This window comes from Mytilus trossulus, chromosome 9 (assembly GCF_036588685.1).
Source record: "Mytilus trossulus isolate FHL-02 chromosome 9, PNRI_Mtr1.1.1.hap1, whole genome shotgun sequence".
Lineage (NCBI taxonomy): Eukaryota > Metazoa > Mollusca > Bivalvia > Mytilida > Mytilidae > Mytilus > Mytilus trossulus.
In genome coordinates this window covers 73117425-73240841 of record NC_086381.1, presented here as the reverse complement: position 1 = coordinate 73240841, position 123417 = coordinate 73117425, and the positions used below count along the sequence as shown (strand labels likewise).

The 123417-nt window shown below is 31.9% G+C and overlaps 7 protein-coding genes and 1 long non-coding RNA gene across 16 annotated transcripts; 5 read left to right on the top strand and 3 right to left on the bottom strand.

Moving 5' to 3' along the window:
• Nucleotides 1-6006: 6006 nt before the first annotated feature.
• Nucleotides 6007-9093, top strand: LOC134684193 (uncharacterized). Its single transcript, XM_063543469.1, has 4 exons — nucleotides 6007-6094; nucleotides 6755-7104; nucleotides 7412-7537; nucleotides 8937-9093. Exons 1-4 carry the CDS (start codon nucleotides 6085-6087, stop codon nucleotides 9087-9089), a joined length of 639 nt encoding a protein of 212 aa, XP_063399539.1. The 5' UTR covers nucleotides 6007-6084; the 3' UTR covers nucleotides 9090-9093.
• A 5849-nt stretch (nucleotides 9094-14942) lies between these two features.
• On the top strand, nucleotides 14943-18804 carry LOC134684191 (uncharacterized). Its single transcript, XM_063543468.1, has 4 exons — nucleotides 14943-15051; nucleotides 16051-16538; nucleotides 18167-18283; nucleotides 18637-18804. Exons 1-4 carry the CDS (start codon nucleotides 15033-15035, stop codon nucleotides 18790-18792), a joined length of 780 nt encoding a protein of 259 aa, XP_063399538.1. The 5' UTR covers nucleotides 14943-15032; the 3' UTR covers nucleotides 18793-18804.
• A 3075-nt stretch (nucleotides 18805-21879) lies between these two features.
• Nucleotides 21880-22271, top strand: LOC134683380 (uncharacterized). The gene is made up of 2 exons (XR_010101010.1): nucleotides 21880-22031; nucleotides 22126-22271. It is a non-coding gene; the product is annotated as an uncharacterized LOC134683380 (long non-coding RNA).
• An 870-nt stretch (nucleotides 22272-23141) lies between these two features.
• Nucleotides 23142-87772, bottom strand: LOC134683379 (lipoxygenase homology domain-containing protein 1-like). Of its 5 annotated transcripts, none has more exons than XM_063542655.1 (49): nucleotides 87587-87772; nucleotides 85123-85267; nucleotides 81403-81540; nucleotides 80962-81119; nucleotides 79702-79848; nucleotides 79013-79186; nucleotides 76151-76316; nucleotides 75499-75743; nucleotides 74880-75015; nucleotides 74240-74375; nucleotides 73475-73577; nucleotides 63757-63889; nucleotides 62924-63316; nucleotides 62126-62373; nucleotides 61689-61824; nucleotides 59929-60086; nucleotides 59239-59277; nucleotides 57047-57204; nucleotides 55847-55920; nucleotides 54752-54945; nucleotides 54177-54369; nucleotides 50517-50677; nucleotides 50059-50145; nucleotides 49394-49745; nucleotides 48895-49049; nucleotides 48354-48487; nucleotides 47607-47755; nucleotides 47240-47344; nucleotides 46527-46635; nucleotides 45826-46013; nucleotides 45053-45228; nucleotides 44464-44580; nucleotides 43624-43638; nucleotides 40543-40705; nucleotides 39927-40081; nucleotides 39414-39626; nucleotides 38901-39063; nucleotides 36752-36948; nucleotides 33910-34099; nucleotides 33455-33615; nucleotides 32809-32895; nucleotides 32161-32284; nucleotides 31426-31656; nucleotides 30934-31113; nucleotides 27361-27496; nucleotides 26844-27011; nucleotides 26301-26416; nucleotides 25799-25990; nucleotides 23142-25275 (listed from the first exon to the last, which is right to left on the bottom strand). In XM_063542655.1, the coding sequence occupies exons 2-49, from the start codon at nucleotides 85259-85261 to the stop codon at nucleotides 25094-25096; spliced, it is 7674 nt and encodes a 2557-aa protein (XP_063398725.1). In that variant the 5' UTR covers nucleotides 85262-85267; nucleotides 87587-87772; the 3' UTR covers nucleotides 23142-25093. The 5 variants fall into 5 exon arrangements, with proteins under 5 accessions (XP_063398725.1, XP_063398724.1, XP_063398727.1 ...); XM_063542654.1 differs by lacking the exon at nucleotides 43624-43638 and adding an exon at nucleotides 42204-42239; XM_063542657.1 differs by lacking the exon at nucleotides 43624-43638.
• On the top strand, nucleotides 65968-71500 carry LOC134683378 (putative leucine-rich repeat-containing protein DDB_G0290503). The gene is made up of 2 exons (XM_063542653.1): nucleotides 65968-68528; nucleotides 70517-71500. The coding sequence occupies exons 1-2, from the start codon at nucleotides 66389-66391 to the stop codon at nucleotides 70615-70617; spliced, it is 2241 nt and encodes a 746-aa protein (XP_063398723.1). The 5' UTR covers nucleotides 65968-66388; the 3' UTR covers nucleotides 70618-71500.
• An 8514-nt stretch (nucleotides 87773-96286) lies between the features above and the next one.
• Nucleotides 96287-105390, bottom strand: LOC134683377 (uncharacterized). Of its 2 annotated transcripts, none has more exons than XM_063542651.1 (7): nucleotides 103989-105390; nucleotides 103427-103590; nucleotides 102909-103076; nucleotides 101271-101406; nucleotides 99832-99948; nucleotides 98971-99126; nucleotides 96287-97238 (listed from the first exon to the last, which is right to left on the bottom strand). In XM_063542651.1, exons 1-7 carry the CDS (start codon nucleotides 105352-105354, stop codon nucleotides 96445-96447), a joined length of 2901 nt encoding a protein of 966 aa, XP_063398721.1. In that variant the 5' UTR covers nucleotides 105355-105390; the 3' UTR covers nucleotides 96287-96444. The 2 variants fall into 2 exon arrangements, with proteins under 2 accessions (XP_063398721.1, XP_063398722.1); XM_063542652.1 differs by having other exon boundaries at nucleotides 103427-103578.
• Nucleotides 105391-108074: 2684 nt separating this feature from the next.
• Nucleotides 108075-113886, top strand: LOC134683375 (uncharacterized). Of its 4 annotated transcripts, none has more exons than XM_063542646.1 (3): nucleotides 108075-108170; nucleotides 111919-112121; nucleotides 113087-113886. In XM_063542646.1, the coding sequence occupies exons 2-3, from the start codon at nucleotides 111969-111971 to the stop codon at nucleotides 113879-113881; spliced, it is 948 nt and encodes a 315-aa protein (XP_063398716.1). In that variant the 5' UTR covers nucleotides 108075-108170; nucleotides 111919-111968; the 3' UTR covers nucleotides 113882-113886. The 4 variants fall into 4 exon arrangements, with proteins under 4 accessions (XP_063398716.1, XP_063398718.1, XP_063398719.1 ...); XM_063542648.1 differs by having other exon boundaries at nucleotides 108097-108185; XM_063542649.1 differs by lacking the exon at nucleotides 108075-108170 and adding an exon at nucleotides 108178-108346.
• A 455-nt stretch (nucleotides 113887-114341) lies between these two features.
• LOC134683374 (uncharacterized) lies at nucleotides 114342-118051 on the bottom strand. Its single transcript, XM_063542644.1, has 2 exons — nucleotides 117953-118051; nucleotides 114342-116785 (listed from the first exon to the last, which is right to left on the bottom strand). Exons 1-2 carry the CDS (start codon nucleotides 118004-118006, stop codon nucleotides 115091-115093), a joined length of 1749 nt encoding a protein of 582 aa, XP_063398714.1. The 5' UTR covers nucleotides 118007-118051; the 3' UTR covers nucleotides 114342-115090.
• Between the last annotated feature and the right edge of the window lie 5366 nt (nucleotides 118052-123417).

The following is a 123417-nucleotide window of genomic DNA, read 5'->3' as shown; positions in this document are numbered from 1 at the left end:
AGTTTATTCATGCATCTGCTAATTAGTGATTAGGATTATTTCTCCTTTCAGTTACCATTTAAAAAAAAATACAAATAACATCCATTTACATTTATTAAAAAAAGAAAGCCAAAAAAAGGGAGATAATCAAATATTACTTTCTTCAATAATGTACTCTTTTGAAAAGGTTGCTCACAGGTGTATAGTTTCAAATGGATAAAGCAGTACATGGTTAACTTTTGATGAAACAGATACCGCAATCAGTTGTAAAAGACAAAGAATGAATAAAACTTTTCACCGTTAATTGATTCAAATTGGTAAAATTCAAGTCATTATGTTAACTCTGATAATTTTGTGCTAAGTACATCTTCATTTCAAGTTCATTCTTTTATCCTTGGAATGAATCTATAAATAACTATTTATGTCTCACACTTTCACACTATTTGATTTGACAGTAAATTGTTTAAATATTTGTCTTTATTTTCATAACATTTTTCAAGGTCATGTTATGAGTTCGAATATCAAAGCTAGACATTTTAAGTTTAAAAGATTTTAAGGACCTTTTTTAGAATATGTGAATATTTATTCCACAGGAATTTGGTATTTATCATTCAAAATTTGATATAGGGAAGAAAGAAGCTGATATTTGATTTCTTTTGGTTTATTTTTTGTCTATTTTTTCTTTCTGGTCAAGGGAGACAACTCCTTCCATCCTCCTACATGAAACCAAAAAATGGTGTGTACAAGTTTATCTTATTTTTGTAAGAATAACAAAAAACTCAGTCATTTTTTATGATGTATTTGTAGTCCATTTTGGTTAGAAACAAAGAGCTTGTTTTAGTCCTGTTTATTCTGTAACCGTCCTTTCAGCCAAAATTAATGTGATAGTTTATACAATAAAAAATCTTATCTGCAATAGTTGTATTGTTACTTGATTCTGTCATTTTTGTAACATGACCATCCATATCGAGACCTGAATCAAACTTGATATAGGGAAAGTAATGTGGGGGCTGTGTTAGTTCACTTCTAAAAACTTTATATTTTAGAAGGTGGAAGACCTGGATGCTAAATACTGTGTGTTCATATACCTTATGTTACCAAATTTTTGTCTGCCATATGTCCAACGTCCTTGGCCTCATTTTCTTGATTCAGAGACTGCTTGAAAAGATATTTTTATGATGTGAATTTCTGATTTATTATGAGTAGTAGGATAACTATATTTGGTATACAGGTTCCTTGCAAAGCCTATATGTCAATCAGAGAGGGTCCAATTGACCTTGAGCTCATGGAACAGTGATCAGTATTTAAGTTGAATAATTAGGTCTGTTTCTCAGATACTACAATCAGCATGCCAACTACATGAAGTGTATGGAATGATTGTAAGGGTACATGTCAGAACAGGTTGCATCTGACATTAACCTCATTTTCATTGTCCATTGGTCAATGTAAAGTTTTTGTGTTTTGGTCTGTTTTTCAAGTACTATTATAAGCAATAGGTCAACTATATTTGGTGTATGGAATGAATCTAAGCTGTACAAGTTGGTCTTGCCAGTATCATATGAACTTGAACTCAATTTTTGGTTATTGGTCAATGTTAGGTTTTTGTGTTTTGGTTGGTTTTCCAATGACTTATAGCAATAAGTCATCAATGTTTGGTGTATGGAACAATTGTAAGGTAGACTTGTTTGTTTTGTCTGGCTCATTATCATAGAACATTGACAGTGCTAAGTTTAATGGATACTTGTAGTAAAACCTTCAAGTTACAGACTTTCAACATACATTCAATGATAAGAAAGACAGGCTAGACATTTTAGAATGTGCATTCTTTTTAAGTAATCCTGTATATTAGAAATTTGTACTTCTTTGGCCCTAATTACGTAGTCAATCTGGTAATAACACATGACATCCAAGAAAATTACTACCAACAAATAAGTTAGCCATGGAATTACATATGGAATTTGTGAATCTTCATAGAAATTCTGTCATTTCTTGCCAGCCAAGAGCAGTATAATTTACTACATGTAGTATAAAATAGGACATCATGAAAACCATATTGCAATTTCGAACAAAAAGCTTCACTAGATATGCTTGTCACTGTTCATATACTCAGATTTGCAAAGGCTTTGGCAGAATTATTGACTATTACAACAACAACATCAAATGAGTGAAATGTTTGTAATATTATAATATTGATGTTATTACCTTCCTCTTCACAGTCTTTCACTTTGTTATCGTCTAACAAGGATAAATCTAGCTTTCGTTCTTCTGGTCTTATGAAGCACAGCTTAGCACACCAGTACTCCCCTGAGGTTACAAGTGGGTTCTTGTTACCTTTTCTTCAGTTTTCTATATTGTATTTTATGATGTTCAGTTTTTCAATGTCTGTTTTGTATTTATGAGGAATGGACTGAAAAAGTCATGTTGGGATCAGGTCATATATTATGGCAAATCAAGTTTCATGTACTGATATTAAATTAGGATAAGTCGTATTTCATAGGTGGACATCATGGCAACTCATTTTGTAAATGTATAATATTAAAAAATAAGAAGATGCAGTATGATTGCTAATGAGACAACTCTCAACCAGAGACAAAATGAAATAGAAAATAGCCCATATTGCTGTACAATGAGCAAAAAGCATACCACAAAGGCAGCTATAAAAGGCTCAAAACAGTTCAAACTTTCATAATAATTTCTGTACAAAATAATAAATAAAAAACACATAAAATATAGCAGAAAACGACAATCACTGAATACTGTCTCCTGACTTAGACAGGTGCATAAAGAATGTGATGGGGTTGATTGTGGGTTCCCAGTCAAATCCCTATAGTGTAGTAACATCACAACACATGAACAAACTATAAAAATCAGTTGAGAAGGGCTTACCTATCTCATCAGATCGATGTTGAGCAGATATACACCTGCAAGTTCATGACGTTACAAGTATGAATTCCTACACAGGAGAAATAGTTATGTAAGGGTTTATCAATTATTTGATATGATAATAATTTCAGGGCATTTTTTCATTTGAAATATAAGTAATTTCACTCGCAAACTTTTCATGCAGTTCTTCCACTTTACTGTTTTTTGTTGTGAATGGACCTAGTTTTACATATCAGTCAACTCCTTCAAAGTAACCTGGCTTCAATACCGTAATAAACTGGGTTATGTTATATTAGAGGCATGCTTCAACTGCAATGATAGTGTATCATATGGTATTAATTATTCATATAAACTTTTTTTATAGTTCCATGGGGTAGGATGGGGGCAGTGTATAGACACACCTTCTTTTCAAGGGCACTATCCCCCACCCTATTTAGTGGCTACATGGGTTAGGGTTTTGGTTGTTGCCAAAGAAGTAGAAACTGGCTTGATGGGTATTGCCATCGAAATGCAGTCACCCCCGGATTAGATTTCGTCATTTGTGAATCAGTCCCAAATTAGTTGCATCTAATGCAGCGGCTATCGTTGTACTAGTTTATCTACTACTACAGTCGACACTAGTATTTTGTTTGTATGCCGCCTCCCATTGGCGGTATAGACATTCAGGTTTACCCTTGTCCGTCTTTAGGTTCGGAGGTTGGTGGTCGAGCGACACTGATGAGTCTTTTGTAGACGAAACGTGTGTCTGGCGTATACTGAATTTAGTCCTGGTATCTATGCCACTGCTGGTAGAGATTTATTTCCCCGAGTGTATCAGAAGCCCAGTAGTCAGCACTTTTTGTGCTGAAATGAATTGTCATTGATATGGTTATATTTATAAATTTACTTTTTACAAATTTTTGATTATTTCTTTGAAATACTAAGGCTTTTCTACCTCAGGCATAGATTACCTTAGCTGTATTTGGCCAAACTTTTAGGAATTTTGGTCCTCAATACTCTTCAACTTCGTACTTTATTTGGCCTTTTTAACTTTTTTTGGATTTGAGCGTCACTGATGAGTCTTTTGTAGACGAAACGCGCATCTGGTGTATACTTAATTTAGTCCTGGTATCTATAATGAGTTTATTTTCCGTTCTCTGGTTTGTCTTCAAACTAAGTGTTATAAAATTGTACACAATGGTTATTACCGTGACTCCAAATTCAGATCACTTTTGAAATTAAAGTGTCGACACTTTCACTGTTCTCGAGTTTTAAAACGGTCTTTTAGAGTCTCTTTACGTCGGAACTAAACACATTTATTATAAAAACAGTTGTTGGCATGACACGGGTTATGTTCTTCTCATATATGTTATGATGGTATGATACTAAACCCCTGACGGGAAGGATTGTGCCTGATGTTCATATGATGAAATCATAATCTTTCAGTCTGTTTAATTGAAGTCTGGAGCTGGCATGTCAGTTAACTGCTAGTAGTCTGTTGTTATTTATGTATTATTGTCATTTTGTTTATTTTCTTTGGTTGCATCTTCTGACATCAGACTCGGACTGCTCTTGAACTGAATTTTAATGTGCGTATTGTTATGCGTTTACTTTTCTACATTGACTAGAGGTATAGGGTAAGGGTTGAGATCTCATAAACATGTTTAACCCCGCCGCAATTTTGCGCCTGTCCCAAGTCAGGAGCCTCTGGCCTTTGTTAGTCTTGTATTATTCTGATTTTAGTTTCTTGTGAACAATTTGGAAATTAGTATGGCGTTCATTATCACTGAACTAGTACTTTTTTAGTATATATTTGTTAAGAGGCCAGCTGAAGAACGCCTCCGGCTTCGGCAATTTCTCGCTACATTGAAGACCTGTTGGTGACCTTCTGCTGTTGTTTTTTTTTATTTGGTCGGGTTGTTGTCTCTTTGACACATTCCCCATTTCCATTCTCAATTTTATTTTAGAGTACATACAATCTTAGACTCTTTCATCTTGCAATAGTATCAAAATTTGATTTTTTTCTTGTTCCTTTTTTTATATGAGGTTGATTGCATACATTAACTTCTGAGAAAGAAAGAAAAAAGAAAGCTGTATCCTCTAAGTTTACTTTCCAATATAGATGATGTACTTTCACTAAATAATTGAAGATTTTGTGACTATATTGGATGCACCTACTACAAAGCTTGTATGAGCAACTCAACAGGTGCCATATGTGGTGCAGGGTGTGTTTACCTCTCCGAAGCACCTGAAATCATTCACACATGTTGCTCAGTCTTTAGTTTTCCATGTTGTGTTAGTGTATAATTGTTTGTCTTCCCGCGCGTCGTTTTTTGTGTTTTGTCATGCCATGGCTGTGTTAGATTTTTTTTTCGACTTATGAGTTTTAATATCCCTTTGGTAACTTTCATCTCTCGTTTAATTATTATTTTTTATTGTAAAATGAACATACTACATGTACAAACTAGCATTAAAATAGCTTCAAATATTTTTTCACAGTACCACCAAAATGCAAATTATACGGCATGTATTCTGTATATGATCTTCACCTCCTTTATACGAGATAAGCATGACAATCACCTGTAGTCTTTACGAGAATAAACAAAGCAAAACATAAATATTTTTCAACATTTAATATCTCAATAATATGTGTATATAAATAACATGAGCAATAAATTACAGTTTACAGCCAATATAAAACAAAGCACTGACAGTTCTTTTATCACAGATTATTCATAGGCTTTATTCTTTGAAATTCTTATTCTTATTGAAGCGACAGGCGTATCATGCGCTCGTGACACAGCGGTTTATTTCTGAAAGTTCAAAAAGAAATATATATAGAAAAAAATCGCGCAAAAATGTGTTGGGGTTGAACATGTTTGGTGAGATCTCAACCTCTACCAAATGTGTAATAAACAAACGCACAGCAAAATTCGGTTCAAAAGAAGACAGAGTTTGATGTATAACCGTGACAAATTATCCTCAGGATAAAATATCACAAAGGAAGAAATCAACCGTTACATAAGCACAGGTAACAAAAGATGCAAAGCACAATGACAATTATCAACATAGATTATCAAAGGACTATTATTACACGTGTACACGACGCCAGCAGCATTGACAGAGGACGTCATTGTCAACTGATTTGACGTGACTATCATAAGTAGGACGTCCTTGACAACCGATTTGACGTGACTATCATAAGTAGGACGTCCTTGACTCCAGAAACACGTCTGCTGTAAGATGCAAAGAGGTAAATATTAAAGGAATACTCTAATTTGATTTTGTTATCGATGCATTCAATATTATATTGAATGAGTATACCTCTTCTTTATTGTTCTGATTTAATTAATGTTGTATTCTGCTTTCCTCATCCTTATATACACGAAGTATTTGCCACTGGAGGTTAGACAGACTGGAAATTGGTCAATGTTGCTATGCTGCTTTTCATCTTACATAGCAAACACATTTCAATATTTATACAAAAGGCATACGAGAAAAAAATGTTGGACAAGTTTGGTGAAACTTAAAAAGACTCTCTTCATAATTTTAAAAACATGAACATGAAATGAAATCTTTCTTTTTATGGTTTTCAATTTTAATTGTTTTCATTTACTATATGGTCAATTAAGAAAAATACACAAATGTTCTCAAATGCACTAATGCCTTAAACTATTTGATAAAACTCTGTATAGAATTTGGAATAGACTTGTATGAATCAGCTGTGGCCTTCGGATGTTGTTTGCTCTTTGGTCAGGTTGTTGTCTCTTTAAAGACACATTTCCCATTTCCATTCTTAATTTTAAAGATATATAGTGACCAAATAGTCAGGCCTTCTAAAACAGTTCTCGATGCTATAAAGTATATGTCAGTTAAATTTCGTTATCTGAGTTCAACATTTGAATTTCAACAGGAACCATTACAACGGATACACGAGGACAGCCGATGAGTGGATATGCTTCACCGGGACAAGGATTTGCTCCACCCGGTACAGGATTTGCACCTCCTGGAAGTGGTTTTGCCGGGGGTTTTGCCCAACCCGGTACAGGATTTGCACCTCCCGGAAGTGGTTTTGCGCCACCTGGACAAGGATTTTCACAACCTTCAACACCCGCCTATCCTCCACCACCATACACACAACCACCTCCTCCAACTGATCAAGGATATCCTCCACCACCATACCCACAACCACCTCCTCCGTCTGGTCAAGGATATCCACCTCCACCTCCCGTATACAATCAACCAAAACCAGTTGGTATTGTTGTAAGTACATGATTATAAATAAACGCTGCTTAACTTTACAACGAGTCTCAACAGAGAGATAAGTAAATGAAAGAGGAGATACCATTTTTGGTAGAGAGAGAGAATTCAACTACTGGTAACTCAAATACTGGTCGTAAAGTGTTTTTTTAATTCATGGTATTGTAAAAAGCATTTTTTTCGTTTCAAAAAAGATTTTCACGGTATAATAATTTTTATTTTATGAATTTATAGTTACATTTTGAATAACTTATATGCAAAGGTTTTATTGCCGTCATCAAATAATACGTCAACCGTTCTGCTCTATTAGGTTTTACCAGATAACGCTAGACAGATGCAGAGAACACCTCCTCCAGATTGGACGCTTCCAGCGGTAGTTGCATGTATTTTCTGCGCATGGCCATGCGGATTGGTTGCAATATTGGCAAGTAGAAGTGTAAGTTACTTGTTTTTTTTGTGGTAATATTTATTGACCAGGCAAGTCGGTATATATGATTTAACCTGCACGGCTCGGTGACCCCGATTTTAACGACAAGTTATAAAAACTGACAAATATGCTTTATTTCAATGGGTTATCTACTTTTTGTGTAACTTATGTATTTATATAATTTTACTGTGTAAACTTTTTTTTTCGACTCAATGGTAAGTAATGCAAAGAGAAAACGATTTCATAAAAGGCAAAAAAAATAAATGTTTAGAAACTTTTCTTTTAACCAGATTGTTTATAAGAGACCAGTTTTCTGAATTTCTTCATTTTTACAGGAAAAGTCGATTGTCCAAAGTTACTTCTTTTGACATAGAAAATAAAATTTTTAGTATTTTTTTAAATTCAAAAGTTATGCTTATTTGCACCGCACTTGATATATATCATCCATTTTGGGCTGTTATGTGTTAAATAGGTTATTATGGACCGATGTGACTGATTTTCCAACCTGATAATCATTTCTTCTGATTTTTCTCTTTTTCAGAATTGGGAAACAAATCCCTTATCGTCAAAAATATTCTAACGTACACGAAAAATTGTAACACTATTTCGTGAGCCCTGTTTTGTTTTAAATATCATTAATCACTTTTGGCGGGTAACTGTGCTTTCTATACATATCAACATTAGAAATATCATTGTTCATTGTTGAAGGTAGTTCTATTTACCGTTTTAAAATGTGTATAGGTATTTACTGTGTCATCTGAATTGTCTTCTATTTTCTTCTTTATTTAAACAATATTCCATCAACATGCACTCATATAGATTTATGACCCCTTCTGTAGTCATTTATGTACGAACTTTTCAAACTTTAATTGCATCAAAACTACATATGAATAATAAAGATAGGTCATTTTGTACATATACCAAGGGGAAACTTAACTGCAAAGCATTATTATTTACTGTTTCATTGCATTTAATAGAAAAAGAGTTCTTTGTGGCATCAAATTGCCAAAAAATGAGAGTACAAGGATAAAGGCTGTGGATTTTCTATAAAAATCTTGGTTTAATTGACACAAAGTGCAATGAAACAGTAAATAATAATGCTTTGCATCAAGTTTCCCCTCGGCATGTGTACAAAATGGCATATCTATATATTATTTATCATATTTGTAGTTTTGATACAATGTAAGTATCAAAAGTTCGTACAAAATTGACTACAGAAGGGGTCATAAACCTTAAATACCCCAAATCAAACACGAAATAAGTATTTGGATGTCAAAGTGCATAGTTTAGTGTCACATATTTATATATAAGGTTATGCTTTATTTGGAACTCTGAACACACTCAATATTTAATTTGCGAAAAAAACTGAAAAATAATTATATTTAATATTATAATTATTATTTTGTAGGCAAAACAGGCACACGAAGAAGGAGATTATGTCTCAGCACGTGCGAAAGCTGATAATGCCAAAAAACTAATAATTGTCAGTGTTATGCTAGGGATATTTTGCTATACTTATATTATATACTCACAAGTTTTAAATGCCACATTGTATGATTGACAAACAATGTCTTTTTGAAAGCGAAATTGAAAAAAAAACTTATAGAAGTTCAAAGTAATGAATACAAGTGGTATTATTTGTTAAGAATATTCATTAAAACAATTAAAAAGATAATATGATTGTGATAGTTTCTTTTTCTTTTAAAGTAGCAGCTACTCAAGTTGTCTCCCTTGAATATGCATTTGTTAAATTGTTGAACCATAATATAATTTAATATTCAGCAACACTTTATAAATGAGTTGATTAGCTGACATGCCAAGTAAGGCAACACCAATCGTATTTTATGTTACGATATAAGAAGAAGAAGATGTGGTACGATTTCACACGAGACAATGTGACAACGATCTCTTCATCATAGGCGTAGACATTAAAACAACTCCATAACACCGTCCGGCTTTCAACAATAAGCAAAACCCACGTCGATTAGAAAGCTATATATAAAATGCCCCAAAATGACAAATGTAAAACCAAACAAACGATAGAATTAACGGAATTAATTATGTACAAAACAATAAACGAAAAACAAATAGGATAATCAACATCAAACCACTGAATGTCAGGCTCCTGAATTTGGACAGAAAATGTGGTGGGGTTTTCTGGTACCAACCTAAGATAAAGCCGACCACTGAATGTCAGGCTCCTGAATTTGGACAGACATAGAAAATGTGGTGGGGTTTTCTGGTACCAACCTAAGATAAAGCCGACAAAGCTGCAATCAATGTTAAATTTGCTAACTTTTTGTCTTTTTATTAGCTATAGAATGGAACCCATGCATGTTTCTGAGACATCGTGTCCAGAACACATTGACACTCGGTGCACTAGGCTGTTCAAATACCACCAGCATAAAGGAGCGGTAACCTGATGCTTTTGTGCCGAATAGTTATATATGTACAACTTTTGTTGGCCATTTCGTATGATCCTATGAGTGTCGACTAATATAGTGGTCGATGTTTTCAGGTCTGTCATTTTTTGGGGTTGCTTTGTTATATATAAGGCTTTTTTTCTCATTTTGATGTTTTCATGTCGGGACTTTTAACACCATGTACGGTTTTGATTTAGCTCAAAAGATCGTTTATAGTTGTTTGTATTTCCTTCATTTGTTATCTGGTGGATAGTGTCTCATTTGTTCTCTGGTGGATAATGTCTCATTTGTTCTCTGGTGGATAGTGTCTCATTTGTTCTCTGGTGGATAGTGTCTCATTTGTTCTCAGGTGGATAGTGTCTCTGCATACGCAACTATTATCAGCACCCGCAGTGCGCATGCGCTAAATTTGATCGCAGTCGATATCGATAAATTTACTATAGATTGTGAAAGGAAATATTGAATTTTGGTTAGCTGACAGTAAACAAAAATAAATATCTTTTTCATTGGCATCACATTAGAAAATATATTTTCTTAGCTTTCTAATGACATAATTTATAATTGTATCGGGATTGCAGAAGTTACGGCCATTTTCATTTTAAAAAAAGTGGTTCATTCCCTATTACTTCATACAATTCAAAACCAAAAACGTATGCAAAGGAGTTTTCATTCATGAATACATCTTTCACTATTCTTAGAAATAAATTCATTGGCATAAATATATGTTCTTTGCTTTATAATCTTTCCAATGGTATATATTTGGGATTTTAGAAAATTTAATGAATCGGGGCCTTTTTTATCCAAAACTGGAGTTGTTGTCATTGTTTGAAGATTGCGAGAAAAATTCTAAGTCCATGGAGGTATTATATTGATATATATAGTACTTCCATGGTCCTACCAAGTAAATCGCTCACAGGTCACAAAACAAAGATAAATCTATTTGTACATTAAATATTTACACATTTAATCAAATGTTTTACATCAATAGTTTAAAAATTCAGTAAAGTAAAAGAAGTGTAACTTTTTATTTAAAATAATATTTTTGTCCAGCTGTCAGTTTTCTTTATTTTTGATACTATAAAATCTTTCACTATTACATTAACTCAGACTTTTGGATGTTTCAAAAAACTTGAAATCCCATCTAAAATGGATTTTTTTTTTGCAATTTTCTTTCATATCTTTTAAAAAGGTTTTTTTAATAATAAGGCGGCCGTAACTAAACAATTTTAATACTTTAACATGTTCATCTGATTAACAAAGAAGTAATAGATACATATTTTATAAATATTATTCTCATGTTTTAAAAAGACCAATTAGTTTTGATGAAACAGGAAAAGTGTCATTATCTTAAATTTTCCAGATGCAGTAACACTTTCAGAAGATCTTTTGTAGTAGATGGATTTGGAATGAAATCTTGTACGTCAAATTTTCTTTCATCAATTTGATACCTTTTCACTGCTTTTGATTGGCAATATGAATCGCTGTACTATGTTACATGTACATGTGATATATACTAGACTATTGCTTGTTTGGTGCACATTCTCCTTTTATCCACTTAACTTTTAGAAAAATAAATCGCGTAGAACAAAATAAATATTATTTTTTATTTGTCTCCGTCTTTTCAGAAGTTTCTATCTTAAAATATATTTATTTTTTTATACTTGTACATTCATGTAAAATTTGTATTAAAAAGGCAACTCATTTTAATTATTGTTCTGTTAATGTAAAGTTTACGGAGAGCTGTCTCATTGGCACTTATACCAAATCTTCTTGCATTTATATTGTACATGTATTTGCAGAATTTTTTATTTATCGAATGAATGAGATAATTTGAATCGTTAAAACATGAAAACAGATGCCTGCGACCCCTGTTGTTTCAATTAGCATGTTCTAAAGATATCTGCGTGAAGTTCACAAATGTCATCAAGTATTTGATCACCTGTTGTGAATTTCAGATAGCACTGTATCCGTGGTTAAGACTTTCCTTTACATATCAGTAATATAATTTTCCCCCCTTTTTTATATAATATTCGGAACATTATTGTATACACTTTTCTGTGGGACTTTCTTTACGGTTTTAGGCGGCATGCAATTAATTTTGGGAAAATTTGCTGATTAATTTGAGAATATCAGTACATAAATTCATTAGTATTATAAGTATGTGCTTCGATTGGCTTATATCTATAAAAATAAAACAAGTAATCTAAGACTATATCATTTTTGTTAGTGAGAGACCTATCCTTCCATCAACGAACATGTATTGCGTGTATAAATATTGTTGAAAATGAGAAACATGTATTGATAGAGTGTCCATTCTAAGATGACCTGCAAACTGATCTTTTTTAGAAAAAACTTTGTCACTTCGGAACATCCAAACTTATAAAAAAAAACAATCTAATTTGAGAAATTGTCTATTGTTCTATAGCTATACAGTGAATGTGATAGAAGTGTCAAAATCTGAAAATTTATTTTACATAGAAGACGCTTTTCACATCGTTAACTTTTTGTCTTAACTGAAAGCATTTTTAAAGAAATTTGGAAATTAAGCTCTGCATTTATACTTATTCATTATTAATACGACATTCCTCTTTTTTCACATAGCAAAATTAAAGCTATTTAAAGGACAATACGTTTATGTACTGTAGCGTGTTTTCCATTGTGATTTATAAACAAACTGCATTATCGCGGGCAGAAATACTATAAAAGCATTTAGTGTTGAAGGCCAATTTTGAAATATCTCTCAGAAATCATGGCTGAAAAGTTAAAGAAAATATTAATAAACATACAGTTCTGGGAGGTAAAACAAGAGTAAAAGCAGAGACTGAATTTATTCTTTTAATAAAAACTCAAAATGTTGCAATGAGTTTGTGTATGTGTATTCAAACTCTACGTTGTCTCATATTCGTATATGTTTGGTAATCATGATCTCATATTTGTCCTTTTTCGACTTTTTATTGTGTATGTGCGGTTTGATATTCGGTAAAATCGAATTTTATCTTTTGGAAATAAAGTCAGTTTATACAACTCGTATTTATGCAGAACCTAGCATGCTACAATGTCATATATTTATAGTATTGTTTACTTAGGGTTGTCAAATTATTTACGAGTGTCAACATTGTCTTTACAAACTCAGCATGTTGCCTTGATAAGATATCACACACAGAAAAGACTGATCAGACGGATAAGAAATCAAAATCATGCGCGATAACTCGTACTGGCTTACACTGAGGAAAATAGTTGGCCATGGGTGGATAGTGTCTCATTTGTTCTCTGGTGGATAGTGTCTCATTTTTTCTCTGGTGGATAGTGTCTCATTTGTTCTCTGATGGATAGTGTCTCATTTGTTCTCAGGTGGATAGTGTCTCTGGTGGATAGTGTCTCATTTGTTCTCTGGTAGATAGTGTCTCATGTGTTCTCTGGTGGATAGTGTCTCTAGTGGATAGAGTCTCTGGTGGATAGTGTCTCATTTGTTCTCTGGTGGATAGTGTCTCATTTGCACTCTGGTAGATAGTGTCTCATTTGTTCTCTGGTGGATAGTGTCTCTGGTGGATAGAGTCTCTGGTGGATAGTGTCTCATTTGTTCTCTGGTGGATAGTGTCTCTAGTGGAAAGTGTCTCATTTGTTCTCTGGTGGATAGAATCTCATTTGTCAATGATACAACAAATCCATATTCAAAATTCTAACAAAAGTAAATTGGTCGTTATCAATTTTCGATTTTGAAAAATCAGGTTAATACTGAATGTTATTCGTTAACTTAGAATAAAATGGACTGATTAAAAAATCAAGTATCAAAAAGATATCTTCCAGGATTGCTGAACGGCTTTAGCTATCAAATGGTGTTTTCTTGAGTCTTTGATATGTTAAACCATAATGTGTGCTTAATAACACTAAACGGAAATAATTCTGCAATAAGAGACACACACAAAAAGTTCCATTGGATTATTAATTGGCGGTAGAATTTACACTTTCATGACGAACACAAATATCTGCAATGAAAACATTAATGGCGTTCGTAATTTCTTAGCATGTTCAGTTACTGTACTTTTTTTGTCACAGTAAAAAAAAAACAGTTTATCAAAATATTGAATAGGAAATTTTCATTTTGATAATATTGCGTGGTAGTGTAGTATACTAAGTAAATAAGTCATAACTGTTAAAGTAAATCAAAACTTTATTTAGAGTCGGCATGCCACAAAACGATAAAGTAAGATTTTCTACAATTTAAACATACATGCATGCATATATACACTATAAACATGCAAAATACTAATATGAAAGCATATATAACTAAATAGATACAGATCGAGACATATAATACAATATGTATTATATGTCTCTGATAGATATAGGAAGATGTGGTATAAATGCCAAGAAAAATCTTCATCTAAGTCACTCACAATTTGTAAAAGTAAACCATTTAAGGTCAAAGTACGGTCTTCAACACCGTGACGGAGCCTTGGCTAAGACCGAACAGTTATAAAGGGCCCCAAACAAGACCTTTCAAACGAGAAAACAACGGTCTAATCTGTATAAAAAAACTTTTAAGTTTAATACATAAAACATAAACAAATAAATATTAAGCATATACATTAGTATTGTCATCCAAGACACCCTTCCTGTTATCAACAGTTATACAAAAACGGTTTACTCTGCTGGTCAAGTTGTCCAATAGCGGGACATGAGGTCGTGTGGCATCAAAACATCAAAACAACATAGGAATCTGATGTACAGTAGTTGTCGTTTGTTTATGTAATATATACGTGTTTCTCGTTTCTCGTTTTGTTTATATAGATTAGACCGTTGGTTTTCCCGTTTGAATGGTTTTACACTAGTAATTTTGGGGCCCTTTATAGCTTGTTGTTCGGTGTGAGCCAAGGCTCCGTGTTGAAGGCCGTACTTTAACCTATAATGGTTTAATTTTTAAATTGTTATTTGGATGGAGAGTTGTCTCATTGGCACTCACACCACATCTTCCTATATCTATCAACAACCAAACTTGGAATGGACATGAGGTCATGTGGGATCAAAACAATCGATAACGTCACTGTCCATATTCTGCATCCTCAACAACCAAACTTGGAATGGACATGAAGAATCAAGGTATTATTTTCTAAGTGCTGTAGTTCGTAAAACATTGCTTCTTATTAATACATCAATAATATAGTCTACTTAATTTATTTATCACTTCTCAGAATTTGATAACATTTCCTTGCTTTTGTAAAGTGATATTTTTAACAAACCTTTTAACCGGGTAAATATTATTTTCTATATTTTTATTGTGTAAAATGCATTATGTTTATACTTACAATTGTATGGAGTTAGATTTTTGTTTATAGTCATGGTTGCAAGCTTGTTCATTTGATGTGTTTGAGCTTTTGATTTTGCTATTTGATTATGGACTTTCCGTTAAGCTCGTTCGTTTGATGTGTTTGAGCTTTTGATCTTGCCATTTGGTTTTGAATTTTCCTCGGAGTTTTTTATTTTTGTGATTTAACTTTTTACAGTAATTCTTAAAACTCTTTTGTAAACACACTGCAGAAGGAAGTTTTTAAATTATTCTGCATCAATTCTAAGAAATTCTTCGTCATAATCTGTATAAAAAACTGAACCAAGTCAGAAGTTTACATTTGAACTGGAATACCGAATCTATTTCTAATAGACATCTTGTATCTTTTTTCAGAGTTTGATTTGACTTTGTCTAGTCAAAATTGTATTATATAGCAATTCAGTTTTATATTAATGTCAACCTTAATTATCGATCCTTTTAGCTGTTGCCATGCATGCTCTCGATTAAAGGAGGATCAGCATTTTTTAACAAACTTATTGAGAGTCAATGTTATAATTTTTTACATGATATGTATTTTACAAAAAAAAATATCACATACCAAGCCTTTTTAGTTTTTTTTTCTCTATCCTCTACAATGCTCACATTAGATCTCCATTTTTTTTATGTTTTACAAGTACATTATTAATATGTGTGTATGTTGCATAGGATTTTGGGCTTTTGTTTTTTTTGTATGGCATGGACCTTTACAAAACGAGGTTTTTAAGTTGCCATCATAATTTAGAATTAATCCTTGATCTTCTTATATTGTACAGTCACTCCAGACGAAAGCATTGGCGGTCGGCAAGTTGAGGAATTCTTCCCTCCTAGTCGAGGATTAGATCGTCCTCCTACGCTTGGCAATGAAGTTTCCTTGGAAGAACATAATGAAACACAAAACTGCCAGAGGTATCCGGCCCAATATGCTCCAACCAGTATGGCTCGACATTCTCGGGTCGGTCCAAGATTTCTCCTAGGTCCATGGACAAACCAGAATCAGCAGTTTAAGAGATATTCAGAACAGACCTATGTTCCAACACAACCTTCTCCGACTCCAAGAGTATCAGTTCGTCTTCGTCCTTCCACTCCTGAATTTACAGTAAAATATCCACAACCTGGACTCAGGATTCAGAATCAACAACCTCCGTCGTACGAGGAATCAATCAGGCACTATTTTCCTCGGAGGCAAAGGAATCCGTCGGCACGCTGCACTGTCCTCTACCAACCTCCAAGTCATCAGAAGGAAAGTTATGATGGGTCTGTTGTAAGTATTGATAATAATGATTTTTTATGAAACTAACAGTCCTGCTGATAAAAACTTTAGTGTGACTATATATAATATTAGCTAAAAGTGTAAGCAAGGGACAAATCCTCTTGTTGCACATTAAAGCCATAACAAACCTGTATCTAATGTGCACACAGTGAAACTCCTCCGAAAACATTCGATATCTCACAGCTAGAACTCCTCCGAAAACATTCGATATCTCACAGCTAGAACTCCTCCGAAAACATTCGATATCTCACAGCTAGAACTCCTCCGAAAACATTCGATATCTCACAGCTAGAACTCCTCCGAAAACATTCGATATCTAACAGCTAGAACTCCTCCGAAAACATTCGATATCTCACAGCTAGAACTCCTCCGAAAACATTCGATATTATTAAAATATTTATTAAGTGTGTTGGAGGATACATTTTTCATCAATATTAGAAAAAAAAGATAAAAACAAATATTCTTCTACTCTTTTTTGTTGTTAATAATTGGCTTCGTTTCAATCTTATTTGTTAAATATTTTACTAAAAATACGTGAAACAGATAAGATAACATAATAGAATATAGTTTTCTTCATAATTATAGATCATTTTGGGGTGTTTTGCGGTGTTTTGTTGTTTTATGTGGTAACAGGATGTAATTCTATGATAAAAGGGTCGAAGCATGGAAATGGTACTGATCTCTCGGTATGCCGGTTCACCTCCGAACAGCACCGCTACCACCTAAAATACCACATAAAACAACAAAACACCGCAAAACACCCCAAAGTGATCTATAACTATGAAGAAAACAATATTCTAATATGTTATCCTATCTGTTTCACGTATTTTAGTAAAAGATTCAACAAATAAGAATGAAACGAAACCAACAATTAACACCAAAAAAGAGTAGAAGAATATTTTTTTTTTAAATATTGATGAAATCAGGCTTAAAAATCTAGTATAGACTTAATAATCTTTCATTTTAGTACATCGATGATACTGAATAAAAATTATGAATATATTTGTGTTTGGATCATTATGAGAGAGAATTGATGTTTAATCAAGTGTGTTTGTTTTATCTAGAAGAATTTAACTATGATAAGATGTCACAACTAAAGGTACTTGGGAACAGGACAATTTTTTGCCCTCCCCCTTTTTCCATTATGTGTTGGGGTTTTCTGTATCATAAGAACATACATATTCACAAATAGCTTGTTGACAACATTTATTTCCAATTGGTATTATTGGTCAAATTTACGATTGGATTTTACAGAACAAGAAAAACATAGACAATTCTAAAAACATTAACAGTTTATAACTTAAATCATAATGCTTAAACTCAAAATTTCGTAACATAACAGGTCCGATTTTGGCTTTTCGAGGACTGTAGACCGTGAAACTGATTGTTCCAATTCTTCAGTACATTGTTACTCCTGTAACCGTCGTGGTACCATTAATTTATGACGGTCAGAAATTTCCATTACTAAATATAAATTTGATTTTCGGGCAACGGATCTTCAATGATTCTACGCAACTGACGAACAAACCTTCCAATGTTACAGTGGTTACTGGCTGACGGAGTCGCTCTCTTGTACCTGTTGTAGTTTTGATAACCATTACCGATGATTATTTTTCCAGATATTTACAGACGAGTCTGTATTTAATAGTCCACCAATAGATTGGACAATACCAGCAATAATTTCCCTAGTTTTCTGTCCATGCATTGGATTGTTAGCTGTATCAGCAAGTAAAGAAGTAAGTCATTACTGAAAAAAAATAATTTTCGACTAATGAATGTTCCTTTCGTCGCCTCTCTTTTATAGCCGACTATTCGACTATACGGTATGGGTTTGCCTCGTTGTTGAAGCCTGTACGGTTGGTTAGAAGTGCTTACATCCACTTCATTTGAACATTGGTGGATAGTTGTCCCATTGACAATAACACCACATCTCCTTATTTTAAATGCTATAGATTTAGGGGTCGAAACTTAAAAACCAAATTGTGTACAACATTGTTAATTGGCACCCATGATATCCATTGTAGTAGTTAGGAATATAAGACTAAATCATACATTGTTATATTCCTTATAGATTATTACTTTTTTGCAGGCTAGAAAGGCTGTTGAAGAGAGGGATTTCGATATTGCTCACCAAAAAGCCAGAAGTGCCAGAAATCTAGTGTGTATTGCTCTGATGGTAGGACTGTTGAGCTGGGGATATTTGATATGCTATGCTTATTTCTGGAAATACACTTACAAGGATTAAAATAATACCAAAAACATTTGTGTTATTACTTATGATCATTAATCAGGCTCCTATATGTCAGTGTTCATTTGTTCTTATATCCTACTGTATAAGTATTCCTTTGTTTATTTATTCTCCTACACATTTGCGTTCCTTTGTTTGTATATCCTCCAATACATTGTATGTAAGTGTTCCTTTGTCTGTATATCCTCCTTTATATTAGTGTTCCTTTGTTTGTATATCTTCCTATATGTAATGTTCATTTGTTTGTATATCCTCCAATACAATTGTATGTAAGTGTTCCTTTATTTGTATATTCTCCTACATGGTAGTGTCCCTTTGTTTGTATATCCTCCCTTATGTTAGTGTTCCTTTGTTTGTATATCCTCCTATATGTGTTAAGTGTTCCTTTGTATATACTCCTATATGTTAACGTTCCTTTGTTTGTTTATCCTCTTACTAGTATATGTATTGTTCCTTTGCTTGTATATCATCCCTTATGTAAGTGTTCCTTTGTTTGTATATCCTCCTATATGTAAGCGTTCCTTTGTTTGTTTATACTCCTATATGTTAGCGTTCCTTTGTTTGTTTATCCTCCTATATATAAATGTCCCTTTTTTGTATATCCTCCTATATGTTAGTGTTCCTTTGTTTGTTTATCCTCCTACATGTTAGTGTGCTTTGTCTGTATATCCTGCCTAATGTTAGTGTTCCTTTGTTTGTATATTCTCCCTTATGTTATCGTTCCCTTGTTTGTATATTCTCCTACATGTTAGTGTTCCTTTGTTTGTTTCGTCCTGAATATGCATGAAATATTTGCCACTGGACGTTAAGCAACCAACAATCAATCAAACCTTTGTTTGTATATTCTCCCTTATGTTAGTGTTCCTTTGTTTGTATATCCTCTCATTTGTTAGTGTTCCTTTGTTTGTATATCCTCCTATATGTTAGTGTTCCTTTGTTTGTATATCCTTCTACATGTAAGTGTTCCTTTGTTTGTAATTTCTCCTATATGTTAGTGTGCTTTGTCTGTATATCATGCCTTATGTTAGTGTTCCTTTGTTTGTTTATCCTCCTTTATGTTAGTGTTCCTTTGCTGGTTTATCGTCCTATATGTTAGTGTTCCTTTGTTTATATATCCTCCCATATGTAAGTGTTCCTATGTTTGTATATCCTCCCTTATGTTAGTGTTCCTTTGTTTGTATATCCTTTTACACGTTAGTTTCTTTGTTTGTATATCCTCCCTTATGTTAGTGTTCCTTTTTTGTATATCGTTCTACATGTTAGTGTTCCTTTGTTTTATATCCTCCCTTATGTTAATGTTCCTTTGTTTGTAATACCTCCTATATGTTAATGTTCCTTTGTTTGTTTATCTTCCTATATGTTAGTGTTCCTTTGTTTGTATATTCTTCTTCATGTTAGTGTTTCGTTAATCCTCCCTTATGTTAGTGTTCCTTTGTTTGTAATTCCTACTATATGTTAGTGTGCTTTGTTTGTATATCCCCCTTATGTTAGTGTTTCTTCGTTTGTATATCCTATTATTGCTTGCATACATGTATTTTTGTGATTCTTAGTGGTATTCAATACAAGAATGTGTCCATAGAACATGGATGCCCCACTCACACTATCATTTTCTATATTCAATGAACCATGAAAATTGGGGTAAAAACTCTAAATTTGCATATAAATAGGAAAGATCATATCATAGCTATAGGGAACATCTGTACTTAAGTTTCAAATTGATGGGACTTCAACTTCATCATAAACTACCTTGACCAAAACTTTAACCTGAAGTAGGACAGACGAACGAACAGACACACAGACAGAAAAACATAATGCCCCTAAGCGGGACATAAAAATCATTCATTTTATGTAAAACTTTGAACTAGTTCACAAAAAAGCGTATAGAATGCATTGAACTCAATACTGAAACAAAATCAAAAAAGATTTGGTATTAAACCTACCCTCTACACATTTCCACCAAGGGTAAATTGGACCAATTCATTCTTATAAAAAATTCGATCTTTCCACTGAGAGAGGCAAACAGAAAGTTGGATAAACTAAAATAACTTGAATATGATATCAGAAGGCAGCACACAGGACAGATGATAATGGATGGCTGCAAATAAACGTATATACAGGATGAGAACATGTTTCTGCTATATGAACATTAACCCTGCTTTATACTTGACTGACACTCTGAGGGCTGATTTTTCACATGCTAATTCACAAGGTAACAGTCTGTAGGGAGACATGTTACCCTGCCAAGACAATCAGAGGCAACCAGTCTTTGCTCTTAATCCTTAATGCTGCAAATGTACTTTTCGATTTTACCCAGCTGGGGTTCACAAAGAACAGACATCAGAAGAATACAGACAAATAAGAACAAATGTAAATGAAATGAAACAAATTTAAACAAGATCTTTCAACTATATAAACCTCCAACAAAACTGGCAGTGTCACCAGTGCGACAGAAAATATAAGTTAAACTTACTCCCCCTTTCTGTGACAGAGGGGGTACAAAAAGTAGGCTTGCAACTGAAAGGATATGGGGAACTTTCATGCCATAGAGACTTTAAAAAGCAAGCTGTATTATTCTTTTTATTTTTTTATTTTTCTAGTTTAACTATAACATAGTTTATATCAACATTTTAAATAACATTTGAGTACTCCTAGCTTTTGTTTACTCAAAATTGGATAAAAATATGTAGGAATCTAAATTAAATGATTGTAAAATATATAAAAAATCTGAAATAAGACAATATGGGAATGAAAGTAGCAACATAAATAGTTTTAACTGTAGTCAAGTTCTGCACACCTCAATAATCTAAGAGTTGCAATGACATACTAAGTTAAGTACTGAATTCATGTAAAACAGCAGAATTATTATATATCAATATTATTACCGGAATGATTCTATGGTAAAAAAAATAAATAAAAAAATATTGAAAACCATTATCATTGGTCATTATTCTATTTCATTATTGATTTTTTTCAAATGTAGTGCAAAAGGTGATGCGGTAGATGGCATTTTTTGTTGAATAATCTCTTTTAAAGAGGAAGTAAAATACTAGGACAATTAAGTTACATTTGATCATAACAAATTGCTTGCTTACCATTCAGCCATAGTAATGTGTATCATAACTAGAAAACATTTTAAAGGACGGAAACATGTACAAATTACAACAATTATACCATGTATTCAACTTATTTATGATAAATTGCAGTGGTATACTCTAAAGTAGGGTATAAAAGTATAGGTCACAGTGGCGGATCCAAAACTTTTCCTTAAGGGAGGCGCTGACTGACCTAAGGAGGGCCGGGCCCCTAGAGACCCCCTGGATCCACCTATAGGTCACAAGTTCTTAATGAATTGAATATGGATTAATAACATAACATTTATAATCAACATTTATATATATTTATCACAGATCAACATATGCAACTTCCCATCATTCATTTCTGTACACCAATAAACATATTATTACAGACATTTCTGTACACCAATAAACGTATTATTACAGACATTTCTGTTAAAAAAAACACCCCCACTCTTGTTATGAACTCATTGCCATCATTTGACACAAGAAGGGATACTTTGGTTTATAAATCAGCCAAAATTTAACAAAAGACACTTTAAATGCAGAACCTTCTCAACTAAAACATTGATTTTCTATAATTTTGTCATGGATTTCCGTTTTATAAAAAAATAAAATAAAATGTACCTATGCAAAAAGATAAATAATTTCAAAATCAAGCACTTATATGACAGTTATAATTGAATGATCTTAACGGGATGTGTGTGTCTATGAAACAATGAGTTGACTTAGGCCATCATTAACCAGCTTTTCGTCAGATTCCTTTATGGAACATCTCAGTTTTTTACATATATTTATTAAAATTTGGAACTTGCATGTAAAAAAAAACTAAATGCCCACTGCACTAAAGTTCCAATAATCAATAAAATCTTGACAATCATCAATGTTTTTAATCTTTCCTTTTGTAACTGAAGAAAATCATTTGATTTGGTAGGCCTTAACTTTCCTCTTCTATATAAAGCTGAAGCCATTTCTGGAATCCAGATAAATAAGATTAATTATTACCTATGACTAGATTAATATTATATGATATTTTTTTAATTATTCCTCACAGTCTGAAAATGTACAAAACAAAATATAAATAATATATTACAGAGATTAGAATTATATACAATTGTTATATACAAGTATTTAAAAACTGGACAAATAAAACTCTTGCTGCCCTAATTTTCTTCTGTTTGAAATCTTACTCCTCATTAATTTTCAATTTATATGTATTTAATCAGCCATGATAATATACAAAGCAAGCACTAATAGCCATTTATTAAGTATCATGTTTTTAATCGTTTGTTTTATAGGAAAGTATCTTTTAAAAAAACAATAATTTGATTTGGTAGGCCATTACCTTCCTATTCTATATAAAGATTCAGCCATGATTTCTGATATCCAGACTCCAGAGAAATAAGATTAATTATTACCTATGACTAGATTAATATTATATGATTTTTTTTTAATTATTCCTCACTGTCTGAAAATGTACAAAATAAAATATAAATAATATATTACAGAGATTAGAATTATATACAATTGTTATATACAAGTATTTAAAAACTGGACAAATAAAACTCTTGCTGCCCTAATTTTCTTCTTTTTGAAATCTTGCTCCTCATTAATTTTCAATTTACATGTATTTAATCAGCGATGCTAATATACAAAGCAAGCACTAAGATATTCTACTGAAATATTTTCCTTCTTGGCAATCTTGCTAAAGTAATGAAATTTGTGTTCACTATGTGTCATGGATTTTATACAGCTACTGACTAAAAAACAGTAGCCTAGTTCAAGATGGATTATAATAGTTTAAGCAGTGGAAAAATCTATGTTTGACTTCTTGAAATAAAGCCAAGTCTCAAACTTGTGCACAAATTTGATATGGGGATGGAACAGATCTACTGTCCAATCGGAATTCACTTCTGAACAGTATCAAATAAGTATATTACTGTAAACCATCTAAATTTTGCAAACACTGAATTTTTGTGAATAGGAAAATAATGCAAAGATAAAGCATGACACATATCTAACATTTAGGTCTTTTCCATGCAAATACATCAAGAAAGTCACAAAATTGTAAAAATAAATTGCTGATACAAACACATTAAAAAAATGTAAGAAAATGATGTCAATGACTTTCTGCTAAGTCAGCAAGAATGGGCCCAGCAAAAATAAAGCATCCACCTAAATAAGTTGGTTTACAGTATATAAACAGTTTAACTACAAAACCATTTTCTAGGCATATTCTTTCGTCCGTAAAATTCTGTTATTTTCAGGGCATCCCATTATTCATATATACAGTGATAATTATAAGCTAGTAGTTTCCAAGTATATACACAAACAAGCAGATGATTGACAGGCAATAAATAACAATATAATACATAATATTAACAATACTACACCATTAAGCAACAAAGTGATTGTACATATATATCAGATATCACAAGTTCTTGTAGATTAAAATCATTAGTAAAAATGTAAATATAAAATGTCAAAAAGATAAAATCCCTCAAAATAGAAAGGCTTTAATAAAACTTGAGACAGGCACAATAAAACTCAAATATTACAATACACAGAAATGTTTTGCTTTTATGAATAAAAGAACGAGTTCAGTTCACAAACTAAAACATTCTTCTGGATGACATAGAAATTTTAACAAAATATATTTGATTTTAAATTAAAACATTTGATTTCAAATGTATTGTAGGAAATTTATTCATGTAACATTTACATTCAGCATTTTGATTTGACTATAAATTTGCCTCACCGTAAACGGCTATGTAAATCATTTTTGTATGTTTGATATTATTCATAAAAGCAAAACTTGACGGCAGACCACTGGAACAAAAATAAATATTGGTCAATAAGTGACAACTTTATCAAATAAAATATTGTCACATTATCAACAGTACAAACTGGACAACATTGTCAACAATATTTGTCTTTATTGCAACAGCAACAAAATTGAATTGTTGAATGTTTTTCTTCTTTAAGTCCACAAGTTTGTCCCTGAGTAAAAAGCTCAAATCATGTTGTCATTTGTAAATTATTTCTTAGTTTTAAAGCTTTTAAAAATGTCAGTTTCTGAATAAAATAAATCTGTATGAATCTCTGTTCAGTATTTGAAAATATCATGTTCCTCATATTTTTGAGCCAAGTCAATACCAGTAGAGATATTTTTTGCAAAGATATATAAAAGAAATTCATTAAAAAAATAGTTGTAAATAAATCTATCAGCTAGCCACTAAAATATCTCTAACAATTTGTCCATCATCTTTGTCTTTATCAAACCATCGATGACATTGGAATTCAGACGTAGCACTGGTGCCCTGGTTTACTACTTCTACCTTCTCAAGGAACCAGCCAGGGCGGAAACCAGAATTGTCATGCTCAACTCGCACTTTTATTAACTCACCTGTAATAAACAAAATAAAGAATAGTGTTAGCAGCATTGATAATTTTTGTCTGGAAAAAAGTGACTTTCTGCCATATTTTTGGGTGTATTTGTTTATATTGCATAAAATACTGCAGCAAAAATTGCTGTCCTCTTGCTGAATATTTTTATCCAGATTAAAAAAGGGAAATTTTTGTTGATTCAATTTTCCTATTTGGTGTTTTAGATGTTAATAGCTGTAGGCATACAAGAAGTAAAATATTGAAGAAACTAAAATTATATCACATGACACAAATTTTGATGCCATACACCAAGAAGCTATATATGACTTGCATTTGCTAAGAAAAAATGGCACTTATTTGTTAAAGACAGTAAGATGGAGGGACAAAAATAAACCTTTACACCCCTGGCCTTTGTTTTTGGGGGTATAATAATCAATTCACACCTCTAAAAATGTTTCTTTTCTTTTAAAAATTTCCAATAACCATTGTGGCTAGAATTAAATGCAAACCTCTGCTATTGACTCCATTAATTATTCACTTACCTAAATCTAGACATTCCAATGTGAATTTATCCACCTGGTTTTTCTCAAACAGATTACGGAAGCTTTGTTTAAGAGGACGTTTGCCACTATCTCCGTGTTCTCCAAACAATGTTATAAAGACATTAGCATTAGTTCCTGCTCCAGACACATCACCAGTGTACACTATAACTTCATACTTAATGGCAGCCAAGTCTGAAAAAAAATATTATTGAGTTAATAAAACTCAAACTCATTTATCTTAATAATAATTAGGTAATGCTTAAAACCACAAGGAGATTTAATCATTTCCAAAAATTAGGAGAGATTGGGATTCAAAAAAATAATCCTTTGTAATTCATCTCTGCAAGTTGTGTTCAACCTTTTTTTTTAATCCAAAGTTCACATATAATTTTTTTTATTAATTTTTTTTTTTTATATAAGGCACTTTTATTATAAAGTATCCAGAGAGTAAATAATATATCTTAAATTTAAAGGAAAAACTATAAAAAAAATGTTTACTTACTTCTAACAACAGCTATGTGACCTTTCTCTACTGCCTTGACCTTGACTTTCTTTCCATCTGCAAGGTCATAGGCCTCTTCAGATATTGGTAACCATGCGTTTACTGAGAAAACATACCTTTAAAAAAGATAATAAAACATGCAATAAAAATTAGAGATATTAAAAACAAAATGTTCCCCGGTCTTTTCCTGTCTGAGTTTCAAAGGACAATAACTTTACAAAACAAACAATTAATGAACACAAATTACATATATGCACATGTTATAAAGCATCTCTGTTATACTCCATATACCCTATAATTCCATTCCAATGTAACCAAAAGCTTTTGCAATGAAATTTTCTCCATATGTAAAACAAATTATTTTCCTGTGTTGAAGACCCATTGTATGGTGGCTTTCAGTTGCATTTTGCTCTCTGGTCGGGTTGTTGTCTGACACATTCCCCATTTCATTCTCAATTTTATCAGGGTAAACAACATTCTTACATGTAACCAAATAAGTTCCATTACACAGCCAAACAACAACAAAATTAATAACTGACTTACTTGTCTCCAGAGATGGTATCAGTGATGCTTAAGTTCTTACACAGCCACTGAGCCTCCTTTCCATTGGCATTACCTACTGGTATGTCCTCTCTCTCACAGGCACCCACTGTTACAGACCTCAGTTTACCCAGGGGTTTACAGGTAAAGGTAAATGTATTGGTGGTACCTCTGACATAATACATATTACAATCATTACATTTTTAAAATTGTTTTCTATACAATATAAAAGAATTAGGCATTACGTAAAAAAACCTTACACTACAACCTATGTACAACCTTCATTACAGGGAACATAAAAATACTGCATGCGCTTTGTTCATTGTTGAGGGCCTACAATGACCTGTAGTTATAAATGTCTGTGTCATTTGGTCTCAAGAGGAGAGTTGTTTCATTGGCAATCATACCACATCTTCTTTTTTTTATGGTTAAGAAAAACATATTTGCCTGGAAATATGTGCATCAAAGATAAAAGTAAAACAATACTTATCAGTTTTAGAAATTTATGTCTCTAACTCACCTGCGTAATTTTTTGTCAACTTTGCTATTGTGCATTTTGTATTTCTTTGTTCCTTTTTCACCATCAATAACAATCCATCCATGATGCATTGTTCCAGCCTCGTCAACACCAGAGGTCTCCACTTCTAATTCATAATCTGAAAATTAATAGGAAATATTGTCTGAATTCCTTACACACTTTATAATATGTGCATGCTGGGGCGTAGCTAGGTCCCTTTGAAGTGCACTCCAACCAGGGGGGGGGGGGGGGGTTTGGGGGGGATTGCCCCCCCTAGATTTTTTTTTTGGCTAGACGCAAAATGGTGCGTTCTGACGGCCTAAAATTGGTTTGATTAGCAAATTATTAAGACTGTATTTGATCATTTTTTATTGAGAAACATCCTGAATATTTTTCAAAATCACGGTTGAACCCAAAGCCGATAATCTGTCATTTCTCATTGTGGAACGGATGTACGTTTTCAAACGTTTCAGTACGCTAAACGACCTTTCAGCTGTAGCACTAACAAAGGGCATTGTTAGGAGAACACACAGTATTGGTCAATCCGTCATTAGTTATCTGTTCGACCACACACGGAAGAAGATATTGTGCATGAAAACGGTTTTCTGAATTCAGGAGTCGAGAATCAAGTTCTGAGATCATATGATCCAGAAACGTATAGTAGAGAGAGATTCGCCAGTAATCCTTAGGTGTTGCGGCTGGATGGTTGGCTCTCGAGGTTTGTCTTCCACACCACCTAGGAACATTTTCAACTACACCAAAAAGCTCTGCTATATCAAGAGTGGTTTGGTATAGCTCGTTCCAAACATTATCATCATTTTTCTCGGAACGCAACATTTCAGTAACGGACTAGTACTGCGGAACTTGATGAAGTCTTGAAAGGCTATTTTATTTTATTTTTAATGCGTTGACGCCTTAATATTTTGACAGGAAGGTATCAAAACAGAACAATATGAAGTAGCCCTTCAAAACAAAAATTTAAAGATTGAATTCAGATTTGTATTCACTGTTATCGTAATTAATATATAAAAGAGGGGTGAAAGATACCAAAGGGACAGTCAAACTCATATAAAGTTTACTGTAATTCATTAAATTGTTCAGGGTTGGAACCAAAGTTGAGAGATAATAAACAGCTGCGCCATGAGCGCATGATACGCCCGACGTCTTGTGTGGAAGTTTGATGCAATAATCATAAATAGTTTATGAGAAAGTTTTAAGCAATAACCATATATTGTTTTTGAGACATGGCGGGACATGTGAAACCCCCAACCCTGTTTTTTTTACAAAAAACTAAATATCACTAAAATAAAATTCTGAATCAAAACCAAAAAGTATACAGATCTTTAGATTAATATAACAAAGAAGTGTGTAAAGTTTTAAGCAATAATCATAAATTATTTTTGAGATACGGCGCGACATGTAAAAAAACCCTCCCCTGTTTAACAAAATACTCAATAACTCCAAAATAAAGTTTTGAATCATCACCAAAAAGTATACAGATCTTTAGATTAATGTAACAAAGAAGTGTGTAAAGTTTTAAGCAATAATCATAAATTGTTTTTGAGATACAGCACAACATGTAAAAAAAACCTCCTCCTTTTTTACAAAATACTCAATAACTCAAAAATAAAATTTTGAATCATCCCCAAAAAGTATCCAGATCTTCAGATTAATATAACAAAGACATGTGTAAAGTTTTAAGCAATAATCATAAATTGTTTTTGAGATATGGTGCGACATGTAAAAAAAACCTCCCCCTTTTTTTACAAAATACTTAATAACTCAAAAATTAAATTTTGAATCATCACCAAAAAGTATACAGATACAGTAGATTCCGGTTATTTGCATAGCCTATTTGTCAGACAAAATTATGCAATAAAGCGGAGTATGCTTATATCCGAAATACCAAATAACATCGATAGAACAGATCAGGAAATCCCTGTCAGACCCTGAAGAAAGACTATGCAATTAACCGAATTATGCTATTAAGCGGTATGCAATTAAGTGGAATCGACTGTATTAAGATTAATATAACTAAGAAGTGTTTAAAGTTTTAAGCCATAATCAAGAATCGTTTTTGAGATACGGTGCGACATGCGAAAAAAACGCACCCCTGTTTTAGTTACAAAGTGCCGTAACTCAAAAAGTTTTAATCTTTTTTTCACCAAAAAGTATACAGATCATTTGACCATCATAAGAAACAACTATGTTAAGTTTCATAAAATTTGGATTAGTCGTTATCAAGTTACGGTGCGACATGTTTACGCCGGACAGACAGACGGACGGACAGACAGACAGACAGACGGACGGACGGACACCGTACATTTGTATACCATAAAATATCCCGTCAAAATTTTGACGGGCGTATAAAATTTTGACGGGCGTATAAAAATGGAACAAAAGTCAATTGGTCTTGTTTTTGCCAAAATAAGTACAAAATTTACAACCCTTATCTAAACAAAAAGGTGGGTTTACAACCCCTACAGCCCTGTTAGTTCCACGACCGCATTATATATTTTTTTAATTGAAATGGAGTTAATATACCTTGTCGGAAATTTGAAGGTGTGGACATCTTTCCATTTGTCGGGCAAAAGTTGTAACTTTACATCTTTTCCTAAGGATTTCGAATCTTTCAACAAAGAAATATCTGGATAAGATGGTCCCAGATTTTTTTGTACTGGCTTTGACATGACACTGATGTGGCACTTAAGCTAAGTTCAATCATCGTCAATTCTTAACGTTTCAGTGGTCTAAATTGTCCTGATTTGTTGCTGGGTGTGTTTCTGCATGACTATCACTGTTGGTAGGCGTTTTTGTGAGAGAAATAAATGTCTAACGTTTGCCCTTTAGGCTTGTCACGCTTTGAACTGTTCATGTTTTATACGCTGCTTTTTACGTCGAGTACCAGAAGAAAATTCTCGCAAATAAATTAAAAACGATTTCGGTCAGGATTGATTTTACAGACGGAAATATTATTGTGACGTTATTAAAATAGTTATACTGTATCCTTTTCTACTTTGCTTGGTTAAGTTAGATTTAATATTTTTTACTCGTTTGTATTTTTATTTTATTTTTTGGCGTAAATTATTTTTTTAGACCCCGCGATGTGCACGCCATGGCGTGACAGCGTATATGGAGCTACGCCCCAGGCATGTAATTGTATTTTTTATTTAGTGTAAAAAAGTTTTGTTGGAGTTTTCCTGCGATATCTTTTCAGACTCATTTGTAAATTCTTGAATGCTTCTTTTATAAAAGAATCTGCAATGTTATCTTTGTTTACACTTAGTTTCTAAATGATTTTATTTCCTGGTTTTGACCAGTTTTTAAGATTTTCAAAATTTTTCTTTTGAGACCTTAAAACTAATTCCAAATTTTTAAATTTTTTTCCTCTAGTTTGCCTTGTTCTGAGCATTGGAACTTCATTTCTATTTACATGTCATCCTTAGTTCTATACCATATGATAACTTACTGATAACCTCTTTATTTCCGGGAGATCGTGGTGTTGATGATGTACCACAATTTAGCTCCCTTACAATCTGTTTATCCCCCCTAGATCTACAACCTATGATAACTTACTGATGACCTCTTTATTTCCTGGAGATCGTGGTGTTGATGATGTACCACAAGTTAGCTCCCTTACAATCTGTTTATCATCTTCCTTGGTCGACAGCCATTTATCACAGTGAAATTTATATACCTTCTTTGTCTTCAGATCTTCTACCTCTATATTGGCTAAATGCCAGGCTGCACCAAGTCCTGGAATAAACAATTAAATTTTCAATACATTTATGAAGGTTGGGATAACATAAAAATCATCCATGCTGAGTAAATAAATTTATCCAACAAATTGTTTGTCAAATATTTTGAATATACCAAATTTGGGAAAATAACTCATTTGGGTGACTGGTCCTTTTCCTGTTGATTTTGGTATCACAATACATTATCTAATTTATCATTTTCTTTGAAGATAAATTTTTTAACTTATACAATGTTTCATTTCCCTTACACAATGAGGAAAATATTGGCAAAATGATGGTTAAATGCAGTCAAAAGTTAACAATATCTGACCTTTATTATCATGCCAAACTCTGCACTTTGACATTTCTCCAACACTCAGCATGTCTTTAAATGTGAACACATCAACCTGGTCATTCTCAAAGGGATCTTTGAATGTCTCTGATTTGTCCAGATGTAACTGACCAGTATCACCATTGGCACCAAACAAAATAACATAAACATTGGCGTCTGTTCCTGCCCCTCGCACATTGGAGGTCTTAACACTTATCTTATAGGAGGTTTCTGAAATTATTGCAATACAAGTTAAATCAAACTTACCAGTATAAATAGTAAATAAAACATTTTCCAGATATTTAGTAAATTAACATGAGTGTGCATTCCACACTCAATGATAATTAGTTATCAAAGGTACCAGGATTATAATTTAGTACGCCAAACCTGCGTTTTGTCTACATAAGACTCATCAGTGACGGTCATATCAAAATATTTATAAAGCCAAACAAGTACAAAGTTGAAGAGCATTGAGGATTCAAAATTCCAAAAAAAGTTGTGCCAAATACAGCTAAGGTAACCTATGCCTGGGATAAGAAAATCCTTAGTTTTTGGAAAAGTTTTGCAAACAGGAAATTTCAGGCAAAAAAAGTATCTACTCTTTATTTTGATTTTCGTTTTCTAGGTTCATTTTTGTGATTTTCATACTTTTGCTGTACTAAGCTTTATTATGGCACTTAGTATAATAAGTGATGCATATGACCCTCATATTATCTTTATGTCTATTTTACTTACTGTCTAGAGCCTCTTTTCCTTTTATCTTAGCAGGAAGGTCTTTAGAATAACCTTTCTCTTTACTCAGCCAATCATCATGAATAAAATTAGTCTTTTCTCCAGTTTTCATGTTAAACAATGCAATCTGTTAACAGAAGGATAGATTGGTCCAATATAAATATGAAAGTTCTGTCGTTATATCAGATGTCCTCTTGCTATTACATTGTATACTATTTTGATCACAAAAGAAAGTTAATTCAAAATGTTCAACAGTTCTACAATTTTAATGACTTATTTAAATTGTCAAAATCTTTGAATCTGATCTAACTTATCATTAAGGATGATGATAATTCTTAATTTGTTATCCTTACATCTCACAATATTTGTCTTACATGCAAAAAAATTAAAAATGATTTCGCTTGGTTGTTCTCGCTTAACATATACATAACACTTTGAGGAAGAAAACTGAACTTTACAAATATCATTTTAGCATACTTGGCATTACAAACTTTTAGTTTAGATTTAGCAAATTCATTAAGATTTTTAAAACATCCCAGCTCCATAAGTAGACCACTAAAACAATTTTCCTTTAAAATGAGTGATCTTTTGCCTTTGCTACATTCTATTCTTTCCTTTCCTGTGAATATTAACTATAAAACTCATACTGACCTTTTCTAAGTACCAGGAAGCTCTACTTCCTTTACCGCTTGTCTCTACTCTCAGTTTCTTCAATGGACCAACATCTTCTATATCAAGCTGTAAAAAGAAAGGTTTTATTCATATTAATGACAAAATGAGCATGTTACATTAGTGAATCACTAAAAAAATGAAAAGCAGCACAAGGCCTTATATAAAATTGTAATGGTAACAGTATTACATTAGTATATCATAATAGTAATCCAACTGTATCCCTGAATTATCTGAATAATTTACTAGGCACAAGTTTACATCACATAAGGGGGGAAGAGGTACATGTTTTAAGTATTTTATTTTGTGCTAATAAAAATTTCTTTCTTTTTGATAACAATAACATAAAAAAGAAGATAAAACTTGATCAGTGTTACAAGTTACTTAGTATCTTTTTTCTTTTTTAATTTTGTCAGCTTCTTGTGGGACTAAAATAAAGCCCTATGGTCTTTCAAATATTCTACAAGCTTTATAAAATGTTTTGCCTGAAAAAGTGTGTGATGTGTGTGTGTGTACCAAGTGGCACACTCCATACCCCTAGTTCCAGCACCTATATTTTTGCAATTAATCGTCAACTTGCACAGGAATTTTACATTCCAAAACACTTTTTACAATATAAGAAACAAACCTTGATTAAATCCTCACTGCCTCTCTCAAATCTGTTCCCAGTCTTATCAAGAATTATGGGAGAGGAAGTTCCACTGGTACCAAATAAAGTTAATGTGATCTGCATGTCGGTACCAGCTTTCTCACGATCACCAGTTATCACTGTACATTCATAAGGTATCACTGCAAGAGGTTCAGGAAAACATTTATAATAAATTTTACAACTTACAATTATGAATAAATTAATTCCAACCCATGATATGGTTTACTAATTTTATTATATTTTTTCACAGATTAAAAGAATTTTTATTACCTTCAGAATAAAAATTTCCGAAACAAGAGCCCCGCCCCATGTGAATCTCATCAGCAAATCTTACCATGGAATTTAAACAGTATTATAGGCTGTCTCTGAAAAATTTATTTATAACTTTCAATGAAAACATCAATAACAGTTTTTAGAAAAATTAATTGGCTTACTTGGCTTATATGAGGTAACAGTACTGACTCCGTCGTCCAGAGTAAATGTTCTCTCTGTCTTGCCATCACTCTTGTCTCTAGCTAACCAGGTTCCACAGTTAAACAGGTAATGTTTGCCTTTAGAAGGTATATCTATTACCACTGATTTAACAAACCATCCTGTACCAGGGGCTGTTCCATCATGACCAACCTGTCAATAACAACCACAATTAAACAGGTAAAACAAGTGAAACTGCGAGCTACTGCTCACTGATGATACCCCCGCCGCAAGTGGATAATATTAATAGTGTAAAAATATGCAAGTGTTCGGTAAACAGGAAGTTGTCAAGTGATGAATCTGAAAACGCATCACACGGTATAGCTGACTAATATAAATCCTAAAACCAACTTTCAGAAATCCTTGTATTGTAGTTCCTGAGAAAAATGTGACGAAAATTTTCAACTTGGCTATCATGTGTAAAATCATACAAGTGTTCGGTAAACAGGAAGTTGTCAAGAGATCAATCTGAAAACGCATCACACGGTATAGCTGACTTAGATAAACCCTGAAACCAAATTTCAGAAATCTTTGTATTGTAGTTCCTGCGAAAAATGTGACGAAAATTTTCAACTTGGTTATCATGTGTAAAATCATACAAGTGTTCGGTAAACAGGAAGTTGTCAAGTGATCAATCTGAAAACGCATCACACGGTATAGCTGACTTAGATAAACCCTAAAACCAAATTTCAGAAATCCTTGTATTGTAGTTCCTGAGAAAAATGTGACGAAAGTTTCATGGGACGGACTGACGGACTGACTGACGGAAGGACTGACAGACAGAGGTAAAACAGTATACCCCCCCTTTTTTAAAGCGGGGGTATAATTACTATAACATGACCTGTCAATTCAACTAGCAACCACAATTAAACAAGTAAAATTTCAATGACCTTCCAATAACAAACACAACAAACAGATCTTTCATTTCAGTATTTACATATTCTTGTATCCACTTTTTCATATTTGTTCTGACAACATGAAGAAATCTTGATATTAAGCTTAAATAATGGCAGACATAACAAAAGAAATGACTGAAAGAAATTTCAAACAAACCAAAATAACAGCTTAGGTTCTAATAGTAAAAGAACGGACAGACAGACAGGCGAACGGACGCACAGACCAGAAAACATAATGCCCCTCTACCAGCGTAGGTGGGGCATAAAAAGACCAGAATAAAATATACATTAAATTCAGAAATAATTGAAGCCAAAAATGGGACAGATGAGTATCACAATAATAAAACAAGAATGTGTCCACAGTACACGGATGCCCCACTGGCACTATTATTTTCTATGTTTAGTGGACCGTGAAATTGGAATAAATTCTCTAATTTGGCATTAAAATTAGAATGATCTTATCAAATGGAACATGTATACTAAGTTTCAAGTTGATTGGACTTCTACTTTATCAAAAACTACCTTGACCAAAAACTTTAACCTGAAATTTGCACTATCATTTTCTATGTTCAGTGAACCGTAAAATTGGGGTCAAAACTCTAATTTGGCATTTAAATTAGAAAGATCATATCATAGGGCACATGTATACTAAGTTTCAAGTTGATTGGACTTCAACTTCATCAAAAACTACCTTGACCAAAAACTTTAACCTGAAGCGGGACAGACGGACGAACAGATGAACGGACGAACGGACACACAGACCAGAAAACATAATGCTCCTCTACTATCGTAGGTGGGGCATAAAAAGTATTCTGATATGTACTACAGCAGATTTCCCCTTAAAATTGTAAAATTTAATCTCACATTTTGGTCTATTCTTGAACAAGAGGCTGTCGGAGCGACAGCAAACCGGATTTATTAATATTTATCCGTGTCCTGGCATTTTTCAATATTACAAGAACCATAAATGATGCACGGTTAAAGTGAAAATCATCATTATCAAACTTGACCTCCATTTTGTCATCAGTAACAACATATTAAAATTTGAAAAGCTTTGGTTGAATGGTTCATGAGAAAATGCAACAACATGACTGGTAACACAATTTTTCAATCTTTCAAGAACCATAACTCCAGGACCGTAAAGTCAAAATCGTCATTATTAAACTTGACCTCCGTTATGTTGTCAGTAACAACATATTAAAATTTTAAAAGCTTTGGTTGAACGGTTCATGAGTTAATGCACGGACAGGACTGGAAACGCCATTTTTCAATCTTTCAAGAACCATAACTCCAGAACCGTAAAAGTCAAAATGGTCATTATTGAACTTGACCTCCATTTTGTTGTCAAAAACAACATATTTAAATTTTAAAAGCTTTGGTTGAACGGTTCATGTGTTAATGCAGGGACAGGACTGGAAACATCATTTTTCAATCTTTCAAGAACCATAACTCCAGAACCGTAAAAGTCAAAATGGTCATTATTGAACTTGACCTCCATTTTGTTATCAGTAACAACATATTAAAATTTTAAAAGCTTAGGTTGAACGGTTCATGAGTTAATGCACGAACAGGACTGGAAACGCCATTTTTCAATCTTTCAAGAACCATAACTCCAGAACCGTAAAAGTCAAAATCGTCATTATTGAACTTGACCTCCATTTTGTTTTCAGAAACAACATATTAAAATTTTAAAAACTTTGGTTAAACGGTTCATGAGTTAATGCACGGACAACATTTGGTTGCCGCCTGCCCGACTGCCCTGCCGTACATCCCCAAATCAATAACCGACATTTTTGTTACAATAAAAATCATAAATAATGCACACTGTAATATCTGAATTTATAGTACGAAATGTATTCAAATAATATTGGCCTAAATGCCATGTGTTCTGCCCTCCTTCTCCTCCTACCTTTATTTTTCTGACATCTTCCACATCTAATGCGTCCACAGTGATAGAATCAGTGCAGCCTGGTTCAAACTTCTCCTTGTCCAGGAACAGTTTACCAGTATGTTTATTTTTAGGTCCACAGATATCTACGTAGACATTGCTGACGGTACCATTGTCATCTCCATCACCCGTGGAAACACTAATCTTATAACTCACAGCTGTAATATATAACAGGAAAAATATTTATGGTGATAATTAATGTGTTTAAACTTCTTAGTCAATCTGATAAAACTGTCAATGAGTAACAACTTTCATATTTTTTACATTTAACTAGCAATATACTGGTTACTTATTCAATTTTTGATAACGATAATTTTACCTGAAGCTGACACATGCATACAAATATTCTTTACATTGTGATTTCCTTATTATTTTATTTTAGGCTATTTTTCCCTATTCTTTATTTTATTGGTTCATTTATTCTTTATAATTATTTATTTATTATTGTACAGATAATTTTGTGCCATGACCAGTATTTAATACAAAAAAGAAGAGTCTCGACCAAACATCCAGAATTTTTTTCACACAATCTCTGTCATTTTGAGATGACTTAAAAGTTGGTGTACTTTTTTCAAATTGTTGAAATCACACTAGATTTATAGCATCCACAAACTTGTATTGACTGTTTCTTTGAATTTACTTCATGAATTTTATAACCATTTTTTAAAAATCAGAAATGATGCAGGTCTTTGCTGAAAACTAATTAAATAATGGTGACAGCTGTCAAAGAATTTCAATTTCTTTATGAAATTAGTTTTGAGCTTGTGATCAATGTCAGGTGTGAATTAAAAACACAAGTAATAATGATAAGCAATCATTAGCCACTTATTCCCTGAGGCATTAATATAGTTATTAGGAGGTCCTCAGAATTATCATACTATACTGGAATGGTAGTTTTATTAAAGGAAAGGGATTAAAAAATAGAATCATGTGCAAAATAGCGATTAAGAAACCTCATCTCAATGAATTCACTGAAATCATTTCTGTAAAAAATAAAATTTGTCCTAAATCAAAATCTACCGTTTAGGACATATAGCTTTCAGTTTAGGTCATGACTGGCAAATATGAATGTTTTCTGACCCTTAGTATTGACACTAACACCAGTGAATATTACCCCACATACAATGTTATATTCAATTCAAGGTAAAATTTATCAACACTACTGCAATAAGCTATGTTACATGTCTTCAATTCTAAAGCAGGTAACAAATATAGGCATATACTAACATTGATTTCCTTACCAATATACAAAGCAGGAAAAATATAGCAGCAACATAAATGGATAAAAGGGAATAACTAAATTCTACTATGGACTAATTAATTTCGGGATTTATACTACTTATATTTATAGTTTGATAGGGAAAAATAATAATAAAAAAAAAAACCAATTAAATTAACTTCCTTTAAAGCAATTTGAACTGGTACTGTAAAAGCCACAACAAAAATAAATCTACAGAAGCCAAGATTAAGGGATTTTGTCTCCTTTGAATGACATTAGTCTTATATAACAAATATTCAACAACATTTTGGAATTCTTTTTTCAGCACTAAAAGGTAGGCCAGCATGAAAATGTGATCTGAATGAATCATCCATCATATTTTACATAAAATATCTAGATTTTTATTCAGGTTAACAACATAATTATTTTTTGGATACAATCCAAAATTCAAAACAATAAGTCATGTGCAACAATAACATATATAAGTTATATAATGCATTGCTGTGCTCAATTACCTCCACATTCTTTCAACATTTTTTTCCAACTTCCTACATATAGTATTAACATCAAATAAAGTAATGGTAAAATAAGCAATATCTTTAAATGCATCTTCACAAAAAAAAAATTAACAAAATATTTAACGTGAGCTGTGAGATGAAATTTAGTGCTGGTAGCAAAACCATCACAAACAAAATGTCTTAATAAAATTTATAATGAATCGGTGAAGAAATGAAATATAAGAATTTGACTTGACCTCAAAATCAGATAGTGGGAAAATAACAACCTATATAAAATTATACAAACAAATAATGTGCATGGTTGCCAAGAGGGTCCACACTTTGTAAAAAGAATTTAAAAAACCAAATTCATAAATAATTGTGTGCCACATACGTTGTTCTCCCTCAGGTATTCCCACTATACTGGAAGCCATTGACATCTGTTTTCTACTCATCCGGGGACTCTTGGAACTCTTCATGGAGTCCAGACTCAAACTGGAACCATACTTCATGGTGTTGATAGACCCTGTACTGGAACCCATTTCACCAGTGTAACCCTGTGTAATATAATATAGTCAAGATACTTTATGAAACTCATTTTGATGTTATACAAGCAGTATGTTATTAAAACAGCTTTTTCTATTGAAACATTGTTTGTTTTTATCAATTTATTCAAAATTTGAGAAAAAGAAATTCTAATAACTATAAACTTTTGAACTCAACTTGGGGGAAGGTTGAAGTTCATCGTCTCTGACAAAATAGCTAATGATCTTCCATAACTCAAAATTAAGCTACCTTGACCTATATAATTTCCAACTTCCTAATCATGACTCAAAGTTATCCTCCATTAAACCTCAAAAAAGTGACCCCAGACTATTTCGTAATTTGACCTCATTAATTCACTCACCTTGACATAAAGTGACCTTTCAATCTTGCCATCATCTTTATTCTTTGCCAGCCATCTCTCACAGTAGAACACATATACCTCATTATTGGCAGGATCTTTTATTTCTATCTTTCCTAAGTACCACGCTGATTTGAAGAAGCTTGAATTGTCATGGCGAACCTTGACCTTGTATAATTTTCCAAGATCAACAGCTTCAATTTTGAATACATCACACTACAAACAATAATAAAAACATTTATTTAAAAGATTGGTATGGTATCTCTACTTAAAACTATAAAAATGTCCCTCTGACTAAGCAGAAAAAAATGTTCATTATAGCAAAGACACCATTCAATTACACGCAATTCCATTATAACCAAGTATATGTAGTTAACCTTACAACAGATTATGGGTTTTCAATGATATATTTAAACATTGTGAAGTTATAAATGTCTGCAGTATCTTACATCAGATTATGAACTTTCAATGATATATTTAAACATTGTGTAGTTATAAATGTCTGTAGTATCTTACATGATTTCTCTCAAACTTGTCCATGTGAGTCTCAGATTTGACAAGTTTTCTCTCTCCAGCGTCCCCATTTTCACCGACAATATTGAGGAAGACATTAGCGTCTGTACCAGCACTGCTCTCATCTCCAGTAAAAACGCTTACTTCATAATTCTTCTCTGTAAATATAGAGTCAATATTTGGTTGAAACGAATTTTCTATGTACAGTGAAAAACTGTTTTACTTTTGCAATGTTGAAATACACAAGTGTTTTTTTTCAAATTTTGAAGTGAATGCAAAATGATTAGTTTAATATCCAAAGGCTGTTAGTCGAGAAAATTACTATAAATATAAATGATAAATAAACTTTATATTCACGGAGGATGAAGTTATAAATGATTAATAATAACATGATTTTCAATATGTTTCAATACCAAGATCATAACCAAATAATGGGAAAGAATTTGAAATTTGTTCTGGTTTTGTCATTGTTAATTTATATCAACTGTACACAATTAGTTACCTCTCTAAATTTATTATTATATTCAGAATTTTACCTTTAACTATACAAGACACTATACAAATTTAAATTTTAACTACCCTTCCAAAGATTTATCTTAACAAAAGGTATCTAACTTACTTTTGAGTTTATCCCTGAGTTTGACTTCTTTGACCTTTGACTGTCCTGATGATGTCATAATCTCTTGTAATTTCTGATCAGGAATCAACTCCCTTGAGGTACTGTAGTCATCTTCGTCTCTAGCCAACCATCGACCACATTGAAAGACATAGGTGTCAGATCCCTACAATCAAAGTATTATTTTAAGTTATATTTCAAAACACATGTTATCATTTATAACATATATTGGTGATAAAAAGAATTGATACACACTGTATAAAATTGTTATTTTATTACCATACAGTACATCCTATTCACAAAATATAAAAATAATTCTTTATAATTTGTTTGAGCAGGTGAGTGAATTATAGCATTTTGAATTGCATCTTTTGACTTTCATATTTTAATTATTTGTACATCTTTTTTGTACAAACTGTAATTTGTACAAAAAGGAAACTTGTACACAACATATTGATTGTACAAAGTTAATAGCTCACCAATTGTTGTAAAATCTTTTTCAAAATCACAAATTTAAAGATTGACAGAATATAAAACGCATCTTCTACTGACAACAAAGGTAATGCAATAATGCCTACAATTCTTTCTTAATGGCAAACTTTAAATTTACACTTATTTTCATATTATTTTTTTCAGAAAATTGAAGAAAAAAAAAAGCAAGGTGAAAACTGTGAACTCATTTGAATTGAATCTAATAAAACAATTATCTATGAGAGTAAATGAATTCACAGTCATATTACTTGGGAAAGGAAACGGATAAAGGACACTGTATACACATAAACAGCAACACACTGACAACAAAGCAACATTAAAGAGACTTGGAGGGTTATTTTTGGGGGGAGGGGGGCTCTTATTTGACATTTACATTTTTTCTCAGTCTTATATACAAACATTTATTAGACCGTTGGTTTTCCCGTTTGAATGGTTTTACACTAGTAATTTTGGGGCCCTTTATAGCTTGTTGTTCGGTGTGAGCCAAGGCTCCGTGTTGAAGGCCGTACTTTAACCTATAATGGTTTAATTTTTAAATTGTTATTTGGATGGAGAGTTGTCTCATTGGCACTCACACCACATCTTCCTATATCTATTTAAGTCTTATGTAGAAAGTTGGTACTAAATTTCAAATGAGAATGAATGGTTGTGTCTCTTGGCTTTCAAATTTTTAGCCTCAAGATTACCCAAAATCTTTAAAATATGGTGCATACAGGAGTACTAAAATATTGCAAACATTTTGAACAAAACATAACAAACAGCAAACAGTAACACAAAATAACTGCATTCACATAGCAAGCAAATATATAACAACTCTAGTTAGCTGAATGACAAATGAGCATTCAGTTTTAGCTAGCAAACACAACAGTTAAAGGTCATTCAAATTTACCAAGCAACCACAAGAGTTGAAGGCTCTAATTTAGCAGGCAACCACAACATTTAAAGGTTATTCAAATTCAGGTAGCAATCACAACAGTTAAAGGTCATTCATATTTAGCTATCAACCACAACAGTTAAAGGCCATTCATATTTAGCTATCAACCACAACAGTTGAAGGTCATTCAAATTTAGCAAGGAACCACAACAGTTGAAGGTCATTCAAATTTAGCTAGCAACCACAACATTTAAAGGTCATTCAAATTTAGCTAGCAACTACAAAAACAGAAACCTACATCCACACTCGGTTTCCTCTGGAACTTTGCATCTAACTGAAGATTAAAATATAAGCATTTAAACTCAACTGCTTAAAATGAATGTAACATATATAATCTGTTTTTAAATAAAGATACATGTAATACAACATTCAATATAAAGATATAAATATGGGAATTAATAATAATTGTTATTAGTTGTAATCAAAAATAAAGAAAAAAGGCTCATTCAGAAACCCTATTTTAATCTTTTTTTATGTTCATCTTTTTTGTCATCAATTTTTTTTAACATTTTTTCTGAGTTTTATGGAAAAACTGGATCCCTGTAATTTAAACTAAAAAAGTTGTTTTGATATCTTGAAATTGTAATAACATCTCTGTACAGATTTAGGGGAGCAGGTTGTCTGGGTCCCCCTTCCTTATGTGGATTTAGGGGAGCAGGTTGTCTGGGTCCTCCTTCCTTATGTGGATTTAGGGGAGCAGGTTGTCTGGGTCCCCCTTCCTTATGTGGATTTAGGGGAGCAGGTTGTCTGGGTCCTCCTTCCTTATGTGGATTTAGGGGAGCAGGTTGTCTGGGTCCTCCTTCCTTATGTGGATTTAGGGGAGCAGGTTGTCTGGGTCCCCCTTCCTTATGTGGATTTAGGGGAGCAGGTTGTCTGGGTCCCCCTTCCTTATGTGGATTTAGGGGAGCAGGTTGTCTGGGTCCCCCTTCCTTATGTGGATTTAGGGGAGCAGGTTGTCTGGGTCCCCCTTCCTTATGTGGATTTAGGGGAGCAGGTTGTCTGGGTCCCCCTTCCTTATGTGGATTTAGGGGAGCAGGTTGTCTGGGTCCCCCTTCCTTATGTGAATTTAGGGGAGCAGGTTGTCTGGGTCCCCCTTCCTTATGTGGATTTAGGGGAGCAGGTTGTCTGGGTCCCCCTTTCTTATGTGGAACATTATTTAGTTGACCTTTTAGGGATTGACAGAAACATGACTGAAGCGAGTCCCTCTAAGGCAGTCGGGGGACCCCCACTTATGAAAATTTCTGGATTCGCCACTGCTGTATCCTTATCATTCAACTGTACTTATGTTAATTTCATATTTTCCATTAATCTTAGAAGAGAAACAGAAACTATTTTAATGATGAAGTTCATCCCTTTTGCTCGGCTAACTGTGATAGATTTTATACCCAACATATGCACTAATGATGTAAAATTGTGTCATCAAAAAACCAAGTACATGTAGTTTGACAGAATATTAAGGTTTGGAATCAAACAATTATCTTTCAAGATAAAAAGCCATCAATATATTACTTAAAACACTTATATGATAAAACACGATGAGAAACACGATGAGAAACACGATGAGAAACACATTCTTCAAATAAAATAAAATGGATTCTGAATCAGCCTTTCTGTTACTATGCCAACTAATGTTACTATGGTTACAACAATATACAAACCTGATGAGCTGATCCCTTTAGAAGACATAAGATATTGAGAAGATTGAATGACAAGAACAAATCTTTGAATCATATTAGTCTAAGACATAGTATTAACAGACAAAGTGTGTATTACAGGAGGTGTGATGTGTCTTCAGGAAAACATTAAATATATATTAAGATTGCATGATGGCAAGAACTAAGAAATGTTAGAAACAGTAGTGCAAGATTTTCAATTTCTTATGAGAGAACAGTCCCGTTAATGACAAGTATGTGTTATAGTGCTTAGTATTATAAATACTATATCGCTACAGAAGATAACTAAATTCTGAGTTTGTTAATGTGAGTTGCATTTAAAGAATTTTACTTTTCTATTTGTACTTGTCCGCTTACCTTTTGTTTCTAAAATAAAGCAGGAGGATAATTTACTACATTGTAATTGGAATTTGGCCTTTTCTAGTGGATTTTAAGCATAAATTAGGATTTGCATTGCAAGGTTGATAATACAAAAAGGAAGATAATTTGGATTCCTGTAGGTCGTATATGAAATATAAAGCACTAACGTTAAATTGTCTTGTTGTAGGATGTTAGTTTAAAAATAAGACAGGTCAAATCTAGTTTTGATAAACTTGGAAACAAGCACTGAAAAATTATTGGTTATTTTACCTGACTGGTAGAAAGCTTTTTTCTTTAAAACCATTTTTCTTAACTTTCTCTTTCAATAAAACAATAACTTTCAGAAATCTCTTCATCTTTTACCTAAATATTGGGGAGAGAGCTCTTACAGCAGCAGGAGCAGTTGTAAGATTAAATAAGGTAATACAAATGTCATAAAGCCTCCTAACAAACAAAGTTATTTACCTTGTTTGAATCATGAAGTTTTCTGACTTCTATTTTATCTAATTTCCAGCCTGCAGTCATGCCTTCATTGTCATGCCAGATACGTAACTTCTCTATTGAATCTCCAACATCCTCCATCTATCACACAAAACATTATTAGTTAGTACCAACATTGGGGAAGATTTCACAATTGCAACAGTAAAAAAAACAAACACCATGTTTAAATTATTGGGATGCACAATTTATTCAATTTATCAAATTATTAGAATGCTCAATTTGTTGAATTATTGAAATTCTTAATATATCAAATTAATAGAATGCTCAACTTGACAATATTTGGAATGCTCAATTTGTCAATATTTGGAATGCCAAATTATAGGAATGTTATCAAATTTTTGAAATGCTCAATTTGTCAGTTCATTTTCTGAATTTATAAAAATAAAGCAAAGTTTTTGAGTCAGTGAGCTCCAAAGCAAAAATATAGCAATTTTGTAACTTGTATGCAATCATCACAAGTAACAGAAGACTTGAATGCCGTCTAGTTGTGACAATAAAAAGTTAAAAATCTATCTCTCCATATCTAATATCAATATCTCCTTTTCACACTTACCTCCACTGTAAAGAGATCCATTTTTCCTCTCTTGAATTTGCCATCTCTTTCTCGTTTAGAACACAATGGTTTCTCCTCTGTGATGACCTCCTTTCCATACAGACATATATAAACATTGGCTGAGGTACCAGCTCCTCGTTCATCTGCTGTATACGTTTTGATCTCATATGGAACACCTGCAATAGTCAAAGATGTTTATAAAAACAAAGAATATGGGTTCATGGGACACCACCTCTCACTCACACATCACATTCTTTGTTAGGTGAACTGTGAAATATCTGTCAAAACAACTGATTTTTTTTCACTTTGTTTGTATGTGCAACAATTTTTGCTGTAATTTATTTGTCATTTTTGTCTGGTCAATGAAAGCAACAATAAATGCATTTCTAAGTATAAAATCAAAGAATATGGGTTCATGCGTCATCTTCCACTGCTCAAATATTACATTTCTCTGTTCACTGACTTGTAAGGTCTGGTTCACAATACAATATGGTAAAAGTGAGACAGAATTGATCTACATTGATTAGATATGGCATTTCAGATTATGATGCTAAATTTGTGTACAGTATTTTTTTTTATGTTATTGTAGAAATTTGTCTTTTGAAAAATGATAGCAAAAATTTTCATTTCTAAATTTTTATAGGTCTTGTTTGGAAAAGTTCTGTGACTCGGATTACGAAACCTGTTTTCTGGGTAAAGTAATCATTCAGTTTATACTTGACTAGGAGTTTTTAAAATCAACACATAGTTCCTACGGGAAAATTCCTACTTACAAGGATTATATTCGACTGTTTCTAATTCCTGTGGGAATAGTTCTCTCTCTAACTGACAATCGTCCTTATTGTCTGCCAGCCATTTGCTACAAGGGAACGTCCAGCTACAGCCCAGAGATGGGGCATCTATGATAACTTTATCTAGGAACCACGCAGCACCAAGTAAACCGGAATTGTCATGGCCAATTCTGAAATAAAAATAATAAAAAATATTATTTCAAGATACTTATATTTCATCTGAACAAGTCATGTACTCTATACTTATAGAATATAAATGCCACGCCAAAAAACACCAAAAGAAACTTAACAATGGCAAGAATAATGGCAGTATATGAATTTCAAAGAGAGGAGTAAAGAATTATTTTCGTGCTATGTGCTTTGCCATTTTCATTTTATGTGCAGCTGTGAAAAAGGTTCGCTATTCACAGTGTTTTGTGAAATCGATAAAAGATCAGAGTGCAAGAGATTTTTAATAGTTGGTTCATCATAAAATGGAAATTTTATTTTGTGTTCGTCTGTGAAGATATCTCCCCTTTACATCCCTCTTCAAACCTTCTTTTTAAATTCAAACATAGGATCATAAAAAAGGCAAAAGTTTTCTTGCATCCCCTAAACCATCGATAATCTATAATTACAACCCACTATCATAATGATAATTTTGTATCTTAATGTATTATCATAATGTTTTTAAGTATACTAACTTGATCTTCTGTAGTTTACCAATGTTAACAGCCTCCAGTATAAACTCATCAGTGTGACCTGATTCAAACTTATTTTTATACGTCATGGACGACTTCAAAAACATTTTATCTGTAAGTATAAAAAAATATATTCTCAAAAAAAGGACATCTATAAAACTATTGAACAGTAATATTATCAAAATAATACCACATTAAAAATTTCACAAATATGGGAAAAACTGTAAAATGGTATTCATTACATTCTTTTTATCCTGTTTGACAATTGCTCCCAAAATAATGAATGATTATTGTTGAGTCTGCCACTTTTGTGGCAAAATCGAGACATAGCAATCCTACATTCCATCATCGTTGGTGTCCACAAATATTCACTCTGTCCTGGATTTGTACCAAACTTTGAAAGAAGCTTGTTTATGATCAAAAGCTAGTATCCACAAATCAATTTTGTAAAAATTTATTTCCTGTTTATCCATATATTACTTATAAATACAGTTAACATTACATACAATCTGCAGTTGAAGTTTTTAAAACATTTTTAGAATCATAAACCATACTAAATTTTTACCAGACTTTGACAGAAGCTTCTTACAATCAAAAGCTAGTATCAAGAGGAAAATTTTTAAATAATTTGTTTCCCTATAGACAACAGCAAAGGTTGGCGAGACACTGGATTCTGTGGAACTTAAGAATTATTTTCTTGATAATATATAACCTACCTGTATGGTCCTGATCTCCATACAGTACCATGTAAACATTAGCATCGGTCCCGGCACCAGATACAGTTCCTGTCACTACCTTGGTGTAGTATGTTGTCATGGCAGCTGAAATAAATAAAGGAACCATTTACAGAGACGATTTTTCCATTTATATAGATTAGTATCAACTTAATATCTTAAATAAATGTCGGAGAATTGTGCATCTGATGACTAAAATGATAAGAGTTCTTTATGGCTTCTATTAACCATTTAAAATAGAAGAATAATAATAGTTTTTCACAAGAATAATAATAGTTTTTCACATTTTGCTTGAAAAGTATAGAATTAGGAAACACTAAGGGAATTTCCCAATACTGCTGATGTTTACCTTTAATTTCTAATGCTACATCTTGTCTAGCACCATCTTTCTTTCCTACTGATTTCTCTAGGACAGATTTGTCAACAGGAATTAACTCCCTTGAAATCTGACCATCGTCTTTACCAACAGCCAACCACTTCTGGCACAGGAAGTAATACCTATAAAATAGTGAGAAAATACAAATAATAATCATATACAATTAGTATTAATTGTGAGGCACCCTTTGAGACTTTTATCTTGTAATGTTCTCATGTAGCTGTGTTTTTGTCTGTTATACCAGTATTGTTGTTTAAAATGCTTTTTTCTAAATTGATTTTTATTGCACACCATATCTTGACTTCTATTTTGGTTAAATAGCTTGTTTTTTGGTATACTGACCCCAGAATTGACATAATACTTTAAGTTTTACTGAATCTGATTTCATTTTACACACAGAAGTGACATGAAAATATCCTGGTGTCAAGCATGAAAATGTCATCACAAGGGGTGTGCCATATTACCATGGGTTTTCATTCAAGTGCTTGTGTCAAACTAGATAAATGTCGTAGACTTTTTAATGGAAATCTATCTCAATCACTACATTGCATAATTTTGTCAAAATAAAAAGTGCAGTTTGAATTTTGACAGAATTATTTGTATTCAGCATTTTCTTGAAACAGCAAAAATTAATAACTCTTCTGTGTTCTCTGTTTACGAATTTACATTCAAAATAAACAGTATCAGTTTTTTGAATTTTGATGAATGCAAAGTATTTACGTTTTTTTTCTCCTGTTATCCACCACTTCAATCTTATCTAGGTACCAGGCTGCTCCAATGCCTTTGTTGTCATGACGAACTTTTAGTTTGACAAGTTTTCCTAAGTCAATGGCCTTTAGATTAAAGGTATCAAGCTGTAAATGAAACAAAACGTATGTTATAGTAAAATTAATAAAAAATATGGGAACAGTAAAATTTCCAATTAATGAAGATGAAGATTTCCCCTACATAATTTTGAGACAAACAAAGTTTTGGTGTATAAGTTGGAAATACTACATATGTGTCAACATTTAAAATTTTGGGGAGGAGTTATTTTTGCTTATTCAGTTGAGAAAAATAACCTGTGTGAACAATTAAACATTGTTGATTAATCTGTGAATTTAAACCCCAGATTGGGAAAAAAGTATGCATTGAAATTAAAAAAATATCAAATTTTTCAAAATCTCCTCAATTCCTTCAATAAAGAATTTGAGAATAATGAATTATTTAGGTTTTATTTGGGAAAAAAAGAAAGAAATACAGAAGATAAACACAGACTTACTTTTCCTGTTTCAAACTTGTTCATGTTGTCAGCAGAATCTTTGAGAGGTCTTTCTCCAGAATCATGTTTTTCACCGTACAAGTTGATAAAGACATTAGCATCAGTTCCAGCTCCACTTGTTTTACCAGTGTAAACTTTAACCGTGTATTCCACCTCTGTAAAAGATATAAATGATTGATAATTTAAAATGTAACATTAGTTTCTCACCTATGTATAATTTCTATGCTGTTTTTTTTCTTTTTTTCGACTGACTCAGTTGTCTCATTGCAGATAAATCAGGAGGATCATGATCAAGTAATAAACAAAAAAGGCCAGCTGAATTTTCATATACCATTATACTAATAATTGTAGGTAGTCACAATGATGGCTGGTTAAATTGAGATGATGATTTTACTGAATTCATTTTGCCAAAAAATTAGGAATATCAGCTACAGAAGTATTGTAAGCAAAAGGAAAGTGATTTTCAATTCTCAAGCAAATTTTTTAAAGCAGAACATACCCTCTAATCCATGAAGTGCTTTTCCCTGCTCATCAGATGGTAATAATTCTCTCTCGATAGCTTTGTCATCTTCAGATGAATCAAACCATCTGTCGACAAAGAACCAATAATCTTCCGTTTCTTCTCCGTCATAAACATCAACAACATCCTCTTCTTCAATCTTTTTCAAGTTCGGTTTTCTACTTTTTCGTGATGTACTTCTGCGTCTGCGCGGAGTACTTGAGGAGCTTGAATCTGAGTCTGAATCATCATGAACTTCAGCTAGAATTTCTTTCCGTCTTTCCTGTTCTGTTGGACCTTTCTTCTTTTGTCTTTTCTTTGTTCCAGCTCTTGGTCTTCTTCTTATAAGCACCTGACATAAAATTCAGAAGAAATAAAATTTGGTATGGCTAGCTTCGGGAATCTCAGTTTATATAAAAATACAAACCAGCTTTGGGATTTTAAAACCCGATACATCTCAGGTCGGGAGACTTTAAGACAGTCTAAACTTTTGAAGAGAAAATTGGAGATTTAAAGACAACAGGATCATATGTATTGACTAGTTATTGACTAGCTATTGATTAACAGTATTTTTTACTCTCAAAAACTAAGTAAGTACTATCCAGAACAAATATAACAATATTAAAATAATATCTACAACTCTTGTTCTATATAATGAACCTTACCTTATTTAAATGCCAACCAGATGCTAATTTCTTGGCATCGTGTCCAATTCTTATCTTTGATATCTGACCAACATCTAATGCTTCAATCTGTAAAAAATTACATATACTAAATTTCAAATATAGGGATACATGAATACACAAATATCAACCAGAGATATTGAGAGTTCCTATAATACTGGGTACTTAATCACAAATATTATACACAAATATCAACCAGAGATATTGAGAGTTCCTATAATACTGGTTATTAAATCACAAATATACTCTATGTTCATATGTATATAAAATTACAAATGCAACTTAAAGATGTCACTTGACAGATTTTTCACACCTAGTCCTTACAATTTGTAATAGTAAAGTCATTGTGACCTACATTTTACACTTGATTAATTTAGACATGTTTGCTTTACTCTGAAGTTCATTGCGATATGTAAAAGTACACAAATAATAAAACAAACCTTGAATATATCTTTCTGTCCCCTTTCAAAGTTATCACTTCTGTTGCGTAATTGTGTTTTTTCTGTCTTTCCATCCACACCATACAGTTGAAGGAAAACATTAGCATCAGTTCCTGCACCACGTTTGTCTGTTGTCCAGATTGTAACCTCATATGGTATTCCTACAAAAAGTAATATATTGGTATAAAATAGAATATCCGAAACCATACATGTACTAAAGGATGGAATTAAATTGTTGACTTTCCATATTCTAGAAAATATTTTAAGACACTTGAATGGATTAGCCAGAGTTCATTCTGACAGTAAGTAAGGTTCTTTGTTTCAAAGAATAAAATCTAGATATATAACAAAGTTCTTAAAAAAATATATTTTAACATACAATACCCAATACATTGCCTTTAAGTATTGGGTATTGTAACTCCAATTTATTACCAAAGGCACTGTAGGCTAGCCTATATCATGGCAGCCAGTTTCAAGAGGTCTGAGGAGGACGAAGCTGTATTGCCCAAATAAAACAAGTGACCTTTGCTAGGAAAACCAGCAATCATAGTTAATTAAGATGGGAGCCAATGGTACCATCTATAGGACTTTTCAGAAATGTTTCACAATGTGTGTTTTCACAATTTGTGTCCACTTCCACTTCTAACGGGTGGAAATGACAAAATTCACTCAAGCTGTTATATTTTTTTAGAAAATTTGGTTTTACATGAGGAGAAGGATCTGCTTACTCTTCTAGCGCATGTGAGATCAATTTCAGTTAACTGCAAAAAACAAATTAATGACAAGGTGGACATGATGAAACTAATTTTAATTTACATTAGTTATCTTGTCTTCCAATTGTTTTCATAATTTAGGATTCAAACTACCAAGATTATATCTCCAGTAGTTTTATTTTTTACAAAAATCTAAAGAGAAAATTTACTTATGAACTTAGCTTAATCTAGTATAATTTGTAATCAATTCTAGATATAGAATTTTCAATAAAATAGCATAAAGTTCTTGCTTTCAAAACTTCAAATTCTGTTGCCATAGTTTGATCATTTTCCTTATTCTTATTATGCTATTTATATTTAACTAAATATAGCATATTATAATACAACTTTAGAAAGAAAATTATTTATTATTGTGAATATGAAAATATCACGACAAAGTGAGCTCAAATAATACCACACTGTAATCAATCTATCTTAAAATGTTTTTTTTTTCTTGTGAAATTATATTGTAAACAAAACATAAAGGGAGATAACTCCTTTACAATAGGATGTTACAAACACAAGGTTAAGCACATATAAAGGGATTAACCAACAACACTGACAATTTAACACAAAAACTGTACTAATAAATTTTAGAATCTTATCATGAATTTCCAAATTTGTAATAATAATATTGTAAAAGCTGCTCTAGACAAAATGAAACTTTAAGAAATATTGAGTTTTTTTTTCAGAAAGATTTCACCAAAAGTCTTGATATAAACTAGATTAATCTGAACTTACACATTCAAAATATTTAGCAATGAAATGTTTATAAGCTTATAAATGTCACTGAAATTTATTAATATTTAAAAATATAAATCAAAAGAAGCAATGGACTTCCTATGAAATAAAAAAAAATTGTAAGGGTTCCGCGGAACCCAGTGTCTCGCCTACTTTTGCTGTAAATCGCAGCCTCAACAAAAATGAGGAAAAAAATCAATAAAAATATTCCTCTTGATATTATCTTTTGATTGTAAGAAACTTCTGTCCAAGTTTGGTAAAAATCTAGGATAGTTAATGAATCTAATAAATGTTTTGAAAACTTTTAACAGCAGACTGTATGTAATGTTAACTGGAAGAAAATCTAAGTCCATTTAAAAGTAAACTACAGAAAAAATGAAGTTATCCTTTTTACAAAATTTACTTCTGGATACTATCTTATGCAAGTTTAGTACGAACCCAGGATATTTTAAGAAAGTTATTAAAATTTTAAAAACTTTAACCACAGAGTAAATGTAATGTTTCCCCCCAGAAAAACTAAGTCCATTTAAAAGTAAAATACCAAAAAATGGATTTATTTTTTTACAAAATTTACCTCTGGATACTATCTTATGATCATAAACAAGCTTCTGTCCAAGTTTGGTACAGACCAAGGATAGTTTAACAAAGTTATTAAAATTCTAAAAACTTTAACCACAGAGTAAATGTAATGTTTCCCTGCAGAAAAAAACTAAGTCCATTTATAATAAAAATATGGAAAAAAATGGAATTTTATTTTTACAAAATTTACTTCTGGATATTATCTTATAATCATAAAGAAGCTTCTGTCCAAGTTTGGTAGAAATCCAGTATAGTTTAAGAAAGTTATTAAAGTTTCAAAAACTTTAACCACAGAGTGAATATTTGTGGACGCCGCCGACGACGACGCCGACGGAAAGTAGGATCGCTTAGTCTCGCTTTTTCCACTAAAGTCGAAGGCTCGACAAAAAACAATTAAAACAAATCTGAGTTATTAACAAATACAGCACAAAACACAAATTAGTATCTCACCAATTCTGCCTGCTCCTATCATCAAATACAATACAATATTTTACATGTGTTAGTGTAATACTAACAATATATCAACTTTAGAAAATGGAACATAATATTATGTATGGTACTTGTCAACAATCCAGTCAGTCCTTACATGTTTCATTCTTTAGCATATGATTAGAGTATGACAATTTTTAGAAATTTCGGATGTCACTTGCAAATCAAATTAATAGAACTAGATAAAACAGTAAACTTTTAGGTTTATTCTTATAGTTTGTTTGTGTAAAACCTAAGTTATAAACACATACAGAACAAAACACAAATTAGTGTCTTATCATTTTCCCCTCCTCCTATTATTAAATACAATACAAAATTTTAAATTTGTGAGTTAAATTCTAATAATATATCAATTTTAATTAATATAAAATCCGAAGAAGTGGTATGATTGCCAATAAGACAACTCTCCATAGGTCACTGAACCGCCTTCAATAATGAGCAAATCCATGTATAGTACACGAACTAGGTTTTATTCTAATATACTATTTGACTTAGGCATTTTAAATGAGAAACTGTGCATTCAACCAGTCATTCAACAGAATTGTGTCACATGGTTGTCTAAAAACTATTTTGTGCCAAGTTATTGTGATAGCTTAACAGTGATTTAACATTCTGTGTCACATAGATTGGCAAGCATTCAGTAAATTGAACTATTTTTGTGACATTTATTATGCACTGATTTCTTTTTTACATACTTGTAAAGTTAAATTAAAATTATTTCTTTTATCCTTAACCATGAATCATCACAGAATATGATTTCTTCAAAATTGATTTTAACAGAAGTTCTAAAATATTGAAGTACTTTATTCAATTTATATGGGTCATGCAGCTGCTAATTTGTTTTACACAGAATTAAAAAAAAAGATGAAAAGCTGAAAATTTTCTCAGGAAAATGAGCATTTGAAAGAGGCAAATAACAGTTAAGGTATGGACAGGTCAAAAGAATGAAAATATAAAGAAGCCAGTTGTGAAGTCCAAAATGTGGATAACTATATCTTCAAAATACACATCAATCAGTTTGTGGATTAGAAATAATATTGTGCAAAACTCTCATCACCGTCACACATATTTATTTAAAAACTGTCTAGTTAAAACCTACTTTTTTCTCTGTCCTCTTTGAATGAAGGTTCTATCTCTATTTCTGATAAATTATCTTCACTGTCTTTCCCAAGCCACCTATGACAAGCAAACACGTACTGTTCACCTCTTGATGGGATATCTATTCTTACTTCATCCAGTAACCAGCTTGCAAAAGGTTTAGAATCATCATGTCCAATCCTGATTTTCTTGATCTAAAATAGTAAAGATTGCTGCAGAGATTATGGTGGTTTCATTTGTTTGAAGGTGAGAAAGATAATTCTATTTTCATGGATATCTGAATACATGAGTTTTTGCCAAAGTTTGCAATGTAGCCTATAGAAAATTGAACATAGCTTGTGTTTTTCCATACAATTAAAATAAATCTACAACATTTAAAGATATTTCCTTTTATTGGTAAATTGAGAATGGAAATGGGAAATGTGTCACAAAGAAACAGCAACCCAACCAAAGAGCAGAAAACAGACATACCAGAAAGATAACTTTCTAGTGTCATAATTGTGTTATTTGTTTGCTGTTTGATTGAAACATTACCCATATTTCTCTTTTTTTTATTTGATAATAATAAAGTAGTACCTTGCCAATATCTGAGGCCTCCAGTTTAAAGTGGTCAGTTCTTCCCTTCTCAAACTTATTACTAGTATTTTCAGTTGTGCGTAGTTTAAGCTCTCCTGTGTCATTTTTAGACCCAAATATTTTGATATGGACGTTAGCGTCAGTTCCTGCTCCACTCTCATCTCCTGTCTTTACATACACATTGTAGGTCGTTGCTGTAAACAAAGAAATATATTCATATATACACTTAGTACACCAAATTTTTGAGAATTCTAACATAAAATATAAAAGAAGATTTGTTTAAATTAGGGTTGTTCCATTTAAACAAACATGGTACCCTGAGAAACCAATTTAAAAATGGGGTTACCATCAATAGAGACAAATTAAAATTTCATTTACATTTCCACTATGGGAAAACATAGATGACACCTACCCATAGCTGAGATTTCAAAGTGCCTTTCCTTGGTCCCATATTATAAGTTATATGGATCGCGACTGACCCCCTACGGATCCATAGAGGGTTAGTAAAATCCATAGGGGAAGAGGCCAGAGGCCAATCCCCTATGAATTTTATTCACCCTCTATGGATCCGTAGGGGGTCAGTAGTTAACCGTATAACAAGTTTATCAGATGCTTGACTTTTCTGTGGCGTTTTGTTGGAAAAAACAAATGAAACACAACAACATAAATAGATGACGTGGCCATTAACCCATTATGAAACTTACTAACCCCATATGGTCTCATAGGGGGTCACCACGTGACGGCGTTTTACCAATTACAACGTCCAATAAATATTTATGTGGTACAGCCCATACTTTGGAATAATATATTTGAGTAGGAAATACAATATCAATCAGTTGTAATTTTAATAAAGAATACTTTTTTAGATTACTGTTGTATGCACTTTTGTTGTTTTTTTGTTAAACATTTCAGGCAAAGTTTTTTAAACCTGAGAAAATAAAAGTTAACAATTCAAAGCTATCTTAAGATATCTACAGGCAAAGTAAAAGTGTTATATATTTAAGGATCATCAGCTTCAATGTTTCAAAAATACTCACTAACAAAACACAAATATCTGCAAAAAAAAAGGCCCTTAAATGTTTATTGAATACTTACTACTTAACAACTGGACACCAGTTGCTGTTATTTCTCTGACAATTTGACCATCATCTTCATCAGCATCTAACCATCTGAAATAGAAAAATACATAATATATAAGTTCTGTACTTTATACAAACATAAGAGATATTTCATCTAAACGAATAAACTTTTCTAAGTGAAGAAGACCAAATAACTTTATGCATATTATAATTATATTAGTAAGCTGCTGTTTGCTTGATGTGTAGCAGCTATCATTTCATGAGTGTTCTGGATGAAACTATAAATAAACCACAGCTCTTGACAAATTCAATACAAACTAGAAAAGGTACATGAAAATAGGACAAATCAATTGAAGATGTTATAAATAAAATAATTGAAACCCTTGTTACATTTTGTTTATTCCTCAAACATAGAGATATTGTTAATTCTCCATGGACATGGTTTATCAACATAAAAATAAAACAAAGGGAAACCAGAAATAATTTTATAAAACCTCAAATTAGTGCTGATTAAGAAAATAGAGGCAGTTAGGGAACAGATATACTTCGTTTCAAGTTGATTGGACTTCATCAAAAACTACTCTGACCAAAAACTTTAACCTGAAGTGGGACAGACAGACTGACGGACAAATGGATGAACGAAAGAAACAGACATACTCACAGACCAGAAAACATAATGCCCATAAATGAGGCATAATTAGCATAAACTTCTGCATAAAATTCATGACAGAACAAGAATGTGTCTAAAGTACACAGTTGCCCCACTCGCATAATCATTTTCCATGTTCAATGGACCTTGAAATTGGGTAAAAATCTAATTTGGCATTAAAAGTAGAAAGATCATACAATAGGGAACATGTGTACTAAGATTCAAGTTGATTGGACTTCAACTTCATTAAAAACTACCTTGACCAAGAACTTTAACCTGAAACTTGCACTTTCATTTCCTTTGTTCAGTGGACCGTGAAATTAGGGTCAAAAGTCTACTTTGGCTTTAAAATTAGAAAGATCATATAATATGGAACATGTGTACTAAGTTTCAAGTTGATTGGACTTCAGCTTCATCAAAAACTACCTTTGATCAAAAACTTTAACCTGAAGGAGGAACGGACAGACGAACAAACAGACAGACGGACACACAGACCAGAAAACATAATGGCCCTCTACTATCGTAGGTGGGGCATATATGCCTTTGTATAAAGATAAAGAATCATACCTTTCACATGTAAATGTTGTGTCATATTTACTATTGCCATCTTGCTTGACAATGACCTTATCTAAGAACCAACCAGATCCAGGGTTCTTGGCATCGTGACCAATCACAATCTTCTTAAGGCCCATCAAAGTCACTGCCTCAACTTTAAATACATCTTTCTACAAAACATAATTTTGATAAATAAATATTCTATGCACAATAAATTTTCTTTCTGTTCATGTTTTCATCTATTAGCTACCAATCTACAAATGTAAATATTAGTATATATCATTATTAGTATATGTTAATTAAACTAGAATCTAATAAATTAATTTCAAATTCTAATATTTAGCAGAATACACAATATATTTTCAATATTTTGATATTCATAATAAAAATATTGTACTTTCTTATTGTTGCAAGATGACAGATGGGAGATAACTCAAGATTGTATTCATTCAAAACGTAATTTCAATGTGATTTAGTTGTAAATTCCTGTTTTCAAAGATATTGAATTAACCAATAAAAAAAAACTGTCTTTTCTGTTGTGGTGATATTAAGAAAGACTATACAAACTAAGGAGATAATTCGTGAATATGTAACATTAATTATAAATATAAATGGTAAATAGCATTTTTTACAAAAAAAACGCTTTTTTTTCCTACAAAGAAAAGATAACTATTAGCATTACCATAAGGTTCTACCACTTAACATGACATAAAAGCAAATCTAACATATCAATTTTTGTAAGAGATAATTAAGCAAATCTAGCAGGAACTACTAAATATCTAACCCTAAAGAATGCAAAAAATATTCATTAATTTCAGTTGATTGCCATCCAAATACTGTAAATTCAGAAATTTTTAGCATGCATGTTTGACCAATGTCAAAAATGTGAAATAGAAATAATGCATTTGCAAAATTTTATACAGGAAAATCTCTTCTGTAAAATAAATGTGAGATTTTATTGCTTGGAACCTGATAATGTTTCTGAATTTACAGTACAACGTTAACACTTCAGAATCCAATCCCGGCACTACAAATATAACATGGGAATAAAAATAGAAGTAAATGATGTTATTTGAAACAATCAAAGTCTTTTCTGATTTTTTCAAATTTGTTTTGTATACCTCGTTAACACTGGGGTTAGTTTAAGTTACTTAAGTCTTTCCAAAACCATATGAAACAAAAATAGAAGAGTTACATTTTTTATATGATAGATAAGCTTAGGTGAATATAAGTGAATAGGAGTTTTTATCTACACAGAAAACTGAAAAAATGTTTATAGAATTTTTATATATTATGAATCAAACAAATAATATCAGAAGCAATAGACTGCATCTTGAAAAAGCATTTTAGCAAAGCCTAGATAAATATAAGATAGCTATCTTTACTGAACATAAATACAATACTGCAAATATTCATAAAAATTCAGGGTTAATATCTTTATTTCAACACTTGTGCTCTTTATTATTTAATGCTTTAAAAAATGTTAAAAAAGAATAGTTTTCTTACAAATATCAAATTATCTAAAAGCCAAAACAGTTACTGCAACACGGCGGGTGCCACATGTGGAGCAGGATCGGCTTACCCTTCCGGAGCACCTGAGATCACCCCTAATTTTTGGTGGAGTTCATGTTGTTTATTCTTTAGTTTTTTATGTTGTGTCATGTATACTATTGTTTGTTTGTTTGTCTTTTTCATTTTTGAGCCATGGCGTTGTCAGTTTATTTTTTGATTTATGCATTTGATTGTCCCTCTGGTATCTTTCGTCCCTCTTTTATGGCATAAAACTTAACTAACCTACAGTACACATAACCTAACATCTACTATCATGCATATTTTTAAACAATAAACAACAAGGACCTCTACCATGACATTTCATACAGTTCTATTGCACACATAAACATATATCTTAGCAGTATTAAAAAATAAAAGCTTGCCACATCTGTGGATTTTATAAATATAATGTGATTTGTGAATCTCAATTCTGAGTTTAGAATCAAATGATTTAACAAACAAAAATTCAACCATACTAAATAATTCTTCCATTTTCTAATTTCAAGCTTAAAATCATACTATTTAGTGAACAACATATTTATTTTACATGCATGCAAGCTTTCTATGATCCCATTCAACCAAGGGAGATAATCATTCATTCAGGGGGAGGTAATACAATCTACCACCAATAAAAAAAATAATAATGTGATTACACTGGATGTTTCAAAACATGCTCCAACCTTCTCTGATGGCTGTGTGGGTATGACAAAATATAAATGTAGCAAAGATTATATCTTTCAGATAATAAATTGTAAGTCTATGTCATATAAAATTTGTATTCATTGTGGCATCTTGGCGAAAAATAAACCAATCACTTTGTTATTTCTATTCATTATACATAAGTTTTAAAAGTTTAAGTGAAAAGCCATCTCAGAAATCAAAGTATCTCGGATAAATTCATATTAATGGATATGGAACTTTGAAAAAAAAAGTCTGTCCTTTCGTACTATTTAAAATTAAATTAAATACAAAGATTAGATTCTTTCGTAAAATCATTTTAAAAACATTTCAGTATCTATAATTTCACTCAATCATGCAAAATCATAATTCTTTGTATATATGTCAATTAAAGAAAAAAATATTTGCAATGCACTTTTGTTTAAAATGAAGCAATTTCATGATTGGAGCAAGCAGAAATAAAACAAAAAATCAATTGACTTGTATTAATAATTTTGGTTAGAAGTATTTCATTGTGTGAGTTCTATTGTGCAATTTTTTTTCCACCATCCACAAATATACTGATTGTTTTTTTTTTTTTGCTACACTATTCAACATCACAGCAAAACCTAGCCTAATGTTCTTTTTCTACCATGTAAACACACAAAAATAATTGATATCCGTACCTGTCCTTTTTCAAACTTATTGATATTAGTAGACACTGGATTATGTAGCCATCTTTGTCCAGTATCACCAAGTTCACCAAATATATTGATGAAGACATTGGCATCAGTTCCAGCATATTTCACACTGCCAGTGTAAATCTCAACCATATAAAACACCACTGAAAACAGAGAATACACAGTTGAAATAATACATCTGTTTCATATATCTCTGTTTTTCACAGTTTTACAGTAAAATGGTGCTGGCATTATGTAAAAAGGGAAATATATAATTTACTACCTTAGAACTATTATTAAAGCAATAATTCATGAGGGTTTGAATAGGGGCTTGTATATATCGTGATTTTACCACGGGTTGGCCCTTTTTTACAAATATTTTACCCTGAGTGAGAGCGATGGGTAAAATATCAGCATAAAGGGACAACCCGTGGTAAAATCACGATTTATTCAATATAGCGAGGGGTAAAATATTGAATAAAGGGACAACCTGTGGTTAAATCACAATATATTCAATACAGCGAGGGGTAAAATATTGGCAGAAAGGGGCAACCTGTGGTAAAATCATGATATATTCAAGCCCCCATGAATTATTTTGATTCTAATAGGACAAATACCACAATTCTTTTGGGTCGAAACGTCCTAGGTGGAGGCAAATATTTGCAGTTCCCATAAATAAACGCTCTATTAAATTGGTGTAAAAGAACAGAGCAAACTGAATTTATGACATGCTCAAACTGTTTACAATAACATATTTAGATAATTTTGGATGCATTCAAATGATAATTGACTTATATGTTTTAAAAGAAATGGTTTATTCCACATTTTAGCATCCTTTGTTTGCATTTTCTTGTTGTGAAGATTTGCAGTTTCAGACAACCGTGTATATTGCGGTAAATGCTTATATTCTTACGTTATAGTTCTATGACGTCGGGATGCTCATTCATTAAAAGCATAAGACATGGGAGCACGATCTGATCAGCCCAGGAAATATATTCATATTTTACCACAGGTGTGTACTCAAAGCGTTTGAAGGATGTCATGTAAGAATTTGCATTTTGACATGTTGGTGTATTTTACAACTATTTATGTTTTTAGCTCATGGTTGAAGGCTGCACGGATATCTATAGCTGTATACAGAATTGTTATATCACAGGGATTTAAACCTACTCCTTATTTTTGTATCAATTTATATAAATTGCTGTATACCTGGATAAAGATTTCAGAAATATTTTGCCTCATGCAGAATTTCAAACAGGCATGTTGGAGACAGCAGGAGTCAACTGTATGTGATTTTTCAAATGTTTGGCCTCAAGTGAATCTTATAAAGTTTGATGTCATTTATTTGTGATAGAATTTACAATTAATTGATCTTAAGTATTCCGACATTAAGCCAACAAAATTATTTAATCCATCTTTATACAGCAAAATTTGAATATTTTATAAAATACTGTGAAAAGGGAGATAACTCGTGGTTTTGAGCAATTCAGGATATACTAACAAGCATTCATGGATAATCTATCTAATATACAACTAAATGGAAATCACCTGAAATAATATGAATTTCCTGTGAAAATTTTTTCTAGATCATTTTGTGAGTATCTATGAATTCAGGAGAAAATGTATTTTTAATTTTAAATACATTCTTAGTATTCTTCATTTAGTTCACTTAATTAATCTTGCATTTAGCTCCATGGTTCAAATATTGAAAAAATACATGTACGCATAAGTTTCTGAATTAACTGTATTCTCTATTTTGACCTTACATGGAAGTGGTTTATCTATGTTTGGTCCTGTAGCTGGACATTCTCTCACAACCTCATGGTCATCCTCGTCATCTGCCAACCAACGACCACAATTGTAATTATAACGCTCTTTTGTAAGCATCTCTTCCATCTCAACCTGTAAATGTAAAAAGATTACACTTTTAAATGACACTTAATGTAAAAAGATGACACTTTCTTTTAAATAACACTTAATGTAAAAAGATGACACTTTTAAATGACACTTAATGTAAAAAGATTACACTTTCAAATGACACTTAATGTAAAAAGATGACACTTATTGTAAAGATAATTTTAAAGTATAGTAAGGTCATTTTATTTAAATCAAAGTCATTTTAATTTGAATCAACTTTTTAATGTTAATATACAATTGAAGGTCAAACAAAAAAAAATTGTCAACTTTTTTGTATATCTCATACCTTATCCAAATGCCATCCAGAAAACATGCCAGATTTATCATGCCAGACTCTGATCTTGTATGGTTTTCCAATGTCTATAACATTCCTTTTAAAGTAATCAACTTTCCCTTGCTCAAAGTTATCTGTTTTGTTTTCCAATAACATTTCATCAGATTTTCCTTTTTCACCATATACACAGACGTACACATTTGCATCTGTTCCAGCCATTTTCATGTCACTGGTGTAAATCCAAATATTCCATGGCATTTCTAAAAAGTTATAAAAATATTTTTATAAATAAAAACGTACATTGCACACAAATTTCTATAGTATATTGATGTTTTTTGGAAGGTCTTAGACAATAACATTAAAGACAGAATGCAACTCATCATACAATTTTCATTTGCCATAAGTAACATAAAGGGTGTAACTAGTGGAGCAGGATTTGCTTACCCTTCTAGAGCACATCAGATCAATATATATTTTCTGAGAAATTCAGGTTGCTCTTAAGTTTTTTCTGTAGTGTAATGTACACTGTTGCTTATATTGTTGTCAAGTTTCTTTTTTACAAGGGTATAGTCTGTGACTATGAATTTTGATTTTTTCCTTTGTTATCTTATGCCTATTTTTCTACCAATGAAAATAGAAACAAAGGGCAGACAATTCAGAACTGCAGCTTCAACACCTTACAGGGAGTTGTAATATAGCACTATTGGTAGAATAGCCCTAACATGATTGTCGACATACATATGTATAATTAAAATACCTGACTAACTTACTACCAAATGACTTAAAAAAAATAACATTTTTGATACTAACTTTTCTCTCGCTGTTTCCGTACAGCTTTCTGTTCAAACAGTGTTCTCTGTATCAACCCATCTTCCTGATCGGTAGCCAGCCACTTGTTACACAGAAACACTTGTTCTAATCCTGTAGCATAACATAACACAATAATTCTGTCCACAAACCAACCAGCAGCTACGCCCTTATTGTCATGGCCGATTTCTATTTTTGTCAGCGGACTTAACAATGTAGCCACATCAATATCAAATATATCCGTCTTGTTCCTCTCAAAGCTGCCACCATCTAGCCATATTTTACCACTGTTTTTCTCCTTGCTTTCTTTCCCAGCATGCAATATTATGAACACACGAGCATCTGTTCCTGCGTTTCTCTCATCACCAGTGGACACAGTAATTCTATAAGGAATACCTAAATAAAACACAAAAAAAATATATTGTAAAGCGAGGAATTAATTTTTTGTTATTTCAGATGTTAATTTTTTTTTTTTTAATATTTACTGGTGTAAATTTCATATTGCCTAGGACAACTGGCTATTTTGTGCTGTTATTTTGCTGTCTTTAGTTTGTCTGGTGTTAACTCCACATCTCCTTTTGATAATACCAAACTAAAGTGTAGGAATTTTTATATCTAGTTTTATCCATATGAGAAAATGTTTATATATGTTCTTTTTAAAAGTTCTACAAGACACATCAAAATGAAAGTGACTTAATCTTTTTCGATTCTAACACTGTTTTGAAAATAAGAATTATAAATTTTAAAATTTTGTTCAATCGTAAAATGCAAAAAATATAAGTTCAAAAGACAAGACACTTCTTCACAAGGGAAACAATTCTTTGCCAATAATTTACCTGGGGCCGAAGTGGTTGCTCCTTTTCCCACCAACAGATCACGTGATATTTGTCCGTCATCCTCATCTGTGGCAAACCAACGGTTACAGGGAAACTCATACACAATATTGTTCTGACAATCGTCTACTATCACCTAGTAAGAGAAAATATATATTTGTTAATAGTTTATAAGAGTTTAAAAGAATACACTTGGTCTGTATGGATTATGAAAAAAATGTGCCACAATTGTAATTCTGTTAAGCCTGATATACACTTCGATACACACTAAAGTTGTTCTAATAATACTTTAGGCTTTTATTTTCTATGTTGGAGAGCAATGACCACATTGTGTGTTATAATTTCATACAGGGATTGTACTCCTAAAACATTTAAAATGACTCACCAGGTGGGTCAAATATCTGTTACTTCAAACTTAGGGAGAGAATCAGCTCAAAAAAAATCTTTCTTTAATGTTATTCTCCCCATGAGATGATATATTAAAATCAAAATTAATAAATCTTTTGATAGTTAATACCAAAAAAATAAAATTAACATTTTTTTTGCTCAATAAATTTTAATATTGCAAGATTATATGTACATGTATTATAGAAAAGAAACAAGTTCAGCAATTTGATTGATCTTTTTAGCAATTTCTTCCCTAGCATAAAATTAACTCATAATATAAATCTGGTAATATCATTCAATTGTTTTGCATGATTGACATAATTTGTCTTTTCATCATTTTCTTTGTAGTTATGTAATATCAAAAAACCTATTGTATTTCAAGTATTGTATATTTATAGATTATCGTTGATTATCTCAACGAGATTGATTTTCTCGCTTGAGCTGGAACAGCAAAAGTGAGAAAAGCAATCGAGTTGAGATGACCAATGATAATCTGTTTATCGCTATTTTACCTATGACGGCGTTGTCAATTTCAATGTCAATTTCGTTAGCAACGCACATGGCATCCTTAGTTTCAAGCGAGAAGCATGATATGAAAATTATCACAAAAAAAGATCAAGGGAAAAATGCACAAAATAGCGATAATAAAGTTTACAAACAAATTTCTCATAGTACAATTAATCTGGAAAGATTCCTTCTTAGAACCTCTTGAAGGTTAACAAGTAAATTAGCATTTTTCAACATTGTGATTTTTTAAGTATAAATTTATATCTTACAAGCTCAATGTAATAAATTATTCTACTGACAGATTGTATGCATTGTACAAAAGATAAGAACACTTTACTTATGTTGAATCTAATTTCCTCTGAGAAAATAAAACATAACAAGACACAGCTTTTATAAAAATAGAAATGTTTGGGTGTCAAATTATTATATTTTCTTATCTAAAAACAGTTTATTTTCACAGCTATAAGAAAAGAAATATTACAGAAAACTGACCCTTCCCATAAATAAACAACATGCCTGTCTAATGATTGTGAAGATTAACATTTGAACATATATTAGTTGATACAATAAGATAAGACTAGGCTAAAGACTTCATCGGACACCCTTGTATTCTGATAAATCCTCCCCAGTTCACTGCCATTCAATTAACTACTAATTAGTGCCGCCCACTCAACAATAATGGGCAATCATTTGAAAAATTACTTCCTATAGTGAAAACTAGATTTTGTAGAATTTTGGTCAATGATTCTTGAAACTGACTTTCTTATGTGTTTATGTTGGTCTTTGGACTTGAAATATTAAAGTTTTCTATTTTTATTTTAGTTTGAATTAATCTTTAATGTATTTGATGTATTAGAATTTCCCTAACTTCTTATTTACCTAAAATAAAGAAAACTTGAAAAAAATAAATATCGGAAAACAATTTCTCTTTTAAAATGACTTTCCTATGATAATATTTTACAATAAGGATAATATGAAAAATATTTTAAACTAATTCCTGCATAAGTCATGGAAAATGTTTTAAAAGGAATACAATAATTAGTTGTTCAAAATAAAGAATTTAAGCAACTTTTTGTTTAAAAAAAAAATCATTTTTATTTTTAGAAAGCACATCTGGTTTTAATTTTAATTCTTATATTTTTGAATCTGAAAGTGCTATTTTTAAAGGATTATAAACAATACAATTAAAACACACCATTAACCTTGTATTGTATTCCTTTTTTTCTACTCTTTGGAAAGGTGACAAATCTATTAGTTTTGAGAGGAGATCATAGAGAGCACCTCCACATGTCTTAATAGCTTCTGGCAATAGATTATACACTGTAGACAAAGACTTTCCTCTAATATAAACATGTGTAAACAAGATCTTAACTTGATGAAAACCAAATCATATCAGTATTAGTGATGACAGGAATTCAGTAGAACATTTTAAAGAGAGCTGATAGTCGGAAGTGAAATGAACATTAAGTTGAAATCTACACTCCTGTTGAGATGACAATGATATGAAACAATTCTCTGAACTTTATAATAAGGAGATATGTAGTCTAATCTAATTGAAAGTTTCTAGATGAATTATGTAATGTTTATAATTGAGCAATCTTGTGACTGTGGAAAGAAATTAACGAAAATTTTCTGGAGATATAAATAGAGATTACTAGTATGACCAGCTCTTATTCCTGAAGGATTCATTACTTTAGCAGTTACAGTTTTTAACTTCTAAAGTTGTAATACTCAGAACAAAATGGAATTAGAAAGTGTTTCCTGCAAAGGAATTTATAAATTTTTCTTCCTGATGGCATGGATTATATTTGTGAATGGAGCCCCTCAATTGGAGACAAATGTCCAGGAGTCGTGTGTTTTAAGTTTAACGATTCCTAAGGACAGCATAAAAAGTAGTTGTAATATGAATGAACAAGTTGTACGAAAAATGCATTCCATGGAATCTCAATTCAATCATTTTCGGACTAAACTTGGTGCATTAGAGATTCGACTGCCGGAAATTGTGTTAAATTCCAATCGTTATGGAGACAAAGTTGAACAGCTGGAGTTAGTTATAGCTAAAGAGTCAACCTATTATAAACATATGGACCAGAGAATAAAAGCTTTAGAGGAAGCAGTGGCCAAGGACAGAGAAGGAAGTTCTGCAAAACACATTACTGAACCAGACACCCTACTTGACCCAATACGACCTTTAATTATGGCTGAACTGCAACAAATGAAGGAAGATTTAAGGAGAGATCTAACTGAAGAAATTAGAAAAGAAAAAGAAAAAGAGGAAAAAATTTCCAAGGAAACACTTATTTCGTCAGTCAAACCTATGCTTTTGGCTGAGATGCAGTATGTAAAGGAGGAAATACTTAAAAGTATGAAAAACATGATGTCAATTAAAATTTTAGATCAAACTGAGGAAATAGGTTCCTCAGACGAAGTTGGAAATCATATTGTTGAAGATGTAGTTCAACCTGAAAATCACCTTAATATGGTGGCTGACCAAAGTGTTATGAAAGATGAAGAACCTTTACTTAAGGGTATGGCTCGAACCCTGCATAGTCTTGATGAGGGCAATGTTACCATTTTATCCAATAAAAAAGATATCCAACAGTTGGAAAATCTAACCAAAGAAATTGAATTTGTTGAAAAAACAAATGATAACTTTTCTGAGAAATCAGAAATTCTTGTAGAAAATTTACAGAAAACTATAGAAATTTTACAAAATGTTGCAAAAACTAATTTGGCAAAAGACCTTGATGAGAAAATTGACAAATTGAGTACTGAAATGGAAATCAAACTGAAATCTATTACCAATAAATGCAATGAAATATATTTGACCAAAGAGGTCAAGTCAAATGAGTTGGAGGACAGAATTGATGAAATATCACAAAATTTTACTTTACAAAATGAGAAGGTTGAAGATTATGTTAAAAAGTTGAACTTATCTGACGACCTTCGAAAGATAAACACGTCCCTATCTAATGCAAAGATTGAAATGCAATCAATGGACAGACGAATTGACAGTTATACAAATGATGTATACCTCGATACTAAAATTCAGACCAAAGTGGAAAATATCAAATCCAGCTTACAGTTATCCCTTATGGGTATTCAGTCAAACCTTGCTTCATATGAAAACAAACTGTCACATCTTGAAAGACAGAATAACTTGTCCTCGACATTACTTAATCATTTCAAGAAAACTCTAATACATAATCATAATCAAACTGATGTCAACTTTGAAAACGTCAAATCGGAAATTACAGAAATAGAGAATCGTCTGAAGGAAGAAATGACGCAGAAAATGAACACGAAAAGTTTGGAGTCGAGACTAGAAGGACTTGAGACTGAATTCATGTTCTTTCAAAGCAGAGTGACCACTTTGCAGAAAAATTCAACGATTGGTGACAATAAACTAGATATAAAACTTGCTGAACTTAACTCCAAAACACAGAGCATAGATTGGCAGCTTACATCACTACATGATCATGCACAGAGAATTCTGGAAATCGAACGCAATCAAACTTTGATGAAAAATAACTATGATCTTATGCGAGAGGTAATGAAACTTGTTCACTTGGAGCAAAAACTCAGACACAATCGTTGGATTGAGTTTAATTTCACTCACCATTCGTTGAAAAATTCTTGCCACAAAAAACAGTATGTGAAACGAAATCCAATATCTAAGAATGGACTTGGAGCTTACGTTGGAGTCCAACTGTGCACATCCACAAGATACAAAATATTATTGGGAAATTCCCTGGACGAAGAATTTCTGGACATCGGTGACCAATACGGCCATGGACAGGATCACTGCCAATTCATTGGAGGAGAATCTGAGTATGGTGTGACAGTGGATACAGAATTCCCGTCAGCAATGGGAATGAAAGGTAAATAAACCATTTTTGACAGGATTTTTGTGATGTTGGTTTGCTGTCTCAATGATATTTACCACCAACTCTTTTTATTCATATTTTAGCAATAGAAATAAGTCATACATTTACATTAGCTTATTTATAGTACTGAGTTCAACTTAATTTTTGATAGTATTTTCTTAAACTTGTTAAACATATATTTATATTTTATCATTTTCTGTTTTATCTTCATTTCGTTTCTTATTACATGTATTATAATATATCTACTCTGCTTTGAATGTATTTCTAAACTCATTATCTTAGTCATTTTGTTATTATGAATTTTTCCATAGAATTTTTTTTTCTTTTTTTCTTTTTAATTTTAAAGAACAATTGACCCCCTTTTTAAAAAATCTATATCAAGCTCTAATAACTACCATTTTCCATTTTTACCCCTTTAATACTTTAATGCTATAACTAAGAAATTGCTATTATCTACAAGTGCAATCAGTATACTGGGGCATTCAGTATCATGGCAGATTTCAGTAAATATATAAATTAGTAAGAATGAAATAAAAGAAAGAGAATTGAAAAAAATCTATTACTAATCCCTTGCATACAAATTTTTAATACTCATAAAACCACAACACAGAGATTAATAATTTTTGCACCTAAGAAATAAAGACCTTGACAGAAAACAGACGTGGTCTTATTATTAATTTACAATATGTAAAACATAGATAAACATAGATATAATAGTAATTAGGGAACATGTTAAACATCTTCCATTGCTCTCTATGGTTGACCTTGGATTGACCTTAATGCATGTAATCAGTGTTCCTATCAAATTGTATAATATGATATTACTTAAGTACCTATCAGATCCCAATGGGTTCTACATGGCAGATAAATGGAATCAATTATCTGGATATTATCAAGAATTTCTGTGGCAAATTACAACAAACAACCTTGCACATGGTGTCATAATTAAAATATTTAACCTTGGATGTTTTGTTTTTTTTTAAATATTGGAAGATTCACTTAACTTATGAAGTGTTTGATATTTCATGTCCATAGTAAAACATGTTTTCAATATTCAGGGAGCAACCATTAATCTTTAAGGGTTCTTTTGGGTCAGAGTCAGAAAAATTTGGTATGGGGAAAATCGGGATTCAGAATATTTTTTTCATCAAATTTGGGATGAGAATATTTTTTTAGAAAAAAAAACAATACCCCTTCCCTAATGAAGTTAAATGGTTGCTCCCTTAGTCCTTTCTACATATTAATGTCAATTATTTACTTTTTTTATATAGAATTTAAATCAGGTAAGATTGTTAACCCCTAAAAAAAAACAGATTAGAAAGGTAGCATATTTTCCTTTACTTATTCTATTATTTTCCCCATGTTTCCTTTTCTTAACAATTTATTTTCTTCATGAATTTTTCCACTATTTTGGGTGTGAGGTACTAATATACATAGTAAACATACAAAAGAGATTCTAACTTTATTATATACAATACAGGAATTAAGATTTTTATACAGACCTTACAAGATAGACCATCAAATTTTTATACTTTTATACTTCACATTCTCTCTGGTGACGGAAAAACAATGCTTACACATAGAATTTGTCTCTTAAACTGACATTTCAGTTAGGTTCTATACTTCTCATTTGCAGTTCGTCTCAGTTTACGCAAAAAGTGAATTTTCATAAAATGTGGACAGATGCATTCTTAACTGCTTAATGTAGCGCAGCAGTTCTTATTCATAATTTACGCTTAGATATAAATATAAATCTAATAAGCAAATATGAATTTATCTTTATCAAAAACTAGAATAAAAGTCATATGCTGATAAAGAAAAAATCTTTAAAAATGTACTGCTGATAGTTTATTGTATGAAATTGGATAATATTACTTTAAAAATATGGATGGTACTAGTATATAACAATTTCTTTCCAAAAAAACCAACAGTTTAGTGTAAAGAAAAACAAACAAAATAACTTTAACCACTCTTTTTTTCAGCATTCATGAGAAAACAATGGGATGAGAAGCCTCACTTAGGATTCCTGTCCTTCATGACACCAACACCGAGCTGGTATGAATGTGGTATGTCCTTACCATAGTATCACCAGGATTTGGGAAAAAAATATCTGAGGATTTAAACTTTTGGCGAGTGCTAAAATTGAGTGGAATGTGTACAAAGTCTGATGCAACAAAACTATGTGACTTAACAGATTTGTGTTCAACATTATAATAACATTCTGAGTGCTAAAGTTTATGGCAAATTATAAAACACTGGCTGTACTTTTCATTATTTGACTTTGAATGAAATAATAGTAAATGAGTAAAATGTTGTACATATTAGTTATTGAATCAATGGATTGGATATATTTTTTAAGAGAAATAACAATTTCTTGGGTCACATATCTATTTTTATTTCATTATTAACTTTTTGCTGCAATATGTGGCCAGAAATGTCTAGAGTCGAACAAGCTCATATTTCAGTTTCACATTTTTAAGATTAAGTATTTATGAAAGGACAGGAAATGACCAAATATTATTGTATCTGAATCATTGAAACATAATAATTGAAGGTACGTTTAGTGTGAGAACTAGAATATAACAGAATAAATCTGTTAAAACTATCATGCAATGTTGGGGGTCTACAGAATTGCACAATTCAATTATTTATATGAATAATCTTAAGATAAGAAAGTATTTAACTGGCGATAAATGGCTGCATTCAGTGCATTGTAATTTCTTGAAATTGAAATTAGTTCTATGCACTTTACAGAGATTTTACATCTGTTTCAATGTTGATGGATAAAGGAAAGATGAATGATGAACTATCACATGATGATGGATAAAGGAAGGATTATTTGTAAATAAGATTGATAGTCTGACAACACTACTTATATGCAAACCTGTTTTGTTTTATAAAAGATATAAATTGTTATGTTATATTTAGAATTGATGTATATAATTATAAAACAAATCTTTTTTTAATTGATTTTTTGTTTCACTTCCTGTTCTTGGCATGAAATCTACTGTCTGTTACAGCCCATACTCTAAATATATATAAATGGTGCAAAACAATTAATCTTTAGGATCATCATTCTGAACTGATTGTCACTGAACCATAAAATTTCAAAAGTGCAAAACTATCAAGATTTTTTTCAAAACTCATCATGACCATAATATGACCATTTACAACCAAAATCATTTTTTTGGAAAATGTGATGTGTTGCAATTGAAATCATTATGCAGAATACTGTAAATGAATCAATTTCATGGAGTTCCTGGTTTGAGATTTACCACAAATTTAAATATTTCACAAAGTTAAAATTATCTGTCGGTTTATATGACTTTAGTCAAATCAAGTATCTACAAAGTACAATATTTCCTTGATCCACAAAAATTGGTACTCATTGGTAAATTCCTCCTTTGGATCTATCACCTCCATGACAGAAAGGAGATGCTGTGTATTTATCAACTGGAGTCAGCTTTTTCTGTCATTTGAGAGTTATGTCCCTTTAATTGTTCCTGATCACTATAATAAATAACCATTTAGAGGGTCCAAATATTGTTATACCAATTCCAATATTCTATATTGTCGCAAGGTCTGAACAAACAATGAATGTATTCCTCAGAGTACTACAATTCTGACCATGCTGATATTAGTTGAAAAATATGAAGGGTTGTCATATGATATGTAAAGAAATAGAAATCTGACAGAAAAAACAAACACTGTAAGTCCATACTGTGACCTTTAGTTGTTAACCTTCTACATCATTTGGTCTCTGGCAGAGAAAGTGAAATCACAAAAATACAGAACTCCGAGGAAAATTCAATCAGAAAGTCCCTAATCACATGGTAAAATCAAATGATAAAACACATCAAACAAATGGACAACAACTGTCATATTCCTGACTTGGTACAGGCATATTCAAATGTAGAAAATGGTGGATTGAACCTGGTTTTATAGCAGTAAACCTCTCACTTTTACGACAGTCTCATCAAATTCCGTTATAATTACAAGGATGCCTGAACAAAACAGACATAATAAATAAAATAGACAAAATAGGGAGAGGTGTTTCATTTGCAGTTATACCACATTTTCTTATGTTTATACAATCTAAATAGAATTCACTAGTTAATTATATCCAAACAGATCAACAATTTCTTAGAATAATGGACAATCCTTGAATTATGAAAAGAATTTGTTTATACTACTTATCAGAGCTTACATATTGCACATAAATTTGGGTTGAACAGAAAAATTGAATCCAAACTGATGATGCATAATAAAAGTTTACAATGCTTGATTAGTTGATAGGTGTTTAATATATATAAAAAGACAGAAGATGTGGTATGATTACCAATGAGACAACTCTTTAAAGGGCACCAAATGACACAGAAATAAACAACTATAGGTCACCACTTTTAACACTTTTGTGTGTTTTCATGGCAATCAGTTTAAATTGGTAGAGGGAGCCAGAGTTCCCAGAGAGAATCAAATACTTTTAGTAGAAAAACTGACAATCCTAGTCAATTATGATCAGAGTCCAGTGCACCTGCCCAGTGCAGGATTTGAACTCTCAACCTTGGGTAGTGATACAGTAGTTAAGGACTACTCACACAACTTGGCATCTGCACGAGACCACCAAAAAAGAACAACTGACAAGACACCACAACAACCAACTCCACTGACAAAATAGAAAAACAACAAACCATTTATTGTAAGGATAGCCTGACTTGGTACACAATAAAATAATCTACAAATACAAAATTAGGGAGATGTGGTATGATTTCCAATGAGACAACTAGTTCAAATGCAGTGGATATTAGCAAATTAAGTCCAGCTACCAACATGTGACTTCTGATGAGCATGAGAAAGAATATATTTTGTCACCGTCCTTAGAACAGCCGATGAGTCAGACAGAAAGATAGTTTGGATTATGTATATGATTAAGTACAAACCTTTTCTAAATACCATCCTGCCTTAAATCCAGTATTATCATGTCCTATACGGAGTCTTTCTATTCTTCCTAAACATGGAGTCTTCAACACAAATTCATTTTTACTGGAAAAGAAGAAAACAAATTATATTGAAACGCAGCACACTTTATGGCATGAAAGGTTTTTTTTCTTAATATGTCGAAATATGCCTGTTAAATGGGTAATTAAATAACATGCACAACACAAATCAATTTAAAACTGCAGGATTTTTTTAAATTATCTACAAGATCTACAAAATCAAGTACCAAACAAATTCAAGCACTTTAACAATAATTAACAATTGTTTTTATCTCTGAATGTTTATATTTTGAAGTGCAGATGCACATTGGAGTGATTCAATATAACAAATCTGGCACAAAGATCAATGCAGAATGTTATTTTAAACTTTTATTTGGAAACTTTCATAGCTATATCAGGACAGCTTAAACGACTTTCTATTGATAAATAAAACAGTTGTTTTAATTTTAAGATATAATATTGACTTTTGATTATACTAGGAACATCTGCAAACATTTTATGATAGCAAGATTTATGGGATGCAAGTCTGGGAATTTTAAATAAAGAATAATATTTAACTTTGTTTATATTACCTATATATAATTCTGCCTGGAAGATGTACCGCTTGTATATTTATACACTTTAAAACTAAGAATGTCGAGAAAAATCTATAAATAGAACAGTCTTTCACTATGATAAGGGAAATAACTCTATATAACATAAACAAACCTATTTCTTTTGAAGGCTTTCTTCAGAAAATTTTCTCCAGAGTCTCCCATTTCTCCAAACAATGTAACACAGACATTAGCATCTGTGCCGGCTCCTGGCTTGTCACCAGTAAATAGTGTAACATTGTATTTATAATCTGTTAAAAAAAGAACAGTGGTAAATATAGTTATACTAGGCATATGATAATAGAAGTTGGCTTGTGATACCCTCTGGTATTTGAAGCTCCACCAGCAGTAGCATCAACCCAGTGGTTATAAATAAACTCATCATAGAAACCAGGATTAAATTTTGTGTTTACGCCAGATGCCTGTTTTGTCTACAAAAGACTCATCAGTGACGCTTGAATCAAAAAAGTTCAAAAGAAGAGCATTAACAGTTTAAAAATTAAAAAATAGAAAAAAAATCACCTAGTGTGGATTCATTATTATTCGTTGGATACTAATTTTCTTTAAATTTCAATGGTATAGGTAAACTACAAATTTAAGTTCAAATTTTCCATAGGATTGTATACAGACCTCAGCAAAACCACGAAATCTAATATCAACAAAATCATAATTTATCCTCAATCCAAGGAAATAACTACTTAGGTAAATAATATCAACAGTTTTACAAGTAGAAAATGATCTTAATCACTACTTACCCTTGCGAAGTGCAAATTCGTCTTTACTACCGACTAAATCTCGACTGATTTTGCCGTCCCCTTCTGTTCTTGACAACCAGAGACCACATGGGAAAAAATATCTCCAGTGAGGATTCTTTACATCTGTTACAACAACCTACAACATATATGGTAATATTTCAATCAAAAAGTACATCTTCTTAATTTCACCAAATAAAGTCTGTGTTTCTGTGTTTACATAATTTGACAAAACAATTTCAAAACCAAATAAGAAAATATTAAAATGAATTATTGAAATATAAGAAACAAAACATAATTATTTTCTTTTTTGACATTAACAATAATGATAAATCAGAAAAAACCAAGAATGTGTCCATATTAAATGGATGCCCCATCAGCACTTTTATTTTGTATGTTCAGTGGACTGTGAAATTGGGGTCAAAACTCTAATTTGGTATTAAAAATAGATATTAATTCATAGTACTAAGTTTCATGCTGATTGGGCTTCAACTTCATAAAAAACTATCTTGAATTATAACCTGATGCAGGACAAACTGACTCCCAGGATGAAAAACACAATGAAGTTTGTCTTTGAGCATTCTCCACTAAGATAAACAAGTTACAAGTTAGAAGTACTCACCCTTTCCACATACCATCCTGGCATAATGCCAATATTATCATGTTCAAGACGTATCTTCCTCATAGGTCCGACACAATTTGATTTAACTTTGAAAATTGTACTACTGTTTTGTTTGAATTCACTTTTTCCTCCTTTTTTCAATGAGATTTTCTGTGTGATTCCTGATTTTCCATAAATAGTTATAAAACAATTGGCATTTGTTCCTGCTCCTGCTTTGTCCCCAGTCACAACGAGTATTTCATAGGCTGTGAAAATATTAAAAAAATAGTATAAAAATATTGTCAGAATGAAGTTTGGTAATACATTTAGTCAGTCAGTGTTTCCCTTTGCTCCATTATAAGATACAGATATGTTGTTTTCTTTCTTATTTCTGATAGTGGTTTTAATTTAGGACTTCAAATACACAACCATATAAAAACCAAAATGACCTTTTTCTTGATGCCCAGATTAGGTCTTTATTTTTAAAGGAATTCATGATTTACACTTTTCATGACTCAAGAAATTATGGAATTTTTTCAGGGTACTTATATTTTTTGGGGAATTTTAGATTCAGTGTTTATTTTTTTCAAGAAATGTTGATGACACCCGTTCCAACCCCCAATTACATGTGCTATTTGCCACTATTTATATAAATTGCACCTAAGATACATACTAGTATTAGAAGAAATCATAGGATAGAGTTCCCTGGAAAGTTGCTGGTCCGAGTGGAATAATGAAAACCATTTATTTACAATAAACACCCATCTCTTCTTTTTCTTCACATGTTCTATTTCTAATTCTTGTAGAAACCAAGCTTCCTCTTTCGTTTTGGCATTCGTCTGAAAAATAATCAAATTTGTTGTAATTCTTATATTCAGAAAGAAAATACAAATAGTACTTGTCTGCAGATAATACAAATTAATTCAGAACCAGATGCTCCGCAGGGCGTAGCTTTATACGACCGCAGAGGTTGAACCCTGAACAGTTGGGGCAAGTATGGACACAACATTCAAGCTGGATTCCGCTCTAAATTTGGATTGTGATTAAATAGTTGACACAGCATAGGTTTCTGACACAGAATGAATGTATTCAAATGAACTTAAATTTTTTGTTTTCTCTTAGAGCAATTCACTATGCTGTTGAATATTAATCCTCTCAAAAAAATGTTTGAAGAAATTTTCTTTTTATTTATGAAATTTCAAATGAGAAAAATTGAACCCAATTTTTTAATCACATCCCCCTTTCCATTATTCCAAAACTAATTTCAATTAAAATATTCTAATGGAGTTTGCAACAATTACTACTCATTTAAATACATCATAAAATATTAAGATGTAAAAAAAACTGCTTGTTAACACTGAATGGTAAAGATTATTTAAATTTATCAGTTGGTAGTAAAAAGTGAATATACATTGTATATTGTACATAACAAAGATTTAAGTTGATTCTGGACAAAGAAAGATAACTCCAATTAAAAAAATTCTTGCAATAAGATATTTCTTGCTTACTATTCTGGACAAAGAAAGATAACTCTTAATTAAAAAAAAAATACTATTTCACAATATTGTGAAATTAGATATTTCTTGCCATTGCACAATACTGTGCAATTGAAAAGACTTGCTATTGCACAATACTTAATATAATAATTTTAGATCCTGATTTGGACCAACTTGAAAACTGGGCCCATAATCAAAAATCTAAGTACATGTTTAGATTCAGCATATCAAAGAGGCCCAAGAATTTGATTTTTGTTAAAATCAAACTTAGTTTAATTTTGGACCCTTTGCACTTTAATTTAGACCAATTTTAAAACTGGACCAAAAATTAAGAATCTACATACACATTTAGATTTGGCATATCAAAGAACCCCAATTATTCAATTTTTGATGAAATCAAACAATGTTTAATTTTAGACCTCAATTTGGGCCAACTTGAAAACTGGGCCAATAATAAAAAATCTAAGTACATTTTTAGATTCAGCATATCAAACAACCCCAAGGTTTCAATTTTTGTTAAAATCAAACTAAGTTTAATTTTGGACCCTTTGGACCTTAATGTAGACCAATTTGAAAACGGGACCAAAAATTAAGAATCTACATACACAGTTAGATTCGGCATATTAAAGAACCCCAATTATTCAATTTTGATGAAATCAAACAAAGTTTAATTTGGGACCCTTTGGGCCCCTTTTTCCTTAACTGTTAGGACCAAAACTCCCAAAATCAATACCAACCTTCCTTTTATAGTCATAACCCTTGTGTTTAGATTTCATAGATTTCTATTTACTTATACTACCGCTATGGTGCGAAAACCAAGAAAAATGCTTATTTGGGTCCCTTTTTGGCCCCTAATTCCTAAACTGTTGGGACCGAAACTCCCAAAATCAATACCAACCTTCCTTTTGTGGTCATAAACCTTGTGTTTAAATTTCATTGATTTCTATTTACTTTAACTAAAGTTATTGTGCGAAAACCAAGAATAATGCTTATTTGGGCCCTTTTTTGGCCCCTAATTCCTAAACTGTTGAAACCAAAACTCCCAAAATCAATCCCAACCTTTCTTTTGTGGTCATAAACCTTGTGTCAAAATTTCATAGATTTCTATTAACTTAAACTAAAGTTATAGTGCGAAAACCAAGAAAATGCTTATTTGGGCCCTTTTTGGCCCCTAATTCCTAAAATATTGGGACCAAAACTTCCAAAATCAATACCAGCCTTCCTTTTATGGTCATAAACCTTGTGTTAAAATTTCATAGATTTCTATTCACTTTTACTAAAGTTAGAGTGCGAAAACTAAAAGTATTCGGACGACGACGACGACGACGACGACGACGCCGACGACGACGACGACGACGACGACGCCAACGTGATAGCAATATACGACGAAAATTTTTTCAAAATTTGCGGTCGTATAAAAATCAAAGAATTTCCAATGTCTACAATTCTTTTTTTCAGATATTGCTGAATACATTACTCAAAATTATTATTACTAAATCAATACAACAGAATTAATATATAGGAGACAACTTATATCTTACCAAATAAAATATCCATAATTTGGTTCATTTTAATTTAATATATAAGAGATAAATCATATTTTCCTCAAATGAACATCCATGATTTTGCTCATTTAAAATTAAAATATAGGAGACAACTCATATTTTACCAAATTAACATCTCATGATTTGGATCATTTATATATCAATATATGGGAAACAACTTATATTTTACCAAAATAAACATCTCTGATTATGGCTCATTTTAAATCAATAAATGGGAGACAACTCATATATATTTAACCAAAGAAACACCCATAGTAAGCTTATTAAAAATGAATACATGGGAGATAACTCATATTTCACCTAACATCCATGATTTGGTTGATTCTAAATGAAATTTAAATCTTCTTCCTTACAAAATTGTAGAAAACTTTCAATAGGAAACCTATTGTCAACATTTTACAATTGCATATGTATAGAACCTATACATTTACTACCTGTTTAGTAAATGAAAAGCAAGTGTAAATATATACTAACCTCAATATTAATGGACTTTAAATCTCCAATTTCTGGTCCTCTAACTTTAAAGATATGAGTACTTCCTTTAGCAAATCTGTAAGCTACATCTTTATTAGATTTGACAGAACCAGCTTTCTTGGTTAATCTGTGTTTCTTTACTTTTCCTTTAGTTCCTTTCAATGTTATAAACACCTGTAAGAAAAATTAAAACAAAATACATGACAGAATCCTTTGCTTTGAAATCATGGAAACATATATTTTCCCCTTATACATTTGTGAAACTGGAAAAGAAGAAAAAAATTGAACTGACACCAATCAGTTGGTCAAAATTTTAAAGTTTTCCCAACTCCTAACTTGTGATTTATCTCTGTTCTTCCAACACTGAATAACAGTTTAATATTGTACTGCATGAAAAATCCTAATAAAAGTATGGATAATGTGATTACTATATCTAAACAACTATGCATGTAACATCAATTTTGATTGGATGATGTCATCCATCAATTCCACAGTTGACAGTCAGTCATTGGAAACGTTGTGAAATTGCAGTCAATGTATACATATTTGAAATGTTTTATTTTTAACATTTAAAACGTATAGCATAAGACTAGGAATAACAGTATTGTATTTAAAGAGTTGCCACCTTAAAGTTTAGATTTGACAGTCACTAATTTTTATCAATTTCCATACACAGGATATAAATCTACCTTTGAGTCAGTCCCACATCCCTTTTTATCTCCTGTTGTCACAGCAACTTTATACAGAACAGATTTATCCCCTCCGTCATCCTGTCCTTTAATTCTCCTCGTTCGTAAACTAGGTGAGGCACTTGATGGTCTGTTCCACATATTTCTCTATACATTTAAACAAGTTAATTATAATTAAACAGATACAACACATAAACATTAAATAAATATAAGCTAGTCACCAAAGTTTCATGAAAATTGCTCAAAGCACTGTTAGATATTGTTCTAAAAATGAAAATCACCTTTTTCATGAATAAAATTCCATAACACAGAAATATAAAATCAAATATTATAAAAATCAAAAGGGAGCGTCAATAGATATAAACTATTCACCACAGTTTCAAATTGTTTGTAGTGTTTTTGAGTTATTATCTGACATACTGACCAAGAATGGAGGGACAACAGTCTCCCATAATATTTTCAGTAACGGAGCATATAAAACCAGATTTATAGCACATTACACTTTGTAGAAAAATCCAAATCTATGTTTATTTTTTATCTATTACAAATTGATACTCTAACTTCTAATTTGAAAGTTACAGTTTTCTAAATATGAAGAAAGCTTTTAAGGTTGATATAAAATTGTTGTTTGAACAATAAAACAGGATTTATATGTTGTAATGTTATACTGAAGATTCATCATTATTCATTGGATACCAATTTTCGTTGATTTCATGGGTACAAATTAATCACAAAATTAAATGTTCAACGAATGGCTAATTTTTATAATGGGTTGTATGAAGACTTTGGCAAAACAATGAAATTAAATGTCCACAAAAATGCAAGTTTTCCTTCATCCACGAAAATTGGTACACACGAGAAAAAAAAAATGAATCCAAAGTACTACTGTTTCATGTTGAGTAAATGTTGGCACCTTCCAAAATGTTTAAACCTGCTGCATTTGTTTGTGCCTGTCCAAAATCAGGAACCGGTTCAGCGGTTAAAGTTTGTGTGTGTGGTTCATAAGTGTTTCTTGTTTCTTATAAAGATTAGATCTATAATTTTCCTGTTTGAATTGTTTTACAATAATCATTTTGTAGTCCTTTATAACTTACTGTTCGGTGTGAGCCAAGGTTCTATGTTGAAGACTGTACTTTGACCTATAATGGTTTACTTTTACAAATTGTGACTTGGATAGAGATTTGTCTCATTGGCACTCATACCACATCTTCCTATATCTATTTCCTATTCTATAGGACAATAAATAGACATTTTTCTTACCGATGCTGTTCTCTGAACGCTAACAAATCTTCTTTCAAAGTAATCCAGCAGATGTGGATCATTCATGGGATCATAAGATGGAAGAGGGATAGTACAGCGACTGTCTGATGGGGTGTTGTTAAATAAGGTAGAATTCATGTACGAGTAATTTCTTCTTTCTGCAAGTATAAAATGTATACATATATTGTTCAAGAAACTTGTCAAAAAAAACAGTATAAAAAAGCTAATGTTCACTAGTTATACCACTCCAAAATATGTCTTCGAAATACAGGAAGTAGATCATATTACTGAAAACATATCACACTGAATGACATAATCATATGAAGTTTAAAGGGATAATGGTGCTGTTCAGAAATGCCACCAAATTTATTTGTTTTAGCTGAGATCATGTATAAATTAACCACTGCCACCAAATATTACAGTCTCATGTAAGATACCAACCTGCATATGGTGCATTAGGTGCAGCATTTTCTGCTAGCCTTGTCATGTAGTGCTGAGGTATTGGGATGTGAGGTTGTTTGTATGTTGGTGACCTCCATGGCTCTCCATAATTTCCTGCTGTAACTCTTCTTGAGGGGGCTGAAAACATAAATGCATATACATATAATAGTTCATAAGTATTTCTTGTTACTTGATTTTTATATTGATAAGACTGTTCAGGTTTCCCTGTTTGAATGTTTTTTTCAATTTATTAACAGTTTCACAAACTTAAAGATGAAGTTTTAATAAAAAAAAAAAGAGACCCCCTTGCTGATTGTACTGATAATACTGGAAACATATATACGTTTCGTGTATATTAAATATATTAGACAAAACAAGAGTATTAGAATTATAGGGGCATTACCTATATTCAGTGGGGTATTTAAAAGCAACCCCTTGTGAATCTCAAGTTTTGAGGGCCTTTCGAAATCCTATATTGCATATCTGATATTAGATAAGTATGCACAACTTACATTACTATTTGTGCCATATTCTTTTCAAGAGAATTAGACTTTCTCTGTTTAGATTTCAGATGAAATTAATAGGCCAACTGTGATACAAGTATTCTCTGTCTTTACAATTATCCCAACTTTTAATGCAGAACATTTGTCACCAATAAAAACTTCTTTTTTATCATATAATCAATAATTTAAATTTTCAATTCAGTTCATTGATATCTAAAAAATGTGTTTCATAAAACAAAACATACATTTTTATTGGACCATAGATAATTCTAGATTGCATTTTATTTTCTGTTGCTAGTCTAAGGAATTCAATAGCAGTTTCCATGAACAGATCAAAACAAATAAACATGTCAAGGAATTGTGGGTTTTTTTGCCATTTAAAAGCATAATATCTATTTTTAGATTGTAGGAGTAGTTTATTTTTATAAGCATTACATTTTTCAATATTAGTGATAAGTGACCTTTAAGTATAAATAAGTCGATCTCTTTAAACCTACCTGGTATAATAATTTACTTTCATTGTCCGTCTCTTCATTGAAATTCAGTAACAAACATCAAACATGTCACGGACAATAACGAAGTCATTTAAATTCTCTATACAGCCAGTATTGGTTATTAAAATCAAACAGGTATCTGCTTTAGTTCAATCAGAGATCTTACAATAATGCAGAAAGAATTTTCAATAAGAATGCAAAAAGCAGTGTATGCATTTATTTGATTGAACCTTCTGGTAAAAATCTATAGACATCCATTCACTAAAACAAAAGTTATTGTCTGGAAACGAAATGTTTCTTTGGACGACATGGACGACAACATGATACCACTTAAAAACTTAAGTTACATAAAATGTTTCTCTGTAAGAGGTTTTTTCTGTGAACCTCCAAAGTTTCAATTCAGATCTTCTCTTTTATTTCATACCTTTTTTATTAATTTTTTTTTGGTTTACTGTGTTCATGACAAAGTCTAGAAAAAAAATGTGCATGTAGACTTATTGATTGTAGTTTGCTAAATTAATTTCATGTTGCAAATATGTCATGCACATAAAGCACCTAAACTAATAACTGGTTATTACAATTCAAAGGTTATGGAGGCATAAATTTTGAAATACCACTGTTTGAAAAGGGTCAGTTTGATTGGGACAGAAATTTTGATTGCTACACCATGCTAGGACTTAATTATACTATACACATTAACAATACTTGTGATATTATCAGGCTGGTTTTTTTAGTGTCTCATCATTTGTGACTTTCAAATACATTTGAGTCAACCCACCTCAGGACATTCCTATATATTAGATACTCTGAGTGAAAAAAGAAAATCCATAGTGTACATATCACAATTTTTACAGATTGTCCACCATGATCAGCAGAGATAATTGAGATTCTTAGCGTCATGTCCCTTAGTAGAACAACTCTGTTATTTCATGTCACGCCACTGTGGTAATGTCTAATTATTTTGCAAATATTTAATATCATGACAGTATATCTGCTAGTCAAAAGATATGTGTATCAGAAAGATCAAAGGCAAAAATGTTCAAGGATATGATAACAAAAATCAACAAACAACTCAATTTAAACATGGCATTTTTAACATTACTAGAAATATGCTGTTGAAATTACAATACAAAAGTGTTAACACTGCAAAAGCCATTCCTCATTAGATTCCGCAACATGGAATTTACATGATCAATTAAATGTCACATCCTACAGTCAATTAATGTTTTACTGCAATGTCATTACAACAGGTAAAATTACAGGTAAAACTGAAAGTCCTGTCCGTCCTGTCGTGTTACTTAGTGATTTTTCAGACCTTTTTTCAATCTATATATTATATACAAATCAATAACCAATGTAGCTTTATAGCACAAAGCATCAACAAATTACATTGATTTTCTGTATTTACATTAGAAACAAGAGGATAAATTATTAAGGAGATTTATTTCCTCGTTAAGCATCTTCATGGATGTTTTATCACATTTGCCAGGATTATAACAATACTATCTATTTTATAATCAAACTATGTTTGTCTTACAGGTTACAGTGACACAATTGTAAGAGTGCATTCTTAATACGGATAAGAAAAGACTATTGTTTGTTTTGGTTTATTGTTAAGTTGATGTCATAGTGACATTTTAATGTAATTTTTTTCTATCCATAAAAACAAATGTATAACAAAGGTAATTTTTAGAAGAAGAAATGATGAAAAAAGTACCACTAAAAGTATTGATTATAACCAAAATGTCTTACTCAATATATTGCAAAAGTATGTTGAAATGTTATGCAATTGAAGAAACTTATTTTGTTTAGGTTTAAAACATTATGTTTATTCACAACACAATAGGTGCCACATGTGAAGCAGGATCTGCTTACCCTTCTGGAGCACCTGAGATCACCCCAGTTTTTTGTGGGGTTTGTGTTGCTTAGTCTTAAGTTTATAAAAATAATATCTAACTGGAACCATATTAAAATATGTATTCATAGACTTTAACATTTTTTTACATAAATAAGGCCGTTAGTTTTCTCGTTTGAATTGTTTTACATTGTCTTATCAGGGCCTTTTATAGCTGACTAGGCAGTATGGGCTTTGTTCATTGTTGAAGGCCGTACGGTGACTATAGTTGTTAATGGTTGTGTCATTTTGGTCTTTTGTGGATAGTTGTCTCATTGGCAATTATACCACATCTTCTTTTATATAATTTAACTGCTTGATCAAATCAACAAGAGACTATTCATATAATTTATCAGCAATAATATTGTTTAGCATCCTACATCCCTTTATGGGGACCATGCATGGGCAATAGGTGTGTTATTACAGCACAAAAGAACCCATGATAAATTTGTCTTTTTATTGTTAAGAAAGTGAAACGCACACTATACATGCACATAAAAACGAATTCCAAAAAAACTAACACTATACATGCACATGAAAACGAATTCCTAAAAAACTAACACTATACATGCACATGAAAACGAATTCCTAAAATGGTAAGAAATGACATTATACATGTACCTACATAGAGGCCTTAAACAACTTCTGGTGTGGAGAGTCAATTAAGTTTTATATCTAATAGACCGAAACTTTTTATTGCTGCTCTTCAACAGTAATATACTGGATGATCTAAACTGCAGCTACATTAATTTACATAAGCAAAATGACCACCAGTGTTCATGTTTATTAGACTAAAATTTCTTGTATGTTCCAAGTGTCATGCACTTACCTGAATATGGTCGGCTCCTGACATTTTTGCTTGTTCCAAATGGGGGTTTGGGTGCATAGCTAGGTACACCAGGAATAGGATGATCAGGTATAGTCAGACATCTTTTAACTGCCTCAGAGTTCGTAAATGGCTGTTGCATTTCAATCTGTAATAAAAGAAGATTAATTTTACACTCTCTTGTTATTCATATGTAGCTTTTTTGTTCTAAGGATTTGAAAGCCATGATTAAAAATTACTAAATTTATCTTTTTCAGTGTTTACACAAAAATTCCTACTAATTGTGTTAAAGTCATATGAAACAAGTGAGTGGTGAAAAATAATGATTATCCAATTCTTGAACCAATGCATGTATATATCACAAACTTAGTCCTTTGTGCATGATTTTATCATTATTTTTGCAAATTTATCATATAATGGTTAATTTTTTTTCTCTCTGTTTGTTATGATTTAACAAATATGGCTGCTCATTAAAAGCCGTGTTTTGAAGCTGAGTTTTACCGATTGTCCCCTTATAGTAAACAAAAAGCATGGGTATTGAGCATGTGTTTTACATGTACAATCAGATATTTGTTTATTTCAACAACAGATCCATGCCTATTGCGATCATCTGATTTTAACTACATGTAGGAGGGTTACGCTCGGGTCACTATGCATACGGAAAATATGTTGGCGAATTGCTTCCTGGAAGCAAGCAATTAAAAATAAGTAAACTTCTTCTAAATGTGGAAAATGTATACTAACTTAATGTATTTATTAATGTAGCAAATTGTATGACCAAACGATAATTATATGCAGTTTTCAAAACTGCATATAATTTAAATTTAAAAGTTACAGTGTGTGGCTTTAATCCTATATTGTCATGCATAAGATAAGATAAGATAAGATATTTTATTTTCCAATTATGGGCCCCAAAGGGCATAAACATTACAACATCAATAAAAAAAATTTCATAATACAATACAAACAATGAGAAAAAAAAAAAAAAAAAAAGTTAAACGAGAACTATTTAAGTTCTTAAAGAATACGTAGATAAAGAATCTATAGTATGTTTTTTTTTAATACTAATGCATTTTATTGCAAGTGTGGTTGATATAGATAACAAACAAGTAGCCCAAAAAGAAAAAAAGAAAAATAGATATCCACATATGTATAGTACACAAAAAGTTGGATCAATTAAATATATAATAATTAGCCAAAAAGAAAGTAGAAATTAAACATGTCCATGACTCATCCTGTGTCAGCAGCAAATAGGAAAGCATTATGGTTTCCTAAAGGCAGCTGACACCAGGGGGCGATACCTTATGGGCCATAGGCATGTAAAATGTGTGTAAATGTCTCTTTCCTACCTGTATCAAAAGCAAACAAGGAAGCATCATAGGTAACTTGAATGCTGTTGATACCAGGGGACGATGCCTCAAGGATATAAGAGAACATTTGAATAAATAATATATCTTAACAATTTTTTTAATTTTTTTAATCGGCTAGTATGTTTGTGATATTCAGATGAATATAATTTTCTATGTCCAATCAAATGTATATACACACATAGATCTCCTTTAACTAATCTTCACTAAGGAAGATGTTTGTATATAAAATTACATATTATTTTAAGTAACTCAACATTTTCTACACTAAATAACCAGATAATTTTGCTTTGACTGTTCATATGATTAAAATAAGAATTATATTGTGCAATACTAGCTAACATACAATTTCTATCATCCTCAAATTTGTTACAATCAAATAGAAATATAATAGAACATGAGAATTTTTACATTGAATGACTATTATTATTTTTTTCAAAAGCATTTCATATATATATGCAAAAACAGTTTGAATACATCCAAATCTATTGATACATAACATAATGTTTATGATTTAATATACTGTTAATTCAGAAATTATTGTGAGGTTTTTATTATTGTTAAAAATGTGACAGAGTTGTAAACGCAATATTAAATTGAAACTCACATTATGAAATACTTTAAGTAAATATAACAGAATTATTCTCAAAATCGTCAAATTTAAAATTGCATTTAAGTCTAAAATAACAAAATCAGAATAATAAATGCACACTGAATTAACAATTTCTGAATTTACAGTATCTTACATTATCAGGTCAATTTTTTTTTACATTTATTATTTTCTATCCTACACTGAATTTTATTGTAGGAAATATTATTCAAAATGTGTTCTCCTAATATTATAAATAAAATTTAATAAATATAAAAATATGCAGAATTTTATTGAGCAAATACAATGAAATATTCAACAATATAATCTTATTATAACATCTTTTTATTTAGAATACATCATGTTTAAATTATTAAGATTTTCTATTTTGAGCTTTTATAGTAATTGCACGTTATTAGCTCTAGTTTAACAGACTATATGCAGCTGTCAGCACTCATAAAAGATGAAAGCTATACAAAATTTTAGGGTTGACACTTAAAATTAAACTTACTACTTTGAAGCCCAAGTTTAAATTATTATTTTCTTAATCTCAGTTTATGGCTCTCTCGGTATTCTTCCTCTCCATTTATGACAACATTAAAATTGTTTCTTTTTTCACGTGTTTTTCAATAAAATAAGACTGAAAATACTGTTGAGTTGATACTTGTTTGTAAGCGTTGCCAAAGATTTTTCACGCATGTGCAGAGAACGCGCACCTGCTTCCGGTTAAAACGCGAAGTTTTTTTGGATTTAATTCTCTTTTCAGAGGATGTCAGCAAGCAATCACCTTACACTATTGTTTCATATCTTTACCTTCCCAAATGCAAATTATCATTTATCAACATAATTATCGTATAAACAAAACTAAATTCCGTACATTCCTAGGATAGTTTAATCGGAATTACTTCCCTTTAGGCGGAAAATTTAAAGAATTCTACATATTTCTCTTCTCTTTTTCTATTGAGTAAATTGTTTCGTCCTCATCAATAATTGAAAAAAATACTACTAGTTTTCATTTTAAAGGTTTCCTTCAATCTTTCTTATAAAAAAAACTCTCAACGATCAATTGGTTATTTCTCGCTATTTATTCAAAATCATATGAGGCCTACAGAACAGAAAATGTGCAAAAGGTGCAGAAGGGTAGAAAATAATAAATAGCGAAAAATAACAAATCAATACTTAGAGAAAAATGGGATACTTTTTAATGATAGAGAATAAGAGCAAAACTTTTTTCAAGTATTATTAATTTCGTTCTTTGCGATTGGCGCGTTTTCGCTATTTTGATCCTTTTTTCTACAGATTTTTTTTTTTATATTTTCATGATCCGTTACCATGGAAATTCATTATCTGTGAATCGTGATTGACAAAAAAAAACGACTTGTAAATCGTGATGCCCCCCCCCCCCCCCCCGCCCCCCACCCATTATATATGTCTCTAGTTTTGATATTACTTTAAAACACATATTTGTGTGTATGTTAATTGGTTGGATAAAAAAAAACCATAAAGCACTATGACTTAATTGATCCTTGCAAAGTTAATTATTTAGAGGGTGCTTAGGGGACGACCATTTGATATTCTGGGGGGGGCCAGGAGGATTTGTTTTTGATCGGTTATTTATTTTTGTAAACTGAGAGGACAGATTATTCATTTTCTGCACTATTGAAGCAAGATTTTTCATTTTCATTAAAGCAAGGAACTGATTATTCATTTTCACAACTATATTTATGATAGTCGAAAACATACATTTTTTAAAATACTTGTTAATTATGATTAATACATGTATAGTCAAGTCATTATGTACCATTTAATCAGAAAAGATCAGTATCCCCTGCAGAAATTTTAAGATTCAAGATTTATTTCATAACCTCAGACACATACTTGCATGACTTGTGTACAAGAGGACAATATATATACAAATATACTAAGATAATACATAGCGAGACAGGACTAGTGAAACACAAATACATAGTAATAAGTATATTATAAAAGACAATTGGTATAATTAGATTAAGTATTTTATAATTTTCTTCACGAAATGAATCATTTATATTCCCAAGCAATATACATGTATTGCATACAACATACATACATAGTATTAAAGTTAATTTAGTTTGGTTTTATCTAGCCTTTTTCAAAAGTATTGTTAAACATATTTTGCCGAGCGGAGCGAGGCCAAAAAAAATTGAAGGGTTTTGATACTGCTGAAGGCCCAAGAAGCTATAGACCTGCTAAGTTATTTATTTTCAATACATTGCAAGTCAGGTTATTTATTTTCAAACTACCACAGAACAAACCATTTATTTTTGTGATTATCAAGGCTGAGTTATTTATTTTCAAAATCCTCCTGGCCCCCCCCCCAGAATATCAAATGGTCGTCCCCTTAGCATGGTGTAATCTTGACATATTTTGAACTAATTTTATTTTAACAATATCATACAAATAATGAATCCAGTAACTCCACTGCTTCATGAACCAGTAAGACCTACTATCCATTCAAACATAATTTTTACCATTTAACCATGATAGTTCCCCGATTATTCAGCATTAATCAATTGCTGTACACTTCTTTGGTTGCTTTGTACCCATCATCTTATTGATCTTTCTGTCAAAATTAAAAGTTAAGTATCCTATCAGTGAAACCTTTTACAAATTAGTGAAAACAGTTTTATGAATAAAAGGTGTTGTGCTTCATTGGCTGAAGGTTTAAGTCTTAATGGTTAAAAATTACAACTAAATTGTGAAAATTAAAGTATTCAGTGGCTCATTTAGGTAGGACAGATGAACATAAGAGAGCCCCCCCCCCCTATTTTTTGATTTGAAAATAGATCTACCTTAGCATAAATCGTCAAAAAAATGTTTGCCTCCCTATGCTTGAAGATATTTGTACACTTTTAGAGAATTACCCCTACCTCCCCATTTCCCCATTTAAAAGATCATGGATCTGCTCCAGGTATTGTTTCTTTCAATGTAAGGTAACAGTGTTAATATAAACAAAAGGAACTCATGATTCACTCAATGTGTTGGTCACATAGAAATGATTATCATAATACAGTAATATTGCTTCTATCTTACTGTCATAGATGTTATAATCGGTCACTATATATATAATAACCAATGAACAAAATCAATAGTAGATTGTCAGCTTAAAATTACCAAGACATGACCAATTGTGAAGCAATTCAAATGATACAACTAAACACCTTAATCTATTGCAAAACAAAACACTTATATAAAAAATATAGGATCAAAACACCTATATAAGATTACCCCCTATTACTGAAAGCTATTTTAAAGGCTAAATACAACTAATTTTAAAACAAATCAAATTCTCCCAAACTAAAGTTTCAATCAATACACATCCAATGGATTTAGTATAGACACAAGAACAACCTTGTGCAGCCAGTGGAGACAGAATTGAAATGCAGGACAGTTAATATTCTTCTAATATCTTATCTCCATAGAATTTATGTGTTGATAAGTATATGCCTCTAGTCAAGGGGAGACTAATTAAATTTTCTACTTTTGAACTCTTTGTACTGTCCCCTTGTTATTTTCCACTAATTTTAACACACCCTTTAATATGATTGAGAAACAACTGTACTGTATTTAAAAAGATCTCTCTATCAATTGTGAAATTGAATCACAAAAGCAGTTTTACAGATTGATGAATTGAGCATTTTTTGCCTCAGATGTTGAAAATCTCAGTAAGGCAGCAACCATTTGATTTTCTGGGGGGGCTATGGGTTTTTTTCTGGACAAATTATTTTTTTCGCCTGTCTGTTTTTTTCGCCACTCTATTTTTTACGCGACAAGTTGAAAACAATTTTTTCTTTCAATTTTAGCATTACATATAGTGGCAGCTGAGAGTGAAACAAACAATTTTTTTTTTCTCCAAAAACTGTAAAACAAACTTTTTTTTCCAAAATAACAATAGCCCCCCCCCCCCCCCCCCCCCCGAAAATTAAATGGTTGCTGCCTAATACTGTGTTTATCTGAAATTCAGATTGTAACAAATGTCTAGCCTGTTGTTCTTATAATTGAAAGCATGTAGAAGTCTGTAATATACGGAATTTTAATGTGTGTATTGTTATGCGTTTACTTTTCTACATTGGCTAAAGGTATAGGGGGAGGGTTGAGATCTCTTAAACATGTTTAACCTAGTAATATCATATGTTAGTCTTGTTGATTTTTAATTTTAGTTTCTTGTGTATAATTCGAAGTTTAGTATGACGTCCATTATCACTGAACTAGTATACATATTTTTAAGGGGCCAGCTGAAGGATGCCTCCGGGTGCAGGAGTTTCTCGCTACATTGAAGACCCATTGGTGGCCTTCGGCTGTTGTCTGCTCTAGGGTTGTTATCGCTTTGACACATTCCGCATTTCCTTTCTCAATTTTATTATTTACAAGCATCACATAAATAACATCATCAATGATAAATAAAAATGAAGTCACAGTTAGAACTTAATAGAAGAACCATGTACAATTAACAATAATTCCATACACCAAATAAAGTTTGTTCAATGAACCATGAAAATTGCAAGGAATTCATACACAGGCACTTGTCCCCCCCCTTATATAACTGAAATATTTTTTCTGAGACAAGTGCCAGTGAATTCATATACCAAATTAAGTTATCCTATTACAAAAATGTACTCATCATGAGAGAATTTCAATTTAAAAATAAAACAATATTTTTTTTCAGCAGTAAGATTAATGAAAATGATGCTCCTCAGGTGTACATCCTTAATATCAAGTAGAAATTAAATGCATATTCAGGATATTAACAAAACGATGTTTCAATAAGCTGGACTACCCATGAGGGTCTTGCATGGTGTGATATGAAATATACCTTAATTTGAACTGGATCACCAAGCCTAGATGGATTTTTAATGTGCTAGTTAAGTCTGCTGAAAGATGTGTCACCCTACCAATACACCTTATTCTGAGCACACCAGTCAAAGACGCAAATATTAATTTTCATGTCTTAGGTTTAACCAATCCAGTGATCAAACTGACAACCTCCATCAAGACCACAGAGAATTTCTAACAAATGAAGCCAGGTTAGCATTCCTTTGTCTCACTCTCATCAACAACTTGTTGCAGGAGAGACAAAAATTATAAAACAGAGACAGTATGTTTTTTGTGTGTGTGAGGCTTTTTTAAACCTAGCTTTTGTCCATGAAAAGTGTTGATGAATTTAATCCAAATAAGTGCTTCAATAAATGAGGGATCAAAACAGTAAAGGAAAAATAAAATCGTACTCCATATTCATTTGACAATTTGTCTGGTGATGTTCACAAACTTTTGATTTGAACATGTTTATATAAACTTGCATAGAATTCTTTTTTGCACAACACCTCAGAGTCTTTGAAAAAATGGCTACAACATACATGGCAGAGAGTATTTAGGATATTTCACTATTGAAATCATGACAATGATTTTCTTCCTTCTCTATACTTAGAACAATGGTAAACAATGATGGTTATGTCTCTTTGAATTCATTATTATTTGTAGGACATCAGTTTTTGTTTTTAAAACCTTCGATTTTTTCGAAAAACTAAGGATTTTCTTATCCCAGGCATAGATTACCTTAGCCGTATTTGGCACAACTTTTTTGGAATTTTGGATCCTTAATGCTCTTCAACTTTGTACTTTTTTGGCTTTATAAATATTTTGATATGAGCGTCACTGATGAGTCTTGTGTAGACGAAATGCACGTCTGGCGTACAAATTTATAATCCTGGTACCTTTGATAACTATTTGTGTGTACCCGTGAACCACAATTTTAAATGTTCAACAAATTACAAATTTTATAGAATGTTGTATGCAGATTTTGGCAAAACCATCAAATCATATATCCACAAAAGATGCAAGTTCTCCTCAATCCACGAAAATAAATGAATCTAACTGCACCCACTTTGAGGCAGGGATATTTATAATAAGTTCAATAAAACAATATCATGTATATTTTATTGATTAACTGCTGCCAGATGAAGCAACATAACAACATAAAAATGAATTCACTAAAATTCTATTTTGCTCTCATTAGAATATTCAAATCTAAGGTCAGAATTTCATACATACAAATCTGCATTATGTGCCCATAAAAATTCAGTCGTAATCAACAGGTTCTGAAAACACCACAATAAAAAGATGTTTCTCATCACTCCATGCTTTAGAAAGAATTTCATAAAAAAAAACTAAATGGGTTAATGCATCTTAAGAAAATTTTGTATTGCAAAAGTTTGAAATAATATAAAATAACATATGTATTGTGGAGTTTCTAATGATAAAGAATTTTTAATTATATTTTCAGATTTCTTATAAAACTTACATTTGTGACAGATTTTAAAAGAAATTGTCACAGAATAGCTATAGGGCATTTACTTGAATGGGCATCTTCAAAAAGCAGTTCTTCATGGTAACCAGTTTAATTATCACAGCAGCCATGTTTGATGCAATATCAGAAAAAAAACACATGTAATAATTTCTTGTCGTCTGATATCATTCTGAAGCTAAGACATATAATAGTAAACAACTGTAACAAATAATCAGAAACAGCCAGTCTTTGTACAACAGCAGTACAAAGTCAAAAACAAAAATATTTGGTAGAAAAAATAAAGTATGTAGAGGGGAAACCAAAACAAAGAATTGAATGAAGACAGATCTAAACATAATATATAACTTTCATGTCCACTAACTGTGACTTGCTACCTTAAATGTGACTTCCTTCCTTCCTTAAATTGATCTCTTTCAAGATTAGCCAACCTTTGCAAAATTGGGGTTTGATTTGTAAAGTTAAATTCTTTAAAAACTAACAAATATGAAAAATTAGAGTGATATATCGTCCAATTTGTTTTTAGAAACATGAATTCTAAAGAAAGGATGGAAGCACTTCTAGCATAGAACATATTATCCTTTTAGATGTAAACTTATAAAATCTGAATTGAAATATTCCAACTTACAGTCAATAAAAATAAACCCTATATCTGAATAAAAATCTGCTAAATTGTTATTACCATGTATCCATAATGGCACACACTTCAATATGAGAACAACTTTTTATAGGAATTGATGTAAAAGTCTGTTATAACAAATATTCTAGCAATTACAGAGGAATTAGTCTTTATATAAAGACTCATTGTAAATATTAAAATAATATAAATATTAAAGATTAAATCAAATTGTTTCTGAAATATCAATTTTACAATTACTTCTATAATGATAATTACAAGTACATGTGTTTGATAACAGAGATACAATAACAGTCTTGTTCAAAATTACAGATTCAAATAACTATATAATGTACAACCAGTAAAAATTACAAAAACTTTACTGCTGTTTTTTTTTTATTTCAATGAAAATAATGAGTAGTTCAAATATGTTTTGGATTTTTCAACAAAAAGTTGATATATCACTAAAAACAAAGGGTGAATCTGGAATAACCTTCTCCAGTTAATATCACAAAGACCTAGAGTTTTGAAAAAAGAAAATATCAAAAAAAATTCTAAAGCTATCAGGACCTTATTATGATGATATGTTCACAAAATATTTAAAATGACAATATTTGAAGATATCATTACTATTTCTGAAACCTAATCTAAATAACCAAATAATTAAGTAAAAGTTTATATTGTTTTGTTTATTAAATGCAAAATGAACATGAAACACATACAGCCAATCTAACTTAATTAAAAGCAACATTTGAACTGGTTGTACAATACACTTACAAATATTGTAAAAACATAGTATTTAATTCATATGTTCTAAATAATACTAAATTCATGAAATAATCACAAAGGTTGTTCTTACAGAGTGAAAACATTTTGAAGTGTACAGTAATTCTAACCTTCCATTCACTTAATATGAATTGTGGTTTTAATTTTTCTTTTAGATTTGCTGTGCAGTTAAGGAAAGCAGCTATAAGAATGATATTAAACAAAGTAGATTATCTCCCCTAATTTACATATTGTATTTTGGTCAGATAGTTAGTATAAACTTGACTGCCTTTTTCATTTGCAGTGTCTATACCTCCCTCAAATAAAATAAACAGGATATTCTTCAGTTTACTTAATACACTTTATATGTCGTACATATAATTTATTGAAGGAGTAAAAAAACAACAGCATTCAAATCAAAATTTCTTCAATAAATAAGGATCTACATGGAATGTAACTTTTGTTCATACAAATGTGATATAAAGCCAGTGTTAATTATATTCTTATTTCTAATTGCATTGCCTTTACTGGATTTCATTTGTTTATGCACTTCTACTACATAACATATAATCGATGACTGTTTTGTTTCCTTTAAATAACAATTTACTAGTATTGTCAGACATAATATAAAGTGGTACACTCATACAACATAATATAAAGTGGTACACTCATACAGATATAGAACAGACATAAATATTATTCCATTAATTTTACCTGACCTGATGTGGCTCATTACCCAATGACTTTTATGAAAAAAAGTAAACAAAAAGTAAATAACATTACTGATTTCTAATCATCTAATTCACATAAATAGAGAAATGTATCACAAAATGTGAGTATTACTATAAGTTATAACCCAAAAGGTTTCCTTTTCAAAAACTACAATGTAACCTATATAAACCAGGCCCAATCAGGTTAAATTCATTGAATAATACTTTTAACAGGCATGTCTGTCAGATCTGCTGTTTAATAATAACAGACAAAATATAAAGTACATATATATCACGCATTAGAATTTTTCTACTTTTAATAGCTATAGGCCTGTTTCAGAATTAAGTACACAGGAGGCACATTTTCTAGACTCCAACCACCCATAATATTTAAAATTATTATGAAAATTGTTTGTTTTAATCTGTTTATATCTTTATTATGAGTCTATATAGTCCCACAGACTTTTGTTTGTTTTGGATTTTTTTTTCATGAACTGTTCTTAGACTAAGATCTGTAGTTGTGTTTGTTTCTACTTCATGTACATATCTATAAATAAATTACTTTTCAGCTACATTTTTTTAACTTTACATGGTTTGAAGTCGCTACAAAATAAAAGGTTCAATTTTCTGTATTTTTAACAATGTTGAAGGGTTCAAAATCAGAACTACATTAGCATTTGAAGATGTCAATAAAAATATATAAGCAAATGTTGTGTTAGTAACATAGGCTTCACAAACAAACAAAAATGATTTGAGTCTGAAAATGACAGAGTTTAAATTATTATTGCTTTGAATTTTGAAATATAACAGTTAGCCCACATTTACACTTTACAACTTGCTTTTCAATTCTTTGTAAATCTTTATTCAAATGACACTGTCCTGACTTCAGACTGTCTATCCCCTACAGATATTCATTTCTGAACCAGCCTTTAACAAAATCAGCTATTATCCAAAGGCAACATATTTTGTACGGCACTCCAGTTCAAAGCAGATAGATCAACCGGCAACACATCTGCATCATCAACCATATTAGCATCCAAGGGATACTCAGCTAAAAACTTGGACAGATTATAAGAATTGTCATGGTTACTAATCTTAATAGGTGTTAGACCAATGAAATTCAAGTCTAATTTTGGTGAAGAACTGGAAGATGATGATGGGGACTTTTTGGTTGTCATTTTTGGGGAACCTCTCAAACATTCTAGGAAGCTATTATCCAAAATATTTTCATTTTTTAGCGGTGTAAGTCCTGAGAAAGGTGAAGGCATCTGAGGTAAGAATCCCGAGTGTTTAAGAGGAGTAGAGGTTATTGCACTTGATTCATCACATTTCTCAACATTTTCATCGAGTAATTTCCTCATCGGAGTCGGAAGTTCTTCTTCTAATCGTGACACAAACTTTGCATATTCAGTTTCTTCATCTGAACTATCTTGCATTAATTCACGTTCTTTGGGAACTAACTTCTGCTTCCGTCTAGATCTAGTTCGTCTAACAGGTTGAGGATCTTTGGAATATAGTTTTGGTTGAGGCAAGCCTGTTCTGGCTCTTTTGGCACATGTTTCATTGTCACTTTTATTACTTTCACCTAGACCTTCAGCCTCACTACTGCTCAGAGCCTGCGAATCAAGCCATGCCTGTTTGACAATGTTTGGTGGGGACAACAGTAATGAAGGAGACAATTTTGGAGCAATCTTTCTGGTTTTATTGCCTTTCTTTGAATCGGACTGAGAATCTGAAACAGATAAAAATAATAGAAATAATTTATACAAGAAACAATTTCCCTTTTCATTAGGTTAAAATTTTCTTTATTCAAACAAAATAATATATCTGAACATATTTGAAGATGAAAATTAAAGCCTGTATAGAAGTAAATGTGGATGCTTCAACAGTCAGGTAGATTACTAAAACAAATAATGTTTATAAAACTGATAAATTGTACAATGAAATCATATTTAATAAGAAATTTCAATTTAAGAAACTTGGAAAAAAAAAGATTAAAAAAAAACCAAACATTTGCAAGTAATCTAAATTTCAGTGAATGATTTCATTTGCAAGTTTGTTTACTTTTCATGAACTTTCTATAAGATTGTATTATTTATCATAAATGATGATGGGAAAAGGCAAGTTTGAATTGTATTTCCAAGTTTCTTAATTTGCAGACAGAAAAGTTGAATCATTGTAGTATAAGAAAGAACTGAAAAATATCTCCAGTTTATTCGTAAAACAGCCATGAAAAGACAGTTGATGAAGACTTATCAAACAGATTGTGAATTTGACAAACAGATGCTAAGAAAAGATAGAGCATAATCGCTGCCAAAGATATCAATACAGGAGGTGTATTTAATATTTATCTTCTTGTTGTTTCAAAAGAATGGTTTTGACTGATGTGTGCCCTATACTAATTAGAAACAAAAAATCTTGAAAATAAACGTTTTTGATGAAAAAAATTATTATGACATTAAAATCAATTTGCATCATCAAGGCAAAGCAATTCCCAACATTTTTTTTTTTTTATAAAGGACAACATTTAGCAGGTTAAAATATAACTGTGATATCATCCAACCATTCTTCTTTTAGTCAATTGACAGGGCCAAATAATCTCCCAACCATACCTTTTCTATTTAGAATCACCAATTTGTTCCTTCATTTTATGAGTTAAAATAAATCAACAGTGCAGTATAAAGGGCATATGATACAGTTTTGATCTTGTATTTACAAGTTGATAAAAATTTGCATAAAGGCTATTTTTTACCCAATTAAATCAAATATGTAATAAAAAATATACCTTCATGTGCAACTTTTTGAGTTAAATGAGGTCGATATTTTGTATATTTGCTCAAAATTCGGATTTGTGGCTGTATTTTTCTTTTCGAAAGAAAGACATAACTTTTTTGTTTCAAAAGATAAACACAAATTGTTTTTTGTTAAATAATTTGTAATTTCTGTATTTTATAAGTATTCTAAAAAATTAATGCATTTTTTTGTTCAGAAATAACTCATATTTATCAAATGGTCATGAAATGAGAAAAAACGTAATTTTTTGCTGTATATAGATATAGGAAGATGTGGTGTGAGTGCCAATGAGACAACTCTCCATCCAAATAACAATTTAAAAATTAAACCATTATAGGTTAAAGTATATATCAAAATTAAAAAAATTGCACTATTTACAGTTTTATAAAATTTGGTCCACATAATCTCCTTGCAAAATGAAACAAAATGACGGTTTAAAAACTGGGGATCCATGCACTCGTTTTCAAATTAAATCAGTTTGAATGATAAAATTCAGCCGAAAACTGCCTCTTTTCCAGATAAGTCACTGTTTGACGTCGTGAAAATAACAATTTACGTTAGCAACGTCATTACCTTCCCTGTAACTGTATCGTATGCCCTTAACCAGAAATATCATTTAAACAATAAATCTTGTATAATATAATCTAATATGACTAATAAATATTTCATACTTTCACTAGATGTAGATTCCTGAGAACTTGTAAGAGGAAGATTTTGATTCTGTGCTGTAGAATTGGGTACATTCTGTATTGGTATCAGGGCATAGGTCTGTAGTGATCCACCACTACCAATAGGCGAGGGCCGAGGTAATATTGGTTGTGGCCCAGCTGTAAATATAAAAGAACAAGATCAATAAACCTTCAATCACACGTCTGCTGTAAAGCATTATTTTACAGTATTTTTTCAACTATTTATCTTATAATAAGAAACAAATATAATAGTATTAGCATATATGGCAAAATATACATCTAATCAACATTTAAATTGGAGAGAAAAGCTCACAATAGCTATTTGGTCCTGATTTTCTGAATTGGCTTATTCTTCTCATTCAGAAGGAAGACACATTTTTAACTTGTAATTTGTACTTTTCCTCAGATCAACTGTCAAATCCAGTCTATTAGTAGAGCACAAACTATTATTCCTGACAATGCCATACATAAAAGCTCACTAAAAGTTTGAGCAAGGTTCCTGTGTTTCTTTATTTTTTACACTAAGCTAATCTTTCCTAGCAGTATTTAATTTCATTAATTTGACCAATAATTTGATAAATATACTTTATATAATAGTTCTAACGCAAAGATGTACACCTTTAATACCAAGACTTCTCAACAAAAAACAGATTTTTGGCGAAAATAAAAACTGGATAGATTTCAAAAAAGGAAAACTCACATTGTAAATTGTAGGTATTATTTGTTTTTTTTACCATTTCACGAAATCTTGATTGTTAATCTTCTATTTTATTCCATTGTTTAACAACCAAAATAATAAATGCATACACAAAAGTTGCAGAATTAACAGCACAACTTCTTTACCTCTTTTTCTAGCCTGAGTTCCTGTACAAGTTGTTGAAGCTGTAGACTGTGGTATATATGATGGAATCACCGGTATCATTCCATTAAAAGGAAGAGGGGAATCAGATTTGACCTCATCTATAAAAAAAAATCAAACAAATTACAAACTTTTTAATTTGATTCACATCTTACTGATAAATTATAAAATTCATAGAAATTTCAGGATTTATTTCATAGACTCCTTATTGATTATTTGATATTTTGTTTTTGCAACATGAGAGCAAGATGATAAACTGTTTAAACTGTTTACAGTGTTCTCCCCAGGGCCTTTTTTATCATGGTATCGTAATGTGATGCTATATTTTTTAAAGTGATGCTATCTGATTTGGTTTTCTTATAGATCATTATGAATGTAATGCTTTAAATTTTAAAAGCAGGATGGTGTTCAAAATTTTCCTGTTTTTCATGATGGTAAATGAAATGTCTGGGGAGAACACTGATTAATTTGTATCATTGGAATAGGTTCTTGTTAAAGATTATTCAAGTTGAGTCCAGGGACTTGTCATATTTTGCCATGGCAGTATGAAAATATAATTGTATTGGGCCTAAAATAAAATATTGTTTGTTTCCCCAATCCCGACCGACCCTGAAAAAACAGTGCTACTCATAAAATTTTATTGTCAAAACTAAGTCAAATATTATTTTATTCATTTCCAATTTCCTGGCTTGCTAGATTGTACGATTTTGTTCAAGCTTTTTGGAAAAATAAAATTATTTCCCTACCTACCTACCCACACATGGCTTGGCAGGGTCGGGATCGGGGAAAAAAAACAATATAATAATTTAGACCTTGGTGTATTATTTGAGTCTCAATGACAAAGATATCAAGGAAATGTTTTTAAAACTTTTGTTAAAAAGTGACGATATCTGACTCCGATTATCACAAAGTTTGTGAAAACTGCTTCTGTTACAAGTGGCCTGACAGTGTATATGGAACTTGTCTGTTGTTTGCACAATTCTTAAATATTCAAGTGGAACAACATGTATGTAGAAATTTAATCTTTAGGTGCAAAAAAAGTCACATGTAAAAATGAGTTCCAGGATTTTGCCTTAAAAAAAAATACATGGGACTGACTCAGGGAAGGTACTTCCAAATTTAAACTTTCAGTGGTTGTCAACTTAGTTTTCGCATAGTGGAAATTAGCTTCTATAGGTGGTTACCCCATTTTAAAATGCCTTCCCTGGATACCATGTATGACTAACAGAACATCTTAAAACACTGGTTGCAACACCAACTGGATATGCAAGGAACAAGTTGACATAGAAATCAACTTCTGTTTAGAATTCTCAGTCTACTCTAAGAAGTATTTATAGCAATGTATACAATATTACTAAGTATGATATTGTTTTCTGGATGACATGAAGTTGCAGAACAGAATTTTTTTTCAGTTAGTTCAAACCTTTTTTGGTATCTCGTACAGGACAAGACTTTAATTTCTCTGGACAATCATCCCTTACAGTCCAGTAGGAACCATGTTTCTTATTGGTTTCTCTTTCAAAAATACTGTACAATGACAAATTATGTCGGATAGAATTCTGAAAAACATTTTATAATATTAGAGAAAGTGTAATTACATGGACAACATATGAGCTTTGTCGTATAGAAATCAACCTTTATGCAAGTGCCCATTAACATGTACACCTATACAACTTTGATTGGTTTCAGAAACATTCATCATGCTCCAATACCAAATAATAGATGAATTATTGTCTGTTTTATAGGGTTCTTATAACAACTCAATTTTCAATCAGTTACAGGCTTTTGATGGAGATTATATTTCAAGCTGAAAAAGGATAACAGATATATTGATATATTTACAGTACTCGATTTTTATCTGATAGAGGCCATATATTATAAGCACAAGAACAAAAAGTGTTCTAAATACATGACTAACCAAAAGGTGACAATGAACAATGTGTATAAAATTCAACTCTCACAAAAACTTAAAGAGCCAGAATCTTATGACTGTTTATTAAAACCTGCCATTTTCTATGAGTGCCTGAAATTCAGTAGTCATCTGGCATATGGGGTCCTATTATATCTTGTTATGTGGTATAGGTGTTGCTCATTGTTGAAGATTGTACAGTGACCTATTAATGCCAACTTCTACATAATATCATCTCTGGTGGAAAATTGTCTAATTGGCTATCAAACCAAACTTTCTTATTCTTATATTAAAGTAGAAAAGGCAGGGAAAACAAACTTTATTCTTGTTAAGTCTTATACTGTGTTCTCCAATTTTTTTTGTTAAATTAAAACCCTTCAATAACTTAGTAATTTTTAAATAGCCAACTGTTTCTATGTGCACTCTCAATAAAGCTCATAATCCTGATTGGTGATAAAAAAAAATATTAAAAACTAATAATGTTATTATTTCATTGTATTTTAGATTTTTTCTTGACATGTTGGATTTTGAAAAAAAAATCAAAGAAAAGTTATACTTTTACATGTATAGATATGGCAAAATGTGTTGTGGTAAATAATTGTTGTTTTGTTTTCACTTTGATTACGGAATAAAACTATCATTGTTTTGGTAAATTTGTGGTTTTCATCATGTTCATGGACTAAATTGATATTTAATTCAGAATATCTTTATAATATTTTTTAATGTAAAAATATTGACCAAAGCACAACATGTATGAACTGGGAAAAATACCATAATGACATCAACATTTTTTTAGGGTACAACCTATAAAAAAAAGAAGAATTCATTCAATTCAACCATGAAATTATGTCAATCTTTTGCTTTTCTATGCATTTTAACATTGTCACAGATAGCATTTGCAGTCATAGCAGTTGTATTTTATATGGAAATAAATATGATTTAGAATTGCCTCCTGATCGTTGACAGTAAATCAAAATTATACATTCTTATGAAACATACAGTATTTTTAATTATTTCCATACAAAATACATTGGATTGTCAGAAGATCAGCAGTTATTACATTACGCAATTGTAAAACATTGTTGAAAATTTCTTAGAGATGTAGCCCATTTAGTTTTTTTTTCATGCTGGAAGACTAAATTGCAGACCTACCCTCCAACCAGGTTTGGCAGTGTATTTGTAATAAGGAAATGTACTTTCTATCCAAGCACATATGTCTCGTAATCTCATTCTTTTGTCTTCTTTACTGTGCAGAGCCATTTGTATCAAGGTCATGTAAGAAAATGGAGGTCTTTTCTTCCTACCACATTCTGCAGCAACCTGTAACAGGTGTAAAGAAATCTTACGTATTATAAAATGAAATGATAAATTGTATAACTTATCTTTCAGAATGATGTTCATAACTTGCACATATTTTATGAGTAAAAAATTCACATGGAAATCTTTGAAACCATTGATATAAAAGTTAATTTGCATGAAATTTAAAAAAAAACAACATAAAACAGACTACATGTATTTTTACAGGAATTTTTGAAATGTTTAGAGCTTTGAACTATGTCCTTTTTTCATGTTCATTTGAAAATTTTATCTTTGGATGTATTATTGTGCATTTTTATCCTTTTAGCATGTTTAGACTTTTCCCCAACAGCTACTTATCGTCAATAAATTACCCTTGTAATGTCATCAGTACTCATTCGTTTCCATTGTACAGGTGTAGCGCTATGGACGGACTTTGATGGATCAGGTTTGTCTGCCTTTGTTGGATTCTTCAACTGTATACCACCCAACCATTGGATGTTAGTTAATGATGTATCTAAGATCTCTACAAAAAATCCTGATCTTTATAAATGTACATGTCATGCTTTTTTAGTAATTAAATGACAGATACTATATAGGAAACTAAAAAGTTGAATGCCCTTTAAAATTGATCTGAAGGTATCCAGATAAATAAAATAAAATGAAAGATTTTACATTCACTACATGTATGTTGTTTTATCCCTGAGAGTGTACATTTTCATCTCTTTTGATAATGCACTTAATGATACATGTCTTCAAACATAGTGTATAGTTTCTCGCGTGCAATTTGATGTAAAATGGTTACATGGCAATAATAAACCTTATGATATATACAAATGACCATGACAGTTTCATATTCCACGAAAAGTATTTCTTAGAAGAATCGTTCAATCCCTTTTATCATGATAATATAAAAATTACATCAACTTGACAAACCTTTTTCCATAGGAACAGCAACAGAATCATTAGATTCTTGAGAATTAGTAAAACCAAATGAATCAGGGGATTTCCCAAAACCAATAGAATCATGGGAATAAATGTCATCTGTTTCCTGTTTTATACATGGAGGCAACATTTCAGAAGATCTTGGGTTAATCGATTCTTGAGAGTCAGACATTGGAAGATGTCCAATGGTGTAATTAGATGAGTCTCCTTGTTGTACCATCACTACAGTCTCTTTCTGTTTTACGTCACAATGAATGACAACTTCTCCAATTTTTGATGTTGTGGTTTTTGGTTTTTGCATTTCTTTAAGAACTTCATTAATACTTTGTTGGACTTCTGCTGCAGTTCTGTTGTTATTCGGTAGTGAAAGATCTAATGGTTTTTTATTGGGAGCTTGTATGACTATACGATTTTCAACTTGTTCCCACTGGAATGGAGTTGATGACCTAGATGTGCTTTCTAATGAGGTTGTTGACGGTGGCCTGTTACTTTCATCATGTTCCAAATTTACAAATTTTTCTTGTGGATTTTCTGGTAAGGAAAAAGCATCTGCTCCAGTAAATTTCTTAGTAGAAAACACTGTAGGTGACTGTATTCTTGCAGAATTATGGAGGCCTGCTGCTAAAGAAGACATAGGTGAAATGTTAGAGTATTGAGGTACAACATTTCTTCCTTCTAAATTAACTGAGGATGGAACCAGTATAATTTGCCTAGCTGCTGGATGTTGAAATCCCTGTTCTGGTGTTGGAAGAGGGCTTGGCGTGTTGAATTGTGAATATATACCACTACTGCCACCACTGAAGTAGCCTGAAGACCCTGATAAGTTAAATTTTGAGGACATAGGTGTTGAGAAGGATGGCGGAATAACCATGTAACCTGCAATTGGTTCACTAGTCCTTGCATGGTGTGTTTCCTCATAACCTTCATCAATTTCTTGTTTAACTGTACATTTATCAATTTCCATATCAATATCATCGTCACTAAATACTTTGACAGCTGTCTTCGAGCTATCATATTCTTCAAATTCCAAGTTTGAAAAGTTGATTTTGACATCCTCAGTTGAGGTAGACTTAGATCTTGAAAGTTTCTGAAATGAAGAGGAATCATTTTCCTGTTTAATATTTGTTTCATTTAATATTCTGGAGGATGTCTTCAAAACACTGTTCCGATCAGAATTTGGCAAACCAGACGAACTGTCCACTGTTTCATTGGTGTCAAACACAACAACATAAGCATTTCTTCCTCGATCTTTTATCACTTTTTCTGCTAACTGCTGTGGTAATGGGTACACTGTTTTCTTAGATGTAGCTTGTGAGAAATGGGGTCCTACAAGATGTCTTCCATGGTTGGATGACATCGTTCTGAAAAATTCTCATTACCTGAAAGAAAATTTAAAATAACTATAATATAATAACAAATTTATTTGTCAATGTTCCACGTGCACACATACATATTGTATTTGAGTATTTTTAAAATACATGAACTGCTGAAAAAGGAGTTTCATTTACAATTACCATTTTTTGCACAACATAATCTTCATTAGCTAGAGTTATAAAAAATGTATAGAAGAAGAGTTGAGGTTTAACCCGGCCACTTTTTTGCGCCTGACCCAAGTCATGAACCTCCGTCCTTTGTTAGTCTTACAACAAGTATTTATTTTTTAATTTCAGTTCATTTATAGGTTAAGGAGTTAAGTATGACATCCATTTTTACTGAACAAGTAGACATTTTTTCTTTAAGGAATCCTCTTCTGGATGCAGGATTTTCTCGCAGAGTTGAGGACCCATTGGTGGCTGTCGCCTGTTTTTTACTCTTTGGTTACTGAAAGGTTGTTGTACCTTTGACACATTCTCAATTTCCATTCTCTATTTTATAATTTATTATTGTTTACAGAAAAATCATAATATTCTAACCAGCTTCTTAATTTGGTTATAATCAAGAATGGTCATCATTCATAACTAACTTTTAACCAATCTCCTCTTATGATTTTTTAGCAATCATAGTTTGGTGACGAGTCCATTGTAGAAAAAAAACAATCGCCATACAAAAAATCATATATAATCTAATAAATTTGTTTCATTTAGGTCAAATTTGATTTTATCAATCTATAAAGTAACCCGTTTGGATGTGTGAATGCACTGTATACATTTGCCTGTTCTTGTTCCTAAGGAGCATATAACTTGCTGCTAGACATTTAAGTCATCTGTCATATCATAATCATGGTTTTAAGTTGTGCAGACAGACTGTTCTGCTCAAAGACTTTAATACTTGATCAAGTAGGAGTAGGCAAAGTTTTAATAATTTATTTGTTGTGTATTGAAATCTGAACTGATTTGAATTGTTAACTAAGTACTTAGCAGCATGTTATCTCAAAATTGAAGCTTGAAGAAAAAGCATAGACACACAAATGAGGCAATAAAAAAAGTACAGGTATGGGTCAGGTATACTAAGAATATGATTCATTTCGCACCCATTCTCGTTCGCCCCCTACATGTTTGCGCCCAATTTTAATTGGTTTTGTGTTCAATAACTATAGCTTAGTAATCAAGTTTTGGCAAGTGTATTCTAATACTTGTTGTCATTATCTCAAAATAAAGTGAGATAGCATTTTTTTTGTGTTGAATAAATCTTAATCATGTTTTGGATAGTGCATTTAAAAAAAAAATTTAATCCTTTCTAAATAAAGTAGGATTCTGTCAACGTTTTATTTTGTGTTGAAAAACTCTTCATCATGTTTTGGTTAGTGTACTGCTATATAACTTTGTTTCTTCACTTGTTTCAAAATAAAGTGAGATTCTGACTGCGTTATTTTAGTGACTTTGATTAATACAGAATACAGAATTATTTTAGTGTGTTGAATAAATTTTATCATGTTTTGGTTATAATAGTGTATTGCTATATTTAATAGGGCTCTTCACGGTTAGTTCGGCCATATTGGATAGGGGGCAGATTTTCATAAAAGAGGTGAAAATGGTGTGAAAAATATGGGAAAACATCATTAAAACAGAGCTGTTGCTTGGAAACACACATAGGATTTCCCACACTTTCATACTATTTCCACCTTTTTCCAAAAAATCTGCCCCCTATCCAATATGGCCGAACTAACCGTGAAGAGCCCTATTGTTTCAGATCAAAGGGACCAAGCTGTTTAAAACAATTATCTTTTGTGTTTTTCATTTAAAACCTTATGTTTTAATTACACCAAAGCAATTTATAACAACAATCATGATTTTCCAATTATTCAACTGGATTTGAATTAAAATTGGGCGCAAAAGTGTAGAGTGCGAACGGACCTTGGGTGCGTACATGTATGTGTAGGGTGCGAAAGTGGATTGGGTGCAAACGAACCTGATACCATATTCTAGAAGAGAAAAAATCTTGAAATGTTCACTGATTCTGGCATAATTTGTGTTACATGCATATTTAAGATTAATTCTGGGAACAATGCTGTCAATGGAAATACATGTTCAATGTCAATAACACATTTGAAATGGGTTTTTTTTGCATTCATTTATTCTAATGATTTTTATTGTTAATTCCCTGCAACAGTTTGTTACCAGTTCAAAATTTAATTTTGTGTGCAGTTCTTTCAATTTCGGCATTTCAATTTGAGAGGGGAATTGTACGAAAGTTAAGGGTTAAACAATGATAATTATTGGAATATCGAATGTAAATGCTGAATGGTTGAACGTCTCAAAATTAAATGAAAGCAATTGGAAGGAACTTTCTTTGTGCGGAATCTAAAATGTCACCGCGCTCGTTCTTATACAGAGAAAAAACTGAGGCATCATATTTGCTGTGCAGGCAGGTAGGTGGCCAGTTATAACTATTTTTTCAATTTTAAAGTTTGTGTGGGAGACTTGATGGTCCTGATCACATTTTGGTAATCAAACTAAAAAAAAAGGTTACTAGCGTTTACATTTCAAGTCCAAGCTTGACTGTCATCCATTTTTGAATTTTGGGGCACATTTAAAGATTGACCAATGAAATTTTGTCCACGAAGGATAACGTCATTAAACGAGACTTGAAATAAAATATCTTTTTGTAAAACTGAACTTCATTGGTTAATTTATTTTTAGCAGCAAATCAGATGTTTTAAAACAAAATGTGTATTGTTTACATATGGCGACCAGACAAAACACAGACATGTGAATGTGCCTTGACTTGTTTTCGGTTTGTATTTGCAATGCAAGTACCAAACATACTGTTTAAATGTTCATATGACGCAGATAGTGCTTTTCACATAGGAAGAAGCACATATAAACAGTTTTAAAACACAGACAATGCTAAATGTGTATAAATAAAAACATTTGTTTTGTTGATTTTTTATAAACACTAAACATGATGTTGTAAGTCATCACTTAGTACTTTCTATTTATGGTACGTTTGCTTACGTTTTTGCTTCAGATCTATACGCCCATACAGACTGTTTTGCCTTATTACACCTTAAATTCACCTTACTTTAGAGATTTTAGTTTTCCTCTTCAGTCTCAGAAAACCATCAACAATGACAACATAATGAAGTTTACTTTCGGTCAATAATTTAATTTAACATTTAGGCATTACCTGTGAAAGGGGGATTAAGTCTGTATCAAATACTCTTTTAAACTCTAACATATTTTGATGTTCATAAAAGGAATGGAAATATCGTTACGTTTCCAATTAGGTTCTATTGTTAGGGATTTTAGATGTGGATGTCGCCCCACTGGCAAAACACCCCACACCAAATCAGCCCACTTTAAAAAATCGCCCCATACTGGTTGAACAACTCGCCCCACTTTATAAAAAATCGCTTCACTTGTGAAAAGAGTTCCCCAGTCAACTCGTCCCACTCATTGAAAAAATGATTTTAACATTCTTAAAATATAATTGCAAATTCATTTTCGTATCATTATTGGAGAAAAATTTATACTTGTAAACTTAATTAATTGTACAAATGTATAACATAACCTGAAAATAAACCTGTTAATTGAATCATTATCATACAATTGAAGTATTTCAAATAACAGCAATTTGATTTATAGCACCACACTAAAGTTTTCATGGGTATTGAAGTGGGGCAGGGACATACAATGTACATGTAGATATACAACAAGATTGCATCTTTTTTCATAAGTGGTCGTCATGGTTTATCTACTTGTCAAGAGTGGGGCGTGTTGGCAGACCTTATGTCATTGGTATTTTAACCCTTTTCATAAGTGGGGCATGCTATCCAACCTATTTGTAATGGGATTTTAGCCTTTTTTATAAGTGGGGCGAGTTGGTAAACAAGAGTAGGGCGATTTGCCAGTGGGGCGATTTGTCATGGATTTGCGACATCATTTTAGTCATTATGCCATTTTCAATTTAAACAAAGAGACGCTACATCTATCAGCAGGTAACTTTTTTTTTCATACCTAACAGTGATAAATTATGTTTGCCTTTTAAAAATTACCAGAAAATAAAATCTTTTCCCAAACAGTGCAGTCTCAGTAGTAATTGTGCATTAAATACAAACTGAAAAACACTCATTGAAACATTTTTCATGCCTACAATGACTATATGTGCAGATTTCAGTCTATTTATGTATCATCACTGACAATAAGGGGTCTTATTATAAATGAGGGTTTACCTCTTGAAAGGGGGTCTGTAAATTGAAGCTCCTATCAAATTCATGGTTTATTTTCCCAATTTGATAAAAATTATGCATATTTTCCCAATAAAAAGGGGAAAGGGTAGTTTTGAAAAAAGCCAACAGTATCACTGACCTAAGAATAATTAATTTAAAACAAAATTGTTATTGTGCTCATCCCTATTTATTATTAGACTGATAAATATATATAATACTAAAATTCTCATGACAAACAAGACTTGAAGAAAGAGATCTTTAGTTTTGATAGTTTAATTTATAATTATGTAACATCTTATCTTTGAATAGGTGAAATAACATTTATTAGGGTGCCGCATGCAAATTTTTTATTATGATAGTATACATTGTAATAATGTTAGAGAGTAAAATGGATTTTTTTCAGTAACAGACATATACTTAAAACTTTTACTAAATTCTTTCATAGATACAAAGATTTGATTAGTAAATTTGGCTATACCTGTAGAAAGCTTATTAAAAATGGTATTTCTCATCCTAAATTTTATGGTAATATTGTACTTAAAGCGAGGAAATCACTATGTGATCCTTGTAAACTCATCGAACCTTTAAACAAACTTATAAGTAAGGGTTATCGTACCAATATTGTAATTAGATCTCTGAATATAGTTCACATTGGCACTAATATTGATTTTGTCATTAGCAAATTAAAACATAACTAAATTTCATTATCTTTTGAGGCGAGATGTATAGGGGACACAGCCACGTTAACTTTCATTTCTATAGAAGTCGCTCTTCACTATACTACTACCTGTCGATACATTTATTTTTGGCATTGCACAAGTCATGTCTTCTTTGACTATAAATGACGTTAAAATACTAAATCCCTGTGATGTGTTTTAGTCGATTTTAGTCTCTGATGCATGATTTTTTACTATTAATTGGTTTTGGCTTTTAACTAGCTGTCAGTAACTGCGAGTACTCTCAAATCGTATTTTCTTGTTAATTCGACCTGTTGATACTGTTTATAATGCTTTTTTGTCATTTTTAATTATATGGATCTTGGCTGTATACCAGCTTTGATTATTTGTAATATCTTCAATTTTTCACTTATTCTTACAACATTTGTATAAACTTCAAGATTATAAAAAACCGGTTTTTTTCTAAAGTGAACATTGATTGGTTAAATATTTCTCAGTGTGTTTGAAATTGTTTGATAGCCTTTTGGTCATGACTGTTTGTCTCTAATATTTAATTAACTGTGCATTTGTATTCAGATATCGCAGATCAAATTTATTCGTTCTTTGTGTAATCATACGTTTTTTGATTGAGTTAAGTCTGCTAATTGATATTTTATCGTATGTTTTTATATGTTGTGATGTTATGCTATTGTTTCAGAAAAAGGGAGAAGGTTTGGGCCCATTAAAACGTTTAATCCCGCTGCAAATATTTGCAATTGCCTAAGTCAGGAATCTGATGTACAGTAGTTGTCGTTTGTTTATGTAATATATACGTGTTTCTCGTTTCTCGTTTTGTTTATATAGATTAGACCGTTGGTTTTCCCGTTTGAATGGTTTTACACTAGTAATTTTGGGGCCCTTTATAGCTTGTTGTTCGGTGTGAGCCAAGGCTCCGTGTTGAAGGCCGTACTTTAACCTATAATGGTTTAATTTTTAAATTGTTATTTGGATGGAGAGTTGTCTCATTGGCACTCACACCACATCTTCCTATATCTATTGTTTAGTTTTAATATGTTACATGTATAAACATGTTAAGACAGCCCCGCCACATTTTTTTGCCTGTCCCAAGTCAGGAGCCTCTGGCCTTTGTTAGTCTTGTATTATTTTAATTTTGGTTTCTTGTGTACAATTTGGAAATTAGTATGGCGTTCATTATTACTGAACTAGTATATGTTTGTTTAGGGGCCAGCTGAAGGACGCCTCCTGGTGCGGGAATTTTTCACTACATTGAAGACCTGTTAGTGACCTTCTGCTGTTGGTTTTTTTTCTTCGGTTTGGGTTGTTGCCTCTTTGACACATTCCCCATTTCCAATCTAAATTTTATGATATTCTATCTTTAACAGATTACAGTGTGATTTTATTTGAGACTTTGAGACAAAACACATTGACCAAAAAGATTCCATAATAAACGACACACTACATTACATTGAATCATAAAATGGAAGTTGGTTTCATATAAAAATATATTTTCTTTTCCTGTAGATGAAGTGTGAGGCAAGTGGGCCTGATACAGCCTGTCTATTAAAAATAAGACATCTTGAACCATCATTAGATCTCATATCACTAAAACTTAATAGGAAGCTTGTTTTATTTTCAGAAGTTTTAAAACAGAAATAGATATGCAGTGATTGTGTCTAGCCTCCCAGTATGCCAAGGAGGAGAAAGTCATTACACAATAACAAGGCTCCCCTGATCTTCACAGAGAGTCCAGTAAACATACAGAGTAATGTCCCTTCACCAGTTTATTGTTCTAGACATCCACTCACAGCAAAATCAGTCCCTGTAGGGGATTTATCATGGGTAATAAATTACAGTAAGAATATAATAGCTAAGCAATTATACTCAATATGATGAGTACTTTTCTGCTCATTGTTGAAGGCAATATTATCTATAATGCTTCAAGGTTTTCTCCCAGGCAGGTCCATTAGTCCTTGACTCACCAAAGTCTGGTTGACTCATCATTTTGAAAACCGATGAGGCCAAACATGCATCAAGATCTACAATATAACAACTGACCAAATTTCGTCCTTTTACAGCCAAATTATGTAAAAAAAAAATCCAAATTTCAGGTCATCAGCTTGCTCTTTTATATGTTATCATGGTTATGGAAACATTAATGAAAAATTAAATAACAATTTCATTGCTTCCCCTCATGTTACATTTGAATTGCCATGGCCATGACTGAAAATGTAGAGTCCCTTGACTTGCCCTCCAAAACCATTATTTAGAACTCTTTGCTTAAAGCAACATATTTGTGTTTGTTTGGAAGAGAATCTTGAATGTCATTTGGACTAACAAAATTTATAAAATGTTATTTTCATTTTTCATGTAGCATTTCTTGTTATTTTTATTTAAACATATATACATGTAACAAGATTTGGTATGAATGCCAATGAGACAACTACATTGTATCTTCAAAATATCAAATGTCAATTTGAACCCTTAACTATGTAAGTTACTAAAAAATTTTGTAGTCAAAATAATAAGCGTGAGGGTTCTTACCGCTGGGTGTGTAGGAAAATCACTTTATTATTACAGTGAAACTGAACAATGACAAGAAAAAAATATGTAATCCACATTTTTTCTTGTACTTTTTTTAGTTGACAGTATATATATACATTGTACATAGTCCACATAATTATGATTTTTTTTGGTTTGATGCTTCCTGCAATGTGGGATAAAAAAAAAAGGCAAAATAAAAAATACCCACAGCAGACGGCAGGATTATCTGGACTAAGTTGACAGTAAATAAATCTATATTACAGGTATCTCCACAATTCAGTGGAAACCAAGCATCAACCAGAAAGGTGAAGAAACAAAGGAAACGTAGGAGTACATCAGGCTCAAAATGTACATGCCATCATGGTTCCCATGGAAATCCTGCTGGAGGTGTAAGCAATAAATATGAACCATTAAAATTCTTTGGTGAGAAAACACCCCCAGTAACAATTGTTGAAGATCTCTCATTTTCAGAAGAAGAGGAAAATGTTAATATTTCTCAGGAAAAAAAATCACCATGTTTAAATCGAGCTGAGACAGCTCTAAAGAGGAAAAGTAGAAGTAAAAGAAAGAGTTTGGTGTCAAAAAGAAAGCTTGCAAGTGAAAATGATCTTATGGTTAAACAGACAGGGGATCAGGATAATTCAGATGACAATTTTGACCTTGGTAACCATAGAAACACTTCTTTTCATACACCTGTGACAAATATCATTCCAAGGGTCAAGGCTATTATTCGAAATGACTTTACAGAGGTGGATGACTCCAATGGAACACCTGTCAACAAAATCCCATCACCTGTCAAAAGATTGTTTACTTCTCTCCAAGAATCACCAGAAACAAATGTGTTCACTTTGATAAAGAACAGAAAATCTTCCAAAGCAAATAAAGATATGAAAAATAAACCTAACAGGCTTTTGAAAAATTTAAACACTTCAGTCTATTCTCCGTCTGGTCGAAACAACAATGGACATGTCTTAGTAGCAGACACACCTGAGGCAGATTATGGTATTCCTTATAGACTTAGAAGATTGAGAAAAATACGGACAAAATGTAATATCTAGGTCAAGTTATTATGTTAAAGATTCCAACCGTTCAATCTTTTAACTTTGAAAGGTATATTTGGCCTAAGAATTGTACATGTTGTTTGGACTTTTATTCCAAAAAAAAATTTAATATGATTTTTGGAATTTTAAAGAAAACATTTTTACATTTAATTTTTCATTCCCATAGTATCATGACATCTTTTCATAAGAATAATATAAAAGTTTAAAAATCAAATACATCAAATTGATTGAATGGTTGGAATGTTACAAATTTGTAATAAACACAATATTTTTGATATATTTGTGACTGGTGCAATATTTTCATATGTTACATGTATCTTATGCAAATGATAATTTATTTTAGTACACATATTGTTGATTGTTTATTTATATTTTATTGATAGCACCGTTTTGTAAACCCTGCTCAGAATACATTGGTTGACTTGAGTTATATCTCTAACTGATGTCCAGTGTTCTGTACAGGCTACTTAGCTAATAAGATTGTAGAAGAGTAAAGAGGACTCTTTGGACCCTGTTGTCTGTTGATCATTCTTTTTGCTGATGAATTTATTGTTAACAAAGATGACATAAATGAACCAAAATTAAAAAAACACAGAAGACTTGCAAAGGCTGTAGAGCACCCCCTTTCAAAAAATCATGAATCCACCCCTGACCTAGACTATCCTGACTCCACCCCTGAACTAGACTATCCTGACTCCACCCCTGACCTAGACTGTCCTGAATCCAGCCCTGACCTAGACTATCCTGACTCCACCCCTGACCTAGACTATCCTGACTCCACCCTGACCTAGATTATCCTGACTCCACCCCTGACCTAGACTTCTAGAAGTTCTAGTGAAGGAGATTAAAGAAAGACATGTTGGAGCATTAAAACTATACAAAAAAACCTCACAATACATGTTGCAGTAAACTGGATTATGCTATCTTCTGTCCATATTACATAGATGCCCAACTCGTACAATTTTCAATGTTCAGAGGACAATGAAATTTGGGTCAAAACTATTAATTTTGCATTAAAACTTAATAGTCATGTGATAGTAAGATCATATCATTGACATATATTTTATGGAACATGTGTTCTTAGATTTCCACCTCATTAAAAACTATAACCTTAAGTGGGACAGACAGACTAATGAATGGATGCAGACTGAAAAACATAATGTCCCTAGGTGTGGCATAAAAAGCAAGAACATTGTAAAGACTTGGCTATGAACATTTATTCTTTTCTACAATAAACAAAAAGGCTGATCCACTTATGCAAGAAATGAGCAAACTTTTTGTGTGTTTATCATAATCAATAGCTAGAGGGCTGTCTTGTATGTCATCCCAGCCTAGAACGTGTTTATATCGAGCTTCGCTAGGAGAGATCAAGATAATATTAGCAGTGTTCCGACTAGCAACCATAACAATGCCATGACAATCGACAGATATTCCTCCTAGAATTGTTTCTTCCAATTCAAATTTCCACTTAACTTCTCCTTCGGTATTGAAACAAACTACAGCTTTCATTTTGGCATCTGCTAAGTACAATTGGTCATGCCATGATGTTACATATGATTCATCAGAACATTTAAATGTCACAACATTTGTAATTTTATTGTCATTTTGTAAATCTAACTTTTGCAATCCTTTATTTGAGGCACAGAATACTAAATGCCCATCATGTAATGTTATTCCAAAGCAGCTGTCATGTGTTTTGAAAGTTCTTATGGCATCCTGTCTGCAAAGGTCAACTATTGTAATACAAGAATCTACTGGTGAGGTCACAGCTACTGTATCTCGATCAAGGGGTGTCACATCAAAGGCACTCATTGTTTCCAGAGAAATAGTCTTTTCAATTAATTTATCCATGTTTACCAATATAAGGCGAGCTGGTGAAAAATTACAAAACAGCTTCTTTCCACTGGGTAATATTGCACATCCCGTCACCTGGCTACCAAAATTATTCATTTTCTGTATCAACTTTAGAGTACAGTTGTCAATAGACACATCAACCATAAGTTGTGCTTGTCTTTCTCTTTCATTCACTAGGGCAATATCACATTCCTTTTTACTTATATTGATTTTCCCAAAACTTTGTATTCTTGTGTGTATTTTTTTAATTTTGTTGTTGATACTGCACGATATGGTAGTTTGGTCAAGAATTCTATCTTTGAACAAACTCTGGATATACTGTTCACAAGGAAAAAATGTCTTTTCTATTTTTTTCATGCTTAAGAAAGCTTGAAGGTCTGATGCACATGTTTTTAAATGCTGAACATTTGTCAAAAGTTCATCAATTTCTTTTTCTTTTTCCTTCAGTGACTTGGTGAAAGTTTCTATCTCTTTCACAACCTTGTTTTCCTCTGTATTTAGCTGCATTATAAGCTTGTTCTGCACTTGATCTAGATGTTTGTTTATTTGGAGTCTAATTAGCTGAATTTCGTTTTCAATATCTACTTTTGACTTCTGTACAGAAAACAAGTAGCTTAGTCTGTTCTCCTGGATTTGTGTGATATTTTTCATCATTTCTTCCAAACTTTTTTCCAGGTTTTCGAAAGCACTGGATGATTTGACATTTTGCACTATATTTTCCAATGGATGAATGTCCTTACAGTTATGATGATCTTTTAGTAAACATCTCCTGCAACAAGGACTTTCATGACTTTGACAGTACATTTGGTATTTGTCTTCATGTTCTTCACAAAATGGTTTAATATTTTTTATAAAGGAAGATAACTTGTTGTATTCCAAATTTGTAATTGTTTTGTGGTGTTTCGTTGCTCTAGAAAATGTGTGGTTATCCACACAAGTTTTACAAAGATGTTCATAACATTCTGAACACCAGGTCACTGATGGTTTGGAAAGATTGCGGAGATGACAGATTCCACAAACAGATTTGTAACCATCTGTTTCATCATTCTGAAAAAGAAATAAAAAGTGCCTTTGTTAGATGTCAATAGATTTTAGGAGTAACAAAGTTTTTTTTTTAACTCTGCATTGGATAAGTATCACATGAATAAAAGGATACGATGGATAATCAACAACCAAACGAAATGACGAAAGTTAATAAAGGGACATCTAGAGGGAAATAAAAATTATAAAACAGACAAAATTATGAACTATTGTAAAAAATAAAATCTGTGACTAATAGATGTTGAATCTATATGTATTAGTCTCAGATAAAACAAGCTATCACACTACAAATATCATTTACTGCTCATAGGCAGATCCAGGCCCCCCCCCCCCCCCCTTTTGTTGGAAAATTTTTGTTGATTATATAGGGAATCATTGAAGCATCACTGGAGCCCCCCCCCCTTTTTAGGCCAATCAGCCAGCCCCCCATTAGGAAAAGTTCTGGATTCCCCCACTGCTGCTATTTGGGATTCATGTTGGCAAGAATAATATTGATCTTAAAATTACGTGACAACTGTATTTTGATCAATACTTATCAATACTCATTGATTAATTAAGACCAAAACCACAACAAAGACACCATACATGTAAAAGACATTTTCTACTGGATTTGAAAGCAATCTTCCAACTTTAAAGCTTCATTATATTGGTAACTGTTACCACATGCAATGGAATTTATAGAGACGTTATCTAGATAAAGCTTACGACAAATAATTGAGCTACAGCATATATATAATATATATGTTCATCACTCCTAACAATGATCAACAATGTAAATATAAAAAAGAAGATGTGGCATGATTGCCAATGATACAACTGTCCACAAGAGAGACTAAAGCATCTGTGTCATCAATGTGTGTCCACACTTTTAACCTTAAATATACGTTTGTAGAAATCACAAATTCATTGCAGAAGTGATTAATATTTCAGAAAAGAAGATATGGACTTAACTTCCTTGATTCACTTGTTTTCCAATCCATGTTTTGCATTTATGGATGTATTTATTTATCTGTTTCTGAATAAAATATTGTTTACACTAATTCAAACAGTATTTGGGTCAAACGATCTTGAAATGGAATAAATAATGCATAACTTATGTAATCACTTTGTTAATTCCTTTTAAAAAAATATATATTAATATAGAAATGAATATAAATATTTATATTTACTTACTTTGAATCTAAAAAAGGACAACACCGATTGCAACATTTTCGAAGTATAATTCATCTAGTTCAAAGTTCACTAAAGAAAACACACCTGTATTTATTAGTCATGTTTGTACACATCTTAAGAAAATGACATGTATCAACTTGAAAGTTTTTAAGTCATCAGTAAACTTTCACGTAAACGTTCACACATGATTTAGTAAGCCAGATGCAAACTTTAATTTTAAAATAGAGCACTCAGTATAGTATTCACTCGAGAGTATTCAGTATATTTACAAATTTTTGTTTTCACGCAAGTAAGCTTTATATATTAGAGATATTTGGCCGGAACACCCGAAGAAAAGTGACATTTATGGGAACTTTTACTATAATTTGCAAAGTGCTTTATATGAACTCTAGTTTTAATTGAATATGTGTATGAACTCTCGTTTTGAAAAGGGGGTCACGGACCATTTAAGCTCAAAAATTTACTTTTAAACAGGTATGTAAAAGGGACCATTTTTCAATGAAATGATAGGGGAAATAGAGGTGTTGACATTGATATAACAACGCCTATTGTATTTTGTTTGTAGACATAGGTTGAATATATATGAGGCCCCTCATGGGGGGTCCTAGTAATCACATAATCACCATTTTTTGGCCAATATAATCACATAATCATTAAATATTTGCTTATCTTTAGTAATCAAATAATCATAAACTAAAAATACAGTCCTAGGTAATCAAATAATCATGAAATATTTGGCTTAATAATCAAATTGAAGACACCCGCTCGAGCACCCGCTATTCTTTTTTAACTAAGTTTAATCGGAGGACAATAATCCGATGATTATTACATAAGATTGGACAGTGATATACATTTTATGAGAACCTTTTATATAATGATTTAATACCCTTAACTTTAAATTAATGTATGTTTTGTAAAATGTTGCTTTGGCAGTCTTCTCCTGGCTTTCAAACAGTACACTTGTGAATAATTTTATACATACATGTACTACATATACATACGGTCTTGTGTTTAACGCAGCCAAATTGTCGATGATAGACCAACCACGTGAGACCAACAGACTTATATATAATTCACAAACCTCGACAGAGGCTTATATATAAAAATAATCTCGGGGCCTTAAGCTTCCATATTATGTTTACTAATGAGCAATAATCTATTTTATGAGTCTGAAAGATTGTGTAACAATACCGATAAATAGATGGAAAACAAAACACTAAAAAGTGTTGCATATCATCGCACAAAGATTGAAAAACTGAACATGCAGATGATATAAATTATACAATAATTGCAAATATTTCGGCTCAACAAATGGCCTTCATTATATGTCCTCTTAAATTTAACTGTTACATGATACCATACAATATTGTCCCTGAGGAGAGGTTTTGATTGTCCCCTTCATGTGGTGCATAAGAGACTTTCCTAAAAAGAAAGAGACAACAATCGGACTGCTTTCTGATGGAAAAAAATAACAACAAACAGCAACTATCTTAAGCCACTGTATTGCAGGTTCCCGATTTGGGATTGACCTAAAAAAAATGTGTTGGTTTAAATATGTTTATGACCAAACAACCCCTTGAGCATGGGACAGCGATTTATCAGCACAGTATAAGCATAGGACAGTGGTGTATCAACACAACATTGAAATGGGACAGTAGTGTATCCGCTTAATCTCCTTAACCTGGAACAATGTTGAATATCACAACATTTACTTTGGGCAGTAGTGTATCAGGGGCAGTGGCATATCAGCACACCATTTATATAGGATAATAGTGTATCAGTACAACCGCCTTACCCTGGAACATTGTTGAATATCACAACATTAACCTTCGGCAGTATTGTGACAGGGGAAGTGGTGTATCATCACATTATTAACATAGGGCAGTAGTGAAACATCACAACCTCGTTAATCTGGGACTGTGGTGTATCATCACAACATTAACTTTATGCAGTAGTGTATCAGGGGCAGTGGCATATCAGCACACCATTTACATAGGAAAATAGTGTATCAGTACAACCGCCTTACCCTGGGACAATGTTGAATATCAAAACATTAACCGTCGGTAGTATTGTACCAGGGGAAGTAGCGTATCAGCACATCATTAACATAGGGCAATGGTAATCCATCACAAACTCGTTAACCTGGGACAATGGTGTATCATCACAACATTAACTTTGGACAGTAGTGTACCAGGGGCAGAAGCATATCATCACACCATTTACATAAGATAAAAGTGTATCAGTACAACCGCTTTACCATGGGACAATGTTGAATATCACAACATTAACCTTCGGTAGTATTGTACCAGGGAAAGTGGTGTATCAGCACATCATTAACATAGGGCAGTAGTAAAACATCACAGCCTCGTTTACCTGGGAATGTGGTGTATCGTCACAACATTAACTTTGGGCAGTAGTGTATCAGGGGCAGTGGCATATCAGTACACCATTTACATAGGATTATAGTGTATCAGTACAACCGCCTTACCCTGGGACAATGTTGAATATCACAACATTAACCTTCGGTAGTATTGTGACAGGGTAAGTGGTGTATCAGCACATCATTAACATAGGGCAGTAGTGAAACATCACAACCTCGTTAACCTGGGACAGTGGTGTATCATCACAACATTAACTTTGGGCAGTAGTGTACCAGGGGCAGTGGCATATCATCACACCATTTACATAAGATAAAAGTGTATCAGTACAACCGCCTTACTCTGGGACAATGTTGCGTATCACAACATTAACCTTCGGTAGTATTGTACCAGGGAAAGTGGTGTATCAGCACATCATTAACATAGGGCAGTAGTGAAACATCACAACCTCGTTTACCTGGGACTGTGGTGTATCACCACAACATTAACTTTAGGCAGTAGTGTATCAGGGGCAGTGGCATATCAGTACACCATTTACATAGGATAATAGTGTATCAGTACAACCGCCTTACCATGGGACAATGTTGAATATCACAACATTAATCTTCGGTAGTATTGTGACAGGGGAAGTGGTGTATCAGCACATCATTAACATAGGGCAGTAGTGAAACATCACAACCTCGTTTACCTGGGACTGTGGTGTATCATCACAACATTAACTTTGGGCAGTAGTGTATCAGGGGCAGTGGCATATCAGCACATCATTTACATAGGATAATAGTGTATCAGTACAACCGCCTTACCCTGGGACAATGTTGAATATCACAACATTAACCTTCGGTAGTAATGTGACAGGGGAAGTGGTGTATCAGCACATCATTAACATAGGGCAGTAGTGAAACATCACAACCTCGTTTACCTGGGACTTTGGTGTATCATCACAACATTAACTTTGGGCAGTAGTGTATCAGGGGCAGTGGCATATCAGCACATCATTTACATAGGATAATAGTGTATCAGTACAACCGCCTTACCCTGGGACAATGTTGAATATCACAACATTAACCTTCGGTAGTATAATGACAGGCAAGGTGGTGTATCAGCACATCATTAACATAGGGCAGTAGTGAAACATCACAGCCTCGTTTACCTGGGACAGTGGTGTATCATCACAACATTAACTTTGGACAGTAGTGTACCAGGGGCAGTGGCATATCATCACACCATTTACATAGGATAAAAGAGTATCAGTACAACCGCCTTACCCTGGGACAATGTTGAATATCACAACATTAATCTTCGGTAGTATTGTGACAGGGGAAGTGGTGTATCAGCACATCATTAACATAGGGCAGTAGTGAAACATCACAGCCGCGTTTACCTGGGACTGTTGTGTATCATCACAACATTAACTTTGGGCATTAGTGTATCAGGGGCAGTGGCATATCAGCACACCATTTAAATAGGATTATAGTGTATCAGTACAACTGCCTTACCCTGGGACAATGTTGAATATCACAACATTAACCTTCGGTAGTATTATGACAGGGGAAGTTGTGTATCAGCACATCATTAACATAGGGCAGTAGTGAAACATCACAGCCTCGTTTATCTGGGACAGTGGTGTATCATCACAACATTAACTTTGGACAGTAGTGTATCAGGGCAGTGGCATATCAGCACACCATTTAAATAGGATAATAGTGTATCAGTACAACCGGCTTACCCTGGGACAATGTTGAATATCACAACATTAACCTTCGGTAGTATTGTGACAGGGGAAGTGGTGTATCAGCACATCATTAACATAGGGCAGTAGTGAAACATCACAACCTCGTTAATCTGGGACAGTGGTGTATCATCACAACATTAACTTTGGGCAGTAGTGTACCAGGGACAGTGGCATATCATCCCAACATTTACATATAACAGATGTGTAGCAGCACAATATTAACATATGACAGTGTTGTATATCACAACATCATGGACAGTGTTGCACCAGGGGCAGTAATGATCAGCACACCATTAACATAGGACAACAGTGTATCAGCAAAAACTCGTTAATCTTGGAATGTGGTATATCATTACAACATTAACCTTGGGCAGTAGTGTATCAGGGGTAGTGACGTATCAGCACAGCATTAACATAGGTCATTAGTGTATCACAGTAACTTCGTTCACCTTGGACAGTAGTTTATCAGCGCAAACACAATTTTTTAACAGGAGGTAATTGTGCACCAGTACAGAAATAATGTTGGGCAGTAGTAATAGTGTATCTGAAAAATCCCTACACCTTGTTTCATTGTAAAATTAACCCTGACCAATAGTTTATCAGCAGAGCCCCTTTGAGCATTGGACAGTCATAATTATCAGTACAACATCAACATCGGGCAGTAGTGTATTAGTAGAGCCCCCTTTAACTAAAAATAATGACGTATCAGCTCAATCCCCTTAATCTGGAATAGTGGTGTATCAGCCAATCCTCTTTTACCCGGGACAGGGTTGTATCAGCAAAACCCTCAAAACATGGCTGTAGAAATAATCATAAGCAAATGAAATTTCGTGTTTGTCGCCACAGTTTACGGGATCGTGACATTGATAAACAATAAAAATAGCACATGGAAAGTGTGTCAGTTAAGTGAATTGAAACAGCCATCATGACATTTTTTCTCTTCATATTTTTCATGTGTTCCCATTAGTGACAAAAAACTTTACTCAGGTTAAATGCGTTTTTCTAATTTCCTTCATTCATTATTGTATTGATTATTGATATATACACATTTACAGTATTAATTCATTACGTTAAAGTGCACCTCTTTGTATATCTTCAACCTTCTATTTCCTCCCAATACGTCTCTATTGTTTTGGGTTTCCGATACATTTTCTCCGCTTTTAACATAGATTTTCTATTCTTTTTGTTTTATTCATCTTTAGCAAATTTAAACAAACAGCTAACATTTTTATTTAAGTCGGTAAACACATTTTTGTTATTCTAAAGAAAATTTAAGCGGACAATATTGATACGCATCTAACTTCTTTGTTTAAAATGTCATACCTTCATCCTGCTACAGAAAACAAAACCATTCA

Coding starts and splice junctions, on each gene's coding strand:
- LOC134683374 (XM_063542644.1), bottom strand. CDS start 118,006: ATGAATTATACTTCGAAAATGTTGCAATCGGTGTTGTCCTTTTTTAGA. Junction 116,786..117,952: donor TGTCCTTTTTTAGATTCAAA/GTAAGTAAATAT, acceptor TTTCTTTTTCAG/AATGATGAAACAGATGGTTA.
- LOC134683377 (XM_063542651.1), bottom strand. CDS start 105,354: ATGTCATCCAACCATGGAAGACATCTTGTAGGACCCCATTTCTCACAA. Junction 103,077..103,426: donor GTACTGATGACATTACAAGG/GTAATTTATTGA, acceptor CACCTGTTACAG/GTTGCTGCAGAATGTGGTAG. Junction 99,949..101,270: donor TGTACGAGATACCAAAAAAG/GTTTGAACTAAC, acceptor TTTTTTTTATAG/ATGAGGTCAAATCTGATTCC.
- LOC134683375 (XM_063542646.1), top strand. CDS start 111,969: ATGCCAAGGAGGAGAAAGTCATTACACAATAACAAGGCTCCCCTGATC. Junction 112,122..113,086: donor CTGTAGGGGATTTATCATGG/GTAATAAATTAC, acceptor TCTATATTACAG/GTATCTCCACAATTCAGTGG.
- LOC134684193 (XM_063543469.1), top strand. Junction 7,105..7,411: donor CAAAACCAGTTGGTATTGTT/GTAAGTACATGA, acceptor CTGCTCTATTAG/GTTTTACCAGATAACGCTAG. Junction 7,538..8,936: donor CAATATTGGCAAGTAGAAGT/GTAAGTTACTTG, acceptor ATTATTTTGTAG/GCAAAACAGGCACACGAAGA.
- LOC134683379 (XM_063542654.1), bottom strand. CDS start 85,261: ATGCAACAGCCATTTACGAACTCTGAGGCAGTTAAAAGATGTCTGACT. Junction 75,016..75,498: donor CAGGATGGTATGTGGAAAGG/GTGAGTACTTCT, acceptor TATATGTTGTAG/GTTGTTGTAACAGATGTAAA. Junction 74,376..74,879: donor CGAATTTGCACTTCGCAAGG/GTAAGTAGTGAT, acceptor TTTTTTTAACAG/ATTATAAATACAATGTTACA.
- LOC134683378 (XM_063542653.1), top strand. CDS start 66,389: ATGGAATTAGAAAGTGTTTCCTGCAAAGGAATTTATAAATTTTTCTTC. Junction 68,529..70,516: donor GTCAGCAATGGGAATGAAAG/GTAAATAAACCA, acceptor TCTTTTTTTCAG/CATTCATGAGAAAACAATGG.
- LOC134684191 (XM_063543468.1), top strand. Junction 16,539..18,166: donor AAAGTTATGATGGGTCTGTT/GTAAGTATTGAT, acceptor TTATTTTTCCAG/ATATTTACAGACGAGTCTGT. Junction 18,284..18,636: donor CTGTATCAGCAAGTAAAGAA/GTAAGTCATTAC, acceptor ACTTTTTTGCAG/GCTAGAAAGGCTGTTGAAGA.